At 36.1% G+C, this 144,179-nt stretch overlaps 1 protein-coding gene across 1 annotated transcript; it reads right to left on the bottom strand.

Annotated features, from left to right (window-relative positions):
* Positions 1-54,254: 54,254 nt before the first annotated feature.
* On the bottom strand, positions 54,255-140,389 carry STK31 (serine/threonine kinase 31; the record flags this gene model as incomplete). The annotated part of the gene is made up of 26 exons (XM_081244606.1): positions 54,255-54,307; positions 54,427-54,494; positions 60,412-60,579; positions 75,927-75,995; positions 86,712-86,834; positions 89,956-90,105; positions 90,834-90,920; positions 92,461-92,586; positions 93,224-93,349; positions 95,776-95,856; positions 97,199-97,300; positions 98,754-98,885; positions 99,974-100,093; positions 101,086-101,202; positions 102,814-102,993; positions 109,657-109,779; positions 112,728-112,887; positions 114,296-114,411; positions 119,243-119,417; positions 120,394-120,752; positions 125,296-125,454; positions 126,904-126,978; positions 132,213-132,311; positions 138,320-138,372; positions 138,461-138,507; positions 140,328-140,389. The coding sequence occupies 24 exons, from the start codon at positions 140,387-140,389 to the stop codon at positions 60,418-60,420; spliced, it is 3,003 nt and encodes a 1,000-aa protein (XP_081100732.1). The 3' UTR covers positions 54,255-54,307; positions 54,427-54,494; positions 60,412-60,417.
* Positions 140,390-144,179: the final 3,790 nt, after the last annotated feature.

Here is a 144,179-nt window from a genome sequence, read left to right as displayed (position 1 = left end):
GGACAACTTCCCCGGGAGAACGCACGGCGCGCCTCGGGCTGGTGCAATGTCACGCCGGCCTCTGCCGCCGCAGACTCGCCCTACATCCGTGCCCCTCCCTGCCCCCGGCCTGAGTCAGCCAGAGCCCCCGAATTAGCTGCTCCTTTAACCCCGTCCTGTCTGGGCAAAGAATAGACGCCCTCAGGAGACATACATGCAGAGGCGGGGCCAAATCCAAAGCTGAGACCCGGGAGTTGTGCAAACAAAGAAGAGAAAGGGAAATCTCTCCCAGCAGTCTCAGGAGCAGCAGATTAAACCTCCACAATCAACTTGATGTACCCTGCATCTCTGGAATACCTGAATAGACAACGAATCATCCCAAATTGAGGCAGTGGACTTTGGGAGCAACGATATATATATATTTTTTCCTTTTTCTCTTTTTTGTGAGTGTGTATGTGCATTCTGTGTGTGATTTTCTCTGTATAGCTTTGCTTTTACCATTTGTCCTACAGTTCTGTCTCTCCGTTTTTTTGGATTTTTTTTCAGTATAGTTTTTAGAACTTCTTATCATTGGTGGATTTGTTTTTTGATTTGATTGCTCTCTTCTTTCTTTTTTTATTACTTAAAATTTTTTTATTTTTAATAATTATTTACTATTTTTTATTTTAATAACTATTTTATTTTATTGTATTTCCTTTTTCTTTCTTCCTCCCTCCCTCCCTCCCTCCCTTCCTCCCTCCCTCTCTCTCTCTCTCTCTCTCTCTCTCTGTCTTTCTTTCTTTCTCCCTTTTATTCTGAGTTGTGTGGATGAAAGTGTCTTGGTGCTGCAGCTGGGAGTCACGCCTGTGCCTCTGTGGTGGGAGAGCCGAGTTCAGGACATTGGTCCACCAGAGACCTCACAGCTCAATGTAATATCAAACGGTGAAAGATCTCCCAGAGATCTCCATCTCAACACCAAGACCCAGCTCCACTCAACAACCAGCAAGCTACAGTGTTGCACATCCTATGCCAAACAACTAGTAAGACAGGAACACAATCCCACCCATTAGCAGAGAGGCTGCCTAAAATCATAATAAGGTCACAGACACCCCAAAACACACTACGAGACACAGACTTGCCCACCAAAAAGACAAGATCCAGCCTTATCCACTAGAACACGGTCACTAGTCCCCTCCACCAGGAAGCCTACACAACCCACTGAACCAACCATAGCCACTGAGGGCAGAAACCAAAAACGATGGGAACTACCAACTTGCAGCCTGCAAAAAGGAGACCCCAAACACAGTAAGTTAAGCAAAATGAGAAGACACAGAAACACACAGCAGATGAAGCAGCAAGGTAAAAACCCACCAGACTAAACAAATGAACAGGAAATAGGCAGTCTACCTGAAAAAGAATTCAGAGTAATGATAGTAAAGATGATCCAAAATCCTGGAAATAGGATGGAGAAAATACAAGAAACGTTTAACAAGGACATAGAAGAACTAAAGAGCAAACAAACGATGATGAACAACGCAATAAATGAAATTAAAAATTCTCTAGAAGGGATCAATAACAGAATAACTGAGGCAGAAGAATGGATAAGTGACCTGGAAGATAAAATAGTGAAAATAACTACTGCAGAGCAGAATAAAGAAAACAGAATGAAAAGAATTGAGGACAGTCTCAGAGACCTCTGAGACAACATTAAATGAACCAACATTCGAATTATATGGGTTCCAGAAGAAGAAGAGAAAAAGGGACTGAGAAAATATTTGAAGAGATTATAGTTGAAAACTTCCCTAATATAGGAAAGGAAATAGTTAATCAAGTCCAGGAAGTGCAGAGAGTCCCATACAGGATAAATCCAAGGAGAAACACACCAAGACATATATTAATCAAGCTATCAAAAATTAAATAAAAAGAAAAAATATTAGAAGTAGCAAGGGAAAAACAACAAATAATATACAAGGGAATCCCCATAAGGTGAATAGCTGATCTCTCAGCATTAAGTCCGCAACCCAGAAGGGAGTGGCAGGACATGTTTAAAGTGATGAAGGGGAAAAGCCTACAACCAAGATTACTCTACCCAGCGACGATCTCATACAGACTCAACAGAGAAGTTAAAACCTTTACAGATAAGCAAAAGTTAAGAGAATTCAGAACCACTAAACCAGTTTTATAAAAAATGCTAAAGGAACTTCTCTAGGCAGGAAACACAAGAGAAGGAAAAGACTTACAATAACAAACCCAAAACAATTAAGAAAATGGTAATAAGAACATACATATCGATAACTACCTTAAATGTAAATGGATTAAATGCTCCAACCAAAAGACACAGACTGGCTGGCTGGATCCAAAAACAAGACCCGTATATATGCTGTCAACAAGAGACCCACTTCAGACCTAGGGACACATACAGACTGAAAGTGGGGAGATGGAAAAAGATATTCCATGCAAATGGAAATCAAAAGAAAGCTGGAGGGCCTCCCTGGTGGCGCAGTGGTTGAGAGTCCGCCTGCCGATGCAGGGGATACGGGTTCGTGCCCCGGTCTGGGAGGATCCCATATGCCGCGGAGCGGCTGGGCCCGTGAGCCATGGCCTCTGGGCCTGTGCGTCCGGAGCCTGTGCTCCGCAACGGGAGAGGCCACAACAGTGAGAGGCCCGCATACCGCAAAAAGAAAAAAAAAAAAAAAAGAAAGCTGGAGTAGCAATTCTCCTATCAGAAAAAATAGACATTAAAATAAAGACTATTACAAGAGACAAAGAAGGACATTACATAATGATCAAGGGATCAAACCAGGAAGAACATATAACAATTATAAATATCTATGCACCCAACATAGGAGCACCTCAATACATAAGGCAAATACTAACAGCCATAAAAGGGGAAATCGACAGCAATACAATCATAGTAGGGGACTTTAACACCCCACTTTCACCAACGGACAGATCATCCAAAATGAAAATAAATAAGGAAACACAAGCTTTCAATGATACATTAAACAAGATGGACTTAATTGATATTTATACGACATTCCATCCAAAAACAACAGAATACACTTTCTTCTCAAGTGCTCATGGAACATTCTCCAGGACAGATCATATCTTGGGTCACAAATCAAGCCTTGGTCAATTTAAGAAAATTGAAATCGTATCGAGTATCTTTTCCAAACACAACGCTATGAGACTAGATATCAACTACAGGAAAAAATCTGTAAAAAATACAAACACATGGAGGCTAAACAATACACTACTAAATAACCAAGAGATCACTGAAGAAATCAAAGAGGAAATCAAAAAATACCTAGCAACACATGACAATGAAAACACAACGACCCAAAACCTATGGGATGCAGCAAAAGCAGTTCTAAGAGGGAAGTTTAAAGCAATACAATCCTACCTTAAGAAACAAGAAACATCTCAAATAAACAACCTAACCTTACACCTAAAGCAATTAGAGAAAGAAGAATAAAAAAACCCCAAAGTTAGCAGAAGGAAAGAAATCATAAAGATCAGGTCAGAAATAAATGAAAAAGAAATGAAGGAAACAATAGCAAAGATCAATAAAACTGAAAGCTGGTTCTTTGAGAAGATAAACAAAATGATAAACCATTAACCAGACTCATCAAGAAAAAAAGGGAGAAGACTCAAATCAATAGAATTAGAAATGAAAAGAAGTAACAACTGACACTGCAGAAATACAAATGATCAGGAGAGATTACTATAAGCAACTATATGCCAATAAAATGGACAACATGGAAGAAATGGACAAATCCTTAGAAAAGCACAACCTTCTGAGACTGAACCAGGAAGAAATAGGATATATGAACACACCAATCACAAGCACTGAAATTGAAACTGTGATTAAAAGTCTTCCAACAAACAAAAGCCCAGGACCAGATGGCTTCACAGGCAAACTCTATCAAACATTTAGAAAAGAGCTAACACCTATCCTTCTCAAACTCTTCCAAAATATAGCAGAGGGAGGAACACTCCCAAACTCATTCTATGAGGCCACCATCACCCTGATACCAAAACCAGACAAAGATGTCACAAAGAAAGAAAACTACAGGCCAATATCACTGATGAACATAGATGCAAATATCCTCAACAAAATACTAGCAAACAGAATCCAACAGCACATGAAAAGGATCATACACCATGATCAAGTGGGGTTATACCCAGGAATGCAAGCATTCTTCAATATACATAAATCAATCAATGTAATATACCATATTAACAAACTGAAGAATAAAAACCATATGATCTCAATAGATGCAAGAAAAGGTTTTGACAAAATTCAACACCCATTTATGATAAAAACTCTCCAGAAAGTGGGCATAGAGGGAAACTACCTCAACATAATAAAGGCCATATATGACAAACCCACAGCAAACATCATTCTCAATGGTGAAAAACTGAAAGCATTTCCTCTAAGATCAGGAACAAGACAAGGATGTCTACTCTCACCACTATTATTCAACATAGTTTTGGAAGTCCTAGCCATGGCAATCAGAGAAGAAAAAGAAATAAAAGGAATACAAATTGGAAAAGAAGAAGTAAAACTGTCACTGTTTGCTGATGACATGACACTATACATAGAGAATCCTAAAGATGCCACCAGAAAACTAGTAGAGCTAATCAATGAATTTGGTAAAGTTGCAGGATACAAAATTAATGCACAGAAATCTCTTGCATTCCTATATACTAATGATGAAAAATCTGAAAGTGAAATTAAGGAAACACTCCCATTTACCACTACAACAAAAAAAATAAAATACCTAGGAATAAACCTACCTAGAGAGACAAAAGACCTGTATGCAGAAAACTATAAGACACTGATGAAAGAAATCAAAGATGATACCAACAGATGGAGAGATATGCCATGTTCTTGGATTGGAAGAATATTGTGAAAATGACTATACTACCCAAAGCAATCTACAGATTCAGTGCAATCCCTATCAAATTACCAATGGCATTTTTTACAGAACTACAAGAAAAAAACTTAAAGTTTGTATGGAGACACAAAAGATCCCGAATAGCCAAAGCAGTCTTGAGGAATAAAACGGAGCTGGAGGAATCAGACTCCCTGACTTCAGACTATACTACAAAGCTACAGTAATCAAGACAATATAGTACTGGTACAAAAACAGAAACACAGATCACTGGAACAAGATAGAAAGCCCAGAGATGAACCTACGCACCTATGGTCAACTAATCTATGACAAAGGAGGCAAGAATATACAATGGAGAAAAGACAGTCTCTTCAATAAGTGGTGCTGGAAAAACTGGACAGCTACATGTAAAAGAATGAAATTAGAACACTCCCTAACAGCATACACAAAAATACACTCAAAATGGATTACAGATGTAAATGTAAGAGCGGACACTATAAAACTCTTAGAAGAAAACATGGGAAGAACGCTCTTTGACATAAATCACAGCAAGATCTTTTTTGATCCACCTCCTAGAGTAATGGAAATAAAAACAAAAATAAACAAATGGGACCTAATGAAACTTCAAAGCTTTTGCACAGCAAAGGAAACCATAAACAAGACAAAAAGACAACCCTCAGAAGGGGAGGAAATATTTGCAAATGAACCAACGGACAAAGGATTAATCTCCAAAATATATAAACAGCTCATGCAGCTCAATATTAAAAACAAACTAACAACCCAATCCAAAATTGGGCAGAAGACCTAAATAGACATTTCTCCAAGAAGATATACAGATGGCCAATAAGCCCATGAAAAGCTGCTCAACATCACTAATTATTAGAGAAATGAAATCAAAACTACAATGAGGGCTTCCCTGGTGGCACAGTGGTTGAGAGTCCGCCTGCCAATGCAGGGGACACAGGTTCGTGCCCCGGTCCGGGAAGATCCCACATGCCACGGAGCAGCAACAATTGATTTCATTCTGAGACTCAGGGCAAAGTTCTCTTTGCAGAAGTAGAAGGGTTGTCCCTACTGGTAGCCATGAAAAGCTACAGTTGAATACCTGATCAGACTGTGATCAATTCCCAAGATGAGAGGGAGTGACATGCTGAGTGCCTGGACCCCTTTCTACAGGAGCAAATTGACAGACAAGTTGAATTTCGGTCCATGGTGCTGGAACCTTTCCCCATGAATTAGCTTTGGGTGCTTAATGTTGATGACTGAGAACAATTACACCACTCAGAGCAGATGGGAGCCTATGGTGCCAGCCAAAATGAATCAATGTGTCATAGCAGCAAAATTTTTGAATAAGAGTTAGAAATGTTGCCAAACAATGATTATGATACTACCACCGGGGTGAGGCCAGCAGTTACATCTTTCGGCGAGTAATTTATGGCACTTTCTTTTACCCTTATCCAGCTGTCATTGTTATGGCTCCAGTTGCAGATGGAGAAATGGAGGTACAAAGTAGTTTGCCCCAATTTACAGAGCAAGTCACTGGCAGAACTTGTGGGGCTTTGAGAGAGCCTAATAGATTCCCTTTTCCTGTCTGGATCTTGAACCAATTAAGAAATAAAACAAATGAAATGGCAGAGGCACAGATGGAGCACAAGATACTATCTTTATTACAAATAAAGCTAGGTTGGAAGACAAATGGCTAACTTCCTCACAATCAACTCAAGTATAGGCAACCTGAGGTGAAGGTAAAGCTGGTCAAGTCACTGTCCCCCACTCACTGGCTTGGACAGAGGAGAAAGGAGAAATCCCCTGCTCTCAAGACCTTGGTAAGATAGATTAAAAACAGGGACCAAACCGCCCACCAGGTAACTCACTTCATCCACCTGGGGAGTCAGTCTCCCCTCTGATTTTTCTCATCTGGGTCTTCAGGTCCAACCATATTGTTCTAAGTGGGAGAGGGGCTTCCCTTGAACGAAATAGATGTTATTGTTATTAATCATCCTGGGAAGAGGTTGATTAGGACAGGAAATTAGGATTCACAGAGACAAGCCCTACATTGAGATGAGGACAAAAATCCCTTCTTTCTAGGGCTGGACGTGGTATTGGAGCAAAAGGTCCTGTCTCCAGGGAAGACACAAAAGAAAGTGTCCATGCTGCCACCTTGGCTCACTCCTCGGACTTGTTTCCAGGCCACTCTTTGTCGATGCTGCCTGACCCCACACAGGCATAGGCCCACCTCAGCACCCAGGCAGGAAGAATAAACAAAAATCTCACTGAGAGCTGGGCAGCACTAAAGGCCGTTACAGCACTGAGCGGAAACCATCAGCCTGAACGTCACATTCGGATGCCCCAGGTCCACAGGCCAAGCCTCACCAACTCTGGGCATCACCCTCTCTCCTTAGTTTCTAATCTGCAGCCTGTTGCCAAGTCTTCTACCAATAATTCACATCCCAAATCTCCTTCTTCAGGGTCCTTTCAAAGGAAAAACCATTTTATGCTCCCAATCAAAATATTCTGCTATTCCACCCAACTGAAGATGACATTCATTTTCACAGTTTACTTTAGACATTTACTTCAAACAGAAGCAGTTTAGTTTCTGGCTGCATTAAACCTTTCCCTCCAAAATAGGCTCTTGCCTTTATCTTTACATAACCAGAAGGCCTATTCAAGTGTTGCTTTTGTTGTTAAAGGAGAAATATACCCTCAAAAGTCAAGTCAGGGACTTACCCGGTGGCACAATGGTTAAGAGTCTGCCTGCCAATGCAGAGAACACAGTCCGAGCCCTGGTCCAGGAAGATGCTCCACATGCAGCAGAGCAACTAAGCCCGTGTGCCACAGCTACTGAGCCTGTGCTCTAGAGCCCACGAGCCACAACTACTGAAGCCCACATGCCTAGAGCCCATGCTCTGCAACGAGAAGCCTCCGCAATGAAAAGCCCATGCACTGCAATGAAGAGTAGCCTGCACTCACCACAACCAGAGAAAGCCCGCGTGCAGCAACAAAGACCCAACACAGCCAGAAAGAAAGAAATAAAATAAATAAATTTATTTTTTAAAAAAAGTCAAGTCAGACTTCCATCTCTAGGAAAACAGAGAAAATGCTGACAATTTTTAAGTAGCTATTACTTCATCCCAGACACTGCTTCTAGCCCTCAAGATTTCAAAATTATTGGTGACTCCATCTAGTCCTATTACAAAAGTTCTAGTCCTGTCTCAAAGTAGAGTAGACTGAGATAAACATTGTCCTTCTGACCTTAATAGAATCTTCATATTTTCAGAGCTCTGTCTTTCAACATCTTTTTCTGCCCCAATACACCCAAGGAAGATAATAAACTCTGTCGGTAACAGCACTGCACAGACTCCAGCAAGGATTCTTTTTTGGGGGGTGGAGTACACAGACCTTACAGAGACATAGCAGAATATTTGAGGAGAAGAAATTTTGCAGTTTGGAAGGTGATTATAATACCTCTCCACTCTCAATCCCCATATTCCCTGAAAATAAGAATAAGTTCTTTGGAGGCTCTAACTTGCCTACTTTCTTTCACCTCAGCCATTATATAATTCAGTTGGATGTGCTTATTACAAACCTCACCACTCCCTCAAAAGCCCTAGTCCTTGGGTCACACTAACGACTGCTTTCATTTTTCCTTATTCTCTGCCCAAGCTGTTAATATCTCAACATTCAGGAGGAGCCCTATAGAGAAGCCTAAAGCTCACCTCATTAGAATCAAGTTTACATCTGTAAAGAGGAGAAACACTGCCTCAGAACACAATGACCTGATTCCTTCCAAATTCTCTTTAGCCTTATGGGTGTCCTAAAAAATAGTGTGCATTTGTTAAGAGTCTGGAAGAGTGCTGCCCTATAAGCTTAAAGCCTTTCTGTGGTTTTTCACCCTTGGTTTTCAGTTGTTTCAGGACTACTCCTTCTTTAAGCAAGACCAATATATGGAAATTATATGACATAAAAGAAAAATGAATGCATATTCACTTTGTAAAATCATTTACCCATGAAGTTTCTTTACTAGCAAGTTTGAAAACGACTCAATTTATTTGAAACTTTGATTTACACACACATGGGGGGAATAACCTTATAATGTAAAGTTAGGTATACCTACACCCATAAAAAAAATTATTCCTCAAAAATTCACCAACCCATCTCTATACATGCTTTATGTTTATTCATTATAGCCATGTATATCCCCAAAGATACAGAATATGAATAACTGCACAAACATATCATTGCTAGCTGCTATTTTGGGTACTTGCTGCAAGAAAACCTCAGGTTTTCGCATCACATCAGAAAAGACTGAGCTGAAATGTCAGTTTTCATAATAAATGCTTCGAAGTGTCTGAATAGGTGAGTTAGCAGTTAGATATCTCAGGTGCCAAAAGGCTCTGCCCTAAAACTTACTCACTCCTAGAGAAAACAGCTATGTTGAGTCAGAGGCAGGAAGATAAGAAAAACTCTGTAAGACTTCAAATTAAGTTAGTCTCTCGTTTTGAAACTGTGTTCACTTCTGACAGCCTGATAGACAAATATTTCGGAGGAAACTGTATATAAAGAAAATAAATTGCCATTTGGAACTTTCATGCCCAGCACCCTTATGAAAAAAAAGAACTCCATCCTTATTCTGCACACAGTGCTTCCTGCTGCTTTGTTCTTTATTTAGTTCTCCTTAAAGTTCAGCAGCATATTTATTCTTTCTCAAATTCTCCAAAATTCTAAACCATTCCATACGTGACAGAATTCTGAATAAATCCTCAAGTTCTCAAAATGTAAAGTACTGAGCCACAACTGAAAACAGCAGCTGGTGGCTTTGTCAGGTACCCCTTCTCCTCTGGCCCAGCTTGGTGCCCTTGGCCAGCATATCTCTCCTTCCCCACTGACCACAGCAGCCTGCTACCTGCCAGTCTCCTTAGATCTCTTGTTTCTCTCCTCATTGCATGCATATTAGTCTCATCACCCTCTCCTCCTTCCTCAGATTCATCTACTCAATTTCAGTCACGCATGCTGTTTCAACTCCCGCTCCTTTCCACATAATGTTCCCTCCCTTGCAGTCCTTGACCAAGTCCTTCCTTCTTCACCTAGATGAATCCTCCCTGACCTTCAACTGTTGGGTCAAGCATCACCTCCTTCAGAAAGATTCCTCACCTATGTCCTCCCACCCTCAGCCAGGCCACAAGTTCCTCCTCTGTGCTGGGAATTCTGTGCTTGAAACTGTCAAAATATTTATCTTGCTGTTCTGGTTATGTGTCTTTTTACCTCCATTTACTCCCTTGGATGCTGAGGTAGTGAACTGAGGTCATGGTAGTTTCTATACATCTGTAGCCCACTCACAGGTGGGTACTCAATAAATGACTGCTGAATAATGAAGATTCTGAAAGGAAGGAAAGAAGAACAATAGGAATAAAGAAAGAAAGAGGGAATTCATTTAAATGCAAAAGGATAGACTGTATTTAAAACTTTAAGATTCAGAAGAAAATTCTGAATGAGACCTGAGAAACATTATACCAACACCAAGGGGTAAGACCTGTAGTGACCCTCCCTCATTCACTCCTCTGGTTTTGACACAATGATGTAGAAGCCTACCTACCAATTGTAGCCTTTTCAAATTATGCATATTATAGAATTATTGAACACAACAAAAGATAATCCAGTATGAAATTACCTAGCTTATCTAAACTAAGCCTTTCTATTAATACACATACCACACTTCTCTGGGATAGGAATAAAAGGGCACAGTAGCAACCTTTAGGCGGGATCTGTGATAGTGCACTATCACCCTGTAGGTAAGAATGTGCTCCATCACTCACCTGCTACTGGGGATTGGATCCAGTAGGAGGGCCTCATTGGAGCAATGTCAAGAACTTTCTCAGAGGCTCAATCTCTAGGCTCAGGCAAGGAGAAGGAGAGCATGCACCCTACAATGGGGGCAAGTATCATATGGCTATGAAAGCTTGAGAGTCAATGAAATATGCCATATTAATAGAATAAAAACAAACTCTTATATCTTCTTAATAGATGCATAAAAAGCATTTGACAATACCCAATATTGCTTTTATGATAAAAACACTTAGCAAACTAATAGTAAGGAACTTAACCTGATAAACAGTATCTATAAATAACTCATAGCTAACATCATACTTAAGTGTACGTCAATGTCACGCTCTGCTTCTATGACACAAGTTCCTTGTACTTGAACCCTTAAAACTTACAGTTAGCACATTTTTTTCTTGATGTCCTAAGAGAAAAAAGAAAATTATAAAAAAGTACAGGTCAACAGGTTGATGGTCCCATAACAAACAACATAGTTCAAAGAAGATGGAATCAGAACTGATGCAACACATAGCCATACAGTAGAATAAAAAGCAAGGAGACAGATTTCCCAAGATTCATACAAGCCTATTAGTTTCATTTCTGTAGTTGTGCCTCATATGTCAAAAGTCTTCAGGAGGGAGAACTGGTCACCTGGGGGCATAATATCCTCACTTCTCAAATAATCAAATACTTGCACTTATTATGGCAGGAAAGTACACCATGTACTGGGCATCCCTCTCCCCCAAAGCTACCTGGTCATGGGACATGGACAGGCCATGGGGAGTACCAAGTCAAGGCATAAATACAGCACATCTTCCTAAAGGTCAATTTTACTGAGAGATTTGAATTGGTGGAAATGATGTGAAAAAATGGAAAGTAACTTAAAACATAATTTGGTATAAAAACAATTTAGATATAATGTCTAATGCAGAGTGTCCATGAATTATAAAGATTAAATGAAAAAAAAAAGTGTGAGCTTGCTGCAGGCAAGTTTAGTTCTGACTCCAGCCCCCATTTTCCCCAACCCCATCCAAGCCAGTAAGCACTCCCTTTTGCCTTGGGGTATTTTACCCTGGAAAAGTTTAAGAAGTACTGAATCCCTATAGATTTTCAGAAATATTGAATGAGGGCTGCAACCAAAAGGAATGTTTGTGTGTACATATGGAAAATTCATCTAAATGGGATATAGATCTCTCATTCTAGAGTCTGTTCTCCTTTTTTTCTGTTGTACCATTGTACCTGCCCCAACCCCTGCAAAAAAGAAACCCACGTACATATTTCTGTTGCCCCCAAGCATTCTCAGTCAGTAAAGCTTTAATGCACTGATGATAATGTGCATTACACATGGACATATCCATCTATCCCCATATCTAACAATCACTGGGCTGGACACCTCTGAGGATACAAAATGAGTGTGATGTTATCCCTACCCTGGAGAAATTCACAGGTAGGTGAGGGATCCAGATATTAATTTTTAAATGACTTTATAATGTGATAGATCCATTAATGAAGCTACAAAGTGCTGCAGAAATAGAGAGGGTAAAGGGATTCCCTGATCCTCATGGGAAGAATTGTCAGGAAAGACTTGTCAGATAAAGCAGCATTCAGGGCTCCACACATAGTGTCTCTGCAGCAGCAAAGTGAGCCTCCAGCTGGGTGGAATCCAGATGTGCTCTGAAAACTCTGCCCAGCTGGCTTCTTCCTTACGCTTCTCCCTCGCCCCAGGCCTAAGTGCCTCCATTGCCTGCACTTCACTCAACAGCCCAAAGACACTATACTACTTTTAAAATTATGTTATCGTTGCATCATTTGTTGAACATGTGTTCTATGAAAGGCTGCCCGTGCACAGCTTTTACTCCAACACTTAACATTCCCCACAACATATTTTATTATTCCTACTTGACTCATGAGGAGACTGAGCCTCAATGAGTTTCAAACCCAGATCAGTCTACACTCTACACTGTACACACTGTCTCTCTTGGTTATAAAGCTGCCTTTGCCTCCAGGTATTTGACAAGTCTATGTTTATGAATGAAATACCAGTATCTAGCCTGTTTAGTAAAAAAGATTCAGAAAGGAGAGGGTCATTTTTGATGATGAAATTATGGATTTTTAAAAAATTTTTTCTGTTTTTATATGGATCTAGAGACTATCACACTAAGTGAAGTAAGTCAGACAAAGACAAATATCATATGATATTGCTTATACATGAAACCTAAAAATATGATACAAATGAACTTATTTACAAAACAGAAACAGACTCACAGACATAGAAAACAAACTTACGGTTACCAAAGGGGAAAGGAGGGAGATAAATTAGGAGTCTGGCTTTAAAATATACACACTACTGTATATAAAATAGATAACCAACAAGGACCTACTTTATAGCACAGTAAACAATACTCAACATGTTGTAATAACCTATAATGGAAAAGAATCCAAAAAAGAATATATATAGTTATATATATGTAGTTATATATATAGTTTCATCTATATACATAAAACTATATATAGTTTCATCTATATAGATAAAACTACATATAGTTATATATATATAGCTATATATATATGTCACTTTGTGTACACCTGTAACTAACACAACACTGTAAATAACTATATTTCAATAAAAATTTTAACAAATTTATTTTGCCTTAGCCTGAGTATATATTATTTATAAAATGGAAATTATGCATTATTTATTTATTTATTTCTACTGAAAGAAGCAGTGTTATGCTTAGGAAGATAATAGAGAAACCCAAGTTAGAAGATGTGGGGGGAGGGGACACAGAAAAAGAGAAAGAAAACAAGCAGCCAGAGACCTGACATGAGGCAGCTTAGAGGAAAAGGTCACATAACCCAATCTCAATGTCCTTTGAAATTTTAAAAGCCCAGAAACAGTGTTCATAAAACACTGATCTAAAACCAGGAGGCTTCAGACTGCAAAGTGAGCCTGAGAAATGTCAGGGAAGCAAGGCTCTTGAATCTGATGTGAAACAGCTCAAACAAGCAACCCCTGGTGAACCCCTGGTGTTCACTATGCCCAGCGGTGCTCAAGAGGGAGGCCAGCATGGGCTTTCTGCTCCATAATCAGATGTGGAAAAAGAGCTTTCACTTGTGTCAGCATCGTCAGCTCCTCTGAGCTTGGATGCAAAGCTGAAGCTGGCAACGTGATGTCCTGTCCCACCCCACGCTAGGCCCAGGGGGAAAAGAGTACTGCCTGTGGAGCTGGTATCTAGGCCTAGGCTAACATGCGATGCCAGGAGTCCACAAGCGAGGGGGAGAAACACAAAAACACCCTCCCCTTGTTGGGCTTCCCTGGTGGCGCAGTGGTTGAGAGTCTGCCTGCCGATGCAGGGGACGCGGGTTCATGCCCCGGTCCGGGAGGATCCCGCATGCCATGGAGCGGCTGGGCCCGTGAGCCGTGGCCCCTGGGCCTGCACGTCCGGAGCCTGTGCTCTGCAACGGGAGAGGCCACAACAGTGAGAGGCCCGCGTACCACAAAACAAAAACAAAAACAAAACAAACAAAAAAACACTCTCCCCTTGTCTAATTCCTGACTTCTGTCTGGTGCCCTGAGAGTGATGAGGGGCAGCACATCCACTGCCACTTTGTCAAGGAACATTTCTAAGGGTGGGCTGGTCGAGAGGCTGAGCCAGAGCTTTCTGCCAGAGCCTGCCTCATCCTGACCCAGGTGGCTGCAAGAAGGCATCTCAAGATAAAGACTCATCAACAAGAAAGCTAAACTTGACATTTTCAGCTCCACTTTGATTTCCCCTCTACTTCTGTGAGGTCCTTTTCAAAATCCATGTGGGTTCATTACGGCTTGCTTAGACCTATTAGAAGAGGAAAAATCAGTAACCCCGTTCCTTTTTTTTGTAGCTACCACATCAAAGGACTGGTGGATTCAGTCATAGTTGCCATTTGCCAGGAGCTAGTTATCACAAAGGGAAAGGATTTTATTTAAGGTGAAAAAAATAAAAGCCAGAAAATTGACCAATTTGTTTCTTGGAAGCAGCAAATGCCAGGGACTAGATGCAGATAAGATTATCTGAACTAAGAGTGTAGCAGGGATAGCCTGTCTCCCGGTCCATTTCTCATATTCTATCTACTGATAAAGAACTGCCGATTAAAGAGAACCTCAACCCTGTATTTGTGAAAAGGAAGAGTCAGTAATCAGACTGAAAAACTCAGATGAGTGGTATCAGCAACATTCCAGAAGCAAGTTAAGAGAAAAAGATATACAAACACACACACATATACAGTATTACGGGGTAGTCCTGCTGGTAAAAACAGATGTAACGCTCTGAGGTATAATTAATCCCTGCTCCTGTAACCTCAGCAAAACCAAGACTGTTATCCATCCAAACCCTGAAGAGCCTGTCAAAATGAGTCAGGAAAAAAAAAAAAAAAAAAAAACAAGATCCAGTCCTCCTGGTCAGGTGTTCTGATGTGGATGGAGAAGACAGACATGCCACAGAGGCAGAGTTCTTCTGACACTGAAAGGAGGTCCTCTGTGGATTGCAGCTTCTGATCTCCCCTCTGGTGGCAGCTACAGAGAAACGTTTGCATGTTTCTAGTAACAGAAGATGAACTACATTCTCAGTCATGGCCCTGGGAAAATGAGCCTGTGATATCAGACCGCCCATGAACTGGAGCTAATAGGGACCACGCGTGTGCTGCCATTCTGCCCAAGGGTCCCACGTATGGCCTACATCTCTCTCCTGACACTTACTGTGACTCTTCCTGTACTAATGAGTGCTTCTCAGGAAACAGTCAGTTGTATTTTCTTCTCCCTTTCTGTACACTTCTATCTAGCTCACTTTCTCACCTCTCATAGAGGATGCACTGCAAGAAGGAGATAGTATAAGAAAACCTCTCTGTAATCCAGCATTTCCCCTAAGAAGCAGTCATCTTAGAATACAGGCAGGGCCATCTTTGCTCACAACATAGTGGGTGTTGCCAATGTATATAGCTGTGTTAATTCAAACTGGTCTACCATGAAGTCTAAAATTCTGCTCTGAATGATTAATTTCTAGAATACCGCATACTCAAATGTACCCTTATAAAATTCAACAGAGAATACCTCAAGCATCATTAGTGTGCAGCAATTGATTTACTCAGCTGTGTTGTATGACTACATGGGGATCTGGCAGAGAGAAGAAGGAAACTCTTCGAAATTTTACTGCAACCCAGTAAATCCCAGATCTAGCCCAGCCCCTACCAACTGGTCTGCCCTGGTATTCAGAGGTCCGTGAGATAAAGCTGAAAGTATCTCCATATGCAACACAAACTTAAAAAAAAAAATCTTTAAATACAATACTAGGACTTCCCTGGTGCCACAGTGGTTAAGAATCTACCTGCCAATGCAGGGGACGCGGGTTCAAGCCCTGGTCTAGGAAGATCCCACATGCCACAGAGCAACTAAGCCCGTGCGCCGCAGCTACTGAGCCTGCGCTCCAGAGTCTGCAAGCCACAACTGCTGAGCCCACATGCCACAACTACTGAGCACCTAGAGGCCATGCTCTGCAACGAGAAGCCACCGCAATGAGGAGCCCACACACTGCAATGAAGAGTAGCCCCCGCTTGCCACAACTAGAGAAAGACCACGCACAGCAACGAAGACCCAACGCAGTCAAAAATTAATTAATTAAATTTTTAAAATACAGGGGCTTCCCTGGTGGCACAGTGGTTGAGGGTCTGCCTGCCGATGCAGGGGACATGGGTTCATGCCCTGGTCTGGGAGGATCCCGCGTGCCGCAGAGCGGCTGGGCCCGTGGGCCGTGGCCGCTGAGCCTGCACATCCGGAGCCTGTGCTCTGCAGCAGGAGAGGCCACAGCAGTGAGAGGCCTGTGTACCGCAAAAAAACAAAAAAAAGCAAAAAAAAAAAAAAAATACAATACTAAACTCTCTTCAGCTTTGCATGCTCATTGTTGTTCATTATTGGCCTTTAGCTCTAAGCCATTTCCCATAGAAAACAACCAGTGCCCTTCCTGGAAAACTCCATTCTCCTTCCAGCCACTCCCTAACAATTTTTTTTTCTTTTTCTTTTTAAATTGAAATATAGTTGATTTATAATATTGTGTTAGTTTCAGGTGTACAACAAAGTGATTTAGTATTTTTGCAGATTTTACTCCATTATAGGTTATTACAAGATAATGGGTATAGTACCCTGTGCTACCTAACGAGTATATTTTCTCTGTCTCTTTTCCCCTCTTTTCTCCCACCCTGTGCCCCCCTTCCTTCTACACCCATCCCCCAAGCTTCCTCTCCTGTATTTGACAGAAGGGGGATGAGTTACATTATCAAACATACCACATGAAGCTTCATCCCAAATGGATTAAATAAAACTTGGAGTTCACATTTGTGTTTCCATTGAGCTGATTAAAGCCCAGATTTTAACAATTTGGAGACACGGCAGACAGTAAGACTATAGGAATTTACTGAATGCTTAAGTATTGCATCTAACCCTGCTGGTAAGGAGATATAGTAGAAAGAGCATGAACTTTGGAGGCTGCTGGACTTGGAAGTCAAAAACAACTAGATTTGGGACTTCCCTGGTGGTGCAGTGGTTGAGAATCCACCTGCCAGTGCAGACGACATGGGTTCGAGCACTGGACTGGGAGGATCCCACATGCCTTGGGGCAACTGGGCCCGTGCACCGCAACTGCTGAGCCTGCACTCTGGAGCCCGCAAGCCACAACTACTGAGCCCACATGCCACAGCTACTGAAGCCTGTGCGCCTAGAGCCCGTACCCCACAAGAGAAGCCACCACAATGAGAAGCCTGCGCACCGCAACGAAGAGTAGCCCCCGCTCGCCACAACTAGAGAAAGCCCACGTGCAGCAACGAAGACCCAACGCAGCCAAAAAATTAATTAATTAAAATTAAAATTAAAAAAAAAGTCCATCAACAGATGAATGGATAAAGAAGGTATGGCATATATATACAATGGAATACTACTCAGCCATAAAAAAGAATAAAATAATGCCATTTGCAGCAACATGGATGGACCTAGAGATTATCATACTAAATTAACTAAGTCAGAAAGAGAATGACAAATATATGATATCACTTACATGTGGAATCTGAAGTACGGCATAAATGAACTTATCCACAAAACAGAAACAGACTCACAGACATAGAAAATAGACTTGTGGTTGCCAAGGGGGAAGGGGGTGGGAAAGGGATGGATTGGGAGTTTGGGATTAGCAGATGCAAAGTACTATATAAAGAATGGATAAACAGCAAGGTCCTACTGTATAGCACAGGGAAGTATACTCAATACCCTGTGATAAACCATAATGGAAAAAAATATGAAAAAGAATATCTATTATATATATTCTTTTATATATGTAATTTATATATATAACTGAATCACTTTGCTGTACACCATAAACTAACGCAACATTGTAAATCACCTATATTTCAATGAAATAATTTTTTAAAAATTACTTCAGGGAAGCAATTGCCCTCTGTTTACCCTTCCCTACATATGTTGCCAGGTCTCTGATTAAAGCACTCAGATTCCTACTGGAAGCAATCTGTACTCATCTTTTTTGGTGAAAAGACAGAAACAGAAACCACACTGAAACTCTTTCAGAGGGTCCTTGAACTTAAAAAAAAAACTAATTCCACTTACATCAGAGGTGCTCCTTGGGAGTTTGTAAATGCTTATATTCAAGAAGTCTAGCATATTTTTAAAAAGAAAGAAAGAAAAAACCACCTCAACACCAAAATCACATAACTTCTAAATTTTTAAAAAGACTGAAGCTGATATGGTGCCGCTACTGACATACACTGTATTTTCTATTTTGAATTCTGCTAATGTGTAATTGCAGTCAAAAACTATGTACCCACAGAACCGTCAAAGAACAGAAATACCAGTTGAAAACCTACTATTTATAATGTTCATGTTGCTAGTTCAGGTTTCCTCTCTGTGTTTTTCCCAGATAATCTTAATCTCAATTGGGAATTCTAATAGAGTTATGTTGGTAATAAAAATTAAAAGGACTTCTCTCCTCCCCCCTGCTGTTTTCTATTAGCAGTGCTTTGCATTGTATTATTTTCCAATGTTCACTTAAAACATCTCATAAATATTAGAGAACTAGGCTAGCAAGAATGGTGACCACAAAATAATGAAGAGTTGAACATTAGACATTTGAACAGAAAAAGTTCATACAAGCCATACTCATGTGCATAAAGGCAATCCAGGCCCCCCTTCAATGCAGTACACTGTGTGAAATCACATGGGAAAGAAGCAGATTTATTTGCTTTTGCACTGAATCCTACAGTTACTCCCTTTTTGCTAGTAGATGGTGACTCTGAAGTTGTAACTGGAAACCATGAAATCAGTGACAGAAAATTACAAATCAGCAGGCAAAGTACATACCAATATGCAAAACTTCCCATTTCTGATCACCCATCACCTGGCAGACCCAAGGCCAGAAGCCTCCACTGTCTCATGCAATTCTCAAAATAATATTATCTCCCTTTTACAGGTAAGAAAACTAAGAGATTGTTTTTAACATCTTTATTGGAGTATAATTGCTTTACAATGGTATGTTAGTTTCTGCTTTATAACAAAGTGAATCAGTTATACATATACATATGTCCCCACATCTCTTCCCTCTTGCATCTCCCTCCCTCCCACCTTCCCTATCTCACCCCTCTAGGTGGTCACAAAGCACCGAGCTGATCTCCCTGTGTTATGCGGCTGCTTCCCACTAGCTATCTATTTTACGTTTAAAACTAAGAGATTTTAAGCGGACTTCTCCAAGGTCACTCAATTGGTAGGTGATAAACACCCAGTTCTGATAGATTCCTAAACTCCTGTTTGTTTCTCTACACTGTGAACAGACAACACCAGAGAACAGGTACCATCATAGTCATTGAGGGATAAAAAGACACCCTATGCTGTGGACTAAATTGTTTTCCCCCAAAATTCCTGTTAACCTCCCAATCCCAGTGTAATTGTATTTACAGATAGGGTCTTTACAGAGGTAATTAAGGATAAATGAGGTCATAAGGGTGGGGCCCTGATTCAATAGGATTAGTGTCCTTATAAGAAGAAACACCAAAGAGTCTCCACTGCCCTCTCCAAATGTACACAAAAAAGAAGTCATGTGAGCACACATCAAGAAGGCAGCCATCTACAAGCCAGGAAGTGGACTTTAGCCAGAAACTCCATTGGCCGGAACCTTCATCATGGACTTCTAGCCTCTAGAATTATGAGAAAATAAATTTCTGTTTAAGCCACCCAGTCTTTGGTATCTTGTTATGGCACTCTGAGCAGATTAAGACACCTACATATCCTGTGAACCTACTCACCCTTCTCTAATCCTCCTAACATTTCGTCTCTCATCTGTTGCGCTGTCCTTGGTCCACCCTCTATCCTACCACCAATGTGATCTTTCCAAAATGTAAAACTGATCCTCGCTCTCCACGAAACATTTCCATTGGCTTCTGCACTGTTAATAAGAAATCCACTCTCATAGAGTTTTCAATGTCATTGGGAGAAATCAAAACAGACATAAAACTGGAGCATAAACTCCAAACTCCTGAGCTAATGTGGCTCCTCACAAAGCCCGTCTGTTTTTCTATTTTTATCTCTGATCATTCTTACCACACTCCAACACATTCCCTAACCAAATATATCCTAAATATGTGTTTATACCATATTCTCTCCCCCAAGAAATGTAATTTCTCCTCACTTCATATTCTCCCCATCCATCTGGACAATTCCTATGCTCTCCTCAAGACCCACTTTACTTCTTCCTGGAAATCTTCTCTGGCAGAACCTTCCCTCCTTCTGGGATTTCATAATGTATGATACTTGCCAGACGATAAGTAATTATAATGTCTGGTTCCCTAGTAGGCCCTGGCATTTAGCCCTGTACTTGACACACAGAGAGTCCTAATAGATGTCTGTGGTATGAATGAACAAATATGTTTTCTAAGAGGATTAAAAGGACTATATCAGTGGTTTCCAAACATTGCTGCATAGTGCAGTGATTTCCAAGCACAGAACTCTCCCTAAATCTCCATGTGTTCACCAATCCAGAAGCTCTCCAAACCCCCATTCTTTGGACTTTTCACGGAGGCTTCATTAAATAGGCATTATTGGTTAGATCACTGGCCACTGATGATAAAATTCAATCTCCAGCCTCTCCCGCCTCTCCGGAGGTCAAGAGATGGGACTGAAAGTTCCAACTCTCTAATCACATGGTTGGTTCCACTGGTAACCAGTTCTCATCCTTAGGTGTAGTCCAGAAGTCACCTCATTAACGTATCAAAATATATCTTTGTCACTCTCATCTCCTGGGAAATTCCAAAGGTTTTAGGAGCTCTGTGCCAGAAATGGATGAAGACCAAATATTTGTTTCTTATTATATTGGGATGGCCAAAAAGTGCCTTTGATTTTTAAGTAAAAGACACATTTTTCATTTTCACCAAGAATTTTATTGAACAACGTATTTACCCTTTTGTTCCACTACCTTCTGCCATTTTTCAGGCAACTTCATAATTCCATTTTCCCCAAACTTATCTTTTTGAGCAAAGAACTGTTCCAGGTGCCTTTTACAGTCTTCCAGGAAATTGAATTTTTTTCCATTAAGAGTATTTTATAAAGACCAAAATAAATGGAAATCTGAAGGTGCAATGTCTAGTGAATACAGCAGATGAATCAGAACTTCTCAGGCAATCTGAAGCTGTAACAGTTTTTGCCTGGTCATCAAAGGAACATGCAGTCTTGTGGTATTCTGATGGAAGATTACGCATTTTCTGATGACTAATTCTGGATGCTTTTTGTCGAGTGATGCTTTCAGTTGGCCTAATTGGGAGCAGTACTTGTTGGAACTAATTGTTTGGTTTTCTGAAAGGACCTCATAATAGAGGACTCCCTTCCAATCCCACCATACATACACAACATCACCTTCTTTGGATGAAGACCGGCCTTCGTTTCACTTGCCCCACTCTATCTTCCATTCCACATTATTGTACAGCACCCACTTTTCATCACCCATCACAATTTGTTTGAAAAACAAAACATTTTTGTTATGTTTAAGTAGAGCATCACATGCAGAAATACAGTCAAGAAGGTTTTTTTACGCTTATCTTATGTGGAACCCAAATAGCAAAGCAATTCACATAACCGGGCTGGTGCAAATGATTTTCAGTGCTTGATTTGGATATTTTGAGTATGTCGGCTATGTCCTGTGTGGTATAACACTGATTGTTCTCAATTAATGTCTCGATTTGATCGCTATCCACTGCAACTGGTCTACCCAATTGTGGAGCACCATCCAGCGAGAAATCTCCAGCACGATACTTCGCAAACCACTTTTGACACATTTGATCAGTCACAGCACCTTTGCCATACACTGCATGAATCTTTTTTTTTTTTTGCGTTTTGGTTGCGTTTTTACCTTTCTTGAAATAATAAAGCATAACATGCCAAAAATGTTGCTCTTTTTCTTCCATCTTCAATATTAATATGGCTATCACCAACTTTGATAAGTCCTTTTTAAATTCACACTATGACAGCTGTCATATACCATCTAACAGAATTGTTTTGAATGAAGTTAAAGACAACTAAGTACTACTAGAGCCATCTTCTGGAAAAAAAACGAACAAAGCTTTTGGACAACCCAACAAATCACAATCACACAATTATCTGCTTTGGAACAATGTCTATTCTGGTCCTTTGCCCACTTTTTAATTGGATTATTTGTAGGGTTTTTGTTCTTGTTGTTTTCTGTTTTTTTGCTATTGCGTTGTATGAGTTCTTTATATATTTTGGATATTAACAGCCTATCAGATAATCTGATTTGCAAATATTTTCTCCCATTCCACAGGCTGCCATGTTATTGACTGTTTCTCTTGCTCTGCAGAACATTTTTAGTTCGATGTAGTCCCACTCATTTATTTTTGCTTTTGTTGCTTGAGCTTTAGCCATCACATCCAAAAAAATTACTGCCAAGACCCACGTCAAGGAGTTTTCCCATGTTTTCTTCCAAAAGTTTTATGGTTTTAGGTCTTGCATTTGAGCCTGTAATCCATTTCAAGTTAATTTTTGTGAATGGTTTAAGATAGGGGTCTAATTTCATTCTTTTACATGTGAATATCCAGTTTTCTCAGCACCATTTATTAAAGAGATTGTCTTTTCTCCATTGAATATTCTTGGCTCCATTGTCAAATATTAACTGACCATATATGCATGGGTTTATTTCTGGGCTCTGAATTTTGTTCCATTGATCTATGTATCTGTTTTATGCCAGCACCATACTGTTTTGATTACTATAGCTTTATAATATAGTTTTAAATTAGGAGTATAATGCTTCCTACTTCATTTTTCTTTCTCAGGATTGCTCTAGCTATTAGGGGTCTTTTGTGGTTCCATATAAATTTTAGGATTGCTTTTCCTCTTCTGTAGAAAATGCCAGTGGAATTTTGAGAGGGACTGCATTCATACATAGATTGCTTTGGGTAACATGAACATTTTAACAATATTAATTCTTCCAACCCATGAACACAGGATACCTTTCCATCTATTTGTGTCTTCTTTGACTTCTTCCATCAATGTTCTATAGTTTTCACTGTAGAGATATTTCATCACTGAATAAATTTATTCCTAAGTATTTTATTGTCTTTAATGCTATTTTAAATGGGACAATTTACCTCTTTTTCAGACAGTTCATTGTTAGCGTATAGAAATGCAACTTACTTCTGTGTGTCAATTTTGTATCCTGCAACTATACTGAATTTGTTGATTAGATCTAACAGATTTTGATGGAGTCTTCAGGATTTTCTATATATAAAATCATGTCATCTACAAATAGAGACAATGTACTTCTTCCTTTACAATTCTGATGTCTTTTATTTCTTTTTCTTGCCTGATTGCTCTGGCTAGGAGTTCCAGTATTATGTTGAATTGGAGTGGTGAGAGTGGGCATCCTTGTCTTTGTCCTGATCTTAGAGGAAAAGTTTTCAACATTTTACCATTGAATATGTTGTTAGCTGAGGGTTTGTCATATATGGCCTTTATTATGTTGGGATATACATTCCTTCTAAACATAAGTTGTTAAGAGTTTGTATCATGAACAAATGTTGAATTTTGTCAAATGCTTTTTCTGTGTCTACTGACATGATCATAAGATTTTTCCTTTCATTCTATTAATATGATGTATCATATTTATTGATTTGTGAATGTTGAACAATCCTTGCATCCCAGGGATAAATCACACTTGATCATGGTAAATGATCCCCTTTTAATGTGCTGGTGATTTGAGTTTGCTATTTTTTTAAGAATTTTTGCATCTATAATCATTAGGGATATTGGCCTGTAGTTTTCTTTTCTGTAGTGTCCTTATCTGGCTTTGATATCGGAGTAATACTGGCCTCATAAAATGAGTGTTTGGGAGTGCCCCTCCCTTCGACTTTTTGAAAGTGTTTGGGAAGAATTGGAATTGATTCTTCTTGAAATGATTGGTAAAATTCACCAGTGAAGTCACCCGGTCCTAGGCTTTTCTTTATTGCGAGATTTTTGGTTACTGATTCAATCACCTTACTAGTAACTGGTCTGTTCATATTTTCTATTACTTCCTGATTTAGTCTTGGTAGGTTGTATATTTCTAAGGATTTTTCCATTTCTTCTAGGTTGTTCAGTTTGTTGGCACATAGTTGTTCATAGTAGCCTTTTATGATCCTTTTTATTTCTGTGGTATGAATTGTAATGTCATAGAGATAGTCTTAGAGATATTCTATACTTCTAAAAGAGTATATGTATGTATATACTTTTCATTCTTTCTTTATAGAAATAATATACAATAAATGCTCTTCTGTATCTTGATTTTGTTTGACTTAACAAATAAAACTGAAGGCCATTCAATATCAATACATAAACAGCATCCTCATTTATTCAGATGTTCATAGTTTTCCATTGCATGAATATATCATAATTATTTACCCAGTCTCCTTCTGTTGTACAATTAGGTTGTTTGTAGGATTTTTCTATTACAACAAAGCTGCAGTGGATAGCTTTGTGCATGAATCATTTCATACATGCAATACTTACCCATTTTTGCTTATTGCACAGGCAAATGTTCCAGAATTTGTTCTTAGGCCTTTAGAATTAATCTAGTGTTAAACAATTCTCTGATGTGCCCATTTTCTTGCCATCTCATTATTTTTCTTGTTTGCTTTCATCTCCATCCTAATCACATGCCTCTTTCAACTACTACTGTCAACATTCTTTCTGTTTAACACTGAAGAAATATGATGAGGTTAATAATGTTCATGTATAACCTCAAAGCTAGATGCAAACAGGGCAAACACGTGGAAGGCTGATAAGCAATGTAGTGAGTGCACACAACCATTGCTTCCATCTTTCTGCTGAAAGAGGGCTCTCTGGTACTGTTTGACTCTGGAGTATAGCTTTGTTTCTGATCTGTGACTTCAGGTAAAACTGGGGGTAAAGGAGTTTCTACAGCAATAACAAAGACCATGTTTTCTTCATGATAGAGCCTCTAAATCCTCAGTGTGCCTCTGTTTGGCTTATAGGCATTTCTAATGAATAAAGTCCTCTGTGTTCTCTCCCCAGAAGATTAAGAGTAGCACATAATAAAGCTAGAACTAGACACTAATAACAGCTGGAAGTGATGCTTTACAGTGAAGGTGAGGCATCGAAAGCTATAAAAACATAAAATAACACTCAAAGATAATTTAATGTAGAAGAAATAGCCCTATATAAGCAAACTGCTCCTGAGGGCACAACTTACCATATTACAACACAAGTAGCTGATGAACCAGAGTCACAAAACACTAAATTATGGTTAATCTGTGCTTTTCAAGAAAGCAGAAAAAAGGGGAGGGGACATGTGTGGTTTATCTACCTATTAAAAGATAGGGAATACCTTGAGAAGGATTTTCATATTATCTCATTTGACCACCAATTGCTCTGGGGTAGCCATTATCATTCTCATATTACAGATGAGATTCAGAGAGCGTAAGTAATTTGCTCAGGGTTACCCAACTACTCAAATTCAGGTCTGATTCCAGAGTCCTTGTTTTTACACTACATCGCACACTATCTCTCTTGCTGTGCTCATTGCTACATTGAGGATAAAGTGCTGTGAGCCAACCCAGGAAGCTAATACCTGTTCATAGCATCATTTCTGTGGAAAGAATGGATGACCTATATCAAGTAGCCTACACATGAATTTTAAAAACTCAACTTATTCATTCCTTGGGTTTTTTTCTGTAGTACACTTGTTACCCCTTAAAATACTTACTACCTAGCACAACACAGGAAACAGAAAAGACTTCATAAATATTTGTTGGATTTTTAGATAGTTTCTCATGTTTTAATATTGTCTATTTAGAATCCTATTTTAGGTAAATCCTTATAATTTACTAATATTTGGGGAAATGTACTTTTTTATGGAAATAAGACATCTTTGTCGATTACATACCCTATACAGTGGTTGAAACCATTTCCTTCTTCAGATCTATTGGCAGGAAGTTCTCTCCTAGAATAGTACCAGACATACGTAGGTGTTTTAAAAATTGCCAGTGAATGAATGCATAAATTAGTGAATGAAGAGTGTGGCTTATAAAAGGCAACTCAACTTTGGGAAACTGGTTTGCCTGGGGAATCAGAATCTGGAAGAAAACCGATTCATTGAAAATCAATTCATTGACTGAGCAATTTGCCAATGTTATAGCAAAACTGAACCAAATTGGTGAATTTATTATCTGCTGAATTAATCATTTGGCAAATTTATGCTGGCAAACTAATAGGTAAATTGGTCACTTGAAAAAGCAGTCATTATTTTTAAAGCACTTCTTGAGCAACAACTGGGCCTTGCATTTTAAAAGCAAAGATCTAGCCTGCTTAGACTGTCTCTGTCCATCTGATCAAGTATATGTCAAAGTTCTTCTATATAAGTTCCCCTCTCTCTTACCTAGGCGACTCTTCCCTTCCTTTTTTCTGTGTCCTTTTACTCCTCAAGCTACTGCTTTCTGTCACAATAAATTTCCCTTTCTCTTATGTCTGGTATATGCCTCCATCATTCCTGTCAGGTCTACAGCTCTGGGCACAAACTGTTGCATGTTTTTGTCCTTCCTGCTTTCACTCCTCATCCTAGTTCTATCCTAACCCTCCATCCACATTGTGGTCTATTCGAGGCACACATTTGGTGAGGGGGAAAAAATGTGTTTCAGTAGAAAACTATGCTTTGTCTAGAGGATGTGCTTCTGGCTTTCATTGTTGAGCACTGTCTACATACAGCACACTCTGACAGGTTACCTGATTTTAGCCCTTTCATTGTCTTTATTTTACAATTCTATAAATACATCTGTTCTTTGAATTGCCTTTTGAACTGGTTATAACATCTGCCTAGTTCCCATATTGAACAAATTAAATAATATCCTTAACATATGTTCATTTTTATATCTGTATGAGAACCATGATTTTACCTTTTTTTGAAAATTATCTTTTAACACATTCTGTTTTCCTCTAGCTTACTTGCATTTGCACAATTTTTTTAAGTGTCATCACAGAAATGGGAGTAGAGGGTATAACCTGTGTGCTGCTGTCTATGGTCTTGCATAGCCATTAAGAGCCAGAGTACCTTGGCTCACTGGTAACTTTTGACCAATTACTGCTAGTGCTCATGGTGTCTTCTTTGACTTTACTTATGATTTATTTATTTATTTATTTATTTATTTTTGCCTGCGTTGGGTCTTCGTTGTTGCATGTATATGAAGTACATAATTCAATGGTGTTTAGCATATTCACAGAGCTGTGCAATCATCACCACAACAAACTTGGGAACATTCTCATCACTCCAAAAAGAAACTCCACATGGATTATCCATCACTTGCCATTTACCAACAACTCCCCAAGCCCGTGGCAAACACTAATATACTTTCTGTCTCCAGGAATTTGTCTATTCCAGATATTTCACGTAAATGGAATCATACAGTATGTGGTCTTTTGTAACTGGCTTCTTTCACTTAGCATGATGTTTTCAAGGTTAGTCATAGTAGCATGTATCAGTACTTCATTTATTTTGATTAAAAAATTATATTCCATTATATCATGGAAATACTACATTTTATTTATCTGTTCATTAGTTGATGAAAATTTGTGTTGTTCTACTCTTAAGCTAGCATGAAAAATGTTAATATGAACATTCTGTACAACTTTTTGTGTAGATGTGCATTTTTATTTCTGTTGGGTGACCCAGACTGGGTCATCTGGTAACCCTATGTTGAAACTTTTTAGGAACTGCCAGACTGTTCTCCAAGGTGGCCACATCATTTTACATTCCTACCAGCAATGTATGAGGGTTCCCATTTCTCCACATCTCTGCCAACACTTGTTATCATCTGTCTTTTTTATTGTAACCATTCTGGTAGGTGTGCCATGATTTACATTTTACAATTTGTATAACTGATTTCATTTTCTTTGGCCATTATTTTTAATTATGACCACAATTTTTAAGTCCCCTCTGGAAAGTTTTTTTTGGGGGGAGAGTGGAATGGAAGTCCTCTAGTACTTGTTCATGACTACTCATGACCACTGCCTTCTTACTCCCTTCCTGGCTATCCACAAAGATATTATCATTCTCCATTACCATTATATATGGAGGCCCCAAGTTATCTAACAATGTAAGAGGGTGAGAAGAAGAGAGTTGGTCTCATGCTCAGTCTTAACATCATTTTGGCACCATGTAATTATCACATATATCTGATCTCTTTGCATAGAAGTCATTCTTATATATCATCCTCATCAAATCACTGCTGCTACTGTTTACCACCATGTGGGAAATACTGTTTTCCTCCTATACTCATTCCTTCCTACTTCTCTCATTAACATAATACTCTGTTTCAGCTGGACACATGATTACTACCAGGTAAAGAACACAATTTCAGTCTCCTTTGAAGCTGGTATGGCCATGTATCTAGAGGTTATGTGTACAGTTTCTAAAACATCCTCTTAAAAGGAAAGGATACACGCTTCCCTTTTCTTTTTTCCTTCTTGCTCAGATGTGGACATACGGGTAGTGATCCATCTTTGAACGTGTATAAGAACATGCTTAATCTAGAAATGGCTGAGCAGCAAGAGAGGAGTTTGAGACACCAACGAACTGCCATGCCAGCCCCAAACTATTGTTCAGACTGCTTTGTGAGAGAGGACAAATTTTGTACTGTAAGAGAAATATACAGCAAAGCTTTCAGGGATAAAAGGACTAAAATACATGCAACTTAATTTCAAATGGTTAAAAAAAAGCAGATGTATTTATAAAAACACACAATAAGAGCACGTGTGTGTGTGCAAGCGACGAAACAGAAGGGGCAAACTGTGGACAGTTAGGTGACTCAGTAAAGGATGAGGTTAGGGAAGCCATTGATTTGGTCAACTTCCATGGCACAGAGCAAGGAGTAGAAGAGTGGAGAGTAGATCTGAAGGAATAAAGAGGAGATGTTTAGCATAGTAGACTACAAATTCTCTAGTCCCTCCTATGAAATAATAGCAAAAGTATTTTTAAACAATTACTTTGAAGTGCATCAAGAAACAAAATGGATTAGAGGAATGGATAGGTAAAGCAAGTATGGTAACATGTCAGTTGTCGAATTTAGAGTTGAATATTTTGGTGTTTACTGAAAAATTCAACTTTATTGTATGGTTGAATTTTTCATGATTACATATTGCGGGTAAAAAGGGAAAGTGTTTAAAAGAAGCAGTGAAACTTTCCTACTACACACCCAACTATTTTTTTCCTCCAATATGCTTTACATTTTAAGTGTAGCTTCATATTTCAGTTTGCCCTAACCAGGCTACAGAAACCTCTTGAGTAAAGTAATTTTCAAAGGGTCAGAAAACAAAATGTTCTGCATGGTGGTGTTGTCGTTGTTGCTTTTAAATATTGTCTTTTAAATGTGTAAATGCTTCTTCCATAGTGGATATTCTGTTCAAATTCTATCAGCTTTCCTCTAGTCCTCAGGAGAGACAGAGATAGATAAAGAGAGAGAGGGACAGGTACAGGGAGAGAGATCACCTTAAAAAGAGTGGTTTGTGGGTGAACAAGAATTCAGAAGATGGACTACTCATAAAATGGAGTTTGGCATTATGAGTTGCCTTACGTCCTCAATCTTTGCAAAGTTATCACCATCAAAAATCAATTATGAAATACATTTTAGCCCTCTAAGAGCCAGAGTATAGAAAAGACTGATGGTCTATAAAAGTCCAATGGCTATTTCCTACTTCACAGATGTCCATTTTGTAATTCAAAGTAGTATTACACCACAGATTGTGGGAAAAAAATGTGATGATAAGGGGTAGGGAGATGCCTTATAAATCTTTAAAGGTGGATTTTGAATACATAAGACCACAAGGATAAGGGGAAGCAGCACAGTACAATGGAGAATGGAGAAATTAAGGAAAAAAAGCTCACTAGGTATGCACAGGGAGTAGTGTGTCCCCTGTGAGGCCAGCTGTCTTCTAAGCCTGCTAACCAGACATCATTTTCTCCATACTGGCTGACTAAGCCCTTTTCTGTTTGGTACATCTGGTCTCAAGAGAGATTAAAACAGCCAATCAAATGATAGTCAATTATTCCAGAATTGAGAGCCACCCTGTCCCTCATTTCTGCTCTAGTCAGCATATTTTTAACTTCAACTTCAGAGTGCAATATTTTTTCTTATTTCTAAGTTTTTGTGTTGAAATTGTTTTATCATTTATGTGGCCATAGGAGATGACTTTTCTGAGTTAATTCCTTCATCTGTAAAATAAGGATTATTATATTATGTTACTAGGTCATTGTGTGAGTTTACTAGAGATATATATTAAAAAGCCTCTCCATATATGTCAGTTTTTTCACCCACTTCTGCTCCAATGCCCCTTCTTTATACCCCACAGGAAATATCAGAGTATGACTCCTTCTTTACAGAAGTAGGAAAATCTGGAGCCATCTGTCCTGGAGGGCCTTAGTTCTCTGACTTCCATTCCTCATGTTCATCTCTGTGCTATCTATAATCCAGAGACATGTTACACACTCCCTTCAGTTATGCCCATAAGTGGATATCCCCAATTTCTCATGAGAAGGGAAAAATTTGTATGAAAAACATGATGGAACTGTCAAAAGTATACTAACTCAGCCACATAAATTGTGAAATATAACGAGTTCTATCTAAGACTATAAAAATCAAGTTTTCCATTAATATAAGAGAAAAACAAACACCATATAAGATGGTTTTTGATACATAAAGGTTTTACATTTTCTCATGTAATCATATCCATAAATCTAATCCTTAATGGCTAGCATTTTCTTGTACCTTCTTTAGTAAATCATTCCGTATATCAGTTCTAAAAGCTACACACCTATATTTTCTACAAAGAGTTTTAAAGCTTTATTTCTTATTTTTAAGTTCTTACTACATTTGAAGTTCATTTTTATGTGTGATATGAGATAGAGATCAAATTTCTTTTTTTTTCCTTATGCCTAAATAATTTTTCCAGCTCTATTTATTAAAAAGCCCCATGGCCCCCCCACACTTCATTCACTAATCTTAAATACTATTTTTCTTTTATCAAAGTTCCATGCTTACATGGGTCTGTTTCTAAACTCTAGTCTCTTCCATTGGCCAATATATCTATCCACGTGCTGATAGCCACCAAATTGATTTATAATAAGTCCTGATATCTGGTAAGACAAGACTCTCCTCCTAATTTTTTTTTTTTGCCAGAAGTTTGTTAGCTACCTGTGACCCTTCTTTCTTCAATATAAATTTCAGAATTAGTTTGTCAAGTTACACACAGGCACACACAAAAATTTATTATTTTAATTGGAGTTGATGCAAATCTATAACTTTATTTGGGGAGAGTTGATATCTTTAAAATACTAAATCTTTCTATCTATTAATAGTATATATCTCTCCATTAATTTAGGTCTTCTTTAACATCTTTCAGTAAATTTTAAAATTTTTTCTTGAACAGGTCTCCCACGTTTTGTTACTTTTATTCTTATATTGGTATTTTAACTATTTTTTACACTTTGTTGATGGTATAGAAAAAAATGCAATTGACATTTACAGGTTTCCTTTTTCTAATTTACCTCAGTAAATGAATCCATTTTAAGTTTACAATTTAGTGAATTTTCACAAGGTTTTACAGTTTTATATATTTTTGAATTTTGACAAATGTATACAGAATGTACTATACCTACCAACACATGCAAGACACAGAGAATATCCATCACCAAAAATTCCCTTGTGCTCCTTGCCAACCAGTCCCTACCCACCTCATCCTACCCAACTATTGATATGTTTTCTATCATATAAATTAAATTTGTAATTTATAGTTTCAAATAAATAGAATCATATAGTATTTACTCTGTTGTGTCTGGTTTCTTTTGATCAGCACAATTTTTTCAGATTAATCTATGCTGTGTGTATCAGTAGTTCTTTGGGTTTTTAAAAAATTCTTATTATTGCTGAGTAGTATTCCATTGTATGGATGTACCACAAAGTGTATATCCATTTACCTGTTGATGGACGTTTGTTTCCAATATTTGGCTACTATACATAAAACAGTTAGGAACATTCTTGTAAAAATCTTGCCTGGGTATTCTTTTGTTTCTGTTTTTCTTGAGTAAATAACTAGGAGTTCATGGTTTATATGGTAAATGTATAAAGAAATTGCAATTTTTTTTCAATATTGAAGATTTGTGGGACTTCCCTGGTGGTGCAGTGGTTAAGAATCCACCTGCCAATGCAGGGGACACAGGTTCAATTCCTGGTCCGGGAAGATCCCAATGCCACAGAGCAACTAAGCCCGTGTGCCACAACTACTGAGCCTGCACTCTAGAGCCCGCGAGCCACAACTACTGAGCCTGCATGCCACAACTACTGAAGCCCGTGTGCCTAGAGCCTATGCTCCACAACAAGAGAAGCTTGCACACCGCAGTGAAGAGTAGCCTCTGCTGGCCACAACTAGAGAAAGCCCATGCACAGCAATGAAGGCCCAATGCAGACAAAAATTAATTAATTAATTAATTAATTTAAAAATAGAAAATTTTCAATATTGTACATTCCCAGACGCTCCACATCCTTGCCAGTATGCTGTATTGTCAGTCATTTGAATTCAATAGAATCTTTTCTAATTGATGTATAGTGGTATCTCACTGTGGATTTAATTTGCATTTCCCTGAGGACTGATATTAAGCATCTTTCACATGCTTAGCTCCCAATTGTCTATTTCCTCTTCTGAAATATCTTTTAAAATATTTTTGCCCCTTTTTAAAAGTTTCTTAATATTGAGAAGATATATTATTGTAATATTGTTATATTTTGGATATAATTGTTATATTTTGGATAGAAATCATTTGTCAGGTAGATGTATTGTGAATATTTTCTCTTAGACTGTGGTTTGCCTTTTAGCTTTCTTAATGATATCTTTTGAAGAGTAGAAGCTTTTTAACATCATGATGCCCACTTTATCAATATTTTTAATAGTTCATGCGTTTTCATGTTCTACCTATCTTTGCCTAGCCCAAGGTTATAAAAAGAAAGATTCTCTATGTTTTCCACCAAAAGTTTTAGAGTTTTCACTCTTATATTTAAGTCTATGATCTTTCAAGTTAATTTTGTTGTATGGCATGAGATAGTAATTAAGCTTCATTTTTTCCCCAAATGATACCCAATTGTTCCAGTTACTTTTTTTTTAAAGACTACCTTTTCTAATAGAATTATATTGGCACTTTTATAAAAAGACAATTGACCAAAATGTGTGAGTCTATTTCTAGACTCTTGTTCTGCTGATCAATATGTATATCCTAGTGCTAATACCACACTCTCTTGACTACTATTGGTTTTCATAGAATGAATTTGGGAGTGTTTCTCCCTCTGAAATTTTTTGGAAGAGTTTGAGAAGGATCGGTGTTAGCTTTTCTCTAAATGTTTGATAGAATTTGCCTGTGAAGCCATCTGGTCCTGGACTTTTGTTTGTTGGAAGATTTTAAAATATGGTTTCAATTTCATTACTTGTGATAGGTCTGTTTATATTCTAATTCTTTTGGTTCAGTCTTAGAAAGGTGTACCTTTCCAAGAATTTGTCCATTTCTTCATGGTTGTCCATTTTATTGGCGTATAGATGTTTGTAGTAGTCTCTTATAATCCTTTGTATTTCTGCAGTGTCAGTTGTGATTTCTCCTTTTTTGTTTCTAATTTTACTGATTTGCACCCTCTCCCTTTTTTTCTTGAAGAGTCTGGCTATGGGTTTATCAATTTTGTTTATCTTCTTAAAGAACAAGGTTTTAGTTTTATTGATCTTTGCTATTGTTTTCTTCATTTCTATTTCATTTATTTCTGCTCTGATCTTTATGATTTCTTTCCTTTTACTGACTTTGGGTTTTCTTTGTTCTTCTTTCTCTACGTGTTTTAAGTGTAGGGTTAGATTGTTTTTTTGAGATTTTTCTTGTTTCTTGAGGTGAGACTGTATTGCTATAAACTTCCGTCTTAGAACTGCTTTTGCTGCATCCCATAGGTTTTGTGTCGTTGTGTTTTTGTTGTCATTTTTCTCTAGGCATTTTTTGATTTCTTCTTTGATTTCTTCAGTGATCTCTTGGTTATTTAGTAGCACACTGTTTAGCCTCCATGTATTTGTGTTTTTTGCAGTTTTTTCCTGTAATTGATTTCCAATCTCATAGTGTTGTCAGAAAAGATGCTTGATATGATTCCAATTTTCTTAAATTTTCCAAGGCTTGATTTGTGACCCAAGATGTGATCTATCCTGGAGAATGTTCCATATGCACTTGATAAGAAAGTGTATTCTACCACTTTTGGGTGGAATGTTCTATAAATATCAATTAGATCTATCTGGTCTATTGTGTCATTTAAAGCTTGTTTCTTTATTTATTTCTGTTTGGATGATCTGTCCATTGGTGTAAGTGGGGCGTTAAAGTCCCCCACTATTATTGTGTTACTGTTGATTTCTCCTTTCATGGTTGCTAGCATTTGCTTTATGTATTGAGGTCCTATGTTGGGTGCATATACATTTATAACTGCTATATCTTCTTCTTGGATTGATCCTTTGATCATTATGTAGTGTCCCTCCTTATCTCTTGTAACAGTCTTTATTTTATAGTCTATTTTATCTGATATGAATATTGCTACTCCACCTTTCTTTTGATTTCCATTTGTATGGAATATCTTTTTCCATCCCCTCACTTTCAGTCTGTATGTGTCCCTAGGTCTGAAGTGGGTCTCTTGTAGACATATATATGGGTCTTGTTTTTGTATCCATTCAGCCAGTCTGTTTCTTTTGGTTGGGGCATTTAAACCATTTACATTCAAGGTTGTTATCAATATGTATGTTCCTATTAGCATTTTCTTAATTGTTTTGGGTTTGTTTTTCTGGGTCTTTTTCTTCTCTTGTGTTCCCTGTTTAGAGAAGTTTCTTCAGCATTTGTTGTAAAGCTGGTTTGGTGGTGCTGAATTCTCTTAGCTTTTGCTTTTCTGAAAAGCTTTTGAGTTCTCCATAGAATCTGAATGAGAACCTTGCTGGGTAATCTTAGTTGTAGGTTTTTCTCTTCCATGACTTTAAGTATATCTTGCAACTACTCCCTTCTGGCCTGCAGAGTTTCTGCTGAAAAATCAGCTGATAACCTTATGGGGATTCCTTTGTATGTTATTTTTTGTTATTCCCTTGCTGCTTTTAATATTTTTTCTTTGAATTTAATTTTTGTTAGTTTGATTAATATGTGTCTCGGTGTGTTTTTCCTAGGGTTTATCCTGTATGGGACTCTCTGTGCTTCCTGGACTTGGGTATTTCCTTTCCCATGTTAGGGAAGTTTTCAACTATCATCTCTTCAAATATTTTCTCAGACCCTTTCTTTTTCTCTTCTTCTTCTGGGACCCTACAATTTGCATGTTGGTGCATTTAGTGTTGTCCCAGAGGTCTCTGAGATTGTCTTCTTTTCATTCAACTGCTCCTCGGCAGTTATTTCCACCATTTTGTCTTTCAGCTCACTTATTCGTTCTTCTGTCTCAGTTATTCCTTCTAGCGTATTTTTCAGATCAGTTATTGTGTTGCTCATCTCTGTTTGTTCTTTAGTTCTTCTAGATCTTTGTTAAATATTTCTTGTCTACTTCTGAGATTTTGGATCATCTTTACTATCATTACTCTGAATTCTTTTTCAGGTAGATTGCCTATTTCCTCTTCATTATTTGGTCTTGTAGGTTTTTACCTTGCTCCTTCATCTGTGACATATTTTTTGCCATCTTATTATGATTATTTTTTTTTTATGAGTGGGATTGTGTTCCTGTCTTACTGGTTGTTTGGCCTGAGGCTTCCAACATTAGGGTTTGTAGGCTATTGGGTAGAGCTGGGTCTTGGTGCTGAGATGAGGAATTCTGTTGAGACCTCACTCCAATGAATATTCCCTGGGGTCTGAGGTTCTCTGTTAGTCCAGTGGTTTGGACTCAGAGCTCCCACTGCAGGAGCTTCGGCCTGACCCCAGGCTTGTGAGTCAAGATCCCTCAAGCCACCTGGGGTGGCAAAAAAAAAAGAAAAATAACAAAGTAAAAAACAAAATTAGACTAGGAAACTAACAGGTATGTTAGGAAGAATATAAAAATAAAAATATAGATGAATGAACAACCGGAACGTGTATCAGTACCACAATAGTAAAAAAGAGGAGGAGGGGAAAGAAAAAAAAAGGGGGGGGGAGGCCTTGGCTGTGGAGGGCAGGGCCTAAGCAAGGGCGAGGTTTGGGCAGTGGGCAGGGCCAATGCTCAGGACCCACAGGGCTGGAAAAGGCCCTGAGGGCTGTGGCAGGTTGGGGCTTAGGCTCAAGGAACAGAAGGGGCCCAGGCGTGTCCCCCACCCCTGATCCAGAGGGCAGGGGACCTCACCTGGGAGTCCAACAGGCTTCCTGGGCTCGAGTGGGCAGGGCAATCACCCTCCCCTCCTCTCCCTCTCCTCCTGGATGGTTCCTCCCGCTTGTCTCTCCTGATCTCCCCGGCCTCCCTCCTATGCCCTCAAGGACCCACATGGATTGGAGGGGGCCTTGGAGAGCAGAGGACTGGCCTGGGATTATATGCTAAGAGCTGTTATCATGAATAGATGTAGAATTGGGGCAAGAGTTTTTTTTGGTTTTTGGTTTTTGTTTTTTGTTTTTCCTGCATCTACTGATGATCATATGGTTTTCCCTTTTGAATCAGTTAATATGGATAATTATATTGATAGGTTTTCACATGTTAAAGGAACCTAGAGTTCCTGTGATAATCCCTGCTTAGCCATAATGCATTATCCTTTTTATATATTGCTATATTTGATTTGCTAATATTTTGTTAAAGATTTTTGAATCTATATTCTGGAGGGTTATTGATCTGTAGTTTTTACTGATTCTATTTCATTGATTTCCACTCCTCATTATATCCTTCCTTCCACTTCCTTTGGGGTTACTTTTCTTTTTCTAGTTTCTTAAAATGGAAGCTTAGATCACTGATTTTAAACCCTCCTTTTCTAATATAAGCATTTAAATCTGTAATTTCCCTGTGAACACTGCTTTAGCTGCATTCTGCAAATTTTGGTGTTATGTTTTCATTTTCATTCACTTTAAAATACTTTCTAATTTCCTTTGTGATTTCTTCCTTGATGTGTGGATTATTTGGAAATGTATTAATTTTTCAATATTAAGGGAATTTTCCAGGTACTTTTGTATTTTTTAAACCTAACTCAGTTTCATCATAGTCAGAAAATATATTCTGTATGATTGTGATTTAAATTCTTTAAATTCTTTTAAATTGTTTATCTTTTCAAAAAAACATCTCTTAGTTTCATTGATCTTTTCAATTGTCTTTTTAGTCTCTATTTATTTCCACTCTGATCTTTGTTATTTCCTTTTTTCTACTAACTTTGGGCTCCGTTCTTTTTCTAGTTCCTTGAACTGTAAAGTTGGTTTATTTTAGATCTTGTTTCCTAAGGTAGGTTTCATCACTATGACCTTTGCTCTTAGAGCTGCTTTTGCCACATACGTTTTTGTATGTTGTACTTTCATTTTCATTTGTCTCAAGATATTTTTAATTTCTCTTTTTCTTTCTTTTTTGAACCATTCAATAGCATATTGTTTAATCTCCACATATTTGTGAATTTTCCAGTTTTATTCTTATAACTGATTTCTAATTTCATACCATTGTGGATGAATTTGTCTGTTTCTTTTGGTTTGATCTGGTTTTTCTTTGCGTTTTTTGAAATTCTGTTGTTAGGTGCATACACATTTGAATTGTTATGTATTCTTGGTGAATAAACTCTTATCATTATGTAATGTTTCTTTTTATCCCTTGTAATATTCCTCATTCTGAAATCTACTGTTTTATATTAAAATATCCAATCTAGTTTTCCTTTGACTAGAAATTGTATAGTATGCCTTTTTCCATCCTTTTACTTTTTATATATCTATATCTTCATATTTAAAGTGCATTTCCTGTAAACAGCATATAGTTGGATTTCACAGGTCTGATAATTTCTGCCGTTTGATAGAAATGTTTACACCATTTATATTTAATGTTTAAAAAGGGACATGTTATAATATCAATATACTCTATTTTTAGTTTTTAAGAAACCTCCATACTGTTCTCTGTAGTGGCTGCACCAATTTACATTCCCACCAACAGTGTAGGAGGGTTCCCTTTTCTCCACACCCTCTCCAGCATTTATTATTTGTAGACTTTTAATATGATGGCCATTCTGCCCAGTGTGAGGTCACCTGAATATCTTCTTTGGAGACATGTCTATTTAGGTCTTCTGCCCATTTTTTGACTGGGTTGTTTTGGGGTTTTTTGTTATTGAGTTGTATGAACTGTTTGTATATTTTGGGAATTAAGCCCTAGTCAGTCACATCATTTGCAAATATTTCCTCCCATCCATAGGCTCTTTTTCGATTTGTTTACAGTTTCCTTTGCTGTGAAAAAGCATATACATTTGATTAAGTCCTATTTGTTCATTTTTGCTTTTATTTCTATTGACTTGGGAGACTAACCTGAGAAAGCATTGCTAAGATTTATGTCAGAGAATATTTTGCCTATGTTCTCTTCTAGGAGTTTTATGGTGTCATGCCTTATATTTAAGTCTTTAAGCTATTTTGAGTTTATTTTTGTGTATGGTGTGAGGCAGTGTTCTAACTTCATTGATTTACATGTGGCTGTCCAGCTTTTCCAACATCACTTGCCAAAGAGACTGTCTTTTCTCTTACTTTGTATTTTTAAATACTTCCAAAACTTGAAAGAACTTGCTTTTGCTTCATACAATTCCAATGCAATTTACACTTGTGTAGCACACTACCAAGTACTTTCAAAGACATTATCATAATCCCTTCAAATGGCCTTAAAGGTAGATATTATTTTATTTCAATTTTACAGGTAAGGAAGTGGAAACCCAGATAAAAAAAAGTGAATTCCATAGTGTAATACTGTCATTTACAATGAGAAATATATATACTTTGTCTTTGTCCCTATTTCTGACACAGAACTCCTAAAACACCTGGAATTTCCTAAGTCATAAGAGCCATAAAGTTGCTCTGATATCATAATAAATGCTTTGATATCTCTTGACAACAATGAGATGACTTTTGGAAAACCAGGGAACTAACCATGAAATTAGAGGGTTAGAACTTTCATTCCCACCTCCCTGACCTCCCAGGATGGGAGGCTGAATTGATGGATAGTCAATGGCCAGTGATTTAATCAACTGTGCCTATGTAACAAAGCCTCCATAAAACCCCGAAAGGACTGGGTTAAGAGAGCTTCTGTGTTGGTGAACATGTGGAGATATAGGGAGAGTGGAGAGAACATGGAAGCACTGTGGCCATTTCTCACATGTCTTGCCCTATGAATCTCTTCCATCTGACTGTTCCTGGGTTACACCCTTCTATAATAAACTAGTAATATAGCAAGTCATCTGGTTTCCTGAGTTCTGTAAGCCATTCTAGCAAATTACTCAAACTCAAAAAGGGGGTCATGGGTATTGATCAGGACCTGCAATTAACTGGCATCTGCAGTGGGAGCAGTCTTGTGGGACTGAGCCATTAACCTGTAGAATCTGACACTATCTCCAAGTAGACAGTATAGATGAAAAATGTGGCCTGCCATATCAGTAAACAAAGGATGTTGCAGCTATCAAGCCAGCAGCCACCGAAGCCACCCCCAACTGTGCACCCTGGTGGATTCAAGATGGAGAAAAGCAGGATACTGGCCCTAGATAGTTAAGGCACATATCAAAGGGATGGTTTCAATGAGCCCAGACTCTTGCATCTTCCCATAAATAAAAACGTACGTAAATTCATTAACTTGAGATGTCTGGTTTTCTTTATTTAACAGTAATCTTTTGATGTTCTGAATCCCTGGTTTTTATTGCAAAACTCCTATATATTCTGATTCCTCCCTTACCTCTCAGAGTAGTCCCTCAGAGCTATATGAGAGGCTATCTTCCAAGGCTTAAGTTCCCAGTTTTGTTTGCCAAATAAAATATAATTCTCAACTTTTAGGTGATGCACTTTTTTCCATCTTTTTTTTAAAGAGCATTTATTTATTTATTTACCTGTTTATTTATTTGGCCACACCGTTTGACATACGGGATCTTCATTCCCCAACCAGGGATCGAACCTATGCCCCCTGCAGTGGAAGCGTGAAGTCTTAACCACTGGACCACCAGGGAAGTCACAGTTGTGCTTTTTTTTTTCAGTCAACTATAGTATTAGAATTGAGGTGAATTATAGGACACCTAGCTGGTGTCAGAGAATTGCGTGGTGGGTGGGAAAAAAACATACATCAGAATTGGAGTCAGAATCATACATAGTAATGGTATAGGTTGGCCTAAAACCCAATTCCTGTGACCCCAAGTCCAGAGCTAATTCAGATATATGCATTTACAACATTTATTATCTACTATGGAATTTTTGTTTTCTAATTCAATATAGGTGATATTCTTTAACTTATTTGAATAATACTTATAAATTATTTTAATAACAGTAAATATATTCATATTACAGAAAATTTAGAAACTTAAGAGAAAAAATTACTATTAAAATCACTATCTTAATATAACCTTATCATTTCCCTTTAATTGTATCACCATGCAGAGACTTCTTGAATACATTTAGAAAAAATACATTTAGTACAAGAGAGTCAGTAGGAAAATCACCTTTACCCCTAGCTCAGATTCCTGTGTTCTGATTTCTTATGCTACCTGGCTCTCTCCACTTCTGAGTTCTAGATTTTTGCATCTTCTTTTTGATACATTAGATCTGGTTATTGCAATCTCTAATTTCAGATCCTTAGTTTTTACCTAAAAACTGAATTTCTTAAATCCCTAACCTGCAATGGCAAAAGTACCTAGGTTCACGGGAAGGAATGCCATAATCTACTAAAGATCTGCCATGGAGCAGTAAGGTAGCATTATAGTTTTTGCTAATCTTGTCCTGGACCTTGATCTTTAAGCTGCTTCTAATTTGGGTAAGTCTAATCATTAACTTAACAGTTCAGAATCCAGACTTCTGTTCCAGCTTCTAAGTCCAGTCCACCTAACTTAACCCTGTTATCTCCTCCTCCCTTCCAGAGTGAACTAAACAAACAATATTTTCATGACCTAAGATATACTCACTTAAAAGAATACTTTAAAGCCATTTTAAAAAATTAGTTTGTGAAGACTTTATAATAATGAAAAAGTAGTTATGGTATAATTTTAACCAGAAAAAGATAATTATATATACAGTATTATAATAACAGATTTTTTTCAAATACAATATTTTATTTCTTCCAGGAACCTGATGGGTTCAGAATATTTCCAAAAACATTATTTAACCAACTCAGATAATGGAATTGCTGATTTGTTGCTGGAAGGGATCTTGCCTACATTCCCGAGTAGAGAGCCCAGAACAAAAATCTGACCAAATCTTTGCCCAAAGGCATTACACCAGGGAACCTTGATACCATGTTTCTGTTTCAACATGCCACTTAAGAAAAACAGCATCAGAAATGCCACTTATGAGAGCAGTAACAAGGTATCAACTTGTCAGCAGAAAGCAAGGCAGCCAGCAGAGCTAAGAAATATATATAATAACAAATTATTTTAAAAGGCTGTGCATGGAGAATAACTGCACGGAAAACACTAAAATGTGAATAATTACTTTTTAAGTGATTGAAATTTGTTATTTTATTTCCTTTTATTTCAACTTTTCTAGGTTTTCCAATGTGTGTGTACATGTGGTAGTAAAAAATAAACAATATGAAAAAATATAACTTTTAAGAAGTAATAAAATAACATAAAGTATAACTTAATACCTTACATTTCTTAATTTTTAAAAAGGAATATATAAATAATCAAAATTTCCTTTGTCAATTCAGTCAGAATCCTAACATTGTCAAAAGTTCTACCCAGAATTTGATTTTCAACTTCCAGGCTGCCATGGTCTTTAACGGTCTCAAGTTTCTTAATTCCTAAAGGTCAGTTGCTTTCTGTCTCAGCACCAGTTGGTCTCTTCACCCTTTGCTGTGTAGGCTTATGGTAATATAGGCCACAGCTCATTCGTGTACCACAAACCCCTCACAGGTAAACTAATATACATATAAAATTTACTTTTGCTACAAGTAAAAATATAAGGATATATACTGTTAAAATAATTTGTATTAGACTTATACTTTATGTGAGAGATTAGCACAGAGAAGATACAACTTGCTGTAAATTAGTAATAAGAGATGTGATGGAGCATCTGGTCAGTTCCAAAAAACAAAATTCGTGATTTGCTAGAACACGTAAGAACTGAAAGCCTCTGAGTATGAAGGAGAATGTAGACAAAAAAATCAAGTGTCAAACAGTAACAGCAAAGAATACAATAACCATGAAATGCATTTTCTATTTCCCAAAACTTTTTTAAGAAAAAAAGAAATCCATCTTCTAAATTCCTTAAATAAAATGCCAAAATTTCTACTCTTCAAAAGTGCATAACAAACAAAAAGTTTTGGAACACTGAGGTGGGTAACACTTCCTTCTAATCTCTCTGCATGTAATGCCTCTTTTCCCTTTCTCTCAAACTCTGATAATAATGAAGGAAAGCAAAAACTATACAGTATACCTACTGTGTTTTGTTTGCCCTCAAACTGAGAGATATTTCCCTCAAATGGGTGTGAGAGTTAACAAACTCACTTTAATCTCTTACTCAAACCAGAACTGGTAATTTCGAATTCCATATTACAGTTACTTATTTGTTCTACATAAATGGTCCCTTTCGCATGGAAAATGAGCTTCAATTACAAACTGTTTCTGTTAAAGGGATATCTCCTACAATAGTACATTTTGATAAAAAATTAAACATACACAGAAATTAATATTTATTTCTTTACATGTATAGTGAAATCTTTCTGCAAGCCATTCAAGAAAATTATCTTTACACTTGAAAATAACAAACATTTACCAAAGTGGTCAAATAATGGACAACTTGATACCTAAAGTAAGAGCATTTTATTTCCTGTACAGACGCTATCCTTCCAAGTGTCACTTCAAGAAAACAATCAGGAGAAATACATTTTAACTCTCTCAAGAATGTAATGGCAGAATTCCCTGGTGGTACAGTGGTTAAGAATCCACCTGCTAGTGCAGGGGACACGGGTTCGAGCCCTGGTCTGGGAAGATCCCACACGCCGCGGAGCACCTAAGCCCATGCACCACAACTACTGAGCCTGCACTTTATAGCCAATGAGCCACAACTACTGAGCCCGCACACCACAACTACTGAAGCCCGTGTGCCTAGAGCCTGTGTTCCACAACAAGAGAAGCCACCGCAATGAGAAGCCCACACACCACAATGAAGAGTAGCCCCCACTCACCACAACTAGAGAAAGCCTGCGCACAGCAACAAAGACCCAACACAGCCAAAAATTAAATAAATTAATAAATGTAATGGCAATAAACAGACTTATGTAAAAATTGTAGAGTTCCACTTCATTTTGGACTCCTCTGCTAAGACAGAGTTTTAGGTAGATTCGCTGACCCCAAGATTGATTCACTTTTGTTGGAGACACCACTTTAGGATTAACAGCACTTGGCAAGAGATTCTCCTCTCATTTTCTTCACAGATATGCCTTGTCTCAAGCATACTGAAGGCTTTCTAAAACAAAGACTCATACCTCTTAGTGTTTTCAGCATCAATCCTGGTGTCCCACATATAATTTCAGTGATGATAAATGTGATCCTTGCCAAAACCTAGTCACTCATGTCTCATTTTCCTTCTTTTTCTGTAAAAGAGGAATAATATTTGCACTTCCTGGGGTTGTTGTGAAGATTAAACAAGACAATGTAGACAAAATACCTAGCATCCATCCACCCTAACGTCTGCACTGAGGTAACTGATGCTACATAGCAATTTTTTTTTCTGTTACTTTTACTTTTATGTATGTATATTCTATATAACTGTCATATTTTCTTTGGAATTATTCTTTCTTTTTCACTGTTTGCATTTCAGTGTGTAGTGTTCCAAACCTGCTTTTATGCATCTATACATCTTTTTCCATAAAAATATGAATGTACACATATTCTATTAAAATTGACTATAAGCATAATATCTTTTATAAACATGGTTTTTTTTGTTTAAGAAGTATAGTTGATTTATAATGTCATGTCAATTTCTGCTGTATAGCAAAGTGATGCAGCTAATATATATATATATATATATGTACATTCTTTTTTACATTCTTTTCCATTATGGTTTATCTCAGGATATTGAGTATAGTTCCCCATACTATATAGTAGGACCTTGCTGTTTATTCATTCTATATGTAATAGTTTGCATCTGCTAATCCCAAACTCCCAGTCCATCCCTCCCCCACTCCTTTCCCTTGGCAACCCCAAGTCTGTTCTCTATGTGTGAGTCTGTTTCTGTTTCATAGATAGGTTCATTTGTGTCATATTTTAAATTCCACATATAAGTGATATCATATGGTATTTCTCTTTCTGACTTACTTCACTTAGTATGATAATCTCTAATTCCATCCACATCACTGCAAATGGTACTGTTTCATTCTTTTTAATGGCTGAGTAGTATTCCATTGCACATATGTACCACATTTTCTTTATCCATTCATCTGTCGATGGACATTTAGGTTGTTTCCATGTCTTGGCTATTGTGAATAGTGCTGCTATGAACATAGGGGAGCTCCATAGCTTTTAATTATGAAACAAAATAGGAAACAAATGAAACATTTCCAGACTTCAGAAATTTTTAACACAAAAGGAGGGGAGAATTGAAAGCAGTAGATTAAACTAACAACCAAAGTATGTTTTAAAATCAACTGTTATATCAGGGTCTAATGTAGTTAATTACATTAAAGTCATCTATGACTACCCTGGCTCAGATTTTTACTCTGAATATGCTATCATCGTGTTAGAACAAACCACATCCCTCCCTAACCTGCAAAAATACAATGACATAATTTTGTCAAGTGCATTAACTAGTAAAGAATCAAATTTAAAATAACCTCTAAGCATGACTTTAAACACTACCATACAGGAAAAAAAAAGTCATTTAATGGGGCATAAAGTTTATTATTTGCTTTAAAGAAAAGGCTGAAAATTCTTACAGAAGCCAAAAGAAATTATCTGGGTTTTCCTACTAAAGCAAATTGTTATCACATATTTATATGCTATGGCTGATGCTTATGCGAAGTTGAAAAGGATATATGGAAATAAAATTTTGTGAATCATAAATAGAATTGCAGGAGATGATGCAAGCCATGACTCAGGCAAGTACAATAATCATGACCAAAATTATGCTTGCATTATTCACATACAGTTTGTCACAGCAATTGTAATTTGCAGTTACCAGTTAGTTGCCATAAATGGAGCTGGTATCAGATAAAAATAAATCATGATATTCAAGGAAAAGCAAGTAAGTGTTAAAATATTGATATGTATAATATTTTGGGGCAGTTACAGAAACATGATGGTAATAACAAGTCTGTACCTTAGTGGAAGTAGTTCAATTTTTTTTTTTTTTTTTTTTTTTTTTTTTTGCGGTACACGGGCCTCTCACTGTCGTGGCCTCTCCCGTTGTGGAGCACAGGCTCCGGACACACAGGCTCAGCGGCCATGGCTCACGGGCCCAGCCGCTCCACGGCATGTGGGATCTTCCCCGACCGGGGCACGAACCCACGTCCCCTGCATCGGCGGGCAGACTCTCAACCACTGCACTACCAGGGAAGCCCTTCAAGAAATATTTTGTTTCCAATTCAATTCTTTCAGCAGCTATTAATCTTCCTCTAAATGAACTAGTAATGTTTAAAAAAAAAAGGTGCAGGGAGAAGAAAAAAGGGTAAAGAGGAGATAGGAGAGAAAGGAGGAGGGATAGGGTATACAAGACAGGTATGCAATATAAACATTACTTACCTTTTAAGGAAATGAAGAATAGTAAAGACCTTCAAAGTCCAAGCCCTTCAGGCTATATGTATATAATGACTCGTCTCCCTTGTCAAGTACAGTTGAAAGAACACATGTAAAAGCAGTATACAGGGATAATACAAAAAGTTTGTCAATAATTTAATTCTTGAGCTAAGTAATTTTGTGGTCTTGTTTCTCTGGTATTTCTCTTCTTTCTGTAAAATAAGAGTCCTTCTAAATGTTCGTTCTTATCTTTTCCCTTGATGAATTTTTTTTTTTAACATCTTAGCTGAAATTCAAAAGAATGACATTAAATTCTTTGAGAAGAACGTCTCTACTTAAACTAAAATTTTCCCAAGACCTTTAACTCTGAATAGCTTTATTTTATGAAAAAGACTACTATGTTTCATAGACTGCTTGTCAAATATTCTCTCCTTAAAAAAAAAAAAAAAAGACTTTAAATTGGAAAACCCTTACCCTGGTTATTCCAGTAGACAGTTTGATTTACCTGACCATACTATTGGATTCTTGCCTCCATGATTTTATTCTCTGGTATAAAGAAACAAATTGACAGTTGATGACATCTAATGTAGAGAGAAACTGAGGATTCCTTGAAGGGGAAGAAGAGAAAGCATTTTTGGTTAAAATGGATTTCAACAAATTAGGCTCTACTTTCCTTTAAAAATGACTATATTCTTTTTTGCAACTAAAAACAGAAAAATATTTTCATCTGGGAGCTATTTTTAAACTATGAAGTATATCTAAAGGTAATCATCTTATCATTAAAATTAAAATGAATAAGCATACTTCTTAAAGGGTAGTTTACGAATTCCTACAAAATAAGCTTCAGTAAAAGTTTCAAATCACTCTTTAAATTTATCATTCAACTAATATTTTTTGAATGTCTGTCATTGTGCTAGGTACAGTCCCAAACCTTATAGAGTTTAAAGAAATACATACATTAATCAAATAATCACACTAAAGAAAAATTATAGTTTTGATGAGTTTTCACTGTACAAAAAAGTCTGAAAATTTCTATTTCCATGACTAATTTAAATCTTCTTAAAATTATCATTTCAAACAGCTAGTAACAAACATATTTGCTGCATAACCCAAAACTTCTGACTCGGAGGGTGTGGAGTAAGAAAGTCAAGTTCCAGGTAAGAGAAATTGTGGCAAAGACATTTTGAACAGTGAAATAAATATATAACCTAAATTACTTTAGATCTTAATGGAGGAGAAATTTACTGTACCCTCACTCAAAAAAACAAAACAAGTCTGACTGCATTCAGAAGTTACCTTTACTACAACCTTCCTTACAGATGCGTATCCCGGGATGTGATAGGTACAGGGCTACACCTTGTGGCCATATACATACTTACAAGAGTTCAAAGCCTTTCAGTGAAATTTAAGTTACTCCTGTTAATCAAAAATAAGCGTTTCTCAGTAAATGTCATATTATTACTTGAAAATTAGGGGAAATTTTTAAATTTTTATTTATTTATTTTTTCTGTTTTTCAAATTCTTCTCCCGTTTAGGTTGTTATAGAATATTGAGACAGACAACAAATAAGGACCTACTGTATAGCACAGGGAACTCTGCTCAATATACTGGAGGGAATTTTAAACTCAATAAGAAACAAATATAAAAATATTAAGGTAGGTAAAGAAAAATTATACGGTAAAGTATAACTACATGTTAATGATATACCTTAAATGATGATATATGAATAGTCACTGTAAAATTCTTTTAACTTCGCAGTATGTTGGGAAATGTTCATAATAAAATGTTGAAAAAATGAAGAACTTTAAAAAATGTTTCATTACCCTTATATTTCTCACAAGCACATTTTTAGGTATTGTTTCCCGTATGTATGAACATTATGTGTGTGTTTTCATAATTTATGCTTGTGTAGCAGTCTATTATACTGATGTACAATGAATTATGAAACAAGTCACTTGTTGAATATTTATTCAATTTCCAACTGAACATTTATTTATGTATAACTTTATTTCTGTTAAATCATGTTCCTAAGACAAAATTTTAAGACTAGTATCATTAGGATCAAAGGAGAGAATCATTTTCATGGCTCATGAGACATAGGATCAAACTACTATCTACCAACTTCACACTGCTTTCGTAAATGAAAACCAGCACCAATTTAGCTAATATCATAGGATCTTGCCATTTTAATATTTTGCTGCTTTACTAAGCATGAAATTTGCTTTTATTCAGAGGTCAATTTACACTTCTTTGATTTTTTTAAAAAAATTACATATTTATTTCTGCATTTATCTACTGGAATCTTAATAATTTTCTTATAAATTTGAATAATCACTTTATGCATTATAACTATTAACCCACTGTCTTCTAAACTCATGCAGATTTTTCTGGACAGCACTCATCCTGTATTTTTACTATGTTGATTTTTATATATTCTCATCTGTCAGTCTCAACTTTCATGATTTCTTCAATCAATTTAGAACTAGGAGATACATTATTTCTCCACAAATATGACAAATATTCTAATTTTTTTGTTTTAATCTATACACATTCAATGCAGAGAGTAAAGGTCCCTTTAAGAAGGGACTAGGAGGGCCTCCCTGGTGGCGCAGTGGTTGAGAGTCCGCCTGCCGATGCAGGGGATACGGGTTCGTGCCCCGGTCCGGGAGGATCCCATATGCCGCGGAGCGGCTGGGCCCGTGAGCCATGGCCGCTGAGCCTGCGCGTCCGGAGCCTGTGCTCCGCAACGGGAGAGGCCACAACAGTGAGAGGCCCGCATACCGCAAGAAAAAAAAAAAAAAAAAAAAAAAAAAAGAAGGGACTAGGAAAATAAATGAATAAAATGTGGCTGGTAAAATTCTCCTAGAGCACTTTTTCTAAATGTGGTCCTCTCAGAGTAGCTACATCAGACATAATTATGGGTACTTGTTATAAATACAGATTCCCAAGTCCCATCTCTGACATACTGAGGCAGAATCTCTGGGTACAGACATTAGGAAAGTTGAATTTTTTAAAAAGATTATCAGATGATTCTTATGCAGATTTAGGCTTGAGAATCACAAACCAGGAGAAAAAGTAGGTGACTCACACACTGTTGGATTAGTAGAAGATAACAAAGCAACATAAGATGACTGACATTCAGGAATCCCTCAAATATTTATTGAATGAACCCATATGTGTATTTTTTCTTATATAATAGCTTTTTGAGGTATAATTCATGTACCATAAAATTTACCCTTTAAAAAAAGTAAACAATTCGGTGGTTTTAGTATATTCAGAGTTGGGAAACCATCGTCACTATCTAATTAGAGATTATTTCTATCACACCAAAAAAGATCATACACCCATTAGCAGTCACACCCTCTACCCTCTACCTCCATTTCCAGGCAATTACTAATTTCTGTCTTTATAGATTTACCTATTTGGAACATTCCATAATGCCCAGATATGAAATGTTCAGATAAATGTATGCAGTCTTCTATGACTGAGTTTTTTTCACTTATGTTTTCAAGGTTTGTCCATGTTGTAGCATGTATTAATACTTTATTCCTTTTTATTGTTGAATAACATTCCATTGTATGAATATACCACATTATGTTTATCCATTCATCAACAGATGGATATTTGGATTATTTCCACTTTTTGGCTACCGAGAATATGCTGCAATTGTTCAAGGTTTCTGTGTAAACACAGGTTTTCATGACTAATGAGTAATTAGCTAGGCATTAAATTCCCAGGTTGTATGGTAATTCCATGTTTAACATTTTGAGGAACTGCCAAACTGTTTTCCAAAGCAGTTGTACCTCTATACACTTCTACCAGCAGTTCCACTTTCTCCTCATCCTCCCCAACATTTGTCATTATCTGACTTTTTAATCCTAGCCATCCTAGTGGGTATGAAGTTGTATCTCGTAGTTTGATTTGCATTTCCTTAATGACTAATGATGTTGAACATTTTCTCATGTGCTTATTGGCCATTTGTATATCTTCTTAGGCGAAATATCCGTTCAGAGCCTTTGCCCATTTTTAATTGGTTTGTCTTTTTATTATTCAGTTGTAGGAGTTCTCACACTAACTACAAGACCTTTAGCAGATACATGATTTGAAAATATTTCTCCCATTTTGTGGGTTGTCGTTTCACTTTCTCAATAGTGTCTTTTTTCTTTCTTTTTTTTCTTTTTTTTTTTTTTTTTTTGCGGTACGCGGGCCTCTCACCATCGTGGCCTCTCCCTTTGCGGAGCACAGGCTCCAGATGCGCAGGCTCAGCGGCCATGGCTCACGGGCCCAGCCGCTCCGCGGCCTGTGGGATCTTCCTGGACCAGGGCACGAACCCGTGTCCCCCGCACCGGCAGGAGGACTCTCAACCACTGCGCCACCAGGGAAGCCCTCAATAGTGTCTTTTGAAGCACAAAATATTGTAATTTAATGGAAACGCTCCTGGGCTTCCCTGGTGGCGCAGTGGTTGAGAATACGTCTGCCAGCGCGGGGTCATGGGTTCAACCCCTGGTCCGGGAGGATCCTGCATGCTGCAGAGCAGCAAAGCCCATGTGCCACAGTTGCTGAGCCTGTGCTCTAGAGCCCACAGGCTACAACTGCTGAGCCCACGAGCCTAGAGCCTGTGCTCCGCAGCGGGGGAGGCCAACGCAGTGAGAAGCCCACATACCGCAACGAGGAGTGGCCCCCACTCACTGCAACTAGAGAGAGGCCTTGTGCAGCAATGAAGACCCAATGCAGCCATAAATAAATAGATAAATAGATAGACAGATAGATAGAAACTCTCAATCCTATTCCATGGATCTACATATCTATCCTTATTCCAGCATCCACAGTCTTGATTATTACTGCTTTATAGTAAGCTGGAAATTAGGAGTGTGATTCCTCCTATTCTCCTTTTTCAGTATTGTTTTGGCTATTCTGGGTCCATTCCATTTCCACATGAATTTTAGGATCAGCTTGTTAATTTCTGTAAAAACAGAAGCAAAGATTTTTATAGAGACTATGTTGAATCTCTAGATAATTAAGTATTACCAACTTAACAATATTAAGTCTTCCGATGCATTAATATATCTTTGAGTTTATTTAGGTTTTCTTTACTTTCTTTCACTAATGTTTGTAGTTTCAGTATACAAGTCTTACACTTCTTTTGTTAAATTTACTCCTAATTATTTTTTATGATATTGTATACGAAATTGTTATAAAAATTTCTAGGCTATAGAAATGTAATTTATTTTTATGTAATGACCTTGTATCTGCAACCATGATGAACTGATTACTTCTAAAAGTTTCAAAATGGATTTCTTAAGATTCTCTGTGGACAAGACCAAGTCATCTGCGAACAGAAATAGTATTACACCTTTCTTTCCATCTGGATGCCTTTTATTTCTTTTTCTTGTCTAATTGTCCTAGCTAAAACCAATAGTACAATGTCGAAGAGAAGTGGCAGGAGCGGAGGCCTTGACTTGTTCCTTATCTTAGGAGAAATCATCCAATCTTTTACCATTAAGTATGATGTTAGCTATGAGGGTTTTTTTGGTTTGTTTTTTGTTTTGGCTGTGCTGTGTCTTTGTCGCTGCAGGCAGGCTTTCTCTAGTTGTGGTGAGTGGGGGCTACTCTTTGTTGTGGTGTGCAGGCGTCTCATTGCGGTGGCTTCTCTTGTTGCGGAGCACAGGCTCTAAGCACGCCAGCTTCAGTAGTCGTGGCTCGCGGGCTCTAGAGGACAGGCTCAGTAGTTGTGGCATACGGGCTTAGTTGTTCCGCAGCACGTGGGATCTTCCCAGCCCAAGGCTCGAACTTGTGTCCTCTGCATTGGCAGGCAGATTCTTAACCACTGCACCACCTGGGAAGCCCTAGCGATGAGTTATTAATGATACTATTTATCAGGTTGAGTAGACTCTTCATTATTAGTTTAAGTGTTTTTATCATAAAAGGGGTATTGGATATAGTCAAGTGCTTTTTCTGCATCTATTATGAAAAGATAAGCTTTTTGTTTTTATTCTATTAATATAGTATATTACACTGATTGATTTTCAAATATTAAAGCAGCCTTGCATTCTTGAGATAAATCCCTGTTGTTCATGGTATATATGTTGCTACATTTAGTCTGCTAGTATTTTGTTGAGAAATTTTGCATCTATATTCATAAGAGATATTGATCTATAGATTTTTTGTGTGTGTGATATCTTTGTCTGGTAGAATTCACCATTCAGTCACTTAGTTTGGGCTTTCCTTGGTAAGAATTTTCTGATTTACTAATTCTTTCTCCTTATAGGTCTATTCAGATTTTCTTCTTCTTGTGCCAGTTTTTCAGGTTTGTGTCTTCCTAGGAATTGTTCATTTCATCTGCGTTATCTATTTGTTGGTATAAGTGCTTCCTTACAATCTTTTTTACTTCTCTAAAGTCTGTAGTGAAGTCCCTTCTTTAATTACTGATTTTCATAACTGGAGTCTTTTTTCTTTCTTGGTCCATCTAGCTGAAGTTTTTCTCAATTTTGTTGATGTTTTCAGAGAACTGACTTTTGGTCTCAATTTTCCCTATTGTTTTTATGTTCTTTATTTCATTTATTTGTTTTAATCTTCACTATTTGCTTTCTTCTGCTTGCTTTTGGTTTAGTTTGCTCATCATTTTATCATTTCTTAACTAGATAGAAACTAAGGCTGTGTTAGGTTAGTGATTGACATCTTATTCCTTTATTAATATAAGCATTTACAGCTATAGATTTCCCTCTAAGCTCTGCTTTAGCTACATCCTGTAAGATTTGGTATGTTGTGTTTTCATTTTCCTTCACCTCAAAGTATTTTCTAATTTATGCTATTTCTTTCTTTGATCCCTCGGTTATTTAGAAGTGTTTTTTTTTAATTTCCATATATTTGTGAATTTTCTAAATCTCCTTGTTATTGATTCCTAATTTCATTCCACTGTGATTAGAAAACTTATTAAATCCTTTTAAACTGTTTTAAGACTTGTTTTATGATTTCATATATAGTCCATCCTGTAGAATGTTCCATGTACACCTGAGAAGAACATGCATTCTGCTCTTTTGGGGTACAGTGTTTTAAAGTTGGCCTTTAATTTATAGTGCTATTCATTTCTTCTATTTGTTTATCTTCTGCCTAGTTATTCAATCCACTATTAAACCTGAGGTAACAAAATCTCCAATTGTTATTGTTGAAGTGTCTATTTCTCTCTTCAATTCTGTCAAGTTTTGCTTTATATATTTAGGACTCTGTTGTTAGATGTATATATGCACACATCTTTGTGATGTATTGATTTTTTTTCCATTACAAAATATTTTTTATCTTTAGTAATAATTTTTGCCAAAGACTATTTTGTCTGATATTAGTGTAGGCACTACAGTTCTTTTGGGTACTGTTTGCATGGTATACCTTTTCTATCTCTCTACTCTTAATCTATTTGTATCTTTGAAACTAAATTGGGTCTTTAAAAAAAATTCTAATTCTTTAATCAATGTAACACATACTGCATATATTTTATATATATATGGAAATGACATTAATAAACTATATGTGCAGTTTTCTACCTCATGTACAGGAAAGGAAACATATAAATGTTGCACAGGATTTCACAGTCTCTTGGTTAAAAAAGCAAAGGATAAAGCCAAGTTTCCATTCTCTCTCTCTCCTTTTCACACACACACACACACAAAGTGATCCAGTAGTTCAAAGGACTCCAAGGGTCACAGAAGGGTCACAGGTAGTAGTGCTGAATATCAATGATAGACAAGGAAATATGTGCTCATTGTTAATATTGAGCCATCTGATATAGTGTGAAACTTAGGGTCTTGCCTAATTTATTTTTTCTTCTAATCAAGGAAATTCTACCTACTAACTGTATAATGTCTTAAAAAGAAAGCATAACACTTTAGCTTATTCATTTTTATAACCAATCATATTTGCATCAGAAACTTTACCCCACTTACTTACAATCCTTCTCTAAGGCTGCCAAATCTTCCCCTGGTGTCTGAGAACTCCCACACCTTTTCTGATATACCAATGTAGAAATGCCCTCTTGGCATACATGTGGTCAAACCTGTGGTCTAGTAGGGTTAAGGCCTTCACAATTGCTGTGCTGCTGCTCAGCATGCAGATAGCCTTCTGCACTTCAGCCAAGTTTAAGTCCTGGCATCACCACAGATGGCTGATTGTTGATGGCGACCTTGAAACCGTTTGGAAGCCAATCTATAAACTGAACAGAGTTCCTTGACTTTATGGCTGCAACTGTTGCATTCACACCCTTGGGAACAACATCCCCTTTGTATAGCAAGTAGCAGGCCATGTACTTCCCAAGTTGAGGATCACACTTACCCAGCTGGTTGGAGAACTCAAAGCAAGCAGTAGTGATGTCTGAAATGGAGAGTTGCTCCTGGTAGGTTCTGTCAGCAGAGATGATGGGGGCAAGGGTTGTCATAGGGAAATATATTCTCAGATAAGGTACTAATTTGTTCTGGAATTCAATTAGGTACCCATTCAAAGGCCCTTCAAACCAGAAGCAAGCAGTAACAGAAGACCTGTCAGCCTATTAATGCTAACAGAAGAGGTAGCATTATACACCAAGCATATGATGGCATATGTCACAGATGGCTTCACTGTCTACCATGCAGCTACAGTCTGTGTGCTCTAAAAATAGAGCTGTAAGGCTCTACAGCAGTGAAGATACTGAAGGCTGAATATACAGATAACTCAATTTAGTCTTCCTACTACATTCTATCATGAGCCACTCTATTAAGAGACGTAAATCCTGATTCAATGCTTCCTCCAAAGCTTCAGAAAGTCAGAAACATTTCTGTCAGCTTTCTGATGCTCTCTAGTCAAAGGCAGACAATCTCTGACCCCATAGTGACCTCAGACATAGTTGTTCCCACTACCCTCCTTTCTGCTAACATGCTGCTCTGGGTAAAAGAGTGACTGGTACTTCCCTGTATGAATCCCATCTCTAACAGTTGGTTCTAGGTTGGGAAGAGTGCTCTGGGCACATGATTCCCAGCTCTTGTCTCACAAAAGATGCATTCATATGCTCTATTTTAGCATTTTCCTACTGATCCTTTTTTCTGCCAAGAATGACGCCATCTGACTGAATTCCATACTCTAGGCAACAGAGTTTCCAGCACGTGTTCACACTCTAGATGTCAGCTTGGCCAATATGAATGGAAAGATACTCACTCCCTCATGCTGATCTGAAGGTGTCAACACCACTCTTTGGTTATGACACTAAAACTGCATCTCTTATAGACAGCACGTAATTTGATCATATTTTAAAATATATTTTTCCAGTTTCTATCTTTTGACTGGAAAATTTAATACACTTGTACTTAATGTAATTACTATAGCAGATTTACAGCTTTCATTTTGCTGTTTGTTTTCTGTATGTCTTGTATCTTTTTTCTCTGTATCTCCACCACTGTCCTCTTTATTGTTAGGTATTTCTAGTGTACCATTCCTTTGTTGTTTCCTCTACAATACTTCTGATTTTCTTAATGAACCATACTTCTGATTTTCTTAATGGTTGTACCAGTTATTACAATTAAAATCTTAACTTAAATCAATCTAGTTTGGATTAATACCAACTTAATTTCAATAGCAAACAAAAACTTTGCTCCAATATACCTCCATTTTCTCCCCTCTCCTTTGTCAGAAAAATTACATCTTTCCACATCATAAGGTCATTAACACAGTCTTATAATTAATGCTTTATGCAGTTTTCTTTTAAATCAGATAGAAAAAAAGAGTTACAAACAAAAATACATTAATACTGTGTTTTATATTTACCCATGTATTTTCCTTAACCAGTGCTCTTTGTTTTTGTGTGTGAACTGAAGTTACCATCTAGTGTGCTTTCATTTCAGCCTGAAAGACCACTTTTTTTGTTTTTGTGGGGCAGATGTTCTAGTAACAAATTCTGTTTATCTAGGAATGGTTTAACATCATAAATCTAAATCTTAATATCTCCTTCATTTTTGCTGGATATACAATTCTTGTTTGACAAGGCTTTTTTTTAATGCTTTGAATACATCATCCAACTGAATTCTAGCCTCCATTTATTTCTGATGAAAAATCAGATGTTGCTCTTATTGAGGATGCTTGTAATCAGTAAATCATTTCTCTCTTGCTACTTTCAAGATTCTGTCCTTGGTTTTAGCTTTAAGTAGTTTGATTATGATGTGTCTAGTTGTCAGTCTCTTTGAGTTTATCCTACTTGGAATTTGATGAGCTTCTTGATTATGTAGATTTATGTTTTTTGTCAAATTTGGAAATTTTTCAGCCATTATTTCTTCAATATTCTTTCTGTCCCTTTTCCTTCTCTCCTTCTAAGACTCCCATTATGCTGTTGGTATGTTTGATGGTGTCTCATAGGCCTCTTAGTCTCTTCATTTTTCTTCACTCTTTTTTCTTTCTGTTCCTCAGTCTAGATGACTTAAATTGACCTTTTTTTTTTTTTTTTTTTTTTTTGCGGTACGCGGGCCTCTCACTGCTGTGGCCTCCCCCGCTGCGGAGCACAGGCTCCGGATGCGCAGGCCCAGTGGCCACGGCCCATGGGCCCAGCCACTCCGCGGCACGTGGGATCCCCCCAGACTGGGGCACGAACCCACGTCCCCCGCATCGGCAGGCGGACCCTCAACCACTGCACCAACAGGGAAGCCCCTAAATTGACCTACCTTTAAGTTCACCGATCTTTTCTTTTGTTAACTCAAATCTTCTGTTGAGCCCCTTTCATGAATTTTTTATTCTGGCTGTTGTACTTTTCAGCTCCCTAATTTATATTTGGTTCTTTCTTATAATTTCTATCTCTCTACTGGCATTCTCTATTTGGTTAAACATTATTCTCACACTTTCCTTTAATTCTTAGAAATGATTTCCTTTAGTTCTTTGAACATATTTTAATAGTTGATATAAAGTCTTCGTGAACTTAAAGTCCGACACCTAGCTTCCTCTGGGACAGTTTTTACTGGTTGCTTTTTTTCCTTGCATACAGACCATACTTTCCTGTTTCATGCCTCACTTTTTTTTTTTTTTTTGTACAAAACTGGACATTTTAAACGTAGCAATCTCCAACTTTGAAAATCATATTCCCCCCCACACCAACACAGAGATTGTTATTGCTAGTTGTTATTGATGACGAGGATGATGTTTGCTTAGTGACTTTCCTGGACTAATTCTGTGAAGTCTGTATTCTTTTCATGTGCAACTTAGCTTCATTTGACAGTTTTTGCCAGTGTTCTTGTTGCTTTTATGGAGGAGTAGATCTTCAGAGGTCCTTACATTCCAGAACTGCTTCCACATGTAGTTTTGATGGCAGAAGATATGGTTATACTAACAACTAAGAAATGATAAAGCATGTCATTTGTTGAGTTAAAAGAGAGATGCTAAAAGGAAACTTAACAAATACTGACATTTAAATATACACTGAAATGACTTAGCACTGATACTATGAAATCTATGAAATGGACCAGAGGTTCCCCATAAATTTCTTTTGAGGAACAGTTTATACTCTTAATTCTCTCCTTTTCAATACTTTGATCTAAAACAAGATGTTTTCTTTGCCTCAATTACTTTAATGAAATATGCCATCCTTGACTTTTCTTTATTTCCATTATTTCCCAAATCATCCTCTCTAGTTCGCTATTTTATTCTAAAATAAACATGACTGTGTGATTCAGCTGCTCATAAATTTATAACAGAGTCCCATCTCTTATAAGCAACTCACGACCTTCTATGGTCTGCCCCCAAAAATACCTTCCTAAGCTTTTCTTCTCAGCTACCCCATGAATACCCTATACTCCAGCCAAATTCTTGCCCTTTCCCAAATCTACCTTTTGAGCTTTCTTAATTTCCTTTGTATGGAATACCTTTTTCCAGTTCTAAGTAAGCAGAATACTACTGCATCTCTAAAATGAGTCAAACAGCTATCCCCCAACATCATTATTCCTCTCTTCTCTTCCTTTTCTTTGTGATGACATACATTTCGTTCTTGTAGCTTATTACATACTGCATTATTCTCAGACTGCCCACAGGGCCGTGAACACATTTTTTTGCCTCTGTATTGCCCTTACACAGATATACACATATCTCAAGAAACACCTGTGGCATTGAAGAGACACATGAATTTGTCTCTTTCTGCCACACATTAACACTTGCCATTTTAAAACAAGAAATAAAAATAAGTACTATCTAACTTGGTATGCCACAAAATCTGAAACTCTAGTTCACAAGAGAGAAGTTGCTAGGTATTATGTGAAAAAAAAGGGGGTCTCATTGTCAATTTTGGTATATGCTGGCTAAATAAAACTAAACAGGTTTCTTTTCTGGAAAACATTTTAGAAACTTTACCCGCTAATATGCATGATCAATCTCCAATTTAGGATTCATTATTTTCCAAACAACTAATCACAGAATTCTTTTTGTAATGAACATCCCAAGGGACTAGTGTTCATTCAGCAGAACACATTTGGAAAATGATAATCTAATTCTTTATTTAAAATAGTGAGTATAAGTAAAGTGATCTATTCTTTGCCCCTTTAAATTATCCAAGTTTGTTTTAAACCTAACTGCTGTGTCTTTATTAATCAGGTAGAATTAAGTTCTACTATAAAACAAGAAACCCAAAATGGAACAATAGCTTGAATGTGTGGCAACAGTTCTCCTTAGTATGTATTACAATGACTTAACAGTGCTTGTTAAAACACAGATTTCCAGGCTCCACCCAACCCCAGAGATTCTCATTTAAAAAATCTGGAGTGGAGCTGAGAATCTGCATTTCAAATAAGCCTCCAGGTGATACTGAGGCTGCTGATATAGGGACCACACTCTGATGTAAGGGTTTATTCTCTCAAATAACATGAAATCTTGAGACTAGTACAAAGGCTCCAGAATTATTAGGAACATCAGCTCCTTCTAACTTGCTGCTCCATCATCTTAGTTTCATGAGTTTCCTCAAGGTCACCTCATGATCCAAGGAGACTGTTCAAATTCTAACCACCATGTTAACTTCTAGGCAATAGGAAAGGGGTAAGGGTGAAAGGGCACATCTCCAAGCTAAGTCAGCTCCTTTTAAGGAGCCTTATTTGCAAAAATTTAGTCAAAAAGCTTCAACTAATAGAGAAGATGGTAAATGTAGTCTTTTAACCAAGTACACTGCCACCCCGAATAAAACTGCTATCTACTACTAAGGAAGAAAGAAAGACTAGATTTTGAATAGGCATCTAGAGACTCTAACATATTACTTTAGTCTACATACACTTCAATCACCAAGTCCAACAGAACTGCCTATTTCATAAATTGGACCCATATGTTTCATCACTGTTTCTTTCTCCTCTGTAGATCTTATTTTCATCGCTGCTCACCTACTTTATCATAATATCCTTCTGATCAGTCTCTCTACCTATTATCCTGGTAGTAGGTATAAGACAGATTTTGAGGGAGCTAAAGCTGTTTAAAATTCTTCAGTGGCTCCACATTTCCTATAAAATTATAAGGTATGAGCATTTTATTACTTCATATAAAGCCCTCACCTACCTATATGACTATTCCCTATTAAACACACAAACTGTTTCTCCCTTCAGTGCTTTCATCATGCTTTCTCTGCTAGTAAGATAATCTTGATCGTCCTTCACCTTTACTACTCATCCTTTATGATTTAACAAGGTAGTATCTCCTCCAGAAAGCTTTCCATGACACCCCTCTTCCATAAGATGAGTATCCCTCCTGTTTAATCACATAAAAGCTCTGTCCAGAACTATCATTAGATATTCTATACTGTATTATGAAGATCTGTTTAGATCTCTAACTTTCTCAATAGATTTATGTGCTTTTTAAGTGTAAGGACCACGTTTAACTTATCTTTATATTCCCAAAACTGGGTATAAAGCATATGCCAACTATCATCTGTTAAACAAAAGTATTACCCTTCATAATGAGCTGGCCTACATACTGAAAATCTGTGTAGGAGCTGTCCAACAATCTAATAACCTTTTCTATTACAAGTAACATAATCGGACTATACAATTTCAAAAAGTTCAAAAAGTAACTACAGATAGAAAATCCTTCCTTAACAACTCTAGTTAAATGAAATTTCAAAGTATACAATTTTTTTGAATAACCAAACAACTTTTATTTTCACAACTGGAATACCAAAGACACATCCAACTAGCTCCAGAACACTTCGAGATTTTTTTCTATTTAACCAACTAAACAAAGTTTTAAAACGGAACATCTGCAACAACAAAAGAATATTAATCAATCAAAGTTGGCTTCACCATATCTTGTCTTTTCCTTATCTTTAACCAAGTTCTCTACCTTTAATTATTCTTCCTCTTTTTTGGGGGTATATTCAGTATCTTTTTCTGAGTTTGGAGTTGATTTCCCCTTTGGTAGCAAGAAACATTCAGCATTGAAAACTTGCTCAGCAGTCACTGAACTTCTACAATAGATCAAGCTACAGAGGAGGGATTTGACATTATCGTCCTGTAAGAAAAAAGATGTTACAAAACAAAAATAAAATCAAAACAAATGAATGAAAGGACAAACTTGTAATAAGTAAGAAGTATCCAATTCAAAAATACTTTTAATCAATGATACAGTGCTAAAATCAATTTTTCCTATTTAGGTTTCTAAAAAATTTTTACCAAAATCAACTCGTTTTTATTGGAAAGGGATTAATCCAGTATTAAAACAATGGAATCAAATTACAGGGAAATAATGTAAAAGGAAAAAGAAAAGAATCACAACTGAAACTGATCAAAAACAAGTGAAATTCAAAAAAAAGAACTGTATATTTTCCTTCTTTTTTAGGGCACTAGTCAGAATTTGACACTATGAAAATTTTACACTGAAGCTCCTCTGTCTGGAAGGGTAGCCTAACCTTTACTTGGTCAACTGCTTCTGGTTTCATTTATGAAATGATCTCCTCTTGAAACATTTCTACCACCCCTAACACATTATCATCATTATTACGGAGGCCAGATTTTATTATGTACCACAATTTCAAAGAAAGTTATTCGTGTTATCACATGTAAATAACATTTTAATGTTCCTCTTCTACTAGTTCCACCTCCCAAAGTATGCTTTTTTTCTTGCTCCCTATGATGAATCCAATCAGAGCACATTTCACACTGAATAAAAATCACCTATTTATTGGTAGTGTCTTCATTAGACTCTAAGATGCATAAGACCAGAAATCTTAGTTTCTCACTTCATCCCCAACAACAAGCACAGTGTCAGGGATATTGCAGGTATTCAGCATACATCTGCTAACTGAATGAATGCCAATGCCCATACTGAGTTCTACAGAATATGTTTTTAAACATATTTAAAGATGATACCTTTAGTAAGTATAAACTTGACTAAAAATTACAAAATCTAAATGAAAAAAAATAGCACACACTCTTGAAAGCCATAAAAATAGATTTAGAACAAGTAGAAAATCATATCATGTTCTTGGACAAAAAGGATCTCATCAGTAATGAGCCAATTTTTAAGTTAATTTATAAGTGTTACCTGATTCCAATAACATACGATCAGTTTTTCCCCCTTAGAACTAGATAAGTTAACTGTATAGATCTTTTATAAGAATGATAAGTGAGAACAGACATGAAAGTTCTGATAAAAAGTATCAATAAGGAAGAAACTAGCCTTTCCAAGTATTAAAAGACATCATACAGTCTATAAATTAAAGGAATATGGCAAAAGAATACGAATAAACACACCAATGGAACAAAACAGAAAAACTAAAAATACACTTTTGTACAAATAAAATTTTATTATAAGAAATATGACATTTCTAATGGAAGAAGGGGATAACTTTTTAATAAAACGTACTGGGACAAATGGACCCAATGGAAAAAGAAAAGAACTTCAAAAGTAACCAGAAAAAAAGTAACAAAATGGCAATAAGTACATACCTATCAATGATTATTTGAAGTGTCAATGGACTAAATGCTCCAATCAAAGACACAGGGTAGCTGATTGGATAAAAATTAAGCCCCATCTGTATACTGCTTACACAGAACTCACTTCGGAGCTAAAGAAGCACACAGACTGAAAATAAGTGGATGGAAAAACGGTATTTCATGCAAATGGAAACAACAAAAAACTGGTGGTAGTAACTCTCACATCAGACAAAATAGACTTTAAAACAAACTCTGTGACAAAAGACAAAGAAAGGCATTATATAATGATAAAGGGATAAATACAAAAAGAGGATATTACACTCCTTAACATATATGCATTCCACACAGGAGCACCTAAATATATAAGGCAAATATGCATAATGGGGGAAACTGACAACAGTACAGTAACAATAGGGTACTTTAACACCCCACTTACATCAATGGACAGATAGATCATCCAAACAGAAAACCAAGAAGCCCACAGTGGTCTTATATGATACAATATATCAGTTAGACTTAATAAATATCTCCGGAACATTCCATCCAACATCACCAAAATACATGCTTTTCAAATGCACATGGAACATTCTCCAGGACAGATCACATGCTAGGCCACAAAACAAGTCTCGACAAATTTAAGAGGACAGAAATTATATGTAGCATTTCTTCCAATCACAAATGAAACTAGAAAAAAATTACAGAAAAAAAATGGGAAAAGTACAAATATATGCAGACTAAACAACATGCTACTAAAAAACCAAGGAATAAAAGAGGAAATCAAAAAATAACTTGAGAGAAATGCAAATGGAAACAAAACTTTCCAAAATCTATGGGATGTAACAAAAGCAGTTCTAAGAGGGACACTTATAGCAATGAACACCTACCTCAAGTAACAAGAAAAATCTCAAACAACCTAACCTACAATCTAAAGGAATTAGAAAAAGAACAAATGAAGCTCAAAGTCAGTAAAGGAAGGAAATAATAAATATCGGAGAGGAAATAAATAAAATTTAAAAATAACTAATGAAACCAAGGGATGGTTTTTTGAAAAGATAAACAAAACTGACAAACCTTAAGCCAGGTACATGAAGAAGAAAAGGGAGAGGCCCCAAATAAACAAAATGAGAAGTGAAAGAGGAGAAATAACAACCAATACCATAGAGACACAAAAACAACAGAATACTACAAACAGTTTTATGCCAGTAAGTTGGACAACTAGAAGAAATGGACAAATATCTAGAAACATAAAGAAATAGATAATCTGAACAGACTAATCACAAGGAGTGAAACTGAAACTGTAATTTAAAAAACTCCCCATATAACAAAAATCCAGGAGCAGACAGCTTCACAGGTGAATTCCACCAAACATACAAAGAAGAGGTAATACCTGTCCTCAAACTATTCCAAAAACTTGAAGAGGATGGAACACTCCCAAATTCATTGCCACCACTGCCTTGATACCAAAACCAGACAAACACTCTATGAAAAAAGAAAATTACAGGCCAATCTCTCTGATGAATAGAGATGCAAATATCCTCAATAAAATACTAGCAAACCAAATCCAACAGTATATTAAAAGGATGATATACTGTAATCAAGATGGATTTATTCCAGGTATGCAAGGACGGTTCAATATTTACAAATCAATCATTATGATACACCAGATTAACAAAAGGAAAGATAAAAATCACATGATCGTCTCAGACACAGATAAAGCATTTGACAAAAATTCAACATCCATTCAGGATAAAAATTCTCATCAGAGTTTGTACAGAGGGAGCATATCTCAATGTAATAAATGCCACTTATGACAAATCCACAGCTAACATCATACTCAATAGTGAAAAGCTGAAAGCCTTTCTTCTAAAATCAGGTACAAGACAAGGATGACCACTCTCACCACTTTTATTTACAATAGTATTGGGAATCCTATTCATAGTAATCAGACAAGAAAAAGAAATAAAAGACATAAAAATTGGAAGGGAAGAAATAAAACTGTCACTATTTGCAAATGACATAATACTATATATATAAAACCCTAAAGTCTCCACCAAGAAACTATTAGAACTAATAAAGGAATTCATTAAAGTTGAAAAATGCAGGATTAATATACAGAAATCAGTTTATTTTCTACACACTAGTAATGAAGTATCAGAAAGATAAAGCAAGAGAACAATCCCATTTAAAATCACATCAAGGACTTTCCTGGTGGTCCAGTGGTAAAGAATCACCTTACAATGCAGGGGATGAGGGTCAGGGAACTAAGATCCCACATGCCACGGGGGCAACTAAGCACACGCACCACAACTACTGAGCTTGTGCCCCTCAACTAAAGAGCCTGCATGCCGCAAACTACAGAGCCCGTGCACTCTGGAACCCACGCACCACAACAAGAGAGAAGGCCGCAGGTCACAACAAAAGATCTCTCATGCCTCAACAAAGATCCCACGTGCCGCAACTAAGACCCGATGCAGCCAAAAATAATAAAATAAATAAATAATAAATCTTTTAAAAATAAATAAATAAAACCACATCAAAAAGAATGAAATACCTTGAAATAACCTTAACCAAGGAGGTGAAAGACCTATACTCTGAAAACTATAAAACTCTGATGAAGGAATCTGAAAATAATACAAAGAAGTGGAAAGATATACTATGTTTTTGGACTGTAAGAATTAATATTGTTAAAATGACCATACTACCTAAAGCAATCTAGAGATTTAATGTAATTCCTATCAAAACACCTATGACATATTTCACAGAAATAGAACAAATAATCTTAAACTTTATGTGGAACCAGAGAATAACCTAAACTGCCAAAGCAACCTTGAGAAAAAAGAACAGCTGGAGGTATCACACTCCCTGACTTCAGACTATACTACAAAGCCACAGTAATCAAAACAGCATGGTAATGGCACAAAAAACAAAGACATAGGTCAGTGGAACAGAATAGAGAGCCCAGAAATAAACCCATGCACCTATTGATCAATTAATCTACAAAGGAGGCAAAAAACAAATACAACAGAGAAAAGACAGTCTCTTCAATAAGTGGTGCTGGGGCTTCCCTGGTGGCGCAGTGGTTGAGAGTCCGCCTGCCGATGCAGGGGACACGGGTTCGTGCCCCGGTCCGGGAGGATCCCACATGCCGCAGAGCGGCTGGGCCCGTGAGCCATGGCCGCTGGGCCTGTGCGTCCGGAGCCTGTGCTCCGCAACGGGAGAGGCCACAACAGTGAGAGGCCCACATACCGCAAAAAAAAAAAAAAAAAAAAAAAAAAAGTGGTGCTGGAAAACTGGTCAGCTACATGTAAAAGAATGAAATTAGAACATTCTCTAACACCATATACAAAAATAAATACAAAATGGATTAAAGACCTAAATGTAAGACCTGAAATCATTAAACTCCTAGGGGAAAACATAGGCAGAACATTCTGTGACATAAACCCCAGCAATATATTTTTTGGGTCTATCTCCTAAAGCAAAGGAGATAAAAGCAAAAATAAGCAAACAGGACCTAATTAAACTTAAAAGCTTTTGCACAGCAGAGGAAATCATTTACAAAATAAAAAGACAACCTACTTAATGAGAGAAAATATTTACAAATGATATGACAGATAAGGGGTTAACATCCAAAATAAATAAACAGCTCATACATCTCAACATCAAAAAACAAACCCATTTTAAAAATGGGCAGAAGACCTGAAAAGACATTTTTCCAGAGAAGACATACAGATGGCCAGCAGGCACATGAAAAGCTGCTCAACATCACTAATCATCAGAGTAATGCAAATGGAAAGGAGACATCACCTCACACCCGTCAGAATGGCCATCATCAAAAAGAGCAAAAATAACAAATGCTGGAGAGGGTGTAGAAAAAAGTGAACCCTTCTACACTGTTGGTGGGAGTGTAAATTGGTGCAGCCACTGTGCAAAACAGTATGGAAGCTCCTCAGAAAACTAAAAATAGAACTACCATATGATCTAGCAATTCCATTCCTGTGTATATATACAAAAAAAATGAAAACAATTCAAAAAGATACATACACCCCAATGTTCATAGCAGCATTATTTACAATTGCCAATATATGGAAGCAATGTAAGTGTCACTAACATATGAATGGATAAAGAAGATGTGGTATATATATTCAAGGGAATATTACTCAGCCATAAAAAATAATGAAATTTTGCCATTTGCAATAACATGGATGGACTTGGAGGGTATTACGCTAAGTGAAACAAGTCAGACATAGAAAGACAAATACTGTATGATATCACTTATATGTGGAATCTAAAAAAATAAAACAAATTAGTGAATATAAGAAAAAAGAAACAGCATCACACATATAGAGAATAAACTAGTAGTTACCAGTTTATTGGAGAGGGGAGGGAGAAGGGGCAAGATATGGGTAGGGAACTTAGAGTTACAAACTACTATGTATAAAATACATAAGCTACAAGATACATTGTACAACACAGGAAATATGGCCAATATTTTATAATAGCTAAACATGTAACATAACCTTTAAAAATTGTGAATCACTATGTTGTTCACCTGAAAACTCATATAATACTGTACATCAAACATACCTCAATAAAAAAATAAAGTGAAAATGTTGCAACCCACAGAATGGGAGAAAATATTTGCAAATCATATATCTAATAAAGGACTTGTATCTAGATATAAGGAACTCTTACAACTCAGTAATATAAAGATAACCCAATTTAAAAATGTTCAAAGGTTCTGAATAGACATTTCACCAAGAAATATATATATATACAAACGGTCAATAAGGAAATGAAAAGATGCTCAACATCGTTAATCATCAGGGAAATGCAAATTGAAACTACGAGATACTACCTCACACCTACTAAGATGGTTAGAAGCAAAAAGTCAGGTAAAAAACAAGTGTTGGGGAGGATGAAAACTTGGAACCTTGCCTGATACACTGCTGATGGAAATTTAAAATGGTTGTAGCCACTTTGGGAAACAATCTGGCAGTTCCTCAAACAACTAAACAGAGTTACAGTTTGACCCAGAAATTCCACTCTGAGGTACATACCCAAGAGAAATGAAAACAAATGTCAGCAGAGAAACCTGTAGACCAATGTTTACAGCAGCATTAATCGTAATAGCCAAAAGGTAGAAACAACCCAAATGTCTATCAACAGACAAAAGGATAAATAAAATGTGGTAAATCCACACAATGGAATATTATTCAGCCATTAAAAGGAGTAAGTACTGATACACACTAAAACTTGGATAAACCTTGAAAAATTATGCTAAATTAACGAAGCCAATCATAAAAGTTTACATATCATATGATTCCATTCATATGTATGCCCAGAATAGAAAAAATCTAGAGAGACAAATAGTATGTTAGCGGTCATTTAGGACTGGTGTGGTTGGATAGTGACATAGAGTGTCCATAACTAAGGAATATGGAATTTCTTTTTGAGGTAATGAAATGTTCTAAAACTGACTGTGGTGATAGTTTGCATGCATCTTTGAATATACTAAAAATCATTGAGTTGTAAACTTTAAATGGGTGAACTGTAAGGTGTTTAAGTTATTTCTCAATAAAGCTATTTAAAAATGATTATAAAACTTTACTGAAAGACATGCCATATTTCATTTAACATAAGGGACATTAAAACACTAAGGAATTAAACTATTCCCAATAAAACTATGAACCATGATAAAAAGACTTCAATTATGAGAAATAGCCTAACTTCAGAGATAATAAATTGTTTTAAAAAATAGTAACACTGGGACTTCCCTGGTGGCGCAGTGGTTAAGAATTCACCTGCCAATGCAAGGGACACGGGTTCAAGACCTGGTCCAGGAAGATCCCATATGCTGCGAAGCAACTAAGCCCATGTGCCACAACTACTGAGCCTGTGCTCCTAGAGCCCGCAAGCCACAACTACTGAAGCCCGCATGCCTAGAGCCCGTGCTCCGCAACAGGAGAAGCCACTGCAATGAGAAGCACAAGCACCGCAACGAGGAGTAGCCCCTGCTTGTAGCAACTAAAGAACGCCAGAGCACAGCAACAAAGACCCAATGCAGCCAAAATAAATGAACAAATAAATAAATAAACGTTTCTTTAAAAAAATAACAATAATAATATTGTATTTATATTTGAAAGTTCCTAGAAGAGTAGGTCTTAAAAGTTCTCATCACACACACACACACAAAATTTTGTAACTGTTATGGTCATCGATGTTAACTAGACTTGCCATGGTGAGCATTTTCACAATGTATATAAATATTGAACCATTATGTTGAACACTTAAAGCTAATATAATATGTTAATTATACCCCAATTTTAAAAAATGAAAAAAAGAATCAATTTTTTGCTACATGATATATGTTCCTTTGAAAATAATTAAAACTACTTATGAAATTATTTAGAACAAAAAATATTAGTAATAATAATAATATCTATCTTACAATCAATACAATAAAAAGTAAAATAATAATGTCCTAAACAAATGGAGAGCTATTATTTTCCCAATCACAAAAATAGTGTATCATTAAGATAGCAATTCTCCTTCAAATTAACCTATAAATTCAATATACTTTCAAAGTCTCAACAGTGTTTTTCAGAAGACTCATTAACAAGTTGGTGCCAAAATTCATATGGAAAAATAAAGTGACAAGAATAGCCAAGGCAATGTTAAAGAAAAATGTGAGGAAGGAAAGCCAAAGCCCTCTACAAAGATACAGCATTTAAAATAGTGTAGTGCCAGCACAGGGATCAATAGTCAAAGAACAGAATAGACCCAAAATAGATTCATGAATACATGGAAATTTGATACAGCATAAACTGGCATTATTAATCCATGGGAAATGACTGCTTATTGAATAAATGGTGCTGGGTCAACTATTTGTCCACATATAACAAGACAAAATTAGATCCTTAACTTCATATCATACACAAAAATTGATTTGAGAAGGATTAAAAATATAAACGGGAAATGGAGGGAAAAGGCAGGTCCAAGAAATAGCAGATGAAGATCATTTAACCAGAAAAAATATAATAAAGCAAGATTCATTCATTCAAAAATATTTATTAAGGTCCTACTACGTGTAAAGCACTGCTATAGACACTGGGGATACAATGATGCATAACACAAAGTCCCTGCTTTACTGAGCTTACAGACCCAATATAAATTTTTAAAAAACTTAATGAAACAATAATCTATTTTTAAAAGGATACATACAGGGGCTTCCCTGGTGGTGCAGTGGTTGAGAGTCCGCCTGCCGATGCAGGGGATACGGGTTCGTGCCCCAGTCTGGGAGGATCCCACATGCCGCGGAGCGGCTGGGCCCGTGAGCCATGGCCGCTGAGCCTGCGCGTCCGGAGCCTGTGCTCCACAACGGGAGAGGCCACAACAGTGAGAGGCCCGCATACCGGAAAAAAAAAAAAAAGGATACATACACAGAATTTTATAGAAAGATTCACAAGAAACTAGCAATAACAAGTGTTTCTAGGGAAGGGACTTGGATAGCTGACGGAATACGGATAGAGAGATTTCTAACAGCATGTGCTTCCTCTTGTAACTCTTGAATTTTGCATCATACACGTTATGTGAAGGAACAACTATTTGAAGGAACTAACCTTATAATAAATATAAGAGTTGTACAATAGTGAAGTGGGTTGCTCCAAACGTAAAGGTATTTAAGCAGAGAATGAAGGCCATCTGTTAGGGATATTATTGAAGAAATTCTCCCAGGAGGCTGGGGACAAGTGAATTAATTATCCTCTAGTACCTCTTTCATTGCATAATTCCATGATTTCTCTCCATTTGTGACATGGGCCCTGCAATGTCCAGACAAAAGCTCCCTCATTTGTTTGATAACTATGTGTGATCACAAAATGTGGGTAAAGACAACACCAGTCCCAGCACTAATGGCTGCCTCAGACAGAAGCAAATACTGCACATGCCAAGTATTCTAATTTAATGTCCACACATAGCTACCCACATTAAAGAGAGACTTCTTGTGTTTATTCATCTTCCTTACATATACACCTAGCACAGTGTCTAGCACATGGCTCACAGATTACAAACTGTTGTAGGCACACCTCTAAGATGTCCTCCAGTCAGCCCTACTTCCCAGTATTCATTTTGTTACATTATCCCATCCCTTTGAGTATAGGCTTGACCTAGTGAAATGCCTCTAACAAAGAGAAAAAGTGATGGATATCACAACCATGAGTTGGTTATGAAAAACTGTGACTTATGTCTAACTAACAGACTCTTTTCTACTGCTTTCTCTGCTTATGCACTTTAATGAGAAAAGTTGCCATGATGGAAATACAGCAACCTCTGGTCAACAACTAGAGAGAAACTAATTCTGCCAACAACTATGTGAGCCTGGAAACAGATTCTTCGTCAGTCGACCTTTAAGATGACTATAGCCCACCCAACAACTTGACTGCAGCCTGTGAAAGGACATGAAGTAGAGGATCCAAATAAGCTGCACTCAGACTCCTGGCTCACAAAGTTTTAAGACAATAAATGTGTGTTAAATCACTAAGTTTCTGGATAATTTGTTTCAGGGTAATTTTTCTATCAAACCTGAAAGAACATGAGTTTCAAGTGTTCGCTTTGGGTGAAGCTGTAACCTCTAACTGTTATTTTTCTAATGGCAAAAACTCTGTATCATACGCTTTTCAAAAATGTAAAACATTATCAACCTTCTTCGTTATCCCATTCTATAGAGATGGCCAGTAGGTGTAATGAATAGTTTCATAATCTCCCAAAAGTTGTCTCCAATGTTTTTTACTACTGCCCAAGAAGTGGGGCAAAACTCCTTAATAATCATTCCTAATGTGTGTTTAAAAATTAATTTCATGGGCTTCCCTGGTGGCACAGTGGTTATGAATCCTCCTGCCAGGGCAGGGGTCACGGATTCGAGCCCTGATCAGGGAAGATCCCACATGCCACAGAGCAACTAAGCCCGTGTGCCACAACTACTGAGCTTGCACTCTAGAGTCTGTGAACCACAACTACTGAATCCGGTGTGCCTAGAGCCTGTGCACCACAATGAAGAGTAGCCCCCACTCACCGCAACTAGAAAAAGCCCACGTGCAGCAATGAAGACCCAATGCAGCCAAAAATAGAGTAAATAAAATAAATAGATAAATTTATTTAAAAAATTAATTTCATGGGATAATAGTAGGTACTACAAAACAAAAATTTTTTGGTCAAATAAGAGACCATATAGAGTTAAACAAAACTATGTGTGTTCCTTCACTGCAGTTCTAACTACCAAAAGAATATGAGGTCATGTCAGCTGGAAGGAAGAAATAAAACTGTCTTCATTCATAGATGACATGACTGTCTATGTAGAAAATATGAAAGCATCAAATAAAAAACTCCTAGAACTAGTTGAGTGATTATAGAAAATTTGTAGATTATAAGGTTAATATACAAAATTCAATCATTTTCCTATATACCAGCAATGAACAAGTAGAATTTGAATTTAAAAACACAATACCATTTATATTTATACCCTCCAATATTAAATACTTGAGTAGAAATCTAACAAAATATGTACAGGATCTATTTGAGAAAAAAATTATAAAACTCCGATAAAAGACATTGAGGAACTAAATAAATGGATATTCCATGCTCATGGAAAAACAAACAATATTGTCAAGATACCAATTCTTCCCAACTTCATCTACAGATTCAATGCAGTCTCAATCAAAATCCCAGCAAGTCATTTTGTGGATATCAACAAAATGATTCTAATGTTTACATTGAGAGGCAAAAGCCCCAGAATAGCCAATACAAAACTAAAGGAAAAGAATAAAGTTAAAGGACTGTTACTATCCAACTTCAAAACTCACTGTAAAGCTATAGTCAAGACTATGTGGTATTAGTAAAAGAATAAACAAATAGATCAGTGGAACAAAACAGACACACATAAATATAGACAACTGATCTTTGACAAAGGAGAAAGGGCAATACAACGAAGAAGATAGTCTTTTCAACAAATGGTACTGGAACAACTGGACATCCACATGCAAAAAAATGAATCTAGACACAGATCTTATACCTGTCACAATAATTAACTCAAAAAGGATCACAGACCTAAATGTCAAATGCAAAACTATAAAACTCCTAGAAAACATAGGAGAAAATATAGATGAAGCTGGGTTTGGCAACGATTTTCAAAATACAACACCAAAAGCACAATCCATGAAAGGAAAGAATAAACTGGACTGCATTAAAATTAAAAATTTGTTCTGCAAAAGACACATTCAAGAAAATTAGAAGACAACCAGGGATTGTGAGAAAATATCTGCAAAAGACGTATCTGATAAAAGACTTATTCAAAATATACAGAGAACTCTTAAAACTCAACAATAAGAAAACATGATTAAATAATGCACCAAAGACCTTGCCAAATACCTCACCAAAGAAGATATACAGATGGCAAATAAGCATATGAAAAGATGCTCCACATCACATGTCATCAGGGAAAAGTAAATTCAAACAATGAGATACTAGTACACATCTATAAGAATGGCCACAATCCAAAACACTGACTGAATGCTAGTGAGGCTGTGGAGCAACAGGAGCGCTTATTCATTGCTAGTGGCAATCAAAAATGGTACAGCTTAGAAGACGGTTTGGCAATTTCTTTAAAAACTAAACTATTTAAATATATTATTACCATACAATCCAGTAACTGCACTCCTTGGTACTCACCCAAGGAAATAAAAAACTTATGTCCACACAAAAACCTGCACATGGATGTTTATTGAAGCTTTATTCAAAATTGTCAAAACCTGGAAACAACCAAGTTGTCCTTCAGTAGGTGAAGAGATAAATAGATTGTGGAACATTCAGACAATGGATCAAGGCTAAAAAGAAATGAGCTATCAAGCCATGAAAAGACATAGAGGAAACTTATGTGCATATTATTAAGTGGAAAAAGCCAATCTGAAGAGGCTACATACTGTATGATTCCAACTATGACATTCTGGAAAAGGCAAAATTATGAAGACAGGAAAAAGATCAGTCTCCAGGTGTTTGGAGAAAGTAGAGATGAAAAGGTAGAGCACAGAGGATTTTTAGGGCAATGAAAATACTCTGTATGATATTATAATGGTAGATACATGGCATCATACATGTGTTCAAACCTGTAAGAATGTACAACACCAAGAGTGAACCTTAATTTAAGCTATGGACTTTAGGAAATAATGATGTATCAATGTAGCTATCAGTTGCAACAAATGTATAACTCTGGTAGGGGATGTTGATAATGGATAAACTGCATATGTGGGGGAAGGAAACCTATGGGAAATCTCTACCTTCTCATTTTTGTTGTGAATCTAAAACTGCTCTTAAGAAAATAAAGCCATAAAAGCAGTTGTAGAACATAAAATATTCTTTTAAAAAAATGGCAAGAGAACTTTTACAGCCTGATCATTATGATTTTTTTAAACATCTTTATTGGAGTATAATTGCTTTACAATATTGTGTTAGTTTCTGCTGTATAACAAAGTGAATCAGCTATACATATACATATATCCCCATATCCCTTTCCACTTGCGTCTCCCTCCCGCCCTCCCTATCCCACCCCTCTAGGTGGTCACAAAGCATGCAGCTGATCTCCCTGGGCTATGCAGGTACTTCCCACTAGCTGTCTATTTTACATTTGGTAGTGTATATATGTCAATGCTACTCTCTCACGTTGTCCCAGCTTGCCCTACCCCCTCCCCCGTCCTCAAGTCCATTCTCTACGTCTGTGTATTTATTCCTGCCCTTCCCCTAGGTTCATCAGAACCATTTTATTTTTTTAGATTCCATATATATGTGTTAGCATATGGTATTTGTTTTTCTCTTTCTGACTTACTTCATTCTGTATAACAGACTCTAGGTCCATCCACCTCACTACAAATAACTCAATTTCATTTCTTTTTTTGAGTAATATTCCATCGTATGCATGTGCCACATCTTCTTTATCTATTCATCTGTCGATGGACACTTAGATGGTTTCCATGCCCTGGCTATTGTAAATAGTGCTGCAATGAACATTGTGGGACATGACTCTTTTTGAATTATGGTTTTCTCAGGGTATATGTCCAATAGTGGGATTGCTGGGTCATATAGCAGTTCTATTTTTAGTTTTATAAGGAACCTCCATACTGTTCTCCAAAGCGGCTATATCAATTTATATTCCTACCAACAGTGCAAGAGGGCTCCCTTTTCTCCACACCCTCTCCAGCATTTATTGTTTGTAGATTTTTTTGATGATGGCCATTCTGACTGGTGTGAGGTGATACCTCATTGTAGTTTTGATTTGCACTTCTCTAATGATTAATAACATTGAGCATCCTTTCATGTGTTTGTTGGCAATCTGCATATCTTCTTTGGAGAAATGTCTATTTAGGTCTTCTGCCCATTTTTGGATTGGTTTGTTTGTTTTATTGATATTGAGCTGCATGTATATTTCGAAGATTAATCCTTTGGAAACACAAAAGACCCTGAATAGCCAAAGCAATCTTGAGAAAGAAAAATGGAGCTGGAAGAATCAGGCTCCCTGACTTCAGACTACACTACAAAGCTATAGTAATCAAGACAATATGGCACAAAAACAGAAAATATAGATCAATGGAACAGAATAAAAAGCCCAGAGATAAACCCATGCACATATGGTCACCTTATCTTTGATAAAGGAGGCAAGCATATACAATGGAGAAAAGACAGACTCTTCAGTAAGTGGTGACGGGAAAACTGGACAGCTACATGTAAAAGGATGAAATTAGAACACTCCCTAACACCATACACAAAAATAAACTCAAAATGGATTAAAGACCTAAATGTAAGACCGGACACTATAAAACTCTTAGACAAAAACACAGGAAGAACACTCTATGACATAAATCACAGCAAGATCTTTTTTGACCCACCTCCTAGAGAAATGGAAATAAAAACAAAAATAAACAAATGGGACCTAATGAAACTTAAAAGCTTTTGCACAGCAAAGGAAACCATAAACAAGATGAAAAGACAACCCTCAGAATGGGAGAAAATATCTGCAAAGGAAGCAACTAAGGATTAATCTCCAAAATATACAAGCAGTTCATGCCGCTCAGTATCATTATACTTTTATAGACATGTTTGTTGCCATATTTAACTCCTTATTATCTAGTCACACTGGGGACTATTCCATTTCAGAAGATTTTAATACTTTCATATCTTAGTTCAGGCTACTGTCTTTACCTGAAATGCCCATCATCTCATTCTAACTCTCATAAAATCCTAAATCAATGTTAAAGATTCACCGCAAATAACTATTTGGTGGCATTTTTGAACAGCCTATTCCCTCCCCTTTTTTCTGCCAAATTAAAGATCAGCTCCCTCCAGAGTACTTTCTTAATATTCTATATATAAATATTGGTTGTTTACTTGTTCACATTTCTAAATTATTAGCTCCTGCAATGCTGTAATCCTAAAAAGCAGCACCTAGTTCAATTCCTGATATAGAAGATACTCAAAATAGGTTGTCTGTATATATATATATATATCAAAGCAGTATGAATGACACAGATGTATGACAAAGAAAAGATACAGCCAGGTACTTATAAAAAGTAGTAAAACACTAATTTTAATATAATATGATCTTTGAAGATATAGCAAAGACTGTTTTTCCTTAATTATTACACAGATTACATATACAATTTGTGTGACAAACATACAATCCAGTAGTGCTCTCTAGCAGTAATTTTCTGGCAATGCTGTAAGTACTGCACTTAAATTTTTTCAATACTTATTTACTGTGAATGCTATTTTGTATTCTTACAAAAATAAGAGGACATCTTCAGTCAAATATTTAAGTTTATATTACTGTTACATATCTATATCACAGGTTTCCAACCAGTAAATGACAAAAAGGTAACATACCAAATGAAACTGATCCACCTTCGGGATTCCATCCTCATTTGTCTCAAAGTCCTGATTTTGAACAGAGAGCTGTTAAAGAGAATGAGAATGAATAAGTTCCCAGTGTACCAAAATACCGATCCTATAGCAGAGGCAAATCTGGAATTTTTCAGGTTCTAGAGAGAAGAGCAGAGCTCAAAGAAAGCACATTAGTTCTTGCAGGATAAAAAAACTTTCATAATAACAACTACCAAACAGTCCCTGGGGCTCCTAACATATCAATCAGAGTTGATGCACACACTATAAGCACTTTTAATACTTCCTCACTTTAAAAGCATATATATTAAAATTTTGTGGCACTCCCATACATGGTTCTACTTTATGTCCACAACCATTTTCTTCTTTCTTCTCATCTTCAATTTATAATATCTTGCTCTGTTTTCAAGTACCCCTGCAAACTGCCTTATATCCTTTCCGGAACAAGATAAGGTATTTAATAAATTAAGGTAAAGTTAGCCAAAAGGAAGGCATATATACACAAGGCTGAAACTCTGGCAAGAGGACTAGATTACTCTCATAAATGTAAGAACTGCAACAAACAGGTGGTACCAGAAGCTATGAGAGTAAACAACACCCAAGGAAGGGCTGTACAGTGAAAACTTTAGTAGGATGTGGGCTAAATCCTTGGGAACACTAAAATTTAACAGATAGGCAGGAAAGAGGAGTAAAAGAAATGCCCAGTCACAGAGGCAAAAGAAGAACTTAGAAGGTATTGTGTCACAGAAAGCAATGGGTAAAGTAATTACTGTGGATATTTTTTTCCTGATAGATCAGACTTAACCGTATTTTTAGGCTAAAGGAAAGGTGAAGAATAAAAAGAAAAGAAATAGACTAAAGATACAGTGAAAACAGAAGAATGGTAAAAGTGAGGTATTAGAACAGGAGAGAGAATGGGGTCAAGGTCACATGCAGATAGCTTGCACTAGAGAAGGAGCACTTTAATTCTCTGAGATAGGAGTAGAAGACAGAAGACCAGGTAAAGAGGTGACCAGTTTGTAGACAGAAGCACTGAAATTTTATGGAAATCACATATATGATCTCAGTTAAAAAAAAATTAAGAGGCAAGGTCTACTGAAAAGAACGGGTATAAGATTTAGGTAGGGGCTTGAGGAAAGCAGTAAAAGGTTTAAAGTAATCATTGAGGGAAATATGAGAATGAACTGACTGTGGGCAGGTGAAAGGACTAAAAGAAAGCACTGAGGACCTAACAGAAGTAAGACTGATATAGTGGTGACATTCTGCAAAAGCATTCAGTTCCCAAGGTGTTCAAGGGGTCCCATTCCATACCAGTCTTCCCTCTTAAAATAAAATCTGAATAAAACATAACCAACAAACCTAAGAAGACTCTGAAAAGTGGAAATAAGAAGCTAAAATGGAAATAAGAAAGTGAACTGGCTAGGAACCTTGGGATCTAAGAAATGACACAATGGTGAATTCCCTGGGTTTTATTTCTGACTCTCCTATATCTCACAAAGGATGCTAGAGAAGCCTGCAACCTAGAAATGGCAAGAGCCACAGACCAAAAGAGCCCCAAGAAAAGCCAGCTCCATCTAGCTAAAGGACTGTGAACAGGGTAGTCTAGAAGAACAGAAAACCTTTTTGGTAACAGCCTCTACTCCAGCCAAACACCAAAGGAAAAACTGTGTCAGCGGGGCTGAATGGGGAGCTGAACTCCCACTTCTCTGCTGAACTCCCACCCGTACTCATCAGCAAAAGGGCAGAACAAGGTTGTATGTGATGGCACTAGTTGGCAATCTACTCCAAGGGGTACTGTCAGTGGGACCCAGTGGAGAGCTATCTTCTACTACCACTCAGCAGCAACAAAGTGGAAAAAGCAGTGTGAGGCAGTGTTAGCCAGCACTCTATTCTTCCCTCTCCACTCCCCAAGTGACAGGAGGACCCAGTGGGAAAGGAAACTTATACCCTCACCAGGTAGCAACAAGGTACATAGAGGTGGAATAAGGCAGTAGTGAAGCAGTAACAGTTTAACACTTTGCTCCTCCTGCTCCCTGCACTCAACAGAGAGATGAATTTCCACTCCCAGCCATCAGGAACGAGAAGAGGCAAAGTAGTATAAATCAGCATTCCACTTTTGCTGAGGTGGTGTCAGCAGAGCTCAATGGGGAGCTGAAGATCTAAAGTCATCTGAAACTGTACACTATACCTAAACAAGGTAACTGTCTTCAAAAAAGGAAGATTAAATAGGATGCAGAGTCTCAGAACATAATACCCCAAATGTTCAGGCTACAATCAAAAATCACATGTCAAGTTTAAAACCAACAAAATCTTAAATGACAAAAAGTCAATCAACAGAAGACATCAACAGGACACAGATGCAAGGATTATCTGACAAGGATTTTAAAGGAGCCATCATAACAATGCTTAGAGATCAATTAGAAGCATGCATGAAAGAAAAAAAAATAGAAAGTCTCAGCAAAGAAGACAAAAGACATAGAGAAAACCAAATAGAATTTTAGAAATGAAAAACAACAGAACAACAGAAATAACTCACTGGATTGGCTTAACAGTAGAATGAATATGACAGAGGAAAGCACTGATGAAACTGAAGATAGAAAAACAGAAAATATCTGGATTGAACAACAGAAAGAAAATGAACACAGCCTCAGGAACCTGTAGGACAATAACAAAAGATCCAAAATTTGTATCATCAGAGTCACAGAAAAAAAGGAGAAAGAGTGTAGGACTAACAAAATAGTTATATGAATAACAGCTGAACCAAATTTCACAAATTTGCTAAAAAACATAAACAAATTGAAGAAACTGAGCAAACCCCAAAGAGAGTAAACCCAAAGAAATCCGTGCTAAGACACATCATAATCAAACTTCAGAAAACTAAAAACAAAGAAAAGTATTAAAAACAGGTGGAGAGAAACATCACATTACCTATAAGAGGAATAATTATTCAAATGACAGTGGAGTTCTCATGAGAAACCATGAAGGCCCAATGAAAGTGGCACAGCATTTCTGAAGCACTGAAAGAAAAGAACTATAAACCCAGAATTCTGTATGCAGCAAAAAATGATGAACAACACAAGAAACGAAATTAAAAATTCTCTAGAAGGAACCAATAGCAGAATAACTGAGGCAGAAGAACAGGTAAGTGACCTGGAAGATAAAATAGTGGAAATAACAACCACACAGCAGTATAAAGAAAAAAGAATGGAAAGAATTGAGGACAGGCTCAGAGACTGCTGGGACAACATTAAACATACCAACATTCGAATTATAGTGGTCCCAAAAGAAGAAGAGAAAAAGAAAGGGTCTGAGAAAATATTTGAAGAGATGATAGTTGAAAACTTCCCTAACATGGGAAAGGAAATAGTCAATCAAGTCCAGGAAGCGCAGAGAGTCCCATACAGAATAAATTCAAGGAGAATCATGCCAACACACATAGTAATCAAATTATCAAAAATTACAAAGAGAAAATATTAAAAGCAGCAAGGGAAAAGAAACAAATAACATACAACGGAATGCCCCATAAGGTTAACAGCTGATCTTTCAGCAGAAACTCTGCAAGCCAGAAGGGAGTGGCAGGACATAGTTAAAGTGCTAAAAGGGACAAACCTACAACCAAGATTATTCTACCCAGCATGGATCTCACTCACATTTGACAGAGAAACTAAAACCTTTATAGGCAAGCAAAAGCTAAGAGAATTCAGCACCACCAAACCAGCTTTACAACAAATGCTAAAGGAACTTCTCTAGGCAGGAAACACAAGAGGAGGAAAAGACCTACAAAAACAAATGCCGAATAATTAAGAAAATGGTAATAGGAACATACATATCGATAATTACCTTACATGTAAATGGATTAAATGCTCCAAGCAAAAGACACAGACTGGATGAATGGACACAAAAACAAGACCCGTATATATACTGTCAACAAGACACCCACTTCAGACGTAGGGACCCACATACTGAAAGTGAGGGGATGGAAAAAGATTACTCCATGCAAATGGGTATCAAAAGAAAGCTGGAGTAGCGATTCTCATTATCAGACAAAATAGACTTTAAAACAAAGACTATTACAAGAGACAAAGAAGGACACTATATAATGATCGAGGGATCAATCCAAGAAGAAGATATAACAATAGTAAATATTTATGCACCCAAAATAGGAGCATCTCAATACATAAGGCAAATGCTAACAGCCATAAAAGGGGAAATGGACAGCAAGACAATCATAGTATGGGGCTTTAACACCACACTTTCACCAATGGACAGATCATCCAAAATGAAAATAAATAAGGAAACACAAGCTTTAAATCACACATTAAACTAGATGGACTTAATTGATATTTATAGGACAATCCATCCAAAAACAACAGAATACACTTTCTTCTCAAGAGCTCATGGAACATTCTCCAGGATAGATCATAACTTGGGTCACAAATCAAGCCTCGGTAAACTGAAGAAAACTGAAATTGTATCAAGTATCTTTTCCGACCACAACGCTATGAGACTAGATATCAATTACAGGAAAAAACTGTAAAAAATACAAACGTATGGAGGCTAAATATGCTACTAAAAAACTAAGAGATCACCGAAGAAGTCAGAGGAAATCAAAAAAATACCTAGAAACAAATGACAATGAAAACATGATGACCCAAAACCTATGAGATGCAGCAAAAGCCGTTCTAAGAGGGAAGTTTATAGCAGTACAATCCTACCTCAAGAAACAAGAAACATCTCAAATAAACAACCTCACCTTACACCTAAAGCAATTACAGAAAGAACAAAAAAACCCAAAGTTAGCAGAAGGAAAGAAATCATAAAGGGCAGATCAGAAATAAATGAAAAAGAAATGAAGGAAACAATAGCAAAGATCAATAGAACTAAAAGCTGGTTCTTTCAGAGGATAAACAGAATTGATAAACCATTAGGCAGACTCATCAAGAAAAAAAGGGAGAAGACTCAAATCAACAGAATTAGAAATGAAAACATGATAATCTCAACAGATGCAGAAAAAGCTTTTGACAAAATTCAACACCCAGTTATGATAAAAACTCTCCAGAAAGTAGGCATAGAGGGAACCTACATCAATATAATAAAGGATATATAAGACAAACCCACAGCCAACATTGTTCTCAAAGGTGAAAAACTGAAACCATTTTCTCTAAGATCAGGAGCAAGACAAGGTTGCCCACCCTCACCAATATTATTCAACATAGTTTTGGAAGCTTAAGCCACAGCACTCAGAGACAAAAAAGAAATAAAAGGAATCCAAATCTAAAAGAAGAAGTAAAACTGTCACTGTCTGCAGATGGCACAATACTATACATAGAGAACCCTAAAGATGCTACCAGAAAACTGCTAGAGCTAATCAATGAATTTGGTAAAGTAGCAGGATATGAAATTAATCCACAGAAATCTCTTGCACTCCTATACACTAATGATGAAAAATCTGTAAGAGAAATAAAGGAAACACTCCCATTTACCACCATAACAAAAAGAATAAAATATCTAGGAATAGGGCTTCCCTGGTGGTGCAGTGGTTGAGAGTCTGCCTGCCGATGCAGGGGACATGGGTTCATGCCCCAGTTTGGGAAGATCCCACATGCCGTGGAGCAGCTAGGGCCATGAGCCATGGCCACTGAACCTGCACGTCCAGAGCCTGTGCTCCGCAATGGGAGAGGCCACAACAGTGAGAGGCCCACGTACCGCAAAAAAAAAAAAAAAAAAAAAAAAATTATATATATATATATATATATATATATATATATATATATATATATATATATATATATATATATATATATATATAGGAATAAACCTACCTAAGGAGACAAAGACCTGTATGCAGAAAACTATAAGACAGCAGTGAAAGAAATTAAAGATGATACCAACAGATGGAGAGATATACCATGTTCTTGGATTGGAAGAATCAATATTGTGAAATGACTCTACTACCCAAATCAATCTACAGACTCAATGCAATCCCTATCAAACTACCACTGGCATTATTCACAGAACTAGAACAAAAAATTTCACAATTTGCATGGAAACACAGAAGACCCCGAATAGGCAAAGCAATCATGAGAAAGAAAAATGGAGCTGGAGGAATCAGGCCCCCTGACCTCACACTATACTACAAAGCTACAGTAATCAAGACAGTATGGTACTGACACAAAAACAGAAATATAGATCAACAGAACAGGATAGACAGCCTAGAGATAAACCCATGCACACATGGTCACCTTATCTTTGATAAAGAAGGCAAGAATATACAATGGAGAAAAGACAGCCTCTTCAGTAAGTGGTGCTGGGAAAACTGGACAGCTACATGTAAAAGAATGAAATTATAACACTTCCAAACACCATACACAAAAATAAACTCAAAATGGATTAAAGACATAAATGTAAGGCCAGACACCATCAAACACTTAGAGGAAAACATAGGCAGAACACTCTATGACATAAATCACAGCAAGATCGTTTTTGACTTACCTCCAAGAGAAATGGAAATAAAAACAAAAATAGGGCTTCCCTGGTGGCGCAGTGGTTGCGAGTCCGCCTGCCGATGCAGGGGACACGGGTTCGTGCCCCGGTCTGGGAAGATCCCACATGCCGCGGAGCAGCTGGGCCCGTGAGCCATGGTTGCTGAGCCTTCGCATCTGGAGCCTGTGCTCCGCAATGGGAGAGGCCACGGCGGTGAGAAGCCCGCGTACCCCCCAAAAAAAATAATAATAAAAATAATAATAATAATAAACAATGGGACCTAATGAAACTTAAAAGCTTTTGCACAGCAAAGGAAACCATAAAAAAGATGAAAAGACAACCCTCAGAATGGGAGAAAATATTTGCAAATGAAGCAACTGACAAAGGATTAATCTCCAAAAATATACAAGCAGCTCATGCAGCTCAATATCAAAAAAACAAACAACCCAATCCAAAAATGGGCAGAAGACCTAAGTAGACATTTCTCCTAAGAAGATATACAGATTGCCAATAAACACATGAAAGGATGCTCAACATCACTAATCATTAGAGAAATGCAAATCAAAACTACAATGAGATATCACCTCACACTGGTCAGAATGGCCATCATCAAAAAAATCTACAAACAATAAATGCTGGAGAAGATGTGGAGAAAAGGTAACCGTCTTGCACTGTTGGTGGGAATGTAAATTGGTACAGCCACTATGGAGAACAGTATGGAGGTTCCTTAAAAAACTAAAAACAGAACTACCATATGACCCAGCAATCCCACTACTGGGCATATACCCTGAGAAAACCATAATTCAAAAAGAGACATGTACCACAATGTTCACTGCAGCTCTATTTACAATAGCCAGGACATGGAAGCAATCTAAGTGTCCATCGACAGATGAATAGATAAAGAAGATAGGGCACATATATACAATGGAATATTACTCAGCCATAAAAAGAAATGAAATTGAGTTATTTGTAGTGAGGTGGATGGACCCAGAGGCTGTCATACAGAGTGAAGTCAGAAAGAGAAAAACAAATACCATATGCTAACACATATATATATATATGGAATCAAAAAAAATGGTTCTGAAGAACCTAGGGGCAGGACAGGAATAAAGACGCAGACACAGAGAATGGCCTTGAGGACACAGGGAGGGGGAAGGGTAAGCTGGGACGAAGTGAGAGAGTAGCACTGACGTATACACTACCAAATCTAAAATAGCTAGTGGGAAGCAGCTGCATAGCACACGGAGATCAGCTTGGTGCTTTGTGACCACCTAGAAGGGTGGGATAGGGAGGGTGGGAGGGAGACAGAACAGGCAGGGTATATGGGGATATATGTATACATATAGCTGATTCACTTTGTTATACAGCAGAAACTTTACAACACTGTAAAGCAATTAATACTCCAATAAAGATGTTAAAAATAAAAGAATAAAAAACAATGTACATCCCTTAATTTAACAATATACTTTATTGCTAAAAAACGTTAACCATCATCTGACATGCAGGGTTGCCACAAATCTTCAATATATAAAAAACACAATATATGCGAAGTGCAATAACGTGAAGCACAATAAAACAAGGCATGCCTGTATTAATAGTTCATTCCTTTTTATTGCTGAGTAGTAGTCCAATGAATATATAGCAGACTTTTTCCATTCATCTGTTTATGGACATTCGGGTTGTTCCCATTTTTTGGCTCTTACAAATAAACTGTCTGAATATTTTTGTACAAGTCTTTGTGTGGACATATGCTTTTATTTCTCTTGGCTAAATACCTAGGAGTAAAACAACTGGCTCATATAATAGGTATATGTTTAACCTTTTAACAACCGCCAAGTTGTTTTCCAAAGTGGTTGTTACATTTACATTCCCCTCAGCAATATGAGAGTTCTAGTTGCTATACATCTTGGCCAACACTTGATGTGTTTAGTATTTTTAATTTTAGACATTATAGTGGGCATGTGGTAGTATCTCATTTTGGTTTTAATTTGTATTTCCCCAATGACTAATGATATTGAGAGCATGTTTTCACATGCTTATTTACCATCTGGACATTTTATTTGGTAAGTGCCTATTTAAATATTTTGCCCATTTTTGAGTTGTCTTCTTATTATTCAGTTGTAAGAGTTCACTGTAAGCTGGATAGAAGTCTTCTGTCAGATATATGTTTTGCAAATACTTCCTCCAAGTTTGTGTATGACTTGCCTTTCATTTTTGTAACAGTGTCTTGTGAAGAGCACAATTTTAAATTTTGATGAAATCCAAATTATTTTCTTTTATACTTGATGTTTTTTGTGTCCTATTACAAAAAATCTTTGCCAAACTCAGTAAGATTTTCTCCTGTATGTTATTCTTCAGTTTTAGAGACTTAGGTTTTACATACTGGTCTAATATACATTTAGAGTTAATTTTTATACACTGTACAATGAGTGAGTCAAAGTTTATTTTTTATGTACAGATATCCAATTGTTACAATACCATTTGTTGAAGACTATCTTTTCCCTCATAGAACTGTCCTGGCACCTTGGTCAAAAATCAACTGACCATATTTTAGTGGGTGTTATTTCTACTGTCTCTATTCTGTTCCACTGATCTATGTCTAACTTTACATCAATATCACACTGTCTTGATTTACTGTAATTTTATTGTCTTAAAATCAGTTAAAATCCTCCACTTGTATTCTTTTTCAAAATTGTTTTAGCTATCCCAGATCCCATGTATTTTCATATAAACTACAGAATCTGATTGTCAATTACTGTCAAAAAAAAAAGTAAGCCTAGAAGGAGTTTTGTTGAAACTGTATCAAAACTATGACCAATTTGAGAAGAACTCACATCCATACAACACTGATTCTTCCAGTCCATGAACATAGCGCATCTCTCCATTTATTTACACCTTCTTTAGTTCCCTCAACAATACTTCTGTAGTTTTCAGTATATAGATCTTGCAAGTCTTTTGTCAATTTAGCTTTAAAAGCTCCATATTTTTTATACTTCTGTAAATGACTGTTTAATTCCAATTTCCTAGTATATAGAAACCTAATTATTATACTAACTTTGTATCCTGCAACCTTGCTAAATTTGTTGGTTTTAGTAGCATTTATGTATATAATATTCATAAAGATTTTCTATATAATTAATCACATCATCTACAAATAAAGATGGCTTTACTTCTTCATTTTCAAACTGTATGCTTTTTATTTCATTTTGTTGCCTTATTTGACTGATTAGAACCAGGATTAGCAAACTACAGCCTGTATGCCAAATCCATCCCACTGCTTGTTTTCATGCAGCGTGCAAGCCAAGAATGGTTTTCACATTTTAAAATGCTTAAAAGAAAATCAAAGAATACTATTTCGTGACACATGAAAATTATATGAAATTCAAATTTCAATATCCATAAATAAAGTTTTATTTGAACAGAGACACTCACTCATTTATGTACTGTCTATAGCTGCTTTCAGGCTAAAGCAGCAGAAACCGTATGTCCCACAAAGCCTGAACTATTTACCATCTGGCCGCTTATGAAAAATTTTGCTGACCCCTGGGCTAGAACCTCCGGTACAATGTTAAACAGAAGAAGTGAGAACAGACATCTTTCCCTTGTTAACACTTAATCCCTCATATTTCACAGGAAGAATGGGTTTAAACCATGAATTAGAAATAGCTATTTGGTTTACACTCAAAGCAGGAACTTTTACTCAAGGCTCATTTAATATCATTTAATATTAATTTTCCATATATGCATGAATTACTTCCAGATTAATACAGGACAAAACCATCCTCACTGTTAATCTTGACTTCAATAAAACTAAGACAGTAGCATGCTATGTAAAACATATTATCAAGCCAATTTTTAGAAAGAAGTACACAACAGATGATAAGAAGTACAGCTGACTCTTGAACAACATGGAGGTTAGAGGTGCCGAAGCTTGGCACAGTTGAAAACCTGCATAGAATTTATGGTTGGCCCTCCATATCCCTGGCTCCTCTGTATCCACGCAACCATGGATGGTGTGGTACTACAGTATATACTACTGAAAATGAAACTGCACTTAAGTGGACCCAGGCAGTTCAAACCCATGTTGTTCAAAGATCAACTGTAGAGCAACAGTTTTATGACAAACTTTTAAAAACAAGTGGGAAGAAATTTTTTTCTACTAAAAATCTACCACTATTTTTTATTCAGAGTAATATACTGAGGAAAGCCCCTTCAAACCATCACTTTCTATACTGAAATATATATAAATAAATGACTTATCTGTTTCAATAAAAAAAAATAACATACCCACAATAAAAGGCAGCCATAAGCATATAAGTCAGAACTTGGAGAAGCAGGTTTTCCCATTTTCAATTCAGGTGATAGCAAACTCAAGTCACCAACCATCATGTTCACTGAGGCTCGCTGACTCTACAAAAACAGTAGGTTAAATATTTTAAAGGCAACACAGTTGAGGCAGCATTCTGTGAACTAATCTGCATTTAATCAACACAAAAAATATTCATTTGAAATATTTTATTCTCTCTTGCTTTCAAATATTTTTACCTAATTTCCACTATTATGAATTGCTCTTAAAATCAGTCTCATGAAATTAACAGTGAGACTATGGTTACATTTCACATTGTAGATTCCAGCAGATTAAAAATTAAGAACCAGTGATTCTTTAAGAATTTGGTACCCTTTTTTAAAAAAACATACTTCATAAGGGCTAGAGGCAGTGCTATTTTCTAATTCTGAAAATTCTAAATAACTTCTAAAAACCGCAAGTTTACAAAGTACTTCCTTACTGACCATTTTCTAAGTACACCATTTCCAATGTGTCAAAGGATGATGAACGACACAGAACATGAACCCTGGATTCAGACAAACCTTGACTGCAATTCCCACTCTGCCATTTATTTGCTATGTGATCTTGGGCTTTAACCACTTTGAGTCTAAATTAATTAATTTGTAAAAAGGAAATTAATTTATTTGTAACTACTTTACAGAGTTATTGTAAAGGTAAAGGTAATCAGCACAATAATTACCTAGCACATATCACTACCATCATTATCCTTGCTCCTCAGAGTGTGGTCCAAAGACCAGCAGCTACAGTATCACCCGGGAGCTTGTTAGAAATACAAAATCTCCATCCCAGAAATGCTGAATAAAAATCTGCATTTTACGTACACCTGAAACATATAGTATCATATACTAATTTTACCTCAATTTCTAAAAATTGCATTTTAACAAGATCCCCAGGAGATTCACATGCAGTATGAAGTATGAAAAGCAATGCTCTTGACTACAGTCTACTTTTCAAATTACCCTTCCTGATTAGTACTTCAATCTGAGAGTAGGGTGAAAAATGCAGCAAAAGGTGAGTTTAATCAATATTTCAAAGTAAATAATTTTAAATAGAGATTAAAAACGTTTTGTTGGATAATAACAGCTGACAAATCAGTATAAAACAGGAAGAATTCTTTGGAGTCGTATCTATAGTTGTGCAAATGGCATGTTCAAAAGGTAAACTAACCAGGATCCCTATGAATTGAGAACTTTTTAAAATTCACAGTTCAGTTATTTTTCTTAAGATGTTATCCTAATTTTCAAATAAATAAACATAAAATAAACATTTCAGCAAATCTACTATGTATAAATCCTCTATAATCCAGCATTTCATTACAGTTTTACATTTTCTCTTCTTTTTGAGGTACCACATGAACACCACTGAAACTGTATACAGACAGGTGGCATTATCCTATAACTTGCAGACGACCAACAAATAAAGCATTATGGGGACTTCCCTGGCAGTCTGGTGGTTAAGACTTTGCCTTCCAATGCAGGGGGTGCAGGTTCGATCCCTGGTCAGGGAGCTAAGATCCCCCAGGCCTCGCGGCCAAAAAAACCAAAACATAAAACAGAAGCAATAATTGTAACAAATTCAATCAAGACTTTAAAACAATGGTCCACATCAAAAAAAATCTTTAAAAAAGATAAAAAAGCATTATGACTTTTACTAGTCAAAAGAGAACTCCTCAGACAATAAAATATTGGCAAGGATGTTGAGAAACTGGAATCCTCATACATCGCTGATGAGAATGAAAAACAGTACAGCCACTTTGGAAAACAGTTTTGTTCCTTAAACGGTGAAACACAGAAGAGTTACCATATAACCCAACAATTCCACTCCCAAGAAAACATATCTCCACACAAAAACTTGTATACTGATTTTCATAGCAGCATTATTCATAATAATCAAAAAGTGGAAACCCAAATGCCCACAAACTGATGAAGGTAAAAACAAAATATGGCATATCCATACAACGAAATATTATTTGGGCATTTTTAAAAGGGAATGAAGTTTAGACACATGCTACAACATGGATGAACCTTTAAAACATTACGCAGAGTGAAATAAGTCAATCACAAAAGGCCACACATGATTCCATTTATAGGAAATGTCCAGAACAGGCAAATCCATAGGGACAGAAAATGGATTAGAGGTTTCCAAGAGGCTGCGTAGAGAAAGAAAAGGGGAGTAACTGCAAACCGGTATGGGGTTTCTTTTTGAGGATGATAAAAAATGTTCTGGAATTAGACAGTGGTGATTGATGCAGAACTTTTTGACCATATTAAAATTAGTAGTGAATTATACACATTATGATATGTGAATTATATCTCAATAAAGCTGTTATTTTAACAAAGAGAACTGCTCCCTCGTGATTATTTTTTCTTTTTTGCGGTACATGGGCTTCTCACTGTTGTGGCCTCTCCCGCTGTGGAGCACAGGCTCCAGACGGGCAGGCTCAGCGGCCATGGCTCACGGGCCCAGCCGCTCCACGGCATGTGGGATCCTCCCGGACCGGGGCACGAACCCATGTCCCCTGTATCGGCAGGCAGACTCTCAACCACTGCACCACCAGGGAAGCCCCTCGTGATTGTATTTTGAAATTGCCCATTCTACCAAAAAGAAAAAAAAAAAAGATCACAATATGCTCTTTAATTGTCTGATTTTGTTATTCCCACAAACTGCCTCTTCTGAGGTAACATGACACCAAAATTCATAGGCAATGTCATCAAACTAGAACTTGAATTAAATGGAAAAGTCCAAGCTTCCCAAGTTTCTAAAAATGCCGATTAATCAAAAAATAGCAAAGTATATATATCTAAATTTAATCTATTGAGGGGGAGGGTACCAGTAGACTGGGAGACAGGAGATGGCCACCTAGTTTTCCTTGTGTACTTCCAGCAACTAAATGTTTCTTGATGAATTAACTAACTAATGCTAATGTTGTCAATGCCATTGACTGTAATTTCAGGTTGCTCCTAAGACTTACGATTAAAAAATATAATGCACAACTTTAGAAACTCTTGTTTCAGCACCTACCTGATAACACATAATTGCTTACACTACATGACACACCTTAACTGAAGGCAAAGGTCTTATAATAAATTACCATACGATGTAAAAGTGCTGAACTACTGACTAATAATAATAAATAATACTAAATGAAGTCTAGAATTTATTTATAAAACCACTATATTTTACCACAGATTTGGTGAAGTCAAAATCTCCAACAATTCCATGTTGACGGTTTAAAGCAAATACATTGTTCTGATGAAGTGATCCATGAATTATGTTAGCCTTGTGCAATGTATGCAGGCCCTGGGCAACACCTTTCATGACCTTTAAAGCTTCCTATAGACAAGTACATACAAAAGAAGTCAGGAAGTAGACAAATCATTTTAACAGCTGAACGTTTTCTCTAATTAAAAGACTTTTCCAGAAGTGACTAAGCTTCCTCCAAATGAAACTTTAAAAAGAATACCGCATAGAGAAAGAATTAAAGGACAGAAGTCCTGATTATGTAACTGGTAATACCGTGTGGTGTCTGTGTGTATGGGTGTGTGTGTGTGTGTGTGTGTGGGTGTGTATGACTTAGAAACTACAGTCTCTAAGAAGACTTGGATTACAAATAATGAGCAGAAAGCACCTAGAAAAGAAGAAGAGACTGAAATAGTGTTACTGGGTAATCTGGGCATCCTTTATTGTTATTACTAATTAAAATTTACGATAGAAATTAAAGCTATTGCTTAAAACTTATAATACCAAGTGCTATACTACACAATTTACATACAGCACAACTTAATAGCTATAAGGATAGGCTTTGGTGCCAAAAAGACCCAATTTCCAAGTCCCAACTCAGCCACTGGATGAGGGACCCTGTGCAAGTCACATTAATCTCTGTGAGCCTCATTTTTCTAATCTGTATATAATGGGATAACTCATATCACAGGGCTGATATGACAATTAAATAGAATGAGTCAAAATTGTACACTGTATAAAGCATGTAGTATATCCTTAATAAACTTTAGATGTTATTTTTCTCATTTAATACATCCATGGAAATAAGGTTTTTTACTTACTTCTAAAGTTAAAGGCATGCTGGACTGAATAGCACTCAGGTTTGCCCTAGGATAGTATGGGACCATCAGATAAGCCATAGGATCAGACTGAGAAGCAAAACAGAGAACGAGAATCGAGAACGAGAATCTAAGTGAAAAATTCTTCAATATATTTTTAGTATACAATGACTGTACAAAATAACTTTTCTGGAAAGAATTACTTCTGTGCTGTGCAAAAGTTTTTAAGTTTAATTAGGCCCCATTTGTTTAGTTTTGCTTTTATTTCTTTTGCTTTGGGAGACTGATAGGAGAAAATATTGCTACAATTTATGTTAGACTGTTTCTTCTACATTCTCTTCCAGGAGTTCTATGGTTTCATGTCTTACATTTAGGTCTTTAAACTATTTTGAGTTTATTTTTATATATGGTGTAAGGGAATGCTCTAATTTCATTGTTTTACATGCCCAGCACCACCTTTTGAAAAGACTGTCTAATTAAACTTAAAAGCTTTTGCACAGCAAAGGAAACTATCAACAAAATGAAGACAACCTATGAAATGCGAGAAAATATTCACAAATGATGCAATTAACAAGGGGTTAATATCCAGAATATACAAAGAGCTCATACAACTCAATATCAAAAAACACCAAACAATCAAAAAATGGGCAGAAGACTTGAATAGACATTTTTCCAAAGAAGACATACAGATGGCTAACAGGTACATGAAAAGATGCTCAATATCACTAGTTATTAGAGAAATGCAAATCAAAACCACAATGAGGTATCACCTCACACCTGTAATAATGGCTATCATCAAAAAATCTACAAATAACAAATTTTGGAGAAGATGTGGAGAAAAGGGAGCCCTCATACATTGTTGGTAGGAATGTAAATTGGTGTCGCCACTATGGAAAACAGTATGCAGGTTCCTCAAAAAACTAAAAATAGAACTACCATATGATCCAGCAGTTCCACTCCTGGGTATATATCCAGAAAAAACAAAAAAACTTATTCTAAAAGATACATGCACCCCAATGTTCATAACAGCACTATTTACAATAGCCAAGACATGGAAGCAACCCAAATGCCCATCAACAGATGACTGGATTAAGAAGATGTGGTAGATATACAATGTGATATTAGCCATGTAAAAGAATGAAATACTGCCATTTGCAACAACATGGATAGAGAATATCATGCTTAGTGAAATAAGTCAGAGAAAGACAAATACTATATAATATCACATATGTGGAATCTAAAAAATAATACAAATGAATGTATATACAAAACAGAAACAAACTCACAGACATAGAAAACAAACCTGTGGTTACCAAAGGGGAGAGGGAAAGTGGGAGGGACAAATTAGGGGTATGGGATTAACAAATACAAACTATTATATATAAAATAGATAAGCAACAAGGATTTACTGTGTAGCACAGGGAATTATACCCATTATCATGTAATGGAATATAATCTGCAAATATACTGAATCACTATGCTGTACATTGAAACTAACACAATCTTGTAAATCAACTATATACTTCAATTTTAAAAAAATTAAAAGGAATTAATTACTTCTCTAAAGCTTGGAGCTAAAACACACTTTAAATAAAATGTTTTCTGCAAGAGATTAGCATAAAAACTTTACCTTACACAAAAATAGGAATATCAATGGTAGCAACCCAGACTCTTCTTTAGCTTCTCTCCAAGCGCTGTGATACGCGGCTGCTCTCTGAATTACCCTGGCTTCTGTGTCGACATCCACAGAATAGCCCTTGTACCAAAAAAAAAAAAAAAAAAAAGAGGGATTGGCAATTCCAAGATTAAAAATCTCACTCTAATTATATATCATTCCAACTTAAATTAGATTTTTATATAAGTTAAAATATATCTAAATTTATTTTTTTAATTGTAAAAGTACTTTTTCTATCTGCTTTAAATGATATGATATAGAAAGAAAAGAACATTTCTACCAGTAGCTTAATATACACTCTACAATATGCACTCACTAAGGCCAAAGTAATTATCCTACTATCATGATTAACAGTTTTCCAGGTCAATGAAGAGAAGAAATCAAAGAACAGAAGACTGTGTTGGCAAAATAGTTGAGATTTCAAAGAGAAATGTAAGAAAAACAAGAATTTTAAAAGGCTCTTGGCTAGAATGTAATAAGTTCACCCGAAAAAAGGAAAGCAAGTATATTCTATTAAAGACATACATTATTTAGGGAAATGAGAGAAACTTTAAATTCAGTATTAGTTCTGGCAACCACACTGGAAGCATAATCATCATACCAGTCAATTCATATAATTTAGAAAATAAACAGTGGGTCTTTACTTTCCTGAAAAGTACCACCATCACTCCCCTTTATACTTCTGAATCTCCCACAAGTCCAAAGAACTTAAACTTACCTTTAAAAGAATTATCTGCCCGTTAACCTCAGAACATACCAAAGGACGCTTCCTGCTAAGTTCCTTCATGGGCTCAGCATCAAGAAGATCCCTTTCCAAGCTCATTGTAAGAAGACCACCAGAGTTCTAGGCACAAGGTTTTGTTACAGTTGAAGAATCCAAATAATCCCAGCACTTTTAAATAATCAACAAAATTAGTTGCATACTATTAGATGGATTGGACATCAACCCTACTGGAGACACCAATAAATAAAAATATTTAAAGTTTCATATTTTTTCTATTTCCTGGCTCTTAAACTCCCACCCAAAATGTAATGACCATACATTTAATCATTGCAACAGCTCTCTAACAGATTCTGAAGATGACTAGAATGAACCAGACGTGCTTCCAAGGGACCCTGATGTTTACTTGGAAAACTTCATGTGTTTCCTAAAAAATATTAAAATGATGACAAATAAAAAGGGGACTGTACAATGGGAATGAGATGTCTAAAAATTATGACTACTGTGAACTCTAACACCCCTGCCTCTGAAGTGGAATCCTCAAAAGTGAAAATGGCTTTTAAATAATTTAACTCTATTAGGTATTTCTGCTACTTTTTAAAAGGAATAATTTTTTTGCACTAAAACATGACTATCAACATTTTATTTTTTACTTTTTCTTAAATTCCATATATATGTGTTAGCATACGGTATTTGTCTTTCTCCTTCTGACTTACTTCACTCTGTATGACAGACTCTAGGTCTATCCAACTCATTACAAATAGCTCAATTTCGTTTCTTTTTATGGCTGAGTAATATTCCATTGTATATATATGCCACATCTTCTTTATCCATTCATCCGATGATGGACATTTAGGTTGTTTCCATCCCTGGGCTATTGTAAATAGAGCTGCAAGACTATCAACATTTTAAATCAAGCTGAGTTTTACTGTGGTATAGTTTTAGTAAGAGGGGTTGTGAAATTATTTTCTGGTTTTTTTTTTAAGTGTTGTCAGTATATTTAAGTAAGCTACAATACCTAATCTACAGGGGTTTCCTAAGGATACATCACAGGAAAACATCTTAAAATAATTAAAGGCATCCATAAGCCACAATTCAAACCTTTTATAATCTTCCACAATAAAACAGATAAGCATATTCTTTAAATTAATTATCAAGTCCTATATAGCACCACATATTCACTCACCCATCCTGTAAGAGAGAGTCTCTAAGCAAGAGTTAAATAACTGCAAGAAAAACACTACATTATTTTAAAGTTTAGTCTGAAAAGATTATACAGTAATTGCTTTAACAATTTATGGGACTTATTAATCTTACATATTTATGAGTTCACAAGTCTATGTGAACATCCCTTTATGTACTGTATTTAAGCTATTATCATGGACTTAATGACAATCTTAAAGAATACACATCTTGGGCTTCCCTGGTGGCGCAGTGGTTAAGAATCCGCCTGCCAATGCAGGGGACACAGGTTCGAGCCCTGGTCCAGGAAGATCCCACATGCCGTGGAGCAACTCAGCCTGTGAGCCACAACTACTGAGACTGTGCTCTAGAGCCTGCGAGCCACAACTACTGAAGCCCGCGTGCCTAGAGCCTGTGCTCCGCAACAAGAGAAGCCACCGCAATGAGAGGCCCGCGCACCACAACAAAGAGTAGTCCCCACTCGCCGCAACTAGAGAAAGTCCCACGTGTAGCAATGAAGACCCAATGCACCCAAAAATAAATAAATAAAATTTTTTAAAAAGAGAAAAGAATAAATATCTCATCTAGTCCCTCATCCCTAGCAGACAATATAAAACACAGAGCTAACAGATTCTGCTCTGAGAGCCGAAGTTTACCAATCCTGCTCCACAGAGTCCTTCTAATACACTGATCTCCCAGACTTTGAATCCTGCCTGCTTTAACTTAAAAGATAAATTCTGTTTAAATTCCTCATGACTATCAGTGTCCTGTTTTTTTTGTTTTGTTTTGTTTTTGTTTTTTTTGCGGTACGTGGGCCTCTCACTGCTGTGGCCTCTCCCACCACGGAGCATAGGCTCCAGACGCGCAGGCCCAGAGGCCACGGCTCACAGGCCCAGCTGCTCCGCAGCATGTGGGATCTCCCCGGACCGGGGCACAAACCCGCATCCCCTGCATCGGCAGGCAGACTCTCAACCACTGCGCCACCAGGGAAGCCCAGTGTCCTGCTTTTATTCTAACCTGGAACAGAAGCTAAACTGCTTCATCACTTCAAAAAATAAACACCTGTAATTCAAATAAGTGCAATGCAATGTATTGAGTGGGTATGAGGAAAAGAGAAAACAAAGAAAAACATGCAAATTGATATAAAAATTGATATAAAAATTAAAAACATGCAAATTGATATAAATATAGTATGCAAGTATTAAAGACAGTCTTGAGAAAAGTTCTAATAATACCTAAAAACCATTCCTCAGGAACATTTCCATAAAGTAAGGATATTATAAATTTAACACCAACACATAATTTTAACGTCATCACTTTTCAACACTCTCTGCAGAATAGTAATTCTCAGGGGAAACAAAGCTTACCATGTACTCAAGTAATCCTATTTCAGGATGAAGTAGAGGAAGCTCAGGGAACCATTTCTGCACCAAGCTATTCAGCTTCTCCTAAATTTAAAAAACATTTTTATTATAGATCAATATATATTCAATTGTGACATGTTGGTATCTCCCTTATAATATATCTAACAAGATATATTATCTAATAATATATATAACCTCATAAAATATATAATCACTGATTTTGCCTTCTACTACAAGAAATATTAAATGAAAACCAAGAGTCATTTGGTTCTAAATTACCATCTTACTAACAGAAGAAAAACTTAATTACCAATTTTAAGCTTAATATACATATACAGGCACAAAACCTTGCCTAAGGTCAGAAGTCCATACTCACTCACAAGCTAAAATGAAAAAGTGTGATGAAAAACCAATTTGAGTCATAAAATTGTCACTATTTCTCAAAATACTACAACACAGTACAAACACAGAACAAAAACAGAACACAGTAACATTTTTAAATAATGGCTATTTCATTTTAGGAAGAAAAAAATCATAAAAGCCTTGAAAGAAAAAATTAACATGTAGCTCTACAAAAGCTACTTTGAAGCAAATGTGTAAATTGAGAATCCTTAGAAGAGTCACATCACATGTTTATTCAGTAAAACTTCTAGATACTTATCAAGTTCCTGGGAGATAGCTATTTTATCCAAGGTTCATAAGGTGAACAATGAAGCACACACAGATAAGTTTGCTAAATAATGCATAACACTTAAAATGCCTATTATTTTCATAGTATTTTTATTTTTCAGAGGCACTGTTTCTTATCTTCTTTCCCATAACATCCCTGAAACATAAAATACAATATTCTCTCCATTTTAAAGACAAAATATGCTGACTGACTCTTCCAAAGTCACAAAAATTCACGGTAGAACTTTCCCCCAACCCAGTAGTTTTATTTTGTTATATTCTTCAACTAAATTATGATGTCCTATTAATTTTTTCATTGCAGTTTTAAGCTAAAATGATGTTCATACCGATTTTAATAAAGGAAAAAATCTTTAGGCTTTATCTTCAACAGAAAACAAGCAATATGCAAAAGTGTGTTATAATCTCGATTCTTGTAAAAACAAGCAGAAAGCAAACTAAAAGGAAGTTAACTCAAAAGTTAAATGTGATTATACTACTGTTACCACTGAGTGAGAACATTACAGATGATGTTTCTTCTTCCATATACTTTTCTGTAATTTTCACATTTGGCACAATGGTTATGAATTATTTTGTCATCAGAAATTAGTTTCTAAATTCACAAACATTACTATACCAACTTAACTATGCCAATATAATCTCTGATCTTTTGATTATAGTACACTTCATAAAAATGGATATTTGAATTCAACTTTTACAGTAAAAACTAATTCAAAATTTCAAAGCATCAAATACTTACATATTCTTCCTGCTCATGATAAATTTCCTGAAAGACACTATTCTGCAATTGAGTTATTTCTTGTTTTATTTCCTCAATCTCAGATCCATCATGGTCATCAGACTTTAATCAGAAAGAAAAAAGTGACCTTACAGACTTATCAAAGTAGACTCAAAACAAGTCTTCCTAGTAAGAATTAATGCAACTTCTACAGCAAATCACTCTGTCTGATTTCTATGTATCCTTCTATAGTTAGCACATAACAATCTCTCATAACACTTGTCGAATTAATATTTATTAGTTTATTCTAGTCCTGACTTTTCCAAAACCTACAAAAAGGAATTATAAAAATAAAGTCATAAAATTAATTACATAGATTTTTCTTATCTCTTAATTTGCTGTACATTTTCTCTAAGATGTCCAACTGCCACCATAAAGTAAATGTCAAGAATAGGAACCAGAATACAATTAAACTCCCTGGAACCTTTTTCTATGTAAGATTTGATTTTTAAAAAATTAGTAAACATGTGGCATGTCTACTACAGGAAAGACAATGTAGGACTCACAAAGACTCCATAAAACTCTAAGATAATTAACAAGCCTCCTTAAAAGGTACATGTTTTCAAAGTTAGATGTTTCTATAAAAGTTAAAAAATTAAACTAAAAAAGACCCCATTCCCCACAGCCCAGAATAGGATAAAACTAGAAAAATTTTAAACTATTAAATTAGCTCCACTCCATGCTTAAACGCTCCAATGAGGAAGAAAGCTAACTCAAGTTGGATTAAGATATAATGTAAATCCCTATGACAAGTAAATTCTTTGTTCAAGGAAACAAAGAATGCCAGTTTATTCACAAAGTTTCAAGACTAAAGAAGGAGGTTTTGTCCAGTTTAAAGTGTCCTAATTCTTCCAGTTCTATTATAGTATGAAAACAGCTTAAACTATTTGCAAGAAATAGTATGTCCAGCCATTAAAAAGAGAGCTAACAAAAGACATCCTGATCTTTACGACAAAATTCTGCCTTTGGGGGAGTACCCCATCGCCTCGCAGCATGTAGTAGGCTTGTTTTTTTTTTTTTTTTTTTTTTGTGGTACGCGGGCCTCTCACTGCTGTGGCCTCTCCCGTTGCGGAGCATAGGCTCCGGATGCGCAGGCTCAGCGGCCATGGCTCACGGGCCCAGCCGCTCCGCGGCATGTGGGATCTTCCCAGACCGGGGCACGAACCCGTGTCCCCTGCATCGGCAGGTGGACTCTCAACCACTGCGCCACCAGGGAAGCCCTAGGCTTGTTTTTAATAGATATTATAACAGTCCATATCAACAGTTTTTTAAATTATTCGAAAATGCTTATCTTACTAACAACCAAGGCAACCATGTAAAATGTTTTTTTAAAAACATTTCATGACATGGGAAAATGTTTACACTATTAACATAGTAATTTTATTTAAACACAAACACAGAAGGGAAAAATAAAACAAAATGTGAATAATTTTAAAGAGTGTATTTATGCATTACTCTTATGCATAAATAAAATGAGGTACACATAGAGTTCAGTAAGAACCAACTGTTTCCTTACTTCTTCCAAATTATTCTTTTCAACCAATTTCCATCTCAGTCGAGCCTTTAAGCTTTTCAGTGTCTTTTTAATGGACAGCAAGTGATCCACATTGGGGCTCTTATTTAAACATTCAATAATCTGTTTCTTAAACTAAGTGAGAGAAAGAGTTGTTATATTTTCAACACACAGACAACAATATTAATCGAACAGTCGCTTCCTGACCACTCATTAATTCTCCATTAAGATTCAACTAGTATTTACTGAGTTCAGATTGAAATAAAAAATTCTTCAATTTTCAACAAGACAATTCTACCCACTGATTTCTTAATTATCCACATATCTATTTAGAAGAGTATCATTCTAGCAATCAAAGAAACAAAGGGAAAAAATATTTCAAGCTGAGACACACAGTGAGACACACTTTGCTACAGAAAATGCAAACTGAATTTCTAGTGAGGATGTAAATTGAAATTACCGTTCCCAAAAGTAGTTTGACAATATGTATCAAGTTTTAAGAATGTTCATTCCTTTTGACTTAGTAATTAACAATTTTTAGGAATCTATTTGAGGAAATACACACAAAATTATGTACAAAGATTATGTACAGTGTTAGTTATGGTATAAAAAAATGGAAGTAAACTTCATCTGATAGATGAAAGGTTAAATAACACTGTACATCTATGCAAGAGATGATTTTTTAGTCACTCAAAATGACAGTATACAAGAATTATTAATCATATGGGCAAATGTTCATAATACACAATTAAATGAAGAAAACATTTTCAAAACAGTTTACAAAATGATGCAGTGCACATAATATTCATACATACATATAAGTCACCATTCACAAAGGAAATACTCTGAAACTAGCAGTGAGTATCTCTTAAGCAAAGGGGACTATAATCAATGTTTTTATTTCTTCTTATCTTTCTGTATATAGCAAGTTTTCTACTGTAAACTTGTGTAGGCAAAAAGAAAATGATAAAAGTTTTAAAGGACATAAGAAAATCAAAGATTTAAGACAATAAAAAAATCTCAATATATTTATATCAGTGAAATGCCATTTCCATTATAGGATGAATTTAATTATATACCAGCTAACAATGGCTATAGTGTTTTTCTAGCAATAGTAAATAATTTATCTACACACTGGGTATTAAACTACTTGAGAAAAGTTTAAGTATTAAAAATTTCAAAGCATCAGTATATAAGACCAATAATATAAAGCATAATCCAACCTCAACACTGTCCTTGTACTTGGATTGTACTGTGGCAATAAGCCTTTCCTCTGAACGGATCTTTTGTACTACTTGACTATATGTATTTAAAGTGATCTCCTTGTCTGCATCACCTTGCGCCTAAATGAAATCATACACACAGATTTATATACAAAGGAATACAAAATAGTTAAAACCTTCGATAACAATGGATATACTTTAAAATGATATCCTTAACGAATTTCTATATCTATTCCAAAATATTTCTTAAACATAGATATTTTTCTAGGGAGAAGAGAGATTGATATCAAAGATGTTCATATAGGAAATTTTATTCCCATAACGCTATTATACTTAAAGCTGTCTGAAGTAGAGTGTTAAAGGAAATCAGGGATACTGTTATGCTAAATTTAAGAACTAAACGACATATAGAACTTCAACACCTTATTTTTAGATATCTGTTAACAACCACTTCTAAAATCAAGCCTGACAAAACCATCTAAATACGAATAATTTGACAATAGGGAAATATAGTAATGTGTATTTTTTAATGCCAATCTTTATAAAATCACAAAAGGTAAAGAGAAACAAGCAAAATAAAGAACATAACCAATGAGACTTTGGTAAGCAGCCTGAGAAACTGGTTAAGAGTTCCAGGGAGCAATATTAACATTACAAAATACACTAATTTTTAACTTTACACAGCAAAAGAGAGTATACACAGTAGGGAAAGGGAGCTACTAATCAAACTTGTGTATCCACTTCCAAGAGCTCTTTCAGATTTTATTTCAAGTTTTCACAAACTCTAAAGAGTCTTATCTTACACTTACAGTCATTGGGTATGACGGACTCAAGAATCAAGTGCTAAAGAAAGCTGATACACTCAGATTAAGAGTTGTTTTCCTGGAATTAAATATTGGATTTTTTTTTCATGCGAAATATCCTACTAAAATCAAAATACCAACCACCCTGTGGAAGAATAAGACTTCGCACTGTATTTGGATTAGAACTTGACAGTGTTACTATCTCAAATAGGCCTTTATGAGGAAAACTAAGACTAGTCTTAACACTCTACCTAGTAAGGAAACCACTTTGCTTCAAAGGAAGCAGTAATAAAGAATATCAGTACTCACAATCAGAGATATCTCCAGCTCTTTGCAGACACTTGACTCAGCCTTCTCTAGGATTTCATCAATATTATCAATTGTGTCTTCAGAAGTCAGTGATTCTTCCACAGATAGATCAAAGGCCTCGTTTGCAAAAATAAAAAACATGAAGTATCTCATTTAATTATTTCAATTAGTATTGTGTCCTTATACCTGGAGCAGATCATTAACTTATGTACTTGGCAACAAGGGGGAAATAAACACAAGAAGCATAAAGTACTACCCTCACAAAACTTATGCACCTGAAAGAAAAGGTATACACACCTCACATGCCCAAAGAAAACACAGATTTTTGTTTAGGTAATTAGTGATTAAGAGAGATGAGAGGACAATACAGAGGAAAATTATGAGAAAAAACAGGGACAAGACCAAGGTGTTTTGGGGGAATAGTAAAAGAGGCAGTCTGACTAAAAACTGGTAAAGAACCTTGACTGCTCAGGTAGCAAGTTTAAATCTGACAGGTAGTGGGCAGACAATATCAGCGTTTATACAAAGAAGAGGTATGATTATACCTGGTACTTAATGATGACCCACTAGCATTAAGGAATATGAAGATTCAAAGTTAAAAATTAAACCCTGATAGTTTCCATCTCATTAGGAAAACTAAGGTACTTTCTATCAGGAAACAGACTTTACAATAAGGTGTTAAATAGAATAGACATCAGGGGCCCAAACTATAATACAGAACATAAATGTCATAAGCAGTCACTCGGCTTTCAGAGGTTCAGATTTGTGTTATGGAGGTCTAGATTTGGGAAACGGATATGGAAATGAAAGAAAAGGATAACAGATAATTAACCTAAATGAAAAGACAATTATGATCAATAAGAAGACAAAGAAATAACTTAGTTACGTTAATGTATCCATAAGAAAGTACCAAAAATGAAGAGTTCTAGAAGTAGCAGGAGATTAAATATTTTTTTTTCCCCAGACAAAGCTAGAACTGCATATTTGGAAATCATTCACACAGAGAGATAAATGACACTATAGGTGTCTTGCCCTTTGCTCAGGAGGATGTAAAGCACACAGAAGAACACAGAATCAATAACAAAATTAGGCCAAAACTTAATTAGGGTTCTGAGTACATTACACAAAGCCACATGCCTCCAAGCCTTTTAGAAAATTACATGGTGTTTTCACAATAATAATTAAGAACTAAAAAAACAAAAAGATATACAAGACACCTTTTCTAATATCTAATATCAAATGAGACTAATATTCCCCATTTATTTTAGATATCTTTAGGATATTTAAGGTAACTAAAACTTAAAAGACTTACACTGCTAAACAACATTGTAATCATGGCTAGTTAGCCAACTAATGTTAAAACACATATGGTCTTGCTAAAAAAGAAACCAAAAAGAGGAAAGCTCTACTACCCTCAAAGCACATACCCTTATCTCTACACTATAGCTGTAAAATATACAGCTATAATGTAATAAACTCCACTGATATTATCTTACACCTGTAACTTGACTGAAGTTGTTTTCATATATGTCCTAAACAGAGAATGTAAATCCCTCATTCTTCTATCCCAGCATTCTCATTCATATTCTCATTAATATTTTTTCTCTTTTTTATCTCTCTCTCCCTCCCTCCCTCTCTCTCAGAAAGAAGTAAATTACATGTGGACAATTTAAAAATACACATTCCCTGGTTTATGCTATGACACCACTCGGCAACAGCTCTTGTTACCTTTAAGGTACTCTGAAACCATGTTACAAGATGTTGTAGAGAAACCTCTGTTTCACTTCTAACGCTGGTGAACTCCTCTCTTTTATTACACTTCCAGTCATAAAATTTCTTCAGTATTTCTTCAGAGTTTGTCCCTTCTTTGGCCTGTCCATATACTGCTTCTAAAGAGGCTGACAAATCCTGCAGAGAGATACTTCTGTTTTTTAAAGTTTATTAACTTTATATTAGGATTCAAGCACCACATTAGAATCTGAGAGAAAAGTAGTATGTTGAATCCCTATCTCTGAGCATTTTATAAATAAAACTTACAATAATTAGACATAAAAGCATAAAACTACCTATAAGGTGATTTATTTGGACTGTAGGAGTAAACGTTAAGTGAATTAAGGTTATATATAAATAGAAGGTTGTATATTCTTAGGTTTTTAATCAAGTAGAAATTATCCTTTTTTCTCTGACTTTACGTAAGAATCACTACTATTTTGTCCTGATATGGAAGTTTCTAAGAGCTACTGCTTAGTAAAAATAAACACACCAAAATATTCAAATAATTCCAATTAAGGAAAGACATTAAGCATATATATGTGTGTGTGTGTGTGTGTGTGTATGCACTTAAAAGCATTTTTAGAAAGGTTTAGAAGAGACAAAAGAGCTTGATGGCTCTCTCTAGCAATCAGACTCTAGAAATGTCACAGAGACAAGAGGAAAACTTAATAGACCCCAGAAATTTTTATCACAAAACTCTGAGAAACCCTTGGAAAGAGAGAGGATGGCTGGTGCTTAGCATTGAATGAATACGGTCATAGCAAGTGGGAGAAGGCCTGTATCACAGCAGAGAATATCCTGTGGGAAAAGAACTGTCTTCATATGCCCTTCTTTCTCCCTCACACTGGGCAGGAAAGCAGCAGCACAAGCAAGAGGCAATGGATTTATACAAGTACAGTATAGGAACCTAGATGAGGCAGAAATTGATAACCAATACAAAAGAATTGGCCAAGCACCCTCTCTTCTTCCCTTTTGCCCTGAATACCTAGTAGCATTTACACCCAAGGGTGGCAGCCCCTGGAAAAGAGCAGTGGCTCTTTTCCTCCCAGGACTGGGAGGTCCTCTGAAGAGTAAGATCATCTAGAAGAAAAGCCAATAGGAAGTAGTTGAGCCCAGACTGCAACCCTAGAAGTTCTGAGTAACAACCCCATCCTATTCCCTAAACCCATCTGAATTTATGGTCCAAGCTTTCACTCCTCCCTAGGTCCCATTACCACACTATCACATATGTATACAACAGCACACTAAGGCAGTTTATTATTCTTCAAGAGAATATGAGGTCCTGAGGGGAAGTACAGGGGAGGATGAAATGTGTGAATAATACAAGCATTCTGAAAGAAATATAATAAACTAAGCCACCTTATAAAAAGGAAGCAAAATCAGTAGCCCAGATAATAGTAAGAACTCAAAATAAACATAACAAATATTCTCAAAGAAAGAAAGAATATTGGAAACATAATGCAAAACCAAGTAGCTATGAATAATAACTGAAATTATTAAGTATGAAAGAAATAACCTTTGAAATAAAGAACACAAGGGATTGGTTAAGTGGCAGAAGAAATACAGCAAAAGAACCAATTAGTGACTAGGTGGTTAAGTCAAGGATCCTTCTAAAAAGACACAGAAAGGGATAAAAAGATAGAAAAAAATGAATGAACAATTAAAATATGTAAAGAACAGAAGTTTGAACATCCATCTAACAGAAGTCTCAGAATGAAAGAAAATGTAAATGAGGTGGGAGGGAGCAGGAGGGACAGTATTTTAAGAAATAATTATCAAATATTTCCTAGAGTTAAAGAAAAACCTCAAACTGAATTGCCTCAGATTAAATCTAATCTTATATATGTTTCAGTGCAATTTAGGAAATAAGTCAAGAGAAAATGTTCAAGCTCCAGGAGGAAAAAAGGTAACAGAAGAACAAAAATCAGACTCATATCAACAACTACTGAAATAAGAAAACAATGGATTATTATTGTCAAAGGTCTGAAGAGAAAATGGACCTAATATTTTGTAGCTCACTAAACAATTGTTTAAAGAGCTTAAATGTAAGCAATTGTTTAAATATTTAAATTGTTTAAATACAATATCCTGAGACATTTAATACCTCACAAAGTCAACCACTCAAAGCCCTCCCTGAAAGTACTCTCAAAGTATTCCAATACAGAGTAAACCAAAAGATATCCAATAATTTACAAAATAAATAAGAGTGAGAAAATAACTCTAAAGTCTGTTACTTGAGATATCATATACAATATCTGTAACAATCTGTGAGTAAAATCCTAGACAACAATTGTGGTTGTTAGATTCATGTGAGGGAGACACAGACAGACAAAAAGACACACCAGAGGCAAGTGAAAATGTTCTAAGATATCAGGGGTAGAAGGTGAAAAAAAAAGGGAGGAAAAAAGAGAAACCATGATAAACAGAAACACAAAAATAATCACAGAAATAAGTTCCAATAAAACAGTAATTATAAATATATAAATCAAGCTACCCATCAAAAGGCAGATTTACACGTTGGATTCTTTTTAAAAATATCTGTTAGTGTGTTGCCTAAGAGAGACATTTAAAATAAGGGGAAGAAAAAAAGAAAAAATATATAAAGCAAATATTAACCAGAAAGACAGGTGGAATAAGAATTTTAAAAGAAAACAAAAATAAAATTTTATCCCAAAACACCTTAAGGGAAAAATAATGTTACATAACAGCTTAAAATATATAACAATCACAAATTCATTAACTCTCAACAATACAGCAATGAAATATTTTGAACAATTTAAAGAACCAGAATATATAACAATATATTAACTAGAATATATAACAAAACTATCCCCAAACTGATCAGATAAAAAAACTAAGCAAAGATACAGAAGATTAAAGCTTAAAATAATAGCTATAGGTCAGAAACTGCACACAAAGAAAACCTAGAATATACTTTCTTTTTGAACTCAAAAGGAACAGTCATGAAAAATTAACCGTGTATTGTAGGCCACAAAAAAAATCTCAATAAATGCTGAGGAAATCAAAATCATGACATTTCACTTCTTTGACCCTCATTATCAAAGTATAAGTTATATTTCTTAAGTATTTACTTGAAGAATATAAACAAAAATCTAACTATTTTTCAGCAAACTAAAGAGAAGCTTAAAGAATAATCTGGTGCCCAGGAGTGGGATTCCTGGATCACATGGTAACTCTATTTTTAGTTTTATAAGGAACCTCCATACTGTTCTCCATAGTGGCTGTACCAATTTACATTCCCACCAACAGAGCAAGCGGGTTCCCTTTTCTCCACACCCTCTCCAGCATGTATTATTTGTAGACTTTTTGATGATGGCCATTCTGACCAGTGTGAGGTGATATCTCATTGTAGTTTTGATCTGCATTTCGCTAATAATTAGTGATGTAAGCATCTTTTCATGTGCTTTTTAGACATCTGTATGTCTTCTTTGGAGAAATGTCTATTTAGATCTTCCACCCATTTTTTTGACTGGGTTGTTTGTTTTATTGATATTGAGCTGCATGAGCCATTTGTATATTTTGGAGATTAATCCCTTGTCAGTTGCTTTATTTGCAAATATTTTCTACCATTCTGTAAGTTGTCTTTTCATTTTGTTTATGGTTTCCTTTGCTGTGCAAAAGCTTTTAAATTTAATTAGGTCCCATTTGTTTATTTTTGTTTTTATTTTCATTACTCTAGGAGGTGGATTGAAAAAGATCTTACTGTGATTTATGTCAAAAAGTGTTCTGCCTATGTTTTCCTCTAAGAGGTTTATAGTATCTAGCCTTACATTTAGGTCTTCAATCCATTTTGAGTTTATTTTTGTGTATGGTGTTAGGGAGTGTTCTAATTTCATTCATTTACATGAAGCTCTGGAGAAAACCATAATTCAAAAAGATACATGCACCCTAATGTTCACTGTAGCACTGTTTACAATAGCCAGGACATGGGAGAAACCTAAACGTCCATCAACAGAGGAATGGATAAAGAAGATGTGGTACATATATACAGTGGAATATTACTCAGCCATAAAAAAAGAATGAAATAATGCCATCTGCAGCAACATGGATGGACCCAGAGATTGTCATACTAAGTGAAGTCAGAGAAAGACAAATATCATATGATATCGCTTATATGTGGAATCTAAAAAAAGGGTACAAATGAACTTATCTACAAAACAGAAATAGAGTTACAGATGTAGAAAAATATGATTCTGGGTGGGGGGACATATACACACTACTATATATAAGATAGATAACTCATAAGAACCTACTGTATAGCACAGGTAACTCTACTCAATACTCTGCAATGGCCTACATGGGAAAAGAATCTAAAAGAGAGTGTATATATCTAACTTATTCACTTTGCTGTACACCTGAAACTAACACAACATTGTAAATCAACTATACTCCAGTAAAATTTTTAAAAAAAGAATGAACTGGTGACCGAGGGGAATAGTAGAAAGAGAGACAAACCAGATTTGGCAAAACTTTTTTTAAGATTAAACTTTAAAAAGAAAAGAGCTTTAAAAATGACCTTGTTTGCCAATCCTTCACCTCTGTTTTCTAACAGTTAATGAGAAGAAATAAACCTTTACAGGTAAAGTGGAAGCTACAATGCAGAGAGGTGAATTCTTTCATCACTATCTTTTTATATGAAAAGCTCACTTCACCATTCTGGAATAACCTGTACTATTTATGCAATTCCATTTAAGAAAATGTTTCAAACCAGGGCTCCAATGGCTCCTGAACCATACACAGTAATATGAAAACTACACCTTCATCTAGGTGGACAAAAAGAGACCGTGCCCATGTCCTGGCTACTGTAAATAGAGCTGCAATGAACATTTTGGTACATGACTCTTTTTGAATTATGGTTTTCTCAGGGTATATGCCCAGTAGTGGGATTGCTGGGTCATATGGTAGTTCTATTTTTAGTTTTTTAAGGAACCTCCATACTGTTCTCCATAGTGGCTGTATCAATTTACATTCCCACCAACAGTGCAAGAGGGTTCCCTTTTCTCCACATCCTCTCCAGCATTTATTGTTTCTAGATTTTTTGATGATGGCCATTCTGACCAGTGTGAGATGATATCTCATTGTAGTTTTGATTAGCATTTCTCTAATATGATGAGCATTCTTTCATGTGTTTGTTGGCAATCTGTATATCTTCTTTGGAGAAATGTCTATGTGTCCATCACCGGATGAATGGATAAAGAAGATGTGGCACATATATACAATGGAATATTACTCAGCCATAAAAAGAAACGAAATTGAGATATTTGTAGTGAGGTGGATGGATCTCACTAAGAAAATTCCATTTTCTTAAATGGAATTGCATAAATAGTATCCAGTCTGTTATACAGAGTGAAGTAACTCAGAAAGAGAAAAACAAATACCGTATGTTAACACATATATATGGGATCTAAGGGAAAAAAAAAAAAGGTCATAAAGAACCTAGGGGCAAGACGGGAATAAAGACACAGACCTACTAGAGAATGGACTTGAGGATATGGGGAGGAGGAAGGGTAAGCTGTGACAAAGTGAGAGAGTGGCATGGACATATATACACTACCAAACGTAAAACATAGCTAGTGGGAAGCAGCCGCATAGCACAGGGAGATCAGCTCGGTGGTTTGTGACCACCTAGAGGGGTGGGATAGGGAGGGTGGGAGGGAGGGAGACGCAAGATGGAAGAGATACGGGAACATATGTATATGTATAACTGATTCACTTTGTTATAAAGCAGAAACTAACACACCACTGTAAAGCAATTATACTCCAATAAAGATGTTAAAAAAAAAGAGAGAGACAGTGCCCAGATGTCCCTGAATATCCTTTTCTCCAATTCTCCAGCAAGCTTATTCCCCACAGGATAAAACAAGACAGCTATTATTCAACTTGGTATTAAAGATACTGACAGAAACAGTAAAAATTCTAAGAAACATAAAAGGTAGAAGGAGTAGAAGAGGGATATTGTGTTCAAATGATATGACCACACAGAAAGCTCAGAGTATCAACTGACAAAAACTAAAAGAGAGTTCAGCAGAGTTGCCAGAGAGACATCAATATATAAAAATCAATAGTATCCCTCTACACCATCAAAAATAACTAGGAAATGGAAAATAAGATAACATTCACAAAAGCAATCAAAAGTATAAATGTCTTGGAGTTAAATGAAGAAAATCCATGAGGCGCTATGGAGAAAACTTTTAAACATCATTAAAAAACATAATAAAAGATGTGAATAAGTAGAAAGACTATGTTAATAGGTGGAATGACAACATTGTCACACTCATTCACTCCAAATTAGTCATTTCTGAGCTGATAGGATAGGACTAAAGACAAGGTTCTGCAACATCATACAGCTACTGTACTCCATCCCCTATCACAGATCTTAAAAGCCCTATAACTCAAGGATCAGGATCCCTCTCCCTAACTCTAACATATGGCTTTACTAGATTTTCTGCTAGAATGCAGTGGGTAACAGGGACTCACCTGCCTGCTACTGCTCCTGTCTCTGTGAGTTTTCCCAAAGAATCCTGCTCTAGCAAGCCTGACATGCCTGATCATTTTACCTTGTTTGCAGGATAAATACATACACATACATAAACACATTAAATATATCAATATAAAATTTTAACACCATTAAAAAGAAACTAGGATTTATCAAAGAAAATCTTTTGCAGCCATCAGTACTATCTGAAGTCTAAAGGTAAATGCTAATTTCACCTCTCAAACAATAAGCATACTTTAATGTACATTTAATGTATATTTAGTATCTTTTAAAATTCCAACCTGTAATGTTTTCAAGCGTTTATTAAGAAGTAACTCATCAACTTCCAGAATAAAAACTTCTACTGCCATGTACAGCTTCTGTTGTACTTCATTTCTTTTGGCTATCAAAATATTCCCTTCATTCTGGAGGAAGGAAAAAAAAGAATAAGCATCATTAATATATCAGGTGTTTTTTTATACACTGACCTCTATGAAAAAAACTGATCTCTTAAAGTTAGTAAAATTTAACATTACATTCTCCAAACATAGTAACATTTCAGACAAACACCTGTCTCCTTAGATCACCAACATGACAAAGAGTTTTCTCTCCCTTAAATAGAAATAAGATTTACGTTCAACAATTCTGCTCTGTTAATCTTCATCTTTTCCCATTATTTCTGCAACAATAAAATTTTTGCTTTTCTTAAGAAAATTATACAAGTGTCTAGGGCTAATTACACACTGTCTCCTTCCTACTCTCAGTCCACCCTCAATTCCTTCATCTACTTATCTTTCAAGATTCAGTTAATCTCCACCATGATAAAACCTCCAATTCACCCAAAAGGCTATGTTTGGAAATAGATATGAGAGATATCCAAGAATGCTGTGCATTACCTCTGTTATAGTACTTACCAAACTATATTAAAACCATCTATTTATATATCCGGCCAATACCCAAGGTAGATAGAGGGATAGGACCACGTCTTAAACAAATGCATGCGTCTACTACCTGTAACAGTGTCTGGCACATACACTTAAAAGCCTGAATGTTAGAATAGTCTTTTTTGTGTAAGCTCAACCATACCATTATATAACTAATTATAAAGACAAAAGAAAAGAATCTCTTCCATCAAAAATACACCTGGCGGGCTTCCCTGGTGGCACAGTGGTTAGGAATCCGCCTGCCAATGCAGGGGACGTGGGTTCGAGCCCTGGTCCGGGAAGATCCCACATGCCGTGGAGCAACTAAGCCCGTGCGCCACAACTACTGAGCCCACGTGCCACAACTACTGAAGCCCGCGTGCCTAGAGCCCGTGCTCCACAACAAGAGAAACCACCGTAATGAGAAGCCCGCACACGGCAACGAAGAGTAGCTCCTGCTCACCGCAACTAGAGAAAGCCCACTAACAGCAATGAAGACCCAACACAGCCAAAAATAAATAAATAAAATAAGTAAATTTATTTTTAAAAAAAAGTACACATGGCAATCAAGTTAAGGAACTGTGCGAAATATATAAGTGAAAACAACAATACTGATCCAAATTAAGTACAAGAAGGGAAATAAAATGACAACTTTATCTGAGGGACAATTATGACTCTCTATTTATCCAATAATCTACTCTTCAGTCTGTCAAATAAACTTTAGGGTAATAAAGCCTAAAAGTAAGTCCTGAAACATCAGCAGTAATGGAAATAAATTGCTTCCAAAAAAAAAACTCACGTTTGTTCTACTAGAATACCAAGTCCTAGGTATATATATACTAAGCCCTCTCCCTCCCTGTGATAAATCACTTTCCTATGCTCAAATGACAAAAACAAAACAAAACAAAAATTAAAAAGCAGTCCTTTCTCATCTTTTCATCTTACTACATGAAAATACATGATGAAGTATTTTAATACTGGCAGTATGGTTTAAATGGAACTAGAATACACTTTGCAATCAGGCATACCTGCGTTCACATTCCATATTAACATTTAGAACTACGTAATCTTGACCAATTTCCTTAAACCCTGTGGGCCTCAGTTTCCTGAGGAGCAAAAGCGCCCTTTTTTTTTTTTTTTGCGGTACGTGGGCCTCTCACTGTTGTGGCCTCTCCCATTGCGAAGCACAGGCTCCGGACGTGCAGCCTCAGCAGCCATGGCTCACGGGCCCAGCCGCTCCGCAGCATGTGGGATCTTCCCGGACCGGGGCATGAACCCGCGTCCCCTGCATTGGCAGGCAGACTCTCAACCACTGCACCACCAGGGAAGCCCAAAAAGTGCCCATTTTTAAAAGTTAGTATACGAAAAAGTTTATAAAGTATCTATAACACTGCCTGTGTTTCATAGAGATTCAAAAATTATTACTTCTGTCACTTTTTTTCTTCCATAATCAGAAGTAACCAGTAATGGTCTAATATGTAAAACAACCCAAATCGAATCCTTTATCCAAATTAAACATTCCTGGCATTTTCAAAGACGTAGTTATTGTTTACTTTTCTCATTCAGAGCCAGTTACGCTGCCAACTGGCCAACCTAGAATGAATAGGGAATAAGACTATCAGGGTACAATCCCCAGAGGCAGAAACCACCGATACTTAAGATAGGACAACTCCAAACACAAGTTTAGGGCTCATAGGTACTATGGAAAGCTACGATTGTTGTACCAAATATCTTTATATGAGAAACAAGGAGTTCCATTCAGCTCAATATAATAAACTAAAGAAAATTCCAAGAGGAAATAAATATATTTTTACCTACACTAATGAAGTCACATGAAATATTCCATTCTTCATATCCCTCCCCTACCCACATATGGATGGCTTAGATAGCATTTAACAGTAAGGCAGAGTCCTATAATGCAGCATAAAACACACCACTCAGACCAGAAGACAAGATCCACATTAGCAGTTGTGGGAGCCACTCTGGCTTACAAGCCTCATGCCCCTCAAAAGCCACCATCTCTTATAGGTATAGCTGCCAGGGTCCCTCAAGGGGTATGCCCAGTTGCAAGTATTTGTAGTTTACAGTTCCTCCCAGTCCAGATACAATTTATCAATCAGGGGTTTTATTTTTACCTAAACAATGTTGCCAGTAACATGACTGAAATATCATTTCTTCAAATTACCAAGGGAACAGAGAGAGGTAAATTCTCATGCAAAAGGGACTGCAAAAGGGTTAACTAACCCTTTTTCCACAATCACTACTTATCTATCCTACCTTTCTTACAAGGCAACAAAAGAAATCAAATTATTAATATGAAGATATGTAAAAGTTAAAGATTTCACATAAAGTATCATTCCAATATCTGCAGTCCTTCTGCTTTCTTGAAAGACATTATCTCCTTATATTCAACAGATAAAAATCATCATAGAGAAAAATTCTTAACCCACCACATCCTGACAAGTTTGAATCTTCTCCTGAGCCAAAGAGTATTCTGCCCAAATTATCTCTAATTCATTCAGAGAAGCTGGGAGAGTAAAGCAGTCTTCATCCAACACTTGTATAGCATCTGAAAGGTCATTTCCAAAATGAACATTGATATTGACACATCTATTAAAACAGCAAAAGGAAAAGATCAAGAAATTTTTAAGGTGTTGTGAGAAAAAAAAATACACCTAAATACTAATGGTCTAAAGTTACTATTTACAACACTGGCTATGAAGAGGTACTTTTTTAAATCATATAAAATCATAAATAACTTTGATACAAACTTTTAATTAAAAACATAACTGATTGAGAAAAAAATTTAAATATCTTTTTCAAAAAGCTTTATATAAAAAGACAACTTCAAAAGTCCACAGATTTTAAATGATATTAAATTAGATTTATAAATAATTCTGTAAAATTTTATACTTAAGCCAATCTTGCTTACCAAGATGACAGGCACATAGTCCTTGAACCTTAATAAACAGACTAGCATTTGCAGAGTTTTTTAAAATATCCAAAAAAAAAAAAAAGCAATGAGAAAGACCAAATAGCAAAACCAACAAGGCCCATCATTTTCTTTTTTCTAGCTTCCAGTTAGACTGCCACCATTCCAACAGCACATTATTTCCTCAAATATGGGTTAAAATATTTTGAACTGTTTTGGTCCAAAGTCTATCTCACAGCTTTGCAAGTGTAGTCACTTGAATTTTTGGTTGTGCATTAAAAGCTGATTAAGCTCTAGAGAGACTTAATTTACTCAAACTATTTAGAAACTTATAAACCAGATACCGATTGATGGATTTATACTGGAGAATATAAATTCCCACTGGACAAAAGACGAATGTGCAGGATCAATTCAGGGCAACATCTTCTTAGTGTTTCAAAGTACATGAGAAAATGAATTACTGGTTTAAGTTGTATGTATAGCACAAAAAGAGAACTAGGTTGTTTGGAGAACTATTTTTTCCACATTGCAGAAGAGGGTGAAAAATTATCCCTAACCAATAATAAAGCAAACCTCTATAAAGTAAAATACCTACATAACTCATATATAGAGTCTGAGATATGCTGAATAAACTCTGCACAAAACTTGCTAACCAATTTCTTCTGACTCCATGAAGATCACTTTTCTTCTAACTCCATGAACACTACTTTCTTCTTTCTTTAGATGGAGTATAATCAATTTAGATTACCGAAATCTAGTTTCAGTATAGGACTGAAAATAACCCCAAGCAAAACAAAAGGACATAGTAGTTTCTCATCAAACTACCACTTAGAAGTTGTGTTGACTTTTCAATTTCATTCTCATAGATGACTTTTAGGACACTATCACACCACACAGTGATAACAGAACACTAACAAAAACAATACAAAATTTGTCTCAGGAGTAACTATTTTTAGTTTCCTTCTTTAAAGTAATAAAAATACAAAGATTAAGTGACAAAGCAAAAATGGCAGGCATACAAAACAAAGCACCAATTAATTAGCATTTGTTTTAAACTATCCTTCTTAAAAATATAGTTTTACCTACCTAATTTCCTTCAATATTTCAACCTTAGCTGCCAGATTTTTCATTCTGGTACCTACACAAGTCTTCAGAGTACTTTCTAAATGTTTAGTCAAATCCATGGTAGTTGCTTTCTCTTGCTGAAGCAAAGAACAAATACATCTTAGTTAGACCCAAATAGGAAACTGTATTTCTACTGTTATTTAAATGATTTTTAGGCATAATTAAAATTTTAAAGGCTAAAAAATATTAGGCGACAGGATGACAAACACTGATTTCCCTACTAGCTAGGATCTGAAAAAGATAAACTATTCCAGTCTTCTGCCTTCACACAGAGACACTCTTATATTGCATCCTAATAAGAAACCAAATAAAAACAAAATTTCACATATGTCTTAATACTGAGATTTTAAAAAGAAAAATAAAAGATCCCCTTAAAAACCAAATGATAATCAATGACAATTTGTTTTCTGATGAAGTCTGATGTCATTCTGCATTATAAAAGAATCAAAAACATCATTTCCTTGACCCAAGCTAGATTAAACTCCTTGATTCTGAGTGGTACCTTAACAATATGTCTAATATAATTATTCAAAATAATGTATAGAGCAGTAATATGGATAAAGACCTAGCAATTTTATTCCAATTATACTACAAACCAGGTATTACATAGTTAAACACAGAAATTTTACTCAGTATTTAAACAACATGCTCTCTGGTGTTCACATTCTCTCCAATGCTTCAGTTAAATAAAGAGAGAGCCAATACTGAATGCTGATTAATAGTAAGTTACATTTGGGAATGCTCATGCCCTTCTGCTCCCATCTGCTGAGGAGGATGACCATGAAGAAGCAGTTATGTTTGTTCTTAAATCTGTTTATATCCACTGTAATTGCTATGATAATTACTCCAAAAATTACATAAATCTAAGAAACAGAAGTGGGAAAATAAAAAGTTGTTGAATCTTTGAAAATGTGTTTAATGCTTTACAAAGACTCGATAAAAGCAAATTTTTAGTACAAATTGCTAATGAAATACATGTGGATGAGAACTATAAAATTCTGAAGAATCGTTTAAATCTAAAAGAAATGTCAACTCAGTTTATTTCTCAACTGTCTTAAACTCATTGTTAGTCCACCTGTAAAAAAAAAAAAAAAAAAACCGGAGCTCAGATGACAAATAATTAGTAAGGTTTTTAAGACAAACAACAAATAACACAAATAGAAAAGATGCCAAACTTAAACCCAACCACATTAATAATTGCATTAAATGAAAATTAGCTAAACACTCCGATTAAAAGATGTGAGATTATCAATCTGGACGAAAACAGCTTAGACTCAACCATATAAGCTGCTTATTAGAAACACTTATTAGATATAAAGAGACAGATAAAAATTAAAGGATGGAAACTATATACAAGGCAAACATTGCTATATTAATATCAGTCAATGTGGACTTCAGAACAGGGAGCATTCCCAGCAATAAACTGGGATATTTCATAAAGACAAATGAATTAATTCATCAAGAAGACACAACAATTCTAAATGTGAATGCATCTAATAACAAAGCTTCAAAACCACAAAGTAAAACCTGATGGAACAAAAGGAAGAAATATACAAAACCACAATAATATCTGGATATTTGAACACTCCTCTCTCTGTAACTGAAGGAACAAGTAAACAGAAAATCAGTCATGATACAAAAATCTTAAACAATACTATCAACCAATTTGACCTAACTAACATTTATAAAACACTCCACCACACAGCTGTAGAATATATGTAATTTTTAAAAGCATACAGAACATTTCCAAGGACAAACAATATGCTGGATAATAAAACAAATATCAATAAATGCGAAAGGACTGAAACCATACTGAGTATGCTCTCTGATGCTAAGAAAATAAAATATCAGTAACAAAACTATACTGGGGGGAAATCTCCAAATATGTGGAAATTAGGCAACACACTTCTAAATAGCTCATGATTTTAAAAAAATAATAATAACGGGAAGTTTTTAAATGTTTGATTAAATAATTTAAAAAACATATAAAAATTTGTGGACTACAAGTAAAGTGATGCTTCAAGGGAAATCTTGAAACATTATAAAAGAACAAAAGATTATAAACAATTAGATGAATAAAAAATAAAACAATACAAATTTCCATCTAAAGAAGCTAGAAGAACAAACTGAAGGAAGGAAATAATAACAAAAAACAAACAAAGATAACAAGAAACAAACAAACAAAAAATGCCAGAAATCAAAAACACTATAGGGCTTCCCTGGTGGCGCAGTGGTTGAGAATCCGCCTGCCAATGCAGGGGACACGGGTTCGTGCCCTGGTCCGGGAAGATCCCACATGCCGTAGAGCAGCTAGGCCTGTGAGCCATGGCCGCTGAGCCTGCGCGTCCAGAGACGGTGCTCCGCAACGGGAGAGGCCACAACAGTGAGAGGCCCACGTACCGCAAAAAAAAAAACCAAAAACTGAAAACAACCTAAATGCCCATGAATAGGAAAATGAGTAAATAAACTGCGGTATATTGATAGAATGGAACACTACTTTGCAATAAAAATGGACAAACTACTGATAAACACAACCTCAATAAATCTCACAGACATTATTCTTTAAGTGAATGAAGACAAACATAACAGAATACATATCAGAGGATTATTCCATTTAAATGAAATACAGGACCAGGAAAACGAAACTGTGGTTATATATAAATCAGAAGAATGGTTGCCCTGAGTGGGAGAAAGAGAGGATAGGCCAGAAAGAGATACCAAGGAACTTTTCAGGGTTGAAAGAAAGGCTTTATATCTCCAACAGGCACCCATAGAGAAAATAAAAGGCAGGTGACTAGTCTAATCTCCTTGTCAACTAAACCTTTAAAAAGAAAACAGAGTGTTTTCTAAGAGGAAGAGACCTTACCTCTGAAATGCACTTAGCAAGATGTTCCTGGCTAAAGGATTAGTTATAATGGATAAAACCCATGATTAATGGATTTGTGAGTCAGAGTTCCCTGAAGAATGTCACATATGAATCTAGGGGCTGGAGATTGAGTTCAATCACCAATGGTCAATGACTTAACCAGGCCTATGTAATAAAACCTTGATTTAAAAAAAACTCAGAAAAAAAAAATTCAGAATGATGAGCTTTGGGGGAGCTTCCAGACTGGTAAACAAATCCATGTGCTGGGAGAGTGGCAGGCCCAGAGACCCCCCCACACCCCCTTCATAACTTCCCCTATGCATCTCTTCCTTCTACTTGGCTGTTCCTGAGTTTTATCCTTTATAATAAAACTGTAACCATAAGCATAGCACTTCCCTGAGTCCTGTGAGTTGTTTTAGAGAATTACTGAATTGAGGGCAGGGGGTGGGGGTGGGGTCATAGGAACCCTCAAATTTATACTCAGCCAGACAGAAGTGTGGGTAGCCTGGGACGTGATTTGTGGCTGGTACCTGAACTGGGCTAAATCTTGAGGGACTAAGTCCTTACCTTGTGGAGTCTGAGATAACTCCTGGTACTTAGTGTCAAAAATGAATTGTTGGACATTCAGTTGGTGTTAGAGAATTGGAAAATAGTGTTGGGATAACATATTTAGTATCAGAAAAAGCTACACATTTGAAAACCACACAGTATTCTTGGGCGGGAAAAAAACGCCCCGAATCTGAACAAACCTTGAGACCTAACTACCATAAAAGTAAACACATGGAGATACAGGAGCCTATTAAGCAACACAAGGATGCAGATTAAGCAATTTAAGAGATCTATCAACCAAAATGCAATGTATGGGCCTAATAGGAATTCTGATTAGAAGAAACCAACCATAAAAGGACATTCATGGAGCAATATGGGAAACCTGAACACTGACTGGATATTAAATGATATTAAGGAATTATTGTTAATTTTTAAGTATAATAGTATTATGGTTATGTCTTTTTTTGTGTGTGTGTGGTATGCAGGCCTCTCACTGTTGTGGCCTTTCCCATTGCGGAGCACAGGCTCCGGATGCGCAGGCTCAGCGGCCATGGCTCACGGGCCCAGCCGCTCCACGGCATGTGGGATCTTCTTGGACCAGGGCACGAACCCGTGTCCCCTGCATTGGCAGGCGGACTCTCAACCACTGCGCCACCAGGGAAGCCCTGGTTATGTCTTTTTTGAAGTTCTTTTCTATTAGAGATACATACAAAAGCACATACATTAAAACATTATGAATGGGATTTGTTTTAAAATTACTCAGGAGGTACAGATTTTAAAAAAGACTGCTGTGTATTTAATAATTGTAAAAACTGGGTGATGGACACATAAGTATTAATTATTCAATTCTCTCTTTTTAAAATGTTTGAGGGACTTCTCTGGTGGTTCAGTGGTTAAGAATCTGCCTGCCAATGCAAGGGACACAGGTTCGATCCCTGGTCCGGGAAGATCCCACATGCCACAGAGCAACTAAGCCGGTGCACCACAACTACTGAGCCTGCGCTCTAGAGCCCGCGAGCCACAACTACTGAAGCCTGCGTGCCTAGAGCCCATGCTCCTCAACAAGAGAAGCCACCGCAATGAGAAGCCTGCGCACCACAATGAAGAGTAGCCCCCGCTCGTCACAACTGGGGAAAGCCTGCGCACAGCAACAAAGACCCAACGCAGCCAAAAATAAATAATAGAGTAAATAAATAAATAAATAAATAAATAAAATGTTTGAAAATTTCCATAGTTAAAAATTTTTAAAGCACATAAGAGGAAATGTAACTGAGAAATTATTAATCTCTCAAACATCCAATGAAATCCAAAGATGATTAGTTTGTAGCATAAGAAAAAAATCTATAAACAAATATAAAGAAAGGAGAGAATAAAGAGTGGGGAGATGAAGGGAAGGCAAGGAGACAGAAAATTAAACAAACAAATAAGAGCAAATGAATATAAGGATTTCCCAGTTCATCATTCTTTACCTTATGCCATTGAACATACCATACCTGCAGCTCCTGGACAGTCTGTTCTACTTTCGATTCTAATGCCTTATACCTTTCAAGAAGAACCTCCTTCTCTGTTTTAAGCTTTTCATTTTCTTCAATCAGTTTCTGGTCCTGCTTAATTTTTGCCAGGCTGACATTCGACCCTAAATTAAAGCCACCAACAGCCGAATTTTCCCTATTAAAAACAAATTCACTCATTGTAAAAAACAAACTGTGTAAGTGTAACAGGGATCAAACCCTAAAATTCTCTTGGGTTTTTTTTTAGCATGATATAACTTAAAGTTAATTTTGGAAACTAATCTAAAACCTTTACCTAGTTCAACATTAAAAAATATTTTTAATGCAAACTAGATTTTATAACTGAAGAAACACTTCAAAAACAATGCCTCCAAATCTCAAAGAATACATATTCCAACTTCTTCATAGCAATATCAACTCCAGGAAATACAGTAAAAAGCATGTCTGTATCAGTTTCTTCCAATCCCTCCTCCCCATCACCCCCACTCCATCTGACAGTTTAGTTCCTAGAGCACTGATAAGGTCCCAAAAAACAGCTATATTACCCAAGACATGGCATCATGGCCTAGATCATGATACAGAAGTATAAGAATGGTTTGGTAAACATCAAACCTGGCTTTTTGCTTCAAGTTTATAATTCAAAATTATCTAAAAAGTGAACACCTTTGGTAATAATCGAATTCTATCAGAGTAAATTTTCACAGGAAGAACAAAGAGCCTCTCTTTTGTTAAAAAGGAAAGGCAATTCCCTAAAACTCATTAAAATATTCTTAAAGCCAAAGGAAAAACTTCAAGCTTATCTGAAATTCTGGCTCTTGGCTGAATCATTTAGATTTAGGGGTAGATTTTTATTTTTAATAAATGTATTCCGAAGAGTTGGACTGAAGAGTTGGTATGTGAACTTCAAACAATTCAGGAATGATTTTTCTTTCAAAATGGCTTTTAATTAAAATATTCCTGCTAAAGAGGAGAGGAATACCTGCTTGAGAAAAACAGAAATAATCAGTATCATGCCTCAGAATCACTGACATAGTTGTGGACTCCAAAAACATAAGCCTTGACTTCCACTATGACAAGGGCTTACACCATAAATCAGAAATTAGTTAAGACTAAAAATCCCAACGTAGTCTTACTTTGGAAATGTCACATGATTTCCTGCATCATTTTCACTCTTGAAGTCAAGAGACAGCCTCCCACTTAAGTGGTCCTTTGGCCTGATGAAGGGTGACTGGTTTGATCTATGCCCCCACAAAGCAATGTGGCTTTTGAGGTTCCTGAGGACAAGCTGACCAGGATCCGATTTTTTTTCCTCACAGATGTTAGTGCTGGAAGTAAGTTTGCATTTTTCTGCAAATCCTTTCTTAGCCACCTCTTCCCCTATATCCACACTGCCATACGCAGCCTGAGCAATAACTGTTCCATCTTGATAGGTTGCTTTAATTCTCATTTTTATTTGCTTTTCAAAAATCAAGCTCCTCAAAAAGACTCTGCCCTAAGAAAGATAAAAAAAAAAGAAGACATAAACCAGCTACACCAACATGTTTTTCTCCACATATTTTGTTTCTACCTAGTTTTTCCAACGATCGTATTTCCTCATTCTGAAATCTCTATAAAAGTGGTCTTACCTTGTTGTTGGCTAAATGCAAATATACTTCTGCATGTGTATGACTATATTCCAATTACACACTTGCTAAAATCCTTTCCAGAAGTAGAGGTGAGACCAGTATAGGCAGCCATATTTATACATTGTTAAATGTGTACCAATTAAACACCCTAGAATAATTTTTTTAAACCAAGCAGATTCTGCTGACATTTTGGGCTTAACTACATATAATGGTGCCCTGAGGAGCTACACCACATAAAAATGAATTTTGGTATCTAGAAAAAGTGCTCAAATTCAACAAAACTTTAAAAATCATTTTAAAGGCCTAATGAGGTACTCTCACTTCAAAGTAAGACAAGAGCAGAAGCAGAAAACAGAAACTCAAGGCATAAAACATCAACAATTTTTTTAAAAAATCAACAAACTGCAATTATGGAATATGAGATGTTAGAAATTCCTAAATTAAAACTCTCTTAAATAGAATTTTGTCTGAGGGAGCAACACCTGTATAACTGGCATATGAAAAGACATGTGAGTAATTAGGTACTTGATAACATTTAATTATAGATTATTGACCCACAGCACTGAGCAAAGACATACCTGAAACATATTGAGAATTGAAGATATCTTGAGATTTAATTTTAATAAGAACTTGCTTACATCTCCAGAAATCTGAACTCCTAAAATTACTTTGATATGAACCAATTTGATAATTATTCCTCTCTTCCCAAATTTCTCTAAGTTCCTTACCTAACTTTCATCCTATAGAGGAAATGAATCATTTCTCAGAATATATAAAGTATAAATTTGAGACAAAAATATCTTGTTTCATAACTTCCTTGGAATCCCTGATGTAATTAATCTTATGGGCCATAACTCTCTTAGGGAGAAGCTTTATTTTTAGCTATATTCCCACTAGGTAAATATGACAAACAATAAAGCTTATGCAGATAAAACCGAATAGGTAGTCATACCAATAATAATCCAGGCAACACGAGCATACAGAACAAATTAAAAACCAGAAAATACAAGCTAGTTTCATTTAAAAAAAAAAGAAAGAAAAAAATTGTCAAGGTACAAGAAACTAAATAATATTGATAGGGAGTAACTATTTCCTTTTTAACTATATGGTAGTATAGCGGGTAGAAGGGAGATCTATGTAGGAGTTCTTAACTTTTTCCATGCCATGGGCTCCTTTATCGATCTGGTGAACCCTTTGGAATCCTTCTTGGAAAAATGTTTTTAAATGTATAACATAAACATAAGGAGAACTACAAAGAAAATTATTTCACCATGATATATTTTAAGCACAGGTTAAGAACTCCTGAGCCTAAAAGGATGCATCTGAAAGGGTACAGGAGATTCAAACTATATAGGCTCAAGGATCACCAACCATCACTACCAAAAAGAAGAAAGAAAAAAGAATTTTTTTAAGCCACAAACCAAAATGACGAAGTATTTTAAGTTACCAAAAACACAGGTTTAATAAATTTTTCAAATCATAAAAATGTTAAATACACACATATTGAGATACTTGAATTCACCAAGAACATCAATATAGAAAGCAAAGATGGTCCAGAATGCATCACCAAAAAATGAGATCAAGCAGGCAAAGCTAACAAACTCCAAATATAATTCACTGAAATATATCTAAGATTTCGATCAATCAGAATACAGTTTTTAGTTAATCTCTTTCATAAAAGAAACCTAATTTCAACCCTTAATGTTGAAAGTCTATCTAAAATTCAAGTATAACTTCCACCCCTAACCAATCTTAATGGAAGTGACAGTGTCTGAAAATTATTGCTGCAGTATGTGAAATTCTTAATACTTAACACTTCAAGAAACTCTGTCCTTGGGCAACATATGAATTTAAGTGGAAGTAAATCTACTTTTTACAAAAGTTCCAATTACCTAAAGCTGAATGTTCTAAAGGTATACTATTTAGAAATTTTTACAAAGAAATCTGATTTTCAGACTTTTCTCTGAAGTGAAATTCTTTTTAGTTATGGTCATTAATCACAATTAGTACAAAATTGTTCAACCAGATTCTCCCTGAATCATATATAATTACAGGCAGAACGCTTAATTTGGAATAAAATCTGAGTTCTCCTAAATTCTAACAAAAAACTTTATTCAGAAATAGGAAAGCATCACTTGCTTTCTTAGTCTACCCAACCTTGTCTGGATATATTAGAAAATAGGTTAAAAGACCTTTAAACTGTTAAACCCATATTCCAATCTCTACCTCTCATTCCCTGATTCTACATGAAAATTTTCAGAGTAAGAAAGGCATTTAGGACATAATTTAATCTTCTTTGATCTTCAGCAATTTTTACCACCATTTGGAGTTTCAGTTTCAACTGTGCTTCAGCATAGGTGTGAAAGTGTTGGTTTAAAATGTGTTGAAAGTATTCCAGGACACCCTCTGGAAGTCTCTCTCTTTTTTTTTTTTTTAATTTTAACTGAATCCCTACTTATCCATTCATCCATTCAAATGCTAGATAAACTGGATGCTCATCTAACACCTAACAGGCAAAAGCAGGGAGATTAGGCATAAAAAATGAATAAAATACTTGTCTCTACCAAGACAGTCTTGTCTCTACCAAGCTCACCATCTTGTGGGGGGAGGAAAAAAATTACACCTCTACATGCCTATACATTGAAGTAAAACAGCTGCAGGAGAATGAATGGTGGGTATCAGCAGACTTCTTATAAGAAATTACATTTGAACCTTCAGCTGAGAATTAATGGCTAAACATGGACTTTCTAAGCAGAGGCACTCAAGAGTAACCATTTCTTTCCAGAAAACATTCAGTTTGCTAACTAGTTCAACTCCAATGAATAGTCTTTTCATTGAATGTAAGCATGCAAATACAAATAATACCATCTATTAAGAATCTATGAAACATATAAAACATTCTCAATACTGAAGTTTATTTCTTCAGTTCCAAAAATAAATTTTGAAAATGACATTTTCTTTGATTCATGTTTGTTTCAATCTACATAAATTTTATATCATCTTACTACGAGAATAGCAATGGACTTGAGTTCTAGCCCTAGCTCAGCCCTAATTAGCTTTATGACTTTAAATAAGTTATTTAATTGTTGTAGACCCAATTTCTTTATTTGCAAAACAATAAGATGAGAGCAGATGAATTCTAAGGTCTGTAAATTTAAGATTCCAAGGTTCTAGGCATGCAAGAAATTCAAAATAAGCCTCTACCTTAGTCAAACATTTATATTAAAAAAAAGTAATAAATTTTAGATTTTAAACCAAAAATTTATGGTGTAATTTTACAATAATATCTATGCTTTACTCTATTTATGAGAGTCTAAGTTTTAAGTACAGAACCATTTCTTACAAGTAACTATAGTGCAGACAAAACTACACCCAACGGCCTAAAAGATTCTAAAAAAACAAAAAGAGGCAAAGAGAAGATTTTCAAATTTTACTGTTCCTGGGCTTCCCTGGTGGCACAGTGGTTGAGAGTCCGTCTGCCGATGCAGGGAACATGGGTTTGTGCCCTGATCCGGGACGATCCCACATGCCGCAGAGTGGCTGGGCCCGTGAGCCATGGGCGCTGAGCCTGTGCGTCCAGAGCCTGTGCTCCGCAACGGGAGAGGCCACAACAGTGAGAGGCCCGCGTACCGCAAAAAAAAAAAAAAAAAAAATTACTGTTCCTTCTAGTACTGATTATTTTCAAATAAGTCATTTGAGCTGCTAAATATACAATACAAATCTGATTACTTTGCAATGTGATATTCCCTCAATGGCAGTATCAGCTACCAAAAGAACATCACTGTTGCACAGATTTAAAAGGAGGTAGGATTCTTGTTAAGACTACCACTGAAATTATTAGAGGTCTTCCAGAATTAGGTTGCTAACCCAAAATTTAATGGAAACAAATACAAACTGTAGTCTAGATTAGCAGAACATCACTGCCAATTACTATATCGAACAGTATGAGCCTCTGCCAAAATGATACAATCTAATTAACCTACAACTCCACTAATTTCAAATTTGTGATATTTATGGCCAGGACTAGATTAAAGAGCACTTTTATTTAATAAATACTTTCGCGAAAGCAAAAAACAAATTAGATTCATCATTCTCTCCATCATAAAAGAGACTATCCTTTGAAGCTTTCACATCAGAAGAAACTATTTACATTTATTATATGTGTGCGCATATACATACACACTCACACACACACATATCAGTCTTATCTGATCAAGAATGTTTACCTAGCAAAGATGAGCACAAATATATTATTATATAATTGTCTGTGAATTATTCTATAATTTCATATTTTTCATTAATTTATACAAGCTTTTACATCAAATTAATGGATTTTTAGCACACTTATATTGCGTTTCCAGCACATAGTTTTACTTCCATTAGCAAAAATATTTACAATCTTTGACTTGCCTGATCAAACTGGGTAACTTCTTGGCCAGAAGGAATCTGTAGTCCCCAAAGTCTATACTTTTTGGCAACACTAGAAAACTGCAGATCCAAAGGAATCTCAGCTATATCAGATCGACTTAGAGTTTCAGTATTTCCATAGTCAATATATCTCACCAGACACTAGAAAAAAATGAGAGAAATGCTAATACAGAACTTAGATTAAATATCTCCAAAGAAACTACCCATTTGCTGCTTTCTGTTAACTACCTGTAAATCATGATAGCATTTTACCTGAAACTGACAAAATGCATTCAGAAATGAGAGCTCCAGTAATATCCTCAAAATATAGAAAATCCATAGTCCATGAGATCCCGAGGATTTCTATATTTGGTACTAGTTCAACCAGTACCAAACAGTACTATTTCCAACAGTACCATTTCTCATTTTGATTTTTTTAAACAATAGTATTTAAATAAACATAAATCTATGAAACTTATGACTCTCTCCTATCTCTAATGTTAAAATCAATCAACCTTCTTAAATTCAAGCTGGAAACAATAAAATCTGAAAATAAAGGCAAAGTTATGAAACTTTCTTTGATAAACTTAAGCCTACTCCAACTGTTAGATCTTGGAAATGAGTCAAATTCACCCTTACCTCCAGCTCTATATCTGTATAAAAGGTAAAAAAGAAAAATAGTTTATTACAAGGTCAAAAGCCATCTTGCCCTTTAATTTAAAAAAGTTAAAGCCAAACCAAAAGCAAACACAAAATATCATCTCCAGTTATCAAACTGTGGAGAAAAGGTCTATTTCACTAAGATAAACCATTACCCATGACAGTAATAAATCACGAGATTTTTTAAAGATATTTGGAACATTACTCAAGGTGTTTCACCTTACCTTCTTATTACACCAAGAACAATATTTACAAAACATATATATTATAAAATATTTTAAGTCAAGGAAAGTAGACACAGAAAAAAACAGTAAAAGAAACCCTACAGAGATGCTTTTACAGAGCCTGCAATGTGCAATTGCCACCAAACAGCTATTCAGAGTCCTATCTCCACAAATTCCCTTAAAAATCTCCCACAATTTCACAACGTAAGAAACAAAATAGCTAAATGCAAAGAAAATTCACCACATTTAACCAAGGCATGAGAAAGTGGCAAGCCAATCTTCATTAACAATATGCACATCAACTAAGTAAAAGATAACCATAATTTCAGGATCAATCAAATGTTCTTTTCCTACTCAATCTTAATAGAATGAACTTTTAAGTTACTCAGCAAGAATCAAACATAATTATTAAGAACTGAGGTACAAAGAACCAATTGGTCACCAAAAATAATCACAAATTATGTAATCTATACTTAGATAATCTGGGGTGATTATACAACAACTTAAAATCAGAAGAATATTCCTGAATCTGACTTGTATTTTTTTAAGCAATTTATTTCTTTTGTGTTCTCTACGGGGAAAAATTTATGTTTTAATCAGTTTATAAGTTCATTCAACCATATTTTATTACTACTATGAATAAGCAATGAAGGACTAAATAAGCATCAAATTTTGGAACCAAAATAAATATTCCTCAGAGCAAAAAAAATTGAACACTTGTTCCTACCTTTTCATCACTGATGATTTTCAGTACTTTGCATCTGTACCAACATTTATCTTCAGAAAATAATCCTGCATAAATCTACAAAGAGAAAAAGAAAGTAAAATTATTTGGCATTTTAATGAATTTAATGCTAAGTAGATCAGAATAATAATTAGCATTTATTAAGGACTTACTATACATAAATAAGCATAATAACTTATTTTATTCTCATAACAACCCTGTGAGGCAGGTACTTTGTTTTCACCATTATATGCCCAAAGTCATAAACTAGTAAGCAGCAGAACCAGGATTCAAATTCAGGCAGCTGACTTCAGAGTCCATTAGGTTTTTCTGCCCTCCAAAAAACAGGAGAGAGAAGATGAAAGACATAAAAACAGAAAACTCAAAAAAAGGCCCAAGCATCAAAGACTTAAAGTCATGCTGTTTTGATGTCTGAAGACATAATTGGTACAATTAATTGTTCTTAAAACACAAACATGCCAAGTACATGCCACTTAAGTCTAATTCTCAACTATGGTAGGATCCCTATGTCCAACCAGACAAGAAAGATTCTTACACTTTTTACTTTATACAGAAAGACTTCAGTGTTATTGTAAATATAAGTAAATAAATTACATTATATAATATCCTTAATACTGAACCTTCATATATTTCAAATTTATATTTTAATTTAATTATGTTTAATAGAGAACAAAGAGAAAAATTTACATACTTTAAGTCAGTGTCTCAACCTCAGCACTACTGACATTAGAGACAGGATAATTCCTTGGTGGGGGGATGGAGGCTGTCTTCTGTCATATGCGTTGTAAGATGTTTAGCAGCTTCCCCCCCACCCCCGCCGGCCTCTACCTACAAGATGCCAATAGCACTCCTTCCAGTTGTGACAACCAAAAATGTCTCCATGCATTGCCAAATGTCTCCCAGGGGTGGGAGTGGAAGATACAAAGTAACCCCAGGTTGATAACCACTTTAAATCATACATTCTCAATGGGAGAAATATTATCCCCATGGGAGTAAAAACTGGTTCTTGGAGCATGGAGGAGAATCTTAGATATTACAGTGGTTTGTAGTCCTCCAAAGTTCAACCCTACCTGACAACATAAATAGATATCCAGTGTATCTGTGGTGTTAAAATGTCTTGCAGAGAGGAGACCCATTTGGGAAAAAAATGCCTTAGAAGGGCATAATGAAAAAAAGGTTGAGGAGCATGGCTTTAAGTGATGGAGTATAAAATTAATTTATCACTCTGAACTAGGACAAATTCACAGATTTTAAAGCAAAAGGAATACAGAGGGTGAAATGTAAATATCCTCAACTCCCCAAAGCAACAAAGTACAAATCAACTTAGACACACAAACGGATAGCTAAGAAAGCAAATACTACAAAGGACAGGTGTGTTCAATTACGACTTAACTCTGGTTCCCTCAGCTAACACTCAACAACTGAAGGGCAAGAGAGAGCACAAATGGCATGGTACCCTCTCCCAGCCATCTTATTTCATTTTTCAGCAAGCAAACAGGTTTAGTAGCAGAAATACCTGATCATCAACCATCCTATCCAATTTCAAACCTTGCAAAAGATCACATTACCATTAGCTACGATTTTGTAATATATACCAATATAATTAACAATTCAATACAAGGCAAGTGACAGAAATGGTGTATCATCGTAACCCAGTCTAGGTAGGGGTGGGGATACCTCTAGAAATAGAGCTCGAACCCAACCAAACTGAGCAATCTAAAGTTCTTGACTCTGTTAGTGTGAATAATCACAACCACCATCATAAATACAAATCTATCCCAAACAGGCTTGTCTTGAGAGCACAGTCAGAACTATATAGTCATTCCCATTGTGCCTAGTCCCACTCCTCTTTCACGACTCCACAATTCACACCCCATGTCCTGACTACGTGGTAAGAGGAAGAGAACTACTCAATCACTAAAGAAAATTTACACAGTATAATCCATTCACAGATAATCAGAGGTGGGTAAGTAATCATTTATAATGAGAAGTCTATTTCTGAAAATAGGTTGAATTTTTTGTAAAGCAAGTAATTTATTTTGCATTCAACAGAGGAAAAACGGATATGTCTTAACTCATAATACTATTAAACATAGTCACAGACTACAAGGATGTTTAAAAAAAAACCTAAAATCTTTACAAATTGCATTATCTTATCCATTCTGATGCTCAGCTCCAAGCTACAATCCTTTCTTCCTTATAAATTTCTTCTTTTTATACCTTTTTATATGTCATTGGGGTTTTAAATTATTTTTAAATAAAACTAAATAAAGGCACATTATTAAAAGAAAATCAAAGTATACCCAAAGAGGTAAAGAGTAAGACTTCCTTCCCAATACTCTTCCACACGCACCTCCTGAAAATAATTTTACATTTACAGTAATTTCACATGTACACTATATGTTTATGCTTTTTTATTTACATAAATGGGTTCATTTTAAATACACTATTTTTCACCTAATTCCATATCAAAATACAGAACTCTATCTCCCTCATTTAAATAACCAGGGCTTGGGACTGGGTGAGGCAAGCAAGGCATCCAGGGCACAAAATTTTTAAAGGGGAATTCACTGTGAAGTATCAACCCTGAACTTGCAAAAGTGCCTCCTTAAATTCAGTGCTTACCTCGCCCTAGCTATCAGCCCCCAAAATGATTACTTAGTATTCCAAAATAAGGATCTACCACAGTTCATTAATTATTCCAATATAGGGTAACAGTTAAAAAGGTGGGCTCTGTGAGTTTAAATATTTGATCCACCTTTAACTAGCCGGTGATTTTCATAAAGTTATCCTAGCTGTGTCTCAATTTCCAAAAAAATAAAGTATAAAATAATAACATCTGCCTCACAGGGTTGCTGTGAGGATTAAATGAGTTAGTACAAATGAGTGAGGATTAAATGAGTTAGTAGCCAAGTATTTAGAACACTGTCTGTCTCAGTGTAAGATGCAAATGCTAGCTATCATTATTATCACTACTACTACTACTGTAATATTGATATATTAAAGGATATTTAATCTCCACTTTTGCCTATTACAAATAATGCTACATTGAATATATATGTACAAACATCTCTGAGTACTTTCTGTACTTAAATGTCCAAAGGATAAATTCTTGGCAGAGAAACTGATGCATCCAAGATTACAGGCATTTACTATTTTGAAAAAGATGGTTAACACGCACATACAGTCATCTGATTTAAAGCAAAGATTCCAAGACAATTCAACAAAGAAAGGTTTGTTATTTCAATAAATGGTTTTGATATAACTGGATATCGATATGGAAGAAAATTAAATGTAACCTCTACTTCACATCATAACCAAAAATTTATTGGAAGTAAACCACAGCCCTAAATGCAAAAGGCAAAAACTTCTAGGGAAAAAACAAAATTGGAGAATATAGTCATGACCTTGGGGTAAGTAAAGAGACCTTATATAGGAAACAGAAAGCACAAACCAAAAAAGAAAAAATTAACAGATTTCAAATGTTATCAAGAATGTGAATAGGGAAGCCTTACACTAGGAGAAGACAGTGGCAACACACATATAAGACAACGGACTCATATCCAGAATATATAAAGAACGTGCAGTTGTCCCTTGGTATCCACAGGGGATTGGTCCCAGGACCCCCCTCAGACGCTAAAGTCCCTTATAAAAAATGGCACAGTGGGCCTCCCTGGTGGCGCAGTGGTTGAGAGTCCGCCTGCCGATGCAGGGGATACGGGTTCGTGCCCCGGTCTGGGAGGATCCCATATGCCGCGGAGCGGCTGGGCCCGTGAGCCATGGCCGCTGGGCCTGCGCATCCGGAGCCTGTGCTCCGCAACGGGAGAGGCCACAACAGTGGGAGGCCCGCATACCGCAAAAAGAAAAAGAAAAAAAAAAAAAAAAAATGGCACAGTATTTGCATATAACTTATACACATCCTCCCATAAAATTTAAAACATCTCTAGTTTACTTGTAATACTGAATACAATGTAATTGCTAAATAAATAGTTGTAAATACAATGTAAATGCTATGTAAATAGTTGCCAGTACACAGCAAATTCAAATTTTGCTTTTTGGAACTTCCTGAAAATTTTTTGGAATGTTTTTGATCCACAATTGGATGAATCCATGGATGTGGAACCCATGGATACGGAGGGCCAACTGTACAGAACTTCCTACAAATCAATCTAGACAAACAACCTTGAAAACTGGGAAAAGATCTAAACAGGATATCCAAATGGCTAATAAAACCCGAAAAGCATGCTTAACCTTAGTACTCATTAGGAAAGTGAAATTAAAATCACAAAATAACAATACACACCCACCAAAATGGCTAAAATTAGGAAGACTGACAATGAGAAGGGTTGGTGAGGACACAGAGGAACTGGAACTCTCATACTTTGCTGGTAAGGATGCAAACTGGTTCAATACTTTTCCAAAATGATTGGCCAGTACCTACTATAGTGAAACATGCCTACCCTATGACTTGGCAATTTTACTCCTAGGTATACACAAAAAAGAAATAAGTTAAAATATCCATTAGAAGGCTTGTATAAGGATTTTATAGCAGTTTCATTCACAGTAGCCAAAAGCTACAAACACTCCAAACGCCCATCAAAGGAGAACAGATAAATTTTGGTATATTTATACAGTGAAATACTGCATAGCTTGAAAAAGAACAAACACACCATAATATAGATGCACACAATAATATGGATAAATCTCAGAAATTACGTTGAACAAGCCAGACATATACAAGAGTACATATTGTATAATTTAAGAACAGGCAAATGAACCTATGGTGATAGAAGTCAGAATAATGATTACCTCTGTTAGGGAACTACTGACCAAGAATTGACTGAGAAGGGGTCTGAGGGAATTTTCTAGGGTGATAGAATTGTATCTTGATCTGGGTGGTGATCACACAGATACACAGATATGAAAAATTCATCAAGAGATTAAGAGATACACACTTCACTGTAAGTTATATGTCAATTAAAAAATATATGTACATATATATATTGTCCAACTGTTCTCTATGTCTCTTACAAATTTTTATGAATCAGTGTCAAGGGCAAGGATTCTATTTTGTTCACCACTGTATACTTAATGCTTAACACAGTGCCCAGTACCTAGCAGATAGTTCATAAGTATTTTTGAAAAAGTAAACTTATGACTGTAGTTTATACAAATTCTAAAAACTTGCCTCTTCCTTTCAAATATATTAAAAATTCCAAAAGCTATAAAATCTGAGGCACAGGAAAGCTAATAAGAAAGATAGAATAATTATACCCAAGAACATGGCTCACCTTCCTTGGATCAAGATTCCTAAAAACTGAACTGGCATGGGGACAGACTTCAGACAGTGAACAACCAATCTTCATAATATCCTTATTTCTACTGATACTCTAGAAGGAAGAATAGATATAGTATAAGACTCAGTAAAATATTATTTGACAGTGTTATGCAAATGAGGATTCTACTATGCATAATACTTAAAAGGTTTTGGAGCATTAGAAATTAAATCAATTCTTATGTCATTTTTTCATAATTCAAAAAAGTTCTTTGTAAGAAATGGAACTAGGCTATAGAAAATTTTTACTTCCCAATGAGTTCAAATTACTTGGAATTCAAACTATGATACCAAATATTATTAATATCATATTAAGAGGTAACTTTAAACAATTGTCTCTGGGTTTTACTTTAGTTCTAATTGCTCAAAACAGATACCATATTTTGGTCAAATGACATGGATCTTCTCACATATTTGTTGTTGTGTAAAGGAAACAGATATAAAAACAATTTCAAAATGTACAGGTTCTCTGTATATGAATACTGTAATCTAGTTAGTAAATTTCTCACAGGGGCATGGGTTAACAATTTTGAAACTACTTTAGGTATATACTAGGACTGAACAAGCAAGTAAATATGTTCTAGATAATGAAAGCAGGGAGAGAGAAATTACAAATAAGGAAGGCAGGCTAGAATGAACCTGCAGTGTTAGATTACAATTGCAAAGTATCAGTATGAACTTGTGTGTGTGTGTGTGTGTATACATACACACACACATATACACAAACACACATATGTGTGTGCATGTGTATACATATGTTTGTGTGTGAATATATGCATATATGAAAGAGACACACAGAGATACAGATGTGTATATGTGTTAACTATATATATATTTGTATTTATATAGTATATTTATAAATATATCTATAATTCCTATCTCTGTCCGCTGAGAGCCTAGAAGCAATGACACTCAAGTAGCAATAAGCACACCTAGTGCCCAGATCTTGATTTTTAAACCCCATTCTCCAATAAAAGAAACAAGAGTTCTTTGGAGAGTGGTTGAATCCAGGGCTAGGACAGGGAAATAAAAGATGATCCTGGAACATCTGGTGATGCCAGAAAGTAAAGAAATATTCAAAAAAAGAATGGGTGCATTTTAAAGGATACAGTAGCCAACGTGAACAATCTCCTATTGGCCAAAGCTGGAACAATTTAAACAACAAAATAAATGATAGTATGGGATTATAATCCATGGAATAAATACCCATGGATTTATATTAATATAAATAATTGAATAAATAAATATATAAATGCTGGAGAGGAAACAGCTCTTCCTTAAAGAAGAATTCCAGTTAATAAATGTAGAAGGAATGAGGAAAATAGAAAACCATCGTTAGGCAAAGGCCATAGCAATAAATAAAAAATTCGTGGGTAAAAAGTTTAAGAGAAACAAGATTAGATAGTCTCAATGCATCTCCCTCTAAAACACTTATTACTTACAAAAGGAAAAACAGTAACTTTACAATTAAGAAACCCAGCAGTTACCACCTTAACCAAGTGGATCAAGGTTAACATCAATAGTGAAATATAACAACATCATAAATCCTCAATATGATGTACTTTCAGTCCACATCACTTCTGTAGTATTACTGCCAATCTATTTATGAGAAATCATAAACAAATACAAACTGACCAGAATTCATTAAAAATGTCAAAATCATGAAAAATAAGTATAAAGGAACTGTCAAAGGTTGGAAGAGACTAAGGATACATGACAACTAAATATAATGTGGGATCCTGAATTAGATCCTGGAATAGAAACAAAAAAAAAAAGGCAGGGGTGGGGTGGGGGGGAGCGGGGAACTGGTGGAATTTGAATAAGGGCTGTAATTAAGATTTAACAGCATTGTACCAATGTTAATTTCCTGACTTTGACCATTGTACTTTGGTTATGTAAAATGTTAGCAACAAGGAAAGCTAGGTGAAAGGTATAAAGAAATTAATTTTACAACTTTCCTGTAAGTCTAAAGTTATTTCAAAGTAAACTGTTAAATATATATATATGTTTTTAAAAAATATATCAATAACATGAAGTCAGAAAGAGAAAAACAAATATTGTATATTAACGCATATATGTGGAATCTAGAAAAATGGTACAGATGAACCGGTTTGCAAGGCAGAAATAGAGACACAGATGTAGAGAACAAACGTATGGACACCAAGGGGGAAAGTGGCGGGGCAGAGTGGGGGTGGGAGGGTGGGATGAACTGGTAGATTGGGATTGACATGTATACACTAATATGTATAAAATAAATAATAAGAACCTACTGTATAAAAAAAAGTAAATTAGATAAAATTCAAAAAAAACAAAAACAAAATAAAATATATGTATATATCAATAACATATTCAATAAGGCTAGATAGAACATGATTATCTCTGTAACTGAAAATAAACTCTGAAAGAGCAGTTCAAATGACATCATGATGTATATAAGTATTGATAAACAGTAAAAATGGGAAGTGAATTTAAATTGACCCCAAGACACACTTGAAGCAGCCTTTGTAAATAAACTCCTGGAATGAGCTCTCTAAAGTTCAAAATACACCAAAGTATTTTACATAATTAGATTTGTAGGTATATGGACTAGCATAAACGGAAGCTCTTTTTTTTCAAAGGTCAAATACTTAAGATTCCTTCAACTGCCATTCATCAAACTAGGCCTACCAAAAATTCTGAAGTGTTTTCATGTAAATGGCTTAAATGGCAGAAATCCATAGTGGTAGAAAAACAGAGACTATGTGTGAGCAAACCTTCAACTTGACCTGCCTCCACGTGTTTCTAAATCTCTATTTACTCTTCATCTACACCCTATCCCAACCTAATCAAATGTTAAAATTTGCATCTTTTTTCTCCTGCCATATTCTTTCTGTAGGATTACTATTTTATTGTTGCCCTTCCTGTTACACAGGATGTACACAACTGGTGTTAAAAAGTACAATACGGGCTTCCCTGGTGGCGCAGTGGTTGAGAGTCCGCCTGCCGATGCAGGGGACACGGGTTCGTGCCCCGATCCCGGAAGATCCCACATGCCGCGGAGCGGCTGGGCCCGCGAGCCATGGCCGCGGAGCCTGTGTGTCCGGAGCCTGTGCTCCGCAACGGGAGAGGCCACAGCAGTGAGAGGCCCGCGTACCGCAAAAAAAAAAAAAAAAAAAAAAAAAAAAAAAAAAAAAAAAGTACAATACATTCATTCTACAGCTGAGCACCACTTTCTGTAACTGAACAGGCAAAGAAATTATACTGAACATCAGCATCTGGCAGTATTTTTCAGAAAAAAAAAGTGTCTAAAGTGGGTTTAAATTGATTAACACTATTAAATCACTTCTAATATTTGATATTATATGATTCAATACAGCCATACAATTACATAAAATGTGTTAACATCAAAGAATACAACCAAAATTAAGATAGCAAACAAAGCCTATATAACTTTTTTAAAAGAAAATACTCTTGAAACCTGCATGTTAACTGCCCATTCTTTTAAAGAAAACCTACTATCAACCTCCAGAAAAGTCACACACAGTAAGCCTATCCCCACAAAGTGTACAAAATGCACTTGAAAAATACAAAATTAAAACAACTGTAAGCAACAGGTGAGCTGCATATTTATAAGAATGTGAGGGCTTCCCTGGTGGCGCAGTGGTTGAGAGTCCGCCTGCCGATGCAGGGGACACGGGTTCGTGCCCCGGTCTGGAAAGATCCCACGTGCTGCGGAGCGGCTGGGCCCGTGAGCCATGGCCGCTGAGCCTGCGCGTCCAGAGCCTGTGCTCCGCAACGGGAGAGGCCACAACAGTGAGAGACCCGTGTACCGCAAAAAAAAAAAAAAAAAAAAAAGAATGTGAAAAGAAGTCCTCTCATTTTTAGCACTGTTGTATAAAGAACTGTCTTTTGATGTGAAATTCATGAATTGTCCTCCTATTGGGACCACACTTTACAAAAATACCATGTTTTTGAAATGAGATTACAGAGCAAGATAGAGCATTTTAGCAATGTCATCTTACTAAAGTTTTTTTCTTTGATTTTTACTACTTTATCAAAATATATCAAAACTTTATCAAACATTAAAAGATATCCCTTAGATATGTAGGATTTTTAAAATTCTTGCTTACAAACAATATACAAAGGAGAAGCATATTTACTCCCAATCACACTCCTGAAAGATGCTTCTCAAGGTTGACAAGGGTCTTCTCTCTTTTTCTCACTGGTTGTTTGTGGCCTTAGCATGTGTTAAGATGTGAGATTTCAGGTTAGTCGACTGAGCAAACTTCTTATTACAACCGTCGAAGGGGCACATACAGGGCGTATCTCCGGTATGGATTCGCACATGTGTGCACAAACAATTTGTTTCTCGAAAAAAATCATTCAATTCACATGGACGCCTTGGCAGTTTTCACTTAATCTTTTCATCCAATTAAGACATTTTTCCTCACTTTTTGAAGTATGTTTAAACTTCTACAGGGGCCTCAACTTCATGGTTGAAATCAGAGGTTGGCAAATTATGGGCTCTCCTACCTGTTTTGGTAAATAAAATTTTAATAGATCACAGGTATACATATTTATTTATATATTGTCTATGGCTGCCTTTGCACTACAATGGCAGCTTTTGTAGAGCTGAACAGTTGCAAAAGAGACCCACAAACCTTAAAATATTTACTATCTAATATTTCACAGAAAAAGTTTGCTGACTCCTGGTTTAAATCATAGTTCCAAATTCAAGCAACAGCTTCACATAAAGGTCAATAAAAATCAAAGTCTAGAGCTGCAATGACCAATAGCCAATTCTTACTTGAAATATGGCTAGTCTGATTTAAGTTGTGCTGTAAATCTAAAATATACACTGGATAGGAAAAAAAGGAAAATAAACTATCTTAGTAACATTTGTATTGATTATATTTTGAAATGATATTTTGGATATGCTGAGTTACATAAAACATATTTATTAAAATCAATTTTGCCCATTTCTTTTTACTTTTTTATGTGTCTGCTAAATTTTAAATTACTTACATGGCTCACATTATATTTCTACCAGACAGTGCTGGTCTGAAAATCTTATTTAAGATAATAAATGTTTTTCCTATATAATGAGCTTAAAAATATCATTTATCATCCAACCTGGGACACTGTTGAGAGGGTCACAGCTGTTATTAATGCAGAGACAATGGGCATTGAACCAGAACATTGTGGGCAACCTTTAGAAAATATGTTCATAAGCAGAGATACAAATTTGCCAAAATTTTTCTATGACTATCACCCTTCTAAAATGTTTTCTATATAGATTTAAAGAACACTGAGTTAATCGTATGTCTTCTATAACCTTTCTTCTCATAAATCCTATTTCCCACATTGCCAATTCACTCTACCCGTACAAAAAGGAGTTATCAGGCTGTAGAAGTACAGAGAAATGTTATTCCCTTCCCTCCTATATCATGTAGTTCACAAAATTAAAAATTAGTAATTGTGTACCTCTGAGGGATTCACCTTTTAAATTCTGGAACATAAGCACTTTGGTGCCTTGCTTTGTATCTAAAACTAAGTAAACTTATCTGTCCTGAAGCATGCCAATGTAAAATTATAAATGTTCCATTAATACTTCCAATTATATGATGAGAAAAACATTGTACCTCAAATTCAAAATTAAGCCAATAGAAAAAAAATGACTGAAATTTTAACACAGTATCACTTAAGAAACAATCTTATCAGAGACCTCTAGATGGGGCTGTAACTTCAGAAATACAACAGTTTTTCAGCATCTTCAGTAATTTATGCAGCCTAGATATGTTAAATTGAATGTTAATTCTAAAACCACAACTACAATTTTGCTGTTTTCTTTTTTAACTCAGTGTATTATGAACATACTACTCATAATTCTGGTATTAAGTTCCAGCTGTAACCATTTGTCTTCTAATAATGCCCTGTGTTAAATAATGTTCAATAAAAATTAAGCATTGAGAATAACAATGATATATATATACATTACAGGGTTTTTATTTTTGTTTTTGTTGGGGAGAACCTGGATTAGTGGAGGAAAGGGTGGGAGAGGAAACCAACCAGGCTACTATTTACCTGGGCCCAAAACGTTACTGCATCTTCTACATGACTTCCAACCACATCTTCAACTAAAACCAAATCACAATGCAAAGAAAATTAGAAATTAATCAAGATCATCTAGCTCTTACAACCAAAAATAATTTTTAGTGTCAGTACCTTTACTGTAATGTACTTCTTCATCCATTTGGACAATTCCTGAAAAACGAAAACAATTCAATACTTTGAATTAGGTTCTATTAATCTGTCCATTAACACTGAATAAAGACTAAACCATATAATGTCCAAATTCCTCCAAGTACGTTTTGTCCTAAGTTATCAAAATTTAAACTCTATATTAAAAACAACCCCAAAGATATTTTCTTCCATAATTGTTTTCAGTATATTGTATTTTGCAATTTCATCATACGCAATTTCTATCTTTGAAATTATCTCTTTAGCCAAACCTTCACAAATTTACCTTGAAGTGTATAATTCATGCACACTTTGATCAGTTACATAAATACTTCAGAACAATGTGCATACTCTTTTAAAATAATTGGTGCCCCCCCAAACATGAGTAGGACTTCCATAATGTAAACAAAAAGAAACACTACAAACATATGTAAAACAAATGCTTCCGACTGGTATTTAATTTTTAAATAAACATATCCATTTTATTTAAAAGGAATAGTTGTTTCTGCTTTTGAAGATACCCTGCATTTAAAAACTGCAAAATGAATCAAACTTTATACATACCTTCAAAAATAATTTTCATTAAATAATTTGCTTTCCCAACTGCAAAATATTTCAAGATAAATGTCTGCTAGTTTATAATTTTATCCTTAAAACACTAGAAGATTGCACTTTACATGCATATATGTTAGTTTTTTGAAGGAAATGGAAAACAATAAATTTTTTTAAAGAAATTTAAGAGTTAACTAAACATCACTACACCAAAGCTCCAAATACTCTCCCAACTAGAGGGGAAACAGTTAACCCTATGGGGGGGCAGGGGGAAAGGTCGTAAAAATTATTTTTTTAACTTTATTCTGATTTTCGTTACAACTTTAAAAAATTTTTTTTGCATACACTAACTAGGATCAACACATCTTTAAAAGAAGGATTCTTCCTCAAATACTGGCCAAAAGTAATTTTTTAATTGAGCAAAAAGTTGTAAAAACCAAGTTGGAATCTGTTCAGTGAGACTATATTTCACTGGAAGACACTGGCTTAAACTTAGTAAAAATGAAAATGTTTACTTTGGAAATCGCACCACACGATCTAAAAAGCCACTGCTAGAATAACGTTTAAATCTTACTTTTAAAGGGGTCAAAAAAGACTTTTCCACATGGTTATGAAGGAAGTGATAATTCACCCACTTTCTGTAAACCTGGATTACCAAACGGCACTTCCAATTCACATCGAGAGTTTGGAATAAGTAAGTCCAGGTCGCTCCTTAACACCTATTTTAGGAGGGATTTCAAAGCTTAAACGGCACGTAGTTTGCGGGAAGAGAAAATTCCACCGGACAACAGGCCTGCAGGTCCCTGTCTTCACCCAGAACACGCAGGCCTCAGTTATTTGCAGGCCGGCTTCGCCTCCCGGAACCACACTCAGCAACTGGGGTGCCTGTCACCCTCAGAAGTGGGCCAGCGGCTCGGAGACCAAGAAGGCCAGGAAACATCAGTATGGGCCGCGCCCATACTGGTCAGCCCTAAAGACCACCAGAGGTGAAAATACGGCCCCTGAAGCAGCCACCATGGAACCTACCAAAAAGACTCCTACTGACCTCGCACTTTTCACCAGAGAAGTTCTAGAAAAGTGCCCCCGGCCGGCCCCACACGCTGGGCCCTCAGCCCTCCGTCCCAAGGCCGTAGCTCGCAGTCAGTTCGCTGTCAGCCGGCCGTGACGCAAGTGCAGAGGCTTACCTCGCTTGCTCCGGCCACTCTGGCCCCACATGCTGGGCCCTCAGCCCTCCGTCCCAAGGCTGTAGCTCGCAGTCAGTTCGCTGTCAGCCGGCCGTGACGCAAGAGCAGAGGCTTACCTTGCTTGCTCCGGCCACTCTGGCCCCACACTGCGCTTGCGCGATCTTCGCTGCGCCTTCATACTGGCTCTGCGCGAGCCGGTGCCTCGCTCACGTGACCACCGAGGCCTGCGGACCTAGGGCGGGTCGTCCTGGCTGAGGCCAGGCACCAGGAGAGCAGCGCACGGAGACTGTGCTGGCAAGATTTATGGGCAGGTATTCCCAGCACCTGCGGGCTAATAGCTGCTTCTTTAACAAGGCTTCAAATAATGATATAAGGTAGTGGCTTGGATTTTGTGGCCTTTCCTAATTTGTACACGGTGATTAAAATTTTAAAGCAGCCAAGTTAGAAGAATCCCGGCATTCTTTTTTACAGGTGGAAAGGAGAAAATGACTTTAGTTAATGAAAATGTGGTGTTCAGATTGGTAGCTTTACAAGCATTTCTCAGTCCAGCCTAGCGTCAGATCCCTTCTCTTGTGCTGCAGCGTTTTTCACGACATTAAGGGGGAAAAACTAATATAGCTTATCTATCTGGTTATAAGCAGATATTTCCCTTTGTGGCAAACCTTGCATAACAGTAGAAAATTATCTCCATTCTTTTTTTTTTTTTTTTTGCAGTACGCGGGCCTCTAACTGCTGCGGCCTCTCCCGTTGCGGAGCACAGGCTCCGGACGTGCAGGCTCAGCAGCCATGGCTCACAGGCCCAGCCGCTCCGCGGCATGTGGGACCCTCCTGGACCGGGGCACGAACCCGTGTCCCCTGCATCGGCAGGCGGACTCTCAACCACTGTGCCACCAGGGAAGCCCCCCTCCATTAATTTTTAACTGCTTGATTAAAGTATAATTAATATACAATAAGCTGCAGGTATTAAAAGTACATATTTAGATGACTGAACATATTATATACTGTTGCAGTCATCCTCACTGTTAACAAAGATAGCAGCCATTTCCTTTACCCCCCCCCAAAAGTTTCCTCATGCCTCATTATAGTACTTGGCTCCCCATGTCTACCCCAAAGAACAGATTCTGCTTTCTGTCACCATACGTAAGTTTTCATTTTCTAGAATTGGATGTTAATGAAATCATACAGTATGTCCATTTTCTCTCTTTTCTTTCCTTCAGCGTAATTATTTTGAGATTCATCCATTTTTTCACATGTATCAATAGTAAGTTGCTCCTTATTGCTAAGTACTATTCCACTGATACCAGCTATGGGGTTTTAGTAGATACCCTTTATCAAATTGAAGAAATTACCTTCTATTCTTAGTTTGCCGAGAGTTTTTATCATGAATGTATGTTCCATTTTGTCGAATACTCCATCTATGGTGATTATCATGTGGTTCTTTTTTAATTAGTTAATATGATGAATTACATTGCCTAATTTTCAAATGTTAAACCAACCTTACATCCCTTGGATAAAACCCACTTGGTCATGATGTATTATCCTTTTTATATATTCTTGTATTAGATTTGCTAAAATGTTAAGAATTTTTGCATCTATGTTCAAGAGGAATATTTGTCTGAAATTTTCTTTTCTTGTAATGTCTTTGTCTGGTTTTGATACAGAGCAATACTGGCTACATAGAATGAGTTGTAAAGAATTCCTAACTTCAGTTTTCTGGAAAAGTCTGTACAGAATTGGTAATCTTTGTTCTTTAAATATTTGGTAAAATTCACAGTGCAGCCATCTGGACCTGGAATTTTCTTTGTGGGAATGTTATTAACTACAAATTCAGTTTCTTTAATTGATATATAGGCTAATCAGCATATAATAGATATAGGGCTAATCATTTATTATCTATTTATTATTGAATAAACTTCATAGTTTGTGTCTTTCAAGGAATTTATCCATTTCATCCAAGCTGTCAAATTCATTGGCATGAAGTTGTTTATAACATTCCTTTGTTATCCTTTTAATATCTGTAGAATCTATAGTGATATCACCACTCTTGTTCCTAATGTTGGTGAATTGTGTGCTATCTTTTGCTGATCCATCTAGCTAGAGGTTTATCAATATTATTTGTCTTCTCAAAAAAAACCCAGCATTTGGTTTTATTCATTTTCTCTATTTTCTGTTTTCTATTTCTATTTCTGCTCTGATCTTTATTATTTCCTTTTTCCTATTTATTTTAATTTTCATTTTCTCTTCTTCCTCTAAGTTCTTAAGGTGAAAGCTGAGGTCACTGATTTGAAATCTCCTTTTCTGGTATAGGCATTTGGTGCTGTAAATTTCCCTCTAAGTACTGCTTTACCTGAATCACACACATATTTTTATGTTTTCATTCTCATTCCATTAAAAGTACTTTGATTCCTCTTCTAATTTTTTTCTTTGACCCATGGATTATTTAGACATATGTTATATAAGTTTCAAATATTTGGAGATGTCCCAAATATTGGGACACCTTGTTATTGATTTCTAATTTAATTCCATTGTGGTCAGAGGACATAAATTACCATCTGAATCATCTTAAAAGTATTGAGACTTGTTTTATGGCCTAGAATATAGTCAATCTTAATAAATGTTCCATGTGCACTAAAAAAAAAAAAAAAAAAAAAAATGTGTACAGCAGTTCTCCCTTATCCACGGTTTCACTTTCCAGTTTCAGTTACCCATGGTCAACCAGAGTTTGAAAATATTAAATGGAAAATTCCAAAAATAAACAATTATAAGTATTAAATTGTGCACCCATCTAAGTATGATGAAATCCTACACTTTCCTGCTTCATACTGCCCTGGATCCCCAACCACTGACATTGTCTGCTCCTAACATCCAACCACTGACATCATCATGGCCTGATGACCCAGGATCACCCAAAGTAGATGACCTTCCTTCTGACATATCTCCAGGAAGTCAATAGTAGCCCAATGCTACATCACGATGCCTATGCCATTCACTTCACTTCATCTAATCATGTAGCCACTGTATCATCTCACATCATCACAAGAAGAAATGTGGCTACAGTACACTAAGATTGTGAGAGAAAATTTTTATCACATAATTTTTATAGTATATTGTTATAATTGTTCTATTTTGTTAGTTATTATTGTTAATCTCTTACTGTGCCTAATTTATACATTAAACTTTATCATAGGTATGTATGTATAGAAAAAATGTATTATTTATAGGGTTTGGTACCATCTACGGTTCCAAGAATCCACTAGGGGTCTTGGAACATATTGACCAGGGATAAGGGGGGACTACTGTATTCTGCTGTCATTAGGTTGAGTGTTCTATAAATGTCACTTAGGTCAAGTTGGTTAATAGTTGTTCAGGTCTTCTATATCCCTACTGACTTTATATCTACATAACCCATTGGTCAGGGAGGCCCTTAGGTCATTAACTCTGACTCAAGCCTGCAGCACCTGAGAAGCATCTAGGGCAAAAAGCAAGAACTATCAGCTTCTAAGTTGATCTATCCCAATTATATATATTTAAGGACTGTAGAAATAAACAAAGAGTGTGGCCAGACCCACTGTACCCACTGAGATGGACTTCGGCCAGGACTTCATTTATCATTGGGCTTCCATAAAACCAGAGGACCATAATGGTGTTTTGGGTCCTTTGGGATCCATATCAGCTCAGATCCTGTCCAACAGTCCTTGGTTTAAAATCTTAATATTCCTCTTTCTCCACTACACAGTTACCCTGGTAAATGGTGTTAAATGACTGACCCTTTAGGGAAGCATCAAGGGGATGTTTATCATATATACTTGAGAATCCTTCCTCAAAGGGATCTGGGCTTCCCCTTCCATCAATGGGCTCTAGATCTGAACTGCCTTAGATTCAGAAATTGAGTGAGTAACCTTGGTTATACAAGTCAAATAACATCCTAATCAGCCGTGCTTCTATCTTTCCCCTTGGAACATCATGAT

This window comes from Mesoplodon bidens, assembly GCF_964165515.1.
Source record: "Mesoplodon bidens genome assembly, chromosome: 9".
Taxonomy (NCBI): Eukaryota; Metazoa; Chordata; class Mammalia; order Artiodactyla; family Ziphiidae; genus Mesoplodon; species Mesoplodon bidens.
Note: the sequence above shows the minus strand (reverse complement) of the source record. Positions and strands in the feature narration are given on the sequence as shown.